The sequence below is a fragment of the Sarcophilus harrisii genome, chromosome 1, assembly GCF_902635505.1.
Source record: "Sarcophilus harrisii chromosome 1, mSarHar1.11, whole genome shotgun sequence".
Classification (NCBI taxonomy): domain Eukaryota; kingdom Metazoa; phylum Chordata; class Mammalia; order Dasyuromorphia; family Dasyuridae; genus Sarcophilus; species Sarcophilus harrisii.
In genome coordinates this window covers 525,077,665-525,221,843 of record NC_045426.1, presented here as the reverse complement: position 1 = coordinate 525,221,843, position 144,179 = coordinate 525,077,665, and positions in this window count along the sequence as shown.

Genomic DNA, 144,179 nt, shown 5'->3' with positions numbered 1-144,179 from the left:
ACAGCTGATAGGTCCAGATTCTTTGACCTCTCAAACTTTAAAAGGTCTTCCTTTGATCAGGATAGAAGGGAAGGACAAAGATTTTTCTCCTTTCCCCCCAAAGCAATTCACTCTCAAAACATTTGATCTGAATTTTTCTAATCTAAATCACCAGTGGAATTCCTGGTTCCCAAAATAATTGGCTTTGATTCCTTCTTAATGGGTCTAGTCTAATGCTTTTGATTGATTAGTTGCTTGCCTGATGATTAATTGATGATTGATATTGAATCAATATTCAATCAGGATGGCTAGGCCTTGTTCAGACCTTACTCATAAATCTGGCTGATTATAGGAGTATTACATGTTAACGCTCTAGTTCTGGATCTGAATCCTCAGTTGGCAATGATTCCCCTATTTCCATCCCCTTACTATCACTAAAAGCCAGATTTGTGCAACTAGATAATCATCTTTGTCCTTTCAATATTTGGTAAGTTTGAAACTTTCTCCTTCAGAAGTATGTAATAATATTGCCTGCCTGTTAAAGTCCCCCAGGAATAGCAGATTGCTAAAAGCAGACAACAGCCTGGCTTGGTAGTCATGTTTCCAATAGCTCCTTCTATACATTCTTCCTAATTTTTCTCACTTAAACTTCTTACTCCTTGGATCTCTCATCATTTATACTCCTCTTGGACATGTCCCAAATGCTACATAAATAACATCTCTGATGCTGTTCATCTATCTTTGGTGTTTGCCTTCACCCAACTCTCCCTTGAAACTTCAAAATGCTGTAATATGTACAGGGGTCACATCCCATAAAAGTGGTCTTGGCAGATGGGCTAAATCAGATTGAGGGAAATTGATGGGCCTCAAACCCATTGGTGAGTTAGGGGGATGTCTACCTCAAGCATCCCCCTGGTATGAAACCCTACAATTGGCATAATTAAGGCAGAACAGATCTACCTCCTTACAACTAGTATAGATCTGGGCTAATCCATGTATATATTCTGCCACAGAATCCATATTTGAGGTCTTTGTAACTTGGTAGGATCTACCAGTAGAACTGTTACTAAGAATTCTTTGGAGGAAAAAAAAAAACAAAGAAGAATAAGCAATAAGTCTGACTAAAGTTTAGTCATGCTGAGAGAGAGAGTCTCATGTTCATATTAAGCTGAGGATTAAAGCCTAGAAGAGAAAGTTGACCCTGAATTGTGGGAGACACTGAAGATTGCAGACTATAGGCAATTCTCAACCCACCCTCATTTAAATCCATCTCACTTGAATATTTATGTCATCATTTTCCTGATGTCATAGTCCTTAAAGAATGAGGGACATAAAATAACAGTCTCTAAAAACCCCGAGTCACATTTATAATAAAATGAAATATCAGTAAGACTCCTAGTTGTAGCCAACTAGAAAAACCTAATTGGGACAACTAGATGGAGCAGTACATAGTGCTGGGTCCAGAATTAAGAAAACATGAATTCACTTACTAGCTTATATGCTTGCCTCAGTTTTCTCATCTATAAAATGGGGATAAATAATAGCACTTTGCAGGGTTGTGAGAATTAAATGAAATGATAATTGTAAAGTAGTTAGCACAGTGCCTGGCACATAGTAAACACTATATAAATGTTAGCTATTATATATACAATGTTTGTGTTTATGTGTGATATTATTTATATCTGTATATGATGATTGATTGTAATAAACACAAAGGATATTCATGTACTTTGATTTTATACAGGAATAAAAATAATCAAAAAGCATTTCTTCCATATTTCAGGGCAGATCAATTGTCAATTTTTGCCTTTGATCTGGAATACTTTTAATGGTTAATTTAAACATCAAAGGCAGACAGCATGAATAGAATGCTTGCCAATTCTTGCTCACTATTATTACAGGGTTTTTTTTCTCCCCAAAAGGAAAATTTGAATTAAACATGTCAACTGCAGTTAAATCTGGGATTAACTGGACTATCCTCCCAAATTCTTTAAATCTCTGCTAAGAAATCTTTTAGTCAAAGTAGTGTCAACTTTTAAATACCTGAAGCTAAAATGAGCTCAAGTTTTGAAGCAAATCTCTGGCAGTATATAGCTTTGCCTTACTTTTCTTTGAATTTTCCCAAGATTTTCATTAAATTATCAACTTGCTTTTCTTCAGAGCCTTTGTAATATTTTTTCCTGGATAAGAGCCTGAACTTCAAATTCAGATTTATTGAAGCTTGTACACAAATCTCCAGCAAAGCACATGCATAACAACAACAAAGGAAAGTCCATAATGTTATTCAAATCCTTGGCTTGTTGTTTTAAGGGACCCATTTTTGCTTCTTTTTCTTCCTCTAATATATTAAAAAAAATATATTCTACAGTCATAAAGCACTATAATATAAATTAGAGACAGATAGAATTTTGTGCAATCAATATTACTTTACCTTTAAGTTTCTTTCATCTTTGAGAATATAAAGTAATAGAGCAATTTCTAAGAAACAATGTTTTCCTTCTCTTCCAAAATAATCTCTTTGGGCTAGAGTATTTAACAATATAAAACCTATCAACGTGACTTCCTTTATTGCCTAAACTGCAAAGTGCCTTTCAGATATCTCCCAGACTCCCCAGCAGTGAGAACAGATTAAAGGACTCTGACTTTCATTTTTTGAAATGAATTTTGTTTTTTCTTCTAAGACAAAGGTGCATTAAGCCTACCTGCAATAATTATCCTAATCATTTTAATTTCAACTTACTTTCAATTTATTTATGTATTTATTTTTAATGTTACTTGCTTCTTTCTTAGGCATAGACTTGTTTTGCAGCTCCCAGAGGAAAGAACTCAGAGCAGATATGGCAGATTTAAGCTTGATATTAGGAAAAAAAAAAACAAAAAAAAAAAACTTCCTAACAATCTAAGCCATACAAAAATGGAGTGGGTTGCTTATGGAATAGTGGGTTCATGTTCACTAGAGTCATTCAGTGATTGAATAATGACTCTTCATCACGTTTATTATAAAGAAGATTCTTATTCCTGTACAGATTGGATTAGATGATAATTGTGTCTTTTTTGCCTTCTAACCATTTGATATCCTTCTGATATCATTCCTCACTATCCTCTCCTGCATTCCAGTCTCTAATGAATAAATGATCTTTATCCTTGTCAGGCCAGTTCCAGTTTACCTCATTCCAGTCAGTATTTCTCCATTATCCTTCCTTACAGTTTACAAACAAATATGTGCATATCCTATTTCATTCTTCACGATCTTAAAAAAACAAAAACAAAACTAAACAAACCAATCTTCATTTGAATTTGATTATCCCTGCTAGCTAACATACTATTATATATCCTTGGAAAAACTGGCCATAATAGGTGCTTCTACTTCCTGTCCTTTCAGTCTCTTTTATACTTTCTCCACCCTGTATTCTGATCATTCAATTGTAACTGGTAAGGTACAGTTTCTAGGGAAGTATAACAGTGATCCTGAGGTTCCCTTTACCTTGTCTTCTAGCCTTAGGAATATAATATAGTTATATATTTCTTCCCTTTGACTTTAGGGAAGATCTAGCATGATCCTTAAGTCCTCTGACTCTAGAGTGCTATTGTTCTAGGAATCTTATCAATGATCCTAAAATCTTTTGTCCTTAGGCTAGTCCTACAAACATTGCTGACTGTCAGATAATCTGCTGGTCAGTGGTAACCAGTCAGCGACCCCAGACTCTTGGGGTCTTCTTTTGAACCTAAACAGTAACTGCTCTTTTAACCCCTTTAACCATTTTAACCCATGAGTTTATGAGATCACCAAGTGGGATAGCATTTAGAGAAAAGAGAAGGCAGTAGATTAAGATTCAGCAAAGGAGATTGTGGAGTGGTCAGTGGCTAAGAAAATTAAACTTGGAAGAGTTTACATTCTAATAAAAGGGACACAGCACTATTAGAGAGTAGGGGTCATAAGTGGATGTTTTGATTTGTGTCACAGGGGTGTTGAGTTACTTCTCATTGCACTGTATCTCCCATTTCTGTGCTTTTGTGTTATGGGCCAGAACTCTGAACTTGAAACAAAGGATTCTTACAAGGTGCTAAATCAGTGGAATTGATAGAGAAAATACTTATCTAATTTAGCATGGTTCAGTATGATCGATTTAATCCTACAAGGAGATATTATGGGCCAGAATTTGAAACAAGGTACTAAGTGGAATTGAGGAGACAATGGTTAAATCTAGTTTAGCATTGATTTAATACTACAACAAATAATGGTTTCCTAATGATATAATGATTGGTTTGTACTCAGTGTGGAGCATATAAGCTAGGAGCCTCAGTCAGGGAGATTCAGAGACATTCTGAGAGAAGGCAAAGGACTGGTGGCAGGAGCTTAAGCTCTCAGAATCAAGGGGAGAAATTCAATTCAATCTTGGATCTTCCTGGTGGCTGGCCTGGACTCCTGCACTTCCCCCACTAAGACCAAAGCCAGACTGAAAGACTCTCCAGAAAGCTTCTCAGCAGCTGGCAAGGAGACAATAAAGGATCTGGATTATAAGAAAGCTAACCTGGCCCCAGGAAAGAAGACAAGACTTTGAAGGATATAATAAAGGATTTGGACTTTAACACCTGGCTGTACTTGTGATGATTATTGAACTGAAACAAAGGCTGCTCCCAGAGACCCCAAGAAAACCTCAACAGAGAATATTACATTTTAGGGAGAACATTACGCCTTTGAATTGGCTGTAGCCCATGACTGGACTGCACTCTTACATCACAGAATCCTTAACTTACTTCAACAAAGCTCAAGTTTTACCTCTTACATAATAGTTTTCCTGATCCCCTTCAACTATTAATTAGTACCTTCATCACAACTTACCATATATTATCTACATTATATTTATTTTTATTTACTTCTGTATATCTGTCTTCCCTCATAGCATGAAGCTCCTTAAGAACAGGGACTATTTTTTTTGGTATATCTCAATACCTAGAACTATTCCCAGCACATAGTAGGTATTTAACAAATGTTTGCTTGCATGTTTCACTGGCATATTTTTTTTAGTAGCAATAGGAGTATTGATTTGAATTTGAATATTCCCAGAGGAAGAAGTAGAAAAGAGAACTGGGCAACAGAAGAAGGATATATACATATAGCAGAAGAGCAAGTAATATGGAGATATTGGAGTTGTAATTCGTAGCAGGGCTAGGGCTAACAAGCTATATTGGTCCATAGATTCATGTATTTACTACTCAGAATAGTGAAAGACCTCAGGACAAAAGAGTCCAAATTGAGAGGGTCTTTCAAAGCAATGACTGGGTTTAGAGCTCTAGAAAGTCTGTCAGGGTGATGACTGGAATTGAAGACATGGCAGGTTTGAATCCTGGATCTTTCGCTTTTTTTATTTTGCTTGAGAAATTGTACTTTAATCTATATGTGCCTGAGTAGTCTTTTCGGAGTTGTGCTGAGATTAGAAAGAGATTAGATCATGTTGGAATGGGAACTAGAGCCATTTGATAAATTATGATTCATGTCCCTTAGACATACACCAAGAAGAGGCAATTATTCTTGGAGAAGAAAAAAAAAAACCATAGGGTATTTTAATCAAAGCAATGAAGAAGGAAGCAAATCAACCCAACATTATACAAAAGATTACCTTTGCACCTCAAGAGTTTATTTGGAGATTATTTTGAGATAATAAATCTTCAAATAAACTCTAGAGATGCAAAGAAAGGCATCTTTAGCTGCACTAAGTAGTCCAACTTAATTTATATCTTTTAAAGAAAAAAAATTACATTAATTTTAGAAGACATTTCTATATCTTCATACCATCTAGACAAGTATTTTAACTGAAAATTGGTCTTGGGCTTAATGGAAGCAAAGAATTTAAAGAGATTAGGTGAAGGGATTGCTGCTTTGTAAGTTATGGAAATTTTATTAGCACAAAATAGCAACATTGATAAAGTATTATTTCATTTGTCTTGGTGCTGTTTGACTTTTATGTTTTAAAGTTCATTCAACAGCAAAGATGCTTTGTGTACAATTGATTTTTCCAAAGCTCTGAGGAGACACCAGGGATTTCATAATACCACACTATAAGTCTCTGAGGTCATTGGAGGCTGATATGGAAATTGTCAGAAACATGGTTGCTCTTTACAATGATCAAAGAATGATGAGCCCCTTACTTCTAGGACCTTGTTCTGACCTTATGTGGTAAGTGTTCTCCTTTGATGCTCTCACAGGGTCAGGGATTAGAATAACACTCTCTGAGATGTCTAGTCCTGCTGGTGAAGACTGTGTAGGAGAAGTATTTTCAAAAGTAGCTATTTATTGTCTATTATGGCATTAAATTGCTGATGAGCACCCGGAGTCTAATTTATTCATTTAAATGTGTGAAAGATCAATTATTGTCCTCCCTTTCACAGCACAGAGCTCAATCCCTGTAGGGAGATAAGGAGGAATTCATTTCACTCTTGAATGCTTTCTTTGGTCAGCCAAAGAACAGATGATGGGCTCTGGAAGGAAGTGTAGCTGGCCTTCATCAAGAAAGACAGCCTGACAGGCTACAAAAAGACATCCTGGCACTCTACATTTTTAAAACTGTATGGTCAACTCAGCTTTCACCTTTTCTTTTTGGATGAGACTTGGGCATATATTAAAGCTGGTACAGATTCCCCGGAGCTTCTCCTTACTTCTCAGTACCTCCCTATTTCAGGCTAGGTCAGACTAGAGTCATAACATTTCAACTTTCTTACCTCTCATATCTAATCAGAGGCCAATTTTTGCCATACTTCTCCCATCTCTCTCTTTTTTGATTATGAGGAAAAATACAACTGTTTGAAGATATTAATGTGAAAGCAACTTGTCAACTAAACTAGAGTTTTTAATTTTTTTTATTATAGCTTTTTATTTACAAAACATATGCATGGGTAATTTTTCAACATTGACCCTTGCAAAACCTTCTGTTCCAAATAATCCCTTTCTTCCCCCTACCTCCTCCCCTAGATGGCAGGTAGTCCAATATATGTTAAATATGGTAAAGTATATTAAACTAGAGTTTTTTTAAAAAATATGTGCAGAGGAGGAGGCAAGATATGGTCCTGTAACAATTATCTTAGGATCAGGGACTATACTCAGGAAAAACTAAGTTGAAATCCAGTTTCAGATACTTATTGTGTGACTCTGGGCAAATCATTAAACTTCTATCTGTCTCAGTTTCCCCACCTGTAAATGGAAATGATAATAAGACCTACCTGCCATGGTTGTTTGTAAAGATCAAATAAAATAATATTTGTAAAGCACTTAGCACAGTGATTGGCACAATGTTTATTCCCTTCCTCCCTGAAGGAAATTCTGACTGGTAAATAGTCTTTCCTGGGATACTATTTCAGGAACAGCCTCAATCATGCTTCTTTCTTTCCTTTCCAATCACCTTCCTTACTTTCTTATCTACTGCCTTATTGCCATGTATACATATTACATTCTCCTAGAATGTAAGCTTCTTTAGGGCAGAATTGTTTTTGATTTTATATTCACATTTCCAGAACTTATGGTACATTTGTTGCTCAGTTGTTTTAATTGTAATAGATTCTTTGTGACCTCATTTGGGGTTTTCTTGCCAAAGATATTGGAATGCTTTATTTGTTCCTTCTTTGGCTCATTTTACAGATGAAAAAAATAGAAAAACCCAGGGTTAAAAAACTTACCCAAGGTCTTACAGTAAGTATCTGAGACCAGATTTGAACTCACAAAGATGAATTTTCCTGACCACAGGCCTAGAAAATTTATCCACGGTACCATCTAGTTGCCTAAGATGCTACATAATGTGTAATAAATGCTTTTTGATGAATTCATTTAAGTCTGTGTTCTTTCTAATCCATACTCCACACAGATAGCAAATTTATATTCCTAAAGGCAATGTCACTCCCTACTTCATGAGTCTTCAATGCCTTTTGATAACTTTTAGGATAAAATACAAATTTTTTCCATTTGGTATTTAAAGCCCTTTATAATCTTTCTCCATTTTATCTTTCTAGACTGATTTCACATCTCTCTCCAAGTCTCAAACCCTCTAGATTCTAGACAACTTGATCTTTTTGCTATTGCCCAGATATAACATATCTTCTCCCATTTCTAGGCCTTTTGACAGGTCATACCCATACCTGAAATAACCTCTGTCCTCACATCTATTTCTTGGAATCCCTAGGTCCATTCAAGAAGTAGCTTGTCCTTCGTTCTCAAAAAGGACCATGACATCAGGGAGATGATGTCGTGACATGCAAGTGAATTGGACTGAAGGGAGGGAAAACTGTGCAAGGTCACCTGCTTCACTTTCCCCTTCAGAGTCATCTGAGTCCAGTGGCCAGATATAGATCAGGATGACCTGAGATGGTCCTGGATGAAATGGGAGATCTTCATCTTTTTAAATGAAGGTCTTCAGCAGGTCTCAGTAATTCATTGATTCATTCATTCAGTGATTAAGGCTAGATAGCAATTGAGGCAAAGAATCTCATCTTTCACCTAGACCAAGAAAATCTAAATAAGCAAATAAATGAAAATCCTTTTCATCCTTGTAGTTGTTAACACTTTTTTTTTATTACTTTGTATTGACTATAAATGTCTTTATGTATTAGTTTATGTACATGATATTATTGCTTCAAGAAAAAGTAAAATGTTTGTGGGTTCAGGAAATGTTTATTTTTGGTTTATCATCCATGCCTACCTTATAGTATGTATTTCATAGATGCTTGTGGATGAATGAATGATTTCAAGTTGTTATATTTATATCTTGTCATTCAGCATTTATAGTTTTACTCAAGTGACACTGGATGTTTAATTTTGTGTTTCTAATGTCTATATCTTGATGCCAGATCTTCTAATTAGGGACTATTACCATAGGCCGAATATAACCCTTTTAAGAAGACACTCTGAATTCTTCTTTAAATCCATTTTAGACTAATTTCAGGGATCTACAGAGTACATTAGTCATGTAAAATACTCTATCTCACTTTACTAAAATAAGGAAAGTAGCATGATGAAAGATGATAGGAATATTCAGTCTCTATCATGGAGCTCATCACAAAAATACTAAAAAAAAAAAAGGGGGTCTAAGGAATGGAATGTCTCCTAGAAGAGCAATAAAAATATCTTTTTTGGGGGGAAAGAAACAATTTGATAGAGAAACATGCAGATCAGGAACTTAGCAGGAAAGAAACTTAGAAACATACATTGGTGGAAGAAACAGTAAATGTTAAGAAGTGAGATCCATAGAGAAAGAAGGCTAGCGGCAGGTAACAACAACTCTGCATTGAAGGGAATAGCAGCAGATGCAAAGGCAGAAATGCATTCCAGCTGGTATGCAATTTAGGTGACTTCATTGTCTCAGAACAAGTCTTACTGCTGATCAATTGTGGCATGAGAATGTAAAGGACTAGAGGGACAGACAAAGTTTTCTTTGTTATTTACTTTATCATTCAGTTTAGTTAACTGTCTTTTTGCTTTAAATTAACTTGTAATCTGGCTTGGTCTGATAATAGAAAAGACCGAGGCACGGATTCTTTTCAGCAAAGAATCCTAATATAGCTTTTTACACTGAGGATCTTAAGTATACTCATTTTTATTTTATTAGAACTGTCAGTAGTATCAGGTGACTCCTTTTTCTTACCAAGGCCAAGCCTTCTATTTGTGATCCATTTCCATCTTATTTTTCCAATAGATTGTCTTTGCCACACTCACGTTGGGGATAAATTTTTTTTTTTTTATGTCTCCTGGCTGCTTCCTTATTTATAAAAATGCCCATCCCCTCATCTCCAAGATTCCTTACTTGAGCCATTTATTCCACTAGCTATCAACACATATTTTTATGGTTAAACTTGAGAAGACAGACTATGATAATTACTTCCATTTTCTTCCCTTTCACTCTCTTTTTAATTTGATACAGTCTGACATAACTGAAATGGAAACTATACTCTACAAAGCCACTAATAATCTTTTAATTGCCAAATCTAATGGCTTTTGTTTTTTCAATCCTCATCTTTTTTGATCTACCCACAGCCTTTGATACTGTTGATCAGTCTCTCTTAATATCCTTTTTCTCTCTAGATTTCCAAGACACTACTCTTCCCTTGTTCTTTGTCTATATCTCTACCCCCTCCTTCTCAGTCTCTTTTGCTGGATCTTCATTCTGGTAACCACTGCTAAGCATGAGTATCTCAAAGGGCTCTGGCTTGGGTCTTTTTATTTTCTTTCTCTATACTATTTAATTTGGTAATCTCATTGGCTCCTGGGGTTTCAATTATTATCTGCATGATATGCTTCTTAGATCCACTTACCAGCCCAGTCTCTCTCCTAATCTTAGACTCACATCTCCAGATCCTTTTGGTTATTAAAAATCTCAAACTAGATGTCCTATAGAAATCTTAAACTCAACATGGCCAAAGCTAAACATATTATCTTTTCTCCTCAAAAATTGAACTCATATTTTAATCCCAAACTCTTCCCCTTCCAGACTCCCCTATTATTATAAAAAAATTATTTAGTAAATGAACAAGTTGATTTATTTAAATATTAATTTTTAAAAATTTATTTTATTAAAAAAAGAATAAAAACAAAGAAAAATAGAAAAATAATACAAAACAAAGCAGAATACTGTCATGCGCTTAGCAGAACTTCATGGAGTCTTCAAAATATGCAACGATAAATTACCAGTTCTGGAAAGGTAATGGTGAGTTTATTAGGAATGTCCCAATTTACTTCCTTTTAGGTTTGGGTTTTTTCTTTTTAATTATTAAAATTCCTTCTTCCTTCATCCCTATGTTTAGAATGATTTTGTGGGTAGGTCAAAGGAAAAAACAACAAATCCCTTTAATCCAAGGTTTTTTTTCTGCTTCAAGCTATTCTTGCTTAATTGCTATATTCCTTCCACCTCATCCTTCCCTGATCTCTTTTTTCCCTACCTTTCCTGTCTCCTGTGTTCTTAAATGTCCTTTGCCTCGGTAGAATAGGCTGAAATTTGACCAAATTGGGAGGTTTTAGACAAATAAAACTTTTTTCAAACTAAACCTAATTCTTTTTTGCACCTTTTTTGTAGAACATATTTATTATTTTTACCTTGTTTTCTGGTGTTTTTGCTTTTTAGAGTCAGATAGTATTCAACTCTGCTCCAATTTTTCTTTTGAGCTATCCAGTTGCTGGTATCAAACTTAAATATTTCCATGTAAAAATATAAACAATTTGTTCATGTTAAGTTCCTGAAAATTGATCTTTGATATTGGCTCGTATATGTTAAATTTTCTATTGAGTTCAGGCTTAGTTGAAAATCCTGAAAATCTTTAAGTTTGTTGAATGTCCATTTTTTTCAATTCAATATTGTGGACAATTTTCCAAATATTGATATTTTTGGTCATAGGCCTAGTTCTTTTGATTGCTAGTATATATGATTCTAGGACCTGCGATCTTTTATTGTGGCTGCTGCTAAGTCCTATACAATTTGAATTGTAGCTTCAGTATATTGAATTTTTTTTTCTTGTTTCTTGCAGATTTTTCTTTGATCTGAGGGTTTCAAAATTTGGCAATAATATTCCTATGTGTTTTTACCAAAGGATCTCCTTGAGGTGGTGATCAGTGGATTTTTTTCTATTTCTACTTTCCCCTCATCTTCTATCACTTCAGGACAATTTTGTCAGATTATTTCTTGCATTATTTTGTCATGGTTCTTTTTTTTTTTGGTCACAGATTTCAGTTCAATTATTCTTATATTTTCTCTTCTTGATCTGTTCTCCAGATCTATTGTTTTTCTTATGTTTCATATTCAGCTTTTTTTTTTTTCATTCTTCATACTGTGTTTTGTTATTTCTTGATCCTTCACTGGTTTCTTCTTGCCCAATTCTAATTTTCAAAGAGTTATTTTCATCTTTAAGATTTTGTATGTCCTTTTCTAGTTCATTGATTTTTTTTCATAATCTTGTTTTTTCTTGGATGGTTTTTATTTTTATTTTTTAGTTTTTCCTCAGTATCTCTCATTTGATTTTTAAATTGTTTTTGAGTTCTATAGATTTTCTCTGGGCAGGGAGCCATTTAGTGTTACTCTTTGGGAGTAGCTTTTTTTTTTTTTTTTTTAATTACTTCATTGTTCTTCTCTATTCCTTATTCTCATAGTCAGTTTCTATGGTTGGGGTCTTTTGGGTGCCTCTAGCTTCACTTTAGCACTCTCCTCTGATTTAGAACTTCAAATCAAGAGCTCCACCCTTCCATAAGTGCCCATAGCCAGCAGTACCCCTGCCCTCTGCACTCACAGGTGCTCTGAGCTTGGCTGATGAATCCTAATGGGCAACTTAAGTAAGGGAGCACTTTTGAGTTGAATCAAGTCAAAAAAGGGTCTTCAATGTCTATCCTTGACATATATCTTTTTCTAGTTCTCTCTTTGTTTGTCTCTCAGTCTCAGCCTCTATTTCTCTGTCTCTGCCTCTCTGTCTCTGAGTCTATCTCTACCTATGTGTCTGTGTCTGGCTGTCTGTCTGTCTCTCTCTTCGCCCCCTACTGTTAAATAAAATGAGTATCTTATTTTGTATCAATGTCAAGACCTAAACAAGAACACATTTATTTCACATCTAGAGCAAATTAGAAATGATTTATGAGACTGTATCATCAGATTATAATAGAATTTATATAAAGATATCAACCTGAATTCTGAAATTTTACTCTCTGACTACAGTCTTGACTCAATAATCAATTGTCTTACCTTTATATCTCTTAAAACTTGGCTTTTCTACTTTGAACTTTATTTATAGGCTCTCTTTTGTCTCTGTTTCTCTCCTCTTTCTCTGTGTATCTTATTATTTTGACTTTATTTCTCTTAGTGGAAGGTCCTGATCTTATGGTGAACCATTCTGCAAAATCCTGTTCATCATCCTCAAATCCCTTGAACCATTGTATTCTTCTACTGTTTCTGTCATGCTAAGCCATAACCCTTGGTCCTCTACCATCTACATTCTCTTCTCCCATTTCTAGGCTACAAGTGCTGCTTCAGGAAATCACAATACTGGGTCTTATTTAATCTGAGTAGGCAACAGTGTAGGGGTATCATGTTCATTTCTGGGTGACACATTTTAGGAACAAAACTGATTGTTAAGTAGATTGATAAGTAGAGAAATGGTCAAAGGAGAATGACAAGGATGGCATAGGTCTTTAAGGATATACAATATGGGGACTAGAGAAGCTTAGTCTTGGGGGAGACTTAAAACTTGTTTTCAAATATTTGAAGGATTGCTATGTGAAAGAAAGATTAGACTTACTCTGCTTTGGAGGGGAAAGTAGAAATCAGTGGGTGAAAGTTGCAGAAAGAAAGATTTAAATTTAATGTAAAGATAAAACAATATTAAATTCAAAACTTGAATGAACTACTGGTAAGATGATGAATTCCCTCTTACTAGATTTCATCAAGTAGAAACTGAACAACCATTTTCTAAGGATTGATTCATTTGAGGGAGTTCTGGTTCAAGTTGAAGTTTGGTTAGATGGCCTATGTGATATCGTTCAAGTCTTGTCTTGTTATTCTATAATAAAATGATATTATTTCTTTTGTATACAATGAAAATTGTGCTATTTTTGTTGAGCCTACCATAGTACCTTGAACATAGCTAGTGCTCATGAATATTTGTTGATTAATCTTTTGAATGACTTAACAATGATACAATAACAGCTTTGAAAATTGCATGTTCTATAATATGAGAAAATTGTTATGATATACTGACTCATTTCCCCTTGAGGCATTTGCTAGATGACTAGCTAGGGGTAGGAGTTCAGTTTTTTTTGCCATAGAGATTGGGTTTTTGTAATAGATCTGTTCCTTGTTTTCTTAATTTGACTGCTTTATGATATACATTTTATTTGAATTCTAATTCTTTTGATTTACAATTGTGCATAGTAGTGTCATATAATTCTACTTTTTAAATTTCCTTTCCATTCATGGTGAATTTACCTCCTTAAAAAAAAATTTTGTTTTGGTTATTTGATTTTCCTTTCTTGTTAAGGACCATGCCTGGGTGAAATGACCATGCTTTAATTTTCCAAGAGCCTCTGCAGCTGTGGATCATGACACTTGAGAGAGTTGTGAGGCAGCCTTTACTGACACAGGTGTTGCTTATAGATTGGGAATGAAATAAATTGGAGGCCGAGGGAAGAGGAGAGAGGTTAGACAATGCAACAGCCTCTCAGTGGGGAGATCAGAGAACAGCAACTGCCTCTGTTTCCTTATATCATCATCAACCTCTCACAAGAAGAGATCCATTCTACAGGTCTGAGTTAGTCCTCCTGCACTCTGGCAGGTGGCTCCTGGTAGCATAACACTTTCTCTTTTTAAAAAAGGATCAGTTTAATTAACAGATTATTGATTTTGTTACTTCTGTAAACCATTCTTCTGAATAGCCATGAACAAAAAGGGACCAATAGATCCTGGAAAAATAAAAGAAGGAAAAAAGGTAACCCCATTGGGTCTCAGTTTCCCCATATGTAAAATAAGGAGTTTAATTAGGTGTCCTAAGGAATCTTCTACCTCTAGATGTATGAACCTATGATGAGTTTGTGTTTTTTTTTCTTTGTAATAAAATCTAGAGGATTCCTATTGTTTCCAAATTAGATCTAAATTCTTCAGCTTCACAGTTGGGTCTTCACAATCTGACCCCCCTATTCTTCCATTTTCATTGACTCCTACTATCCCTATCTAACAAATCTTTGTATTCTTACCAGTTTCTATTATAGTATTCACAGGGTCACATTCATAGGGTATTGGGAAATATTCAAAAGACTTCTTTAATTGAATTCAAGCATATTGAGAAATGTAGTAGGGACTATGATGATAAAGATAGCAATAGAAGCTAAAAAATCTCTAACCATTTATTATTCTCTACAATTATTTCTTTAAAAGCCAAGAACAGGACATTCTAAAATACTAAAATACAGCTTTTCCCTGAGAGCCATTTATTAGAGATGAATGGTAGTATATTTTATTTTGAATGTCAGCTCAGATAAAACTAGTTTCTCCCAGCTAACCACTTGGTTTTTGATAATTTAAAGAACTATTTGATCCAACTTATTCAGTAATGTGACAAAGAAAATGTCTACCCTTTTCTTAAAGGAAATTATAGGAGAATAATGAGGGCAATAAAATATTTTTTATTTGAAACTAGTATTTTGTTGTTATCCCCCTGTTTTTATGGAGGCATTATTGAAAATGTAAGAAGGATTGTATTGACCTCTTTTTCCTGTACAAGAAATTATTAAGAATAAATCAAGCTTATTAATTAATTAAGCTTACATTTTTGAAATGACTTCCTAAGTCTGAATATAATCTACTTCATTTGGAGTATTGTTTGAGGATTTTGTTTTGCATTTGCAAGAGAATTGATGAATTCTCTGATGATCTTAAGATTATAGGGCATGGGCCTTTGTACTGATTCAAGGAGCATCTCTCCATAAAATATGGGCATAACCAGTGGCATTTTGCTAATACTCAACAGGGCTAGTGTGACCTCCTTGGATTTGATGCCGACCTTTGTAGAATATTAAAAAGGTATAGAATGCTTTGGACTCTTCATTCTCTCTGATGCTTTAGTCTTCTCTTTCTTTCCTTTTTTGGAGTATACCAAGTAGGCTTGGAGATATATCCCTCTATTCCCAGGTGCAGTAGATTGCAAATTACAGCATAAATATATGGTCATGGTAGATAATGGAACTGGTTCATAGATCCCAATTGTCATATGGAGCAGGTGAGACTTTGACTTTCTTAGACAGCATAATCCTTGGATCTTATCCTTCTAAGCCAGATAAAAGATTTCTCTGGAAGCACTAGTTTTGGAACTTTTCTTATAGATCATTCTAAATTTGAGAATTCAGCTTTAGACTTTTTAGAAAGAAAGGGGAATTTCCTAATGCTCATGGCAAAAGAAAATGATCTATTCCTACTGGGAAAATAAAGCCAGTAAGTTATTCAGACAGTGCAGATCTAATGGGAATTGGATTTCTTGTACAGAAGTTTACAAAGGACAGAGGAGTTCATACCAGAAAGGCAGTATGAATTTAACTATATATGATGCTGTAGTGAGAGAAATTTTTCTGGAATGTCAGGATGTTGCTCTATTAGCAACCTCAAGTTCTTTTTTTTTTTTTTTTTTTTCATAGTGTAACTAATAGGATATTTGAGTGCTTTAGGTGTTTCTGTATCTAGTAAAGTAATCCTTATCTTATATATTTTCAGTAGGGTAAAATAAAGGAATTTGATAACTTGAGTGCTGAATGGGAACTTGGATTATCCTTAACCATATTTTGGGAATCCTAGATATTAACTATAGCATGGGAATATCACTTTTTTTTTTCTGTAGTAATTCTAGGTGGAAGGAATGGCACAAAGAGAGAAAATTCTTTCTGGAATCTGCCTGCAGGGTTGAACCTATTCTCTTTGAGTCTAGAATCATGGAAGAGAGGAAGCATTTTGAGCCATAGTTTATACATTTATTTTTTGTTTGTTTATTTTTTAAATTATGAATTTAAACACCAAATGAAAGACATTTTTACATACATAGCAGAACACAAACAGTAGTTTAACAATGAAAATGGATCATGTACAAAATATTTCCTTTATTGCTCTGTAACCTCCATGAAGGTTCTATAACCTAATGAGGAACATACAGTTTTAAGAAAGAGAAGTTGGCTCTGTTTCACCAAAAGTTCCCTGTATTGCACTTAAGTCAATAGCTTCCTATCAACATATGTTTGTGCAATTTGAAAAATAGGAAAAACAATCCACACTCATTTCCATCAGAATTATTTATTAATTCTATCAGAATTAATCAGTCAATAACAAGCGTTGAACACATTCAACTACTCAGAATTAGTTTCTATACATACTAAATTAAAAAAAATATGAATGAAAAGAAATTCTTTTAGTGCCAATGAACATTAGAGAGGATTAAAGCACATGGAAAGTCATGATGCAGAGATCCATGGGCTTGGGAAACCTCTGTCTTATAGGATATAAGGGCAATCTTACTGCAACATCTGTTCCTTTATTATGTCTAAGGTCAGTTTGGCTAATCTGATTTGATTAAGCAAGTGCTCCCTTTCTGCTTCATTGTCCTGTGTACTCCCAAAACTCTGGGCTCAGTTGAAAAAGGAAACTTTCCCCATTAGAAGAATATTGTGTTTTGATCAGGGTGGACATAACTGAAAAAGATTGAATAGAATAAATATAAAAGACTAGATTCTCTTGCTAGAGAGGAGAATGAAATGTGGTCCTATTTTAATGCTTGTATTATATATATATATACACATACATATATATATAATATAAATCATAATATAATAATATATTAAATTACATTTTCCCATGCTTGTGATCTTTGTCATTATTAATTGTCATTATTAATAATAATAGATAACAACATGGTATTTTAAATATTGCTAAGTGTATTATACATATTAACTATGTGATTGCTAATCTTTTTGTGGAGTTGCTCCCTTCTAATTAATACTATTGATATTAATATAATAATTAGGATGATGAGAGCTAGTATTTAAGGTTTGGAATGTGCTTAATAAACATTATCTCATTTTACCTTGAAGGTTTACAAAGCACTTTATATAATTTTTTTTTACTTTATCCTTACATAACACCTTGAGATAGGCTCTTCAGGCATTGTTATCCATATTTTACAAGTGAAGAAATTAAGACTCAGAGACATTAAGTGACTTATTTATGGCCACACAGCTAGTTAATCTCAAAGCCAAAATTTAAAACCAGGTATTCTTAAATTCAAGCTTGGAACTCTGCTTCTTTACACTTTAAGAAAAAAAAATACTATAAAATATGACGGGATTTGCATTTTATATGAAACAAAAGAAGGAAAATTCCAACAGTATTTTCATTCATTCAATAAGCATTTAAATGACTATAATGTACCAGACATTGCATTAAGGGTACAAATATAAAACATGAAAGTGAAATTTTCTAAAATTCACATATTTATTTAATCAATCAAATCAAAGGGGCCTTTGATATTATTCAGTCCAACCCTCCTCACTTTTCAAATGGGGAAACATAGACCAAGAGAAATTAAATATTTGGTCAAGGTCATCCAAATTTTTAGTGGTAGAGCCAGAAGAAAAAAACAGCTCTTCTTTCTCCAAATTTAGTGTTCTTTGCAAATCTTCCCCAACCCCCCAAATTATATGATATAATGCAAAGCTCTCCAATCCAGAAGTTGAGAACTTGATGCTAGTTTTAGTCCTGTCACAAAACTATAATATTTTGGCAAGTTTTTTGGATTCCCTGGCATCAGTTTCCATATGTGTAAAATGAGGGGAATTATGATAGGTTACCCCTCTAAAGTTCATGAAATTGTGTTACAATTATCATCAACTATGAATGTAGCACTGCCTGACTGTATTACCAAAGAAATAATTGCTGTTCCTTGTTTGTCAATTCTAGGAAAGAATTCATGGTTGGCTATGGGAGATATCCAGTATGACAAAAAAAATCCCCAGCAGCATGAATTTACAGCTTTAAGGGAAACTAGAAGGCAGGTCTCAGTGGAATCTGCTATATGTAGGCAAGATTAAAATGAACAAACACCTTTTCACTCTATAGAGGGGCAGGAAACAAAAATTGAATTCTTCTCTAGATCTCTGTTTTGGCTTGGTTGCCAAGTGCATAATGCTAGATTCCTAAACCCCAAATCTCATTTCCTCTCAGGCATCTTATTCCACCCTCCCTGTACTTTTTGTGGTCCTAATTTTGAGCTCTGTGTCCTTTCTTTGGACTTTATTACTGCCTTTGGCCCAGTCAATTCCAGGATCAGATGACTCAATTATCAACCATAACCACTTTCAGTTCTTACCTTTATAGAACTAAATATCTGATCAACTTCTGCTTGATAAAATTCTCCCTAGACATTCACTTGTCCCATAGCCTGTACCAGAATATTTCAGGTGAAACCTGTCTTGTTTCCTCAAAGTGGGATAGTTTCAGTCAGGATAATGGATCCTGGCTGTTTCCCTGGATTCCATAGGAAACATTGTTCACTGGCATCAAGGAGCTGAGAATCATGTCATACCTAATACCAAGCAAATTTGATATTTAAAAAAAAAGAAAAAAGAAGGTTGGGGGATGAGGAAAGGTAGAGAGGAGGAAAAGAGAGACAGACAGTCAGATAAAGAGACAAAGGGAGAGGGAGAAAGGTACAGAGAAAGCAACTGGGAGAACTAACATAAAAAGGTAATGTACTTCTCAATCTCTATTCCAGCTGAGTGAATATTTCCCCACTGTTTGTTCCCAGACCCACCATTAGAAAGGAATTATTTCAGAGGTACTGTCCCCCAACTTCTCAATTTAAGTCCTGTATGGTTATATATTTCTAACACTGTCTGCAAAGAACAGTTTTCTGCCAATATACCCATCCATCCATGCAGAAGAGTAACTAGATGTGAGTGGGGAATAACTCTTTAGGTACCAACACAAAAGCCCCAAATAGAGACATATACTGTCAAAGTTTGAGTTCTTTTTAACTTTGTTTTCTTAAACATTGTACTATTTCTGTGTTTTGCTAAATGAAAATAAAGTATCAAATAATGAGATACCCAGAAAGAGTATTAATAAAAGGAGAAATATTTGGTTCAAAAGTAATATATTTCAATCTGTCTCTTATTACATTTGAATAACTATAGAAACTATCTAAGCCTTTTGAATTTTAATGCATTTTTATAGCTTCTTTATATCCATGAAAAGTGCCTTCACACTTACATAATATAATGAACTATCCACCTGACTCAAGTTCTTTTACTGCCTGGTTAGAAGCAGAATGTGAGTTAGTAGAACCAGCTGGGAAGAATAATATCAAGTGCTGTAAATTCAAATGAATTTTTATGGCAAAAGATACTAGTCCTTCAGAGGATATTTTATTGTATTGTTTATTGCCCACCTGGGGACCAACTTTCATTTTCTGGCCATCCTGGTCAGAAACTGACTAAGATGGTCATGAATCAATCTATATGAAATAGGCCTTTAATTTGTATCTTGGTTGGTGGGATTCCAAGCATTTTAAACACAAAAGCTAACACAAAAAATTAGTTCAATTGAAATCATGAACCGAAAGGTCAGCTGAAATGGAACTGAATCTTAATCAGGTATAACCAGTTTCCAAAAGCAAAGGAAGCAAATGCATTTTGTCATTCACTTTGCTTGGATTATTGCTGATAAGAAGAGTGAACAACCATTAAAATTTCCCAGGGTTAGTCCTGAGTTGCATCCAATGGCTTACTTGAGAAAAATTCTACATCAAAGTAGGACATTAGAGAATCACCCTTAAAAGATATAACTTCCCTGAAAACACAGAAGAGAAGCTAATTCCCAGAGGCCCAACACTAACAGAATCAAAATTACAATGGGATGAATTCAGAGGTACACTGGTAAAATTTTAGCTGGCTCTCCTATACATACATATATATATATATATATATATATATGTGTGTGTGTGTGTGTGTGTGTATACACGCATTATATATATTTGACCCAATTTTAAATTTAATCTTTATTAATATTTTCTCTATCACTTTCTTAAGTCTATATATAAATCAAAACAATAAATCAAGCTCTGACTTACAGCATTTGCTGGTTATTTTCAAGGTATAAATGATGACAACTGAAAATTTAACAATTGGCTCCTCAGTTAAGGAGGCTCCAGCACACCTCTGGATGAATTGCTTGAGTATGTTATGGCTTTAAACAGGATAGAAACCAATAAAAGTAGTAAAATATCACTTTGGACATATAAATCAGACAACTAAAAGCTATGCTACTAGGAAACGTGACAGTTTTAACCCCTGCAATGAAGTACCATGTATTAGGGACTTATTTCTAGACCTTGAATGTTCAGTACAAGGTGACAGCAGAGTCATAATCATGAGTTAAGGTCAAAGCAAAATTCCAGGAAGAAAAACAATGGGCATGTTGTTTCTTCCTCCCCCCCCAAAAAAAAAGATTGAACAATGCAAAACTTACAAAAATTGGTTCAAATAGGAGGTTCTGTATGTTTTTAATTCTAAGAGTCCTAACACTATTTATCTGAACCACTAAATACAGAACTCCCTCCCTACTACATGTGAGCCAGATGTGTTAGTACCAAGGCTAGATGATGAAAATGCATCAGTATTGTGATGAGAACTCTCGTTAAAAGTAGGGCTTATTGCAGATATAAACGTATTCATGTCTTTTACTACTTGTCCTCTGTTTGCTATAAGAAATCTTTGATTCCCTCCATTTCTCACAAAAAGATGTCTTCCATTCCACCAACTGAAATTTAACTAGCAAGTATTATTAAATACCTATTATTAAGTTGTTTCCTAAGGTGAAGGCACTAAAATGATAAATGATAGATCCTGCTCTCATATCTAATGGGGAGATATAAGAATTTTAAAAATCATATTTATATAATGATTTAATGTTTACAAAACAATTTCCTTAAGATACCCATGTGAGTTAGGTTGAATATTATCATCCCATTTCAAAGAGGAAATTTGAGCAAACTAAGGACAAGAGAAGGTACATCCTAGACATGGGAAAGCACAAGGCAAGATAGTAGAGGCAGTAGGAAGCCTAGTATATAACTATGTCTGTATCTATCTAGATATATATCATATATGTATGTATATAATATAATTTTATATGCAGAGTAGTATATATGTGTGTGTGTGTGCACACAAAGAGAAAGAGACAGACAGAGACACAGAGACAGAGAGAGAGACACACACACACACACACAGAGATACATACACACAGAGACAGAGAGAAAGAGAGACAGAGAGAGAGAGAGCACACTGAATTCAAGAAAATCTGACTTTAAATAGAGCTTTTTGGCCCTGATCAAGTCATTTAACTTTTGTGTTCTTCCATTTTCTCATGTACGTAATAATGAGGATAAAACAGCATCTACTTTCCAGGATTATAATGAAGATAAAATGAGATGATATGAGTGAAGAGCTCTATAAACCTTAACTCACATACAAATTCTAACTACTAGTAATAAAAGTACAGTACAAAATCTGGGAACAGCTAGTTGTATAGTTTGATTATTAATTTAAATAAGTTTGTGGAGGTACTTTCATTGAAGATTGACTATTGATGGGATGTGGTGGATAAAAGAGAAGAATGAGAAGACATATTGGATTGAATTGAATTCCAAGGTTTTAAGTCTTAGTGACAGGGAGGATTCTAGTACTATCAACAGAAATAAGGAATTTGGTTTATGGGGAAGATGGACCTGTTGAGTTTGAGGTATAAAATGGGCCATGCACTCATGTCCAATGAATAATTAGAGATGTAGGGCTAATACTCAGAGAAGATATTGCAAACAGATATGTCAATTTGTCTTATATAGAAACATGCAAACTGAAGCCATGTAAGTAAATCAAATCACCAAGAAAGGTAACGGAGAGAATATAAAAAGATTTTGAAGGACACTAGAATTTAAGGAATTCTAAGAGGACAATGTAGCAAATACTAAAGTAAAAAGAAGAAATAGTAAAAGAATAGCAAGAGAGTCAAGGAAGAAGCATAGTTTCCAGAAGGAGAAGGTAGCTAATAGTGACAAAGATTGGCAGAAAGCTGAAGCATAATTCATTTGGCAATTAATGTGTTACTGTGGCATAGGAGAGTATAGTTTCAATATTGTTGAGAGCCTATAAATCAGATTTCAAGGATAAGGAATGGGTGATGAGGAAGTGGAGGTATATTTTATATAGTTTGACAATGAAAGGGAAGATAAAATAAGACAACAGATTGAATTAATGGAAGGGTCAATGGAAGGAATTTTTTTTCCTATTTTAGGACAGAAGAGCTTGTTTATAGGCAGCATGTAAGGACCCAGGCAAGAGAGAGAACTTGAGGATAAGAAAGACAGAATAAATGATATAAGGGAGTTTCAGAGGTGACAGGAAGGAATGAGATGAAAGTTTTAGTAGAAAGAGTCTGTCTTGACAAAGAGAAGAATCATTTCCTATTCTAAGACAAGGAAAGTAAGGATGGTAGATGAAGATGTAAAGGCTGAGATATGAAGGAAAGGTAATGAGAGAGCTCTCCATGGCCCCATTCTTCACAGTAAAGCAGGTGAGATCTTGTACTGAAAGACAGGAAACTGGAATAGAATTTCGAATAGTTGACATGTGGAAAGTGATGAAAAATCAGTCAGAGAGAAGTAATTGATGCAGAGCTGTGAAGACCCATTTAAGGATTAATAAAATGAATTTCCACTAGACCTAGTCAGCAAAGTCTTATGACTTCTAGTTGTTCTCAGTGACTCATAACTAGTGTTAGTACAGGGAATGCATATGGAGGTGGAGCAAGAAGGGATAAGGCAGGATGGAGAATCAGCAGGGGAGAAATAGCAGGGCAAGGAGGGGCAAAGAATTCTAAGGCAGAGGATGATGCTTTAAAAAAAATTTGCATAGCACTACTTCATTATAGTGAACAAAACAACAAAAAAGGTTTGTATGATTATACTAAATTTGATAACATGATCCAGAATGGCAGGTCCAGGTAACTATAATATGATGTGGAAAGGAAATAGGACACTATGAGATCCATTTGACATGATCTAGAATCATTTCTCACCACAACACAGAGAAGGGGCTCAAATAACCCTCACAGTATTCCTCAACCCCTTGGAAATAAAGAAAATCTTTGGTGTGACTTGAAATCTCTGATAACTATCATTTAGGTCTGTTTAATTTCAAAAGTCACTAATGTAAATCAGTCTAGGTGAAGGTTCTTTTGTAAAAATATGTGCAATGAGTAGACATTTTTGGCATAATCCCAGACTCCCAGAATCAACTTCTTATAGACTGGAATATGATTAAAATAAGACATTTATGATTTCTAAAATGACCACTGAAATTATAGTCAGCTTCTTTCACCAGTGGAATGACTATAGCTCCTGGGAGGGCTACTCTACTTCGCAGACTGTCTCATAGAAGAATTCATTGATCTGAAATAAGAATGAATTAAGAAGAGGAATCATTCATCCCCTACCTGCAGCTATATGTTGCAATTCCTAAGACAGTGTTCCTGTATGCAGCAGGTATGGGAGAGATGGAATAGGGAACAGGAAAAAGGGAAGGAATTGGTTCCCACCTGTATGTACCAATTGCTTTGTTTCACTTCTTAGTTTTGCCTTAAGCAACCGTAGCCTCCATGGTTTTGTCATCATTTAGAGATCACACTGGGATGGGTTTAACTTTCTTATCCAATTCATAGACATGGAAAATGCCAGTGGGCAGATTTAGCTTCCTGATGGTTTTAGACAGACTCTCAAGATATGTCACAATGTGGTGAAAGTTATTGTTATGAAATGCAATTACAACACATTTTCCTTCCTTGATCTGAGAAATGATTTCCTCATTCCAGAAGGGTAAAAGACTGAGCAATAGTGTCTGTCTTTCAGGCTCTCACAGAACAATTGGTGCTCGAGAGATCTGCATAATAATGATCTTTACTGATATCACCATAGAAGGGATAGTTGGACTCTACTGGAGGTGATGGGATATTGTAGGAGCCTCCCTTCCCCTTCAGCTAAGTCTCATCTTATTTACCAGTCATTTCAGCTTTCTTGTAGTCTGTCAGAACCCCATAGTAGTTCTCCATAAGACACACCACAGACCACTACATCTTATTGGTGGCATCTAGCACTGTCCAAAGGGTATGGATTGCTCTTTTCTGGAATGAGGTAAAGCAGCTATCAAATTCTTAGCCAGCATTTCCCAACACTTGACTATTCTCTTGGCCCCCTCTTGCCCAGAGGAACTCAGATTCAAGACACATATAGGTAGTTTATAGGTAGACCTGTTGGTACAGGAGATCAAGGCTCTTGGCTTGGTTTCAGGCTTAGGAAAATTAGACTGGGAGACTAATAAGTGGATCCATATTAGACAATGCCTTGTTGAAATTGTAATTTATTAGATCAAAACTGAAAAGAAAGAAAACCTCTTTTGTATAATAAATCAGGCAAATGGCAGATGAAACATTCTGCAATTTTATGGCTGTGTGTGTGTGTGTGTGTTTGTGTGTGTGTGTTTGTGTGTGTGTGTATGTGTGTGTGGGTGTGTGAGAGGTAGATCAACTAATCAACTAGTTATGTTCAATTGACTAATCCAAGAAAATAGCATTTTTTTTATTGTTTTGTTCTGAGTTCTTCTACTTGAGTTAGTTACATAGTCACTATCTGTGCATTTCATATTTTGCAGTGGAAATTCTAACAGATAAATGAAAAATACTGATATTTATGCATTTATGTAAAAGCTATATTTCAGTCTTTCAAAGCCTCCATGATCTTGTCTTTGTAGATATTCTTTCCATCATAGCAGACGATGAGGTGCTTTTGTGTTGTGCAAGTCTTGTCCGCATTGAATCAAAAAGACTCTGGAAAAAATTTATTCAATATGCTGGAACCCTTCCTCTAAAACCTTTTTATATTTTGTAGGTATCGGGGATGCATTTAGATTGTTCATTTTTTTATGGGTGCATAATGCCTGAACAATGGTCATTTAAAATAGTCAAAAGATTCTAATAGATTTGAGCTGATGGAAATTAAAATCAGAATTTTAGGGTGAAGGTTAAATACTCTTTTAATAACCCCACCAATGGAAAGGTGGGATGGGACTGGAAAGAGTGCATAGATTGGAAGGAAATCACTAGAAAGAATTGGAAGAATTACTGGGTGAAGTTTACCATAATGATACAATAATAGTGTGGACAATAATGAAGATATTCATCAGTAATTATTCATTTAAAACTACTTCTCACCCACCTAATAGTTGGTTCTTAATACTCAGGGTATTTCTTTCAACAGGTATTTATTAAATATCTTTTATATAATTTGAGTATGAGCTGGTGAACAAAGGGCCAGCCCTGAAGTTAGGAAGGGATAGATTCCTGCATTTCAAACATCCTAGCAGTGTCACCATAAGAGAAGTACTTAATTTATCAGGATGTCCAACCAAATGTGACCTGGAACAAGTGACTTAATCTCTTTGGACATCAATTTCTTAATCTGTAAAATGAGGGGGGTGGACAAATTGGTCTCCAGGGTCCCTTCCAGTTGTAAATCCATGACCCTGTAGTTCTAAATTATGGACCAGTTACCACTCTTTACCAAGGCCAAGAGCTCATTAAACAGATGAAATCACAGTTCTTTACTGTGCATATACACATACAAACATATGTACACACAAATACATAAAACATTGTGCTAAAAACTGGGAAAAGAAAAAAATTAGGTTAAAAAGCACCCCAGAGTCATGAACAAAGGGTTATTTGAGATCCAAGGAGGGAAAGATAATTTCTGTAAAGATCATACGGAAGAAACTGCATTTAAACTGGGCCTTAAACTCTGGGAAGTACCTAGCACACAACTACTAATATGACTACAAAGTTAGGACATATTTTACTAGGGATTATTATAAAGCTCCCTTGCATTTTGTCTATTACTGTTATTATTGATTTTTAAATCACCCCTCACAAAGCCTCTGGGCACCCACCCAAGACAGATGTACACTTAATTGTGCTGTATAAGTCCGTGATCTTATACCCACATCCACTGATCTTTCTATAATAAATCAGGCAAATGGCGGATGAAACAGATGGACATTGAATCATTTGGACTCCAGATGCCTAGGTTTCACATATGTACTGCTTATTCTTGCAAGTTAATTATCTTGCTTGGTAAAGTATATTTTTAAAAACATCTTAAATATTTAGATTACATAAGAAGTATATACATTGGATCAGCCAGAGGATTGATTGTTGGCTTGGTGCTGGAGTGGGACTTTTTGTTTCTACTTCCATATTTTCAAATGACTCAATGAGGCAAACAAGATCATACACCTGGAATTTTGTCTTCTCATGGTAAAGGGAGAATGTCAGACACTGCTTTTAATTCCACTGTTGTCTAAAGTGTGCAGGTATGATTTAACCTGGGAAAGGGTTGTGTGGAGTCCCTTTTGATGATACGACCATGCTTTATCTCCATGGGTCTCAGTTTCCTCTTCTTTAATTAGGGAGTGGGATTCCCTAGATCCTAAGGGCCTTTCTAATTTTCATTCTACTATTCTAAGCCACATGAAGAACTATGTTCCGTTTGAAGTCTTTGAATGGCAACTGTATTGAAATATTCATCCTGTTTCTATTTCAAAGCAGTGACAAATTTGCTTCATGCCCCTGGGTGAGCCAAGGCAGGAGGTTAGCAAATCATCCTCTTCTAGAGGAGAACATTTCAGTGAAGACCTCCTATCCTGCTGCCTCATTCAACACCTCCCTTGCATTTCTTTGAGGTGTCAGATGCATCATCCATGTGCATGTAAAAGTTGCCAAGGATAGGAGCAGAGGGTGAGGTGGAGCAGGAGAATGTAAGCCAAATGCTGATGTCACGGAGAAGGGTGGAACTGATTCTAGAAACCCTGGTGAGAGTTTGGAAAGGATAGGAGCAAACAGTTGCAATTTCAAAAAAAGACAATCCAGGTAACATATCAGTGGTCTGAAAAGGGCTCCAAAGAGTGAGGAACAGGTCAACAAATCTCCCTTTGAATTGTGAGCAGGGAGAAAAAGAAAGATATTCACCAGAAAGAAACAAGGGGCACATTATCTATAACAGGTGTTCTTCACTTAGAGTCCATAGGCCCACAAATTATCCCTAGATAGATTTCAAGGAGTCCATGATATTAAAAAAAAAGTTTGATCACTGTAATTCAACAAAATTAGTTTTCCTTGTGGTACTACTTTATTTTATACATCTAAAAATATTCTTCTGGGAAGGGCCCATCAACTTCACCAGACTTGAAAAGGGAGTCCAAGTCATAGACAAATTAAGAACTCTTAACCTAAGGGGAATACAACTTTTTATTGAAAAGAATAGGTAGAGAGAATTGAGAAAAATTGGTACTTGGAGGCTGAACTTAATTGGAACATGAATTCTGGTGAGGAAAAAAAAAACAGTTGAGTAGTTAATGGAGAGGGCTAGTTATTTATAGGTTTTTTTTTTTTTTAATGAAAGCATTAGATAGATATATAGGATGAAAGAAACTGTTAGTTTGGAGGCAAGCACTTGTTTATGAAGTAAGATGTTCTAGGTGGGAATCATTTTGGTACTTGAGGGTGTTTACTAGATAGGAAGTGTAGAGGTTAAACAGAAAAACAGAAAGTCATTTGACATTGTTGCACCAATCCTTTACAGAACTTCAGGGGTATATCCCATCTGCTTCAGGGGGGTTTCTTCAGGGGGGTTTCTGTGTTTTCCTCTTTATCTTTCCTTCCTAGCAAGCTCAGAAAGATAGTGAATATAGTCAATAGAGTGGCCACTTGAGAGTAAAGACAACCTGACTTGGAATCTTGTTTTTGACACATACATACTGTGTAATCCTGGGAAAACCACTTAACCTCTGTGTGTCCTATAGGACAATGGTCTTTAATCCTTTTAAAGTCATAGACTCAATCTGTTGGAGCCTATTGATCTTTTTCGAGGATAATGTTTTTAAATGTATAAAATAAAGTACATAAGATTATAAGATAAAACTGTCATATTAAAATTATCAAAATATTGCAAAACAACAACAAATATACAAGTCTCGGATTAAAAACTACAATTTTAGAGAGATTAACAGTTTAAGTTACAGAGAAGGTGCCTACTTTTGTTGGCATAGAAAGTTTCTTCATTCAAGAAATCCCTATAGCAGTGAAATAGTTCCAAGCCCTATCTTTTACTTGCCCAACAGGGCAATTGTGGGGAAAATGCTTTATAAACTTTAGAGTACTATATAAATGTAAGTTATTAAGAAGTTCTTGTTCATCATGTACAAAATACATTTTCCAGGTAACATAAGTATTGTTATTATTCCTATTTTATATGTAACACTGTTATCACCTGAATCCTGTCACCCTGAGCAAGTGACTTTTAATCATTTAACATTGTACTCCTTGGCAGCTATACCTGGGTTCTTTATCCAGAAGTATATGTCAATCATGAGGAATTACTGATACAGCTCTCCCCCTTACCTACAGGACACTCTGCTTCCTTTCTAAATCCAGCATATTATTTCTGTCATTCAACCCATGGCTGAACAAGCAATTGAATTAGATTAAGTAAAAACATAATAAAATTCAGAATAAATGAACACATATATTTCAGTGACAACATCCCACTCATTTTCCATTCCTATCCTCCAACATACACAGATACATAGACACACAGACATATAGACACACAAACATATAGACACAGACACATATATCTAGAGTGTGCAGGTACAATTTAATCTGGGAAAGGATTGCATGGAGTCACTTATGATGTCACTTATTTCTGTCACTCAACCCTATTCAAGAACATAACTGAATAACCAATTGAATTAGATTAAATAAAAACATAATAAAACTCAGAATAAATGAACACATAATTCAACATCCCACTCTTTTTCTATCCTACCCTGAAACACACACAAACACATAGACACACAGACATAAAGACATAGACTCATACACATACATGCATATATCCTTTAAGATTGGACTCCAGTTTTGCATACTTTAGCCTTCAGAATAGGGATATAAGAGATCTAAATGTTCATTATTATTTCTCACCTTGCTTCAGTCATGGAGCAGAATCGTATTTGCCCTGACCTTATGCTATCCTCTCCAGAGGTCCTCAAACTTTTTAAATAGGGGACCAGTTCACTGTCCCTCAGACTGTTGGAGGGCTGGACTATAGTAAAAACAAAAACTTTGTTTTGTGGGCCTTTAAATAAAGAAACTTCATAGCCCTGGGGTGAGGGGGATAAATGTCCTCAGCTGCTGCATCTGGCCCACAGGCCGTAGTTTGAGGACCCCTGCTAGACCTTCTCCTTCGCCTGGTCATTATTCCATGCATGCTAGAAGACCAAGATTACACTTGTGTTTAGCAAAACAATTTCTTGATTATTCTAACTTGAACTGTCCTGGTTTCACATTGGATGCCTTCTGAGGGAAGAAACAAACCTCTCAAACTCATACCCATACTGGGAAGTAATTCTGCCTTATTCAGTTTTCCTAAACACTATCCCTAAAAAAAAAATCTCTGTGTCCTTTACTCCCAAACTCCATGTTCAGTCTTGCATTGAAATTAGTTTCTTCCATCTGTGTCAGGGCCTTCCAGGCACTAACCATCTTAGGAGGCAAAAGGGCAGATGAAGTCATGATTGACACCAGAACTTGGCAAGAGACTAGGCTGTCTCTTACATCTGATGAAGGAATTAAGACTCAGAAAGGTTAAATACCTCTCTGCTAAAAACCCTTGCCCAGGATCCCATGACTGTCAATGTCAATTAATCAATAACTAAGCATTTGTTAAGTAACAATATGTGCTGCCCACTGTATAAATAAGAACTATTTCTAAGTTCTAATCAACCTTGAACCATCAGGATCTCCATGTCAAAATCAACCCTCTCTTTTGACTATTAGAAAATAGCATGATTTCCAGAGCTAAGACCCAGCAAGCAACTTTTCCTTGAGCTTGGAATAATAACAATCTTTTGTCTTCACCCTCTGGATGATCTCAGTCACAGAAAAATCCCAGCATTGTTTTACAGGTGGTCTCTGAGTTTGGCCAAGACCTGTAGTACCCATGCTCTGTTCAAGAAATACTGTTATGAATCAAACATGTCTGATTGTTACTGTTACCCCTCATTATTATAATTACAATTCATTATGTAGCCATTGGTACAAATACTGAGATATGTCCACACTAAAGTGAGTTTCCAACTCGGGGAGCCCTGACACAGATGTCTAATTTTCCTCCTTCAATGGAATAAAGAAAACATTTTATTTATAATCATTATTAACTCTTTTGTTTAATATTTTAAAGTTAACTCTGGTTTTGATAACCTGTTAGCTCTCTGGGTTTTTATAGTTAATATTAGTTGCAGAACTACTGTGATTCTTTGGTTATTTGATCAGGATTGACAAACCTGATACTATCTTTAGGTAATTTAATATTATTATTACCCCTATTTTATGTAACAGAGTTTTCTAAGATCAGTAATATTGACATCATGCCATATTGCTAATAGCAAGATGCCTAGAATAATCAGGAAATAATGAAATAATGATAGGGCATCTAGGTGAAGCAATGGGTGGAGTCCTGGCCCTGGATAGTCTTGGAGTAAAATATGGCCTCATATATTTACTAGTTGTGTGACCCTGAGCAAGTCACAACCCAATATGCCACAGTTTCTTCATCTGTAAAATAACCTAGAGAAGGGGAAATCACTCCAGTACCTTTGCCAAGAAAACCCAAATGGGGTCATAAAGAATTGGACACAACTAAACAATAACAACAAAAATGAGGGGAAAGGAGATTATAATTCCCTAGCTAAAATAGTCTGTGAGTGGCCATTTAGCACATCTTCCCACTGTGCAGCCATTACATTTGAATGAGTCTGTATTGTTTTGAAGATACAGCATTTGGAAATCTCCAGAGGATTTGTCATAGAAACATTAGGCATGTAACTGCTTCAAATACTTCCAATTTAGTAGTATGAGGAGACTTAAAATTGTCCCTATTTGTCTGTGACAAGTGTCAGGAGGGATGCTTTTAGCACAGCTATCCACTTGTACAAATAAGCTTTACCTTAAAAAACAAAAAATAAAAAAATAAAAATGAAAAACCAAAACAAAACAAATAAACAAGAAACTGAAAAACTGGCTCAGAGAACACAAATTCTTCGAGTTGCATTAATTGCCTATGTCTGTTCCAAACTTCTCCCTTTTGTCTTCCTGTCTTCAGCTTTTATCTCCATTGATTCTCTCAGCCTCTGCTTCCACCAGTATGTGACTGATTCATCTGTGTGTAAGTAGAGTGGTGCCTGATTTCCTGAAAATGAAGTGTTAGGCGACAGCTTGAAGCACAGATGAAGCTGGCCTGGGGAAGGCTGCTGGCTTCCGGGTTCCAGGCCCGCCCATCATTACTGGACCCTCTCCTCCTTCCATTCCCCTGACCCAGACAGAAGAGAACTGCAGCTTGTACTTCAAACACTCACACAAGGGAAACGTGTATGTGATGACGGGGTGACATTTGGAAAGGAACAAAATAGAACAAAATGTAGGCAGTTGTGTGAGAGAAGGATTATTTAATCCTGTTCCTGAAGGCTGGCTAGGCTCCAAAAGCAGTAGGCAGAAGACCAGTTTAGAAAAGTGAAAACTAATCTGAATAATGATGAGTGAGTTTGTGTCGGTAACTGGCCCAGCAAACTCATTTATAGCCTTGTAAGTGAGGCAGTAATTGAATCTTCCTGTGAAAATGAACATGCTGCAGAAAAAGAAATCAAATTGGATTTCTCTCCCCAGTCATAGAACAACAACTCATATTTATGCCCCATGCAGTTAGATAAACAATTATATAATCAGAGGAAAATCTCTCTTCTTTTTATTGCTCTGGGGGAAAATGTACTTAATTTCATCTTAGATATTATGCGCCATTTAAATTTGTCCTGAGGTACATAGTTTGTGTCTGGATTAGAGGACAGTCCTCAGCTTTCCCCCACTTTCATAGCAGTCAGCCCCTAAGGACACGCTTGACCAGGAAAAAAATAGAATCTAAGGGTCATCTTGACTACAATCCTGAAAATTCTGAGAATCAATGCATTGGGCCAACCTTGACCATTAATCCCTGGAGAAAGAAGATCATATATATAAATATTTTCTGTCTGGCTAGCTGTACCTCAGGCAAAACCATGCCCCATGGCCCTGCAAGCTGCATTTATTTATTAATGACACAACTTCAACCAGAGGGACAACAATGCCATTTTCAAAGCAGGTCACTTTGCTAGGAGTTGAGAACTACTCTGAAGATTAATGAGCTGTGAAGTTAGGTTTGCTGTGGTCTTTTTTTATATCATTCTGGTGTCCCTAATGCCAACCTGTACAGAAATTGGCCTCGTTTTGCTAGAGCAGGGAAGGGTAAGTAGACATCTTCATAGATGCAATAGGTAAACATTCAATTGTATGAAGCCCCTCAACATTCTTTAAAAAACAAAAAACAAAAAAACTAAGACCAAATACTATTTGAATTGGAGGAGCAGGTCCCTCTTCAGCTTTCATATTATTTTAGAACTGAATAGAGCAATTGTCAGCAACTGCTTACTCTTATGACAAACTCAGTCTTTAAACATAAAAACACACTAAATTGTGATTAGAAAAAGAAAATTAGGTTCCACAGCTTTGAAACTGAAAATTAAAGATAGAGGAAAGGCAGGATTATAGTAACTCCTCTGGCAGGTAGAGCAGATTTGGTTTCCTGGGAAGTGAAACTTTGCGGCTGAGATTACCTAGAAGTTATTCCAGATGCTCAGTGGGAACAAAGGAGACTAGATAGCTTTTCATGCTGTCTCAGGAGTATGATGCAATCTTGGTGTTTCTGCAAGGGATGGTATTGGGAAGGAGCTGATCACTCATAACATATAGGCCAAGAAAGGGATGAGCATCAGAATGATCACTGCAGCAATATACCTCCCATATCTGCTCAAATACTTCAAAGGTTTTTTTGTGTTCCTTTCCACAACCACTCTCCCTGGTTCTCCATCTCATCATCACACCTGTGCCAGAAACCTACCCCCAGCTGGTGCACTGGAACATTATCTAGTCTTTTCTTAAGAGCTGGTGCTTCCTTATGTGACAAGTTTGGAAATTTGGTACCCTGGTTTTGAAGGATTGCTGATGGTTAGAACTGAAAATAGGCAGCAAAAGGGAGTAGAATATCCAGGTAGAATTTAGGGAGACTTGAACAGTTTAGAGAGGTTTATTACTAGAAGGTTGTTTATGAGGTGATAGGACATTTAAAGGGAGAATAACTCATTAAAATGGTCTTTTAAAATAAGGAGGAGAAACAGTATGACCTAGTGGTGGTGGTGGTGATGGGGGACCGTTCCTGGAGTTAAGAAGGTTTGGTTTGAAGTCCTGCCTCTGACCACTGCTGAGACACATAACCTCTCAGTGCCCAAGGCAGCTAAATCCAAAGAAATTTGTGATCAGTTTCCACACCAAAATATGCCCTTTGTTGATGAATCCTAGGTCTGAAAGGGGAAAAAATAAATAGAGTTTGTGATCAAGATCAGTGGAAAGAGTCCTGAAATCAAGAAATCATTTGTATATATATACATCTATCTATCTATAATATGTGTGTGTATCTTTCTATCTACAGAATGTCCTCAAAGTTTTAGTGTAGTTTTAAGTTTTAAAAGTTGAAAATGAAATAAGACTTTTGGAATACTCTTTGTGGTTTCCTATGTATGCTTATAGAACTATACACATTCCATTATAGGGAAAAGTCATCTTTCTATTCATTTTTTTTTTTTTCATTTGCAGGCTGGATCATAGAAGAAAGCCTGAGCAATTGAATTTTTTTTTCTGTTGGTCTCCCCATTTTCCTGTCTTTCCTTCATTCATCACTTACTCTGCTTTCAAAAGCCTCTGTGCTCCTTCTCTGCAAAGGAGAAATACCTTCATAAACTTTAATCTATTTTCTCAGCTTCCTCCTCACACACCCCCTCTGAAATCATTCCACATACTGATTGCAGATCCACTAGCCTCCTCCACAGAGCTTCCTGGAACAAATGAACACATGAGCCTTTATTTTTTTTTTCCTCTCTTTTTTTTTGAGCCAGGTGGGAACATATAAAACTAGCAGTAAAAAAGAAAAAAAATCTATTCTGAAGAAAGAGTTTTTGGACTTATCAAGATAGGTAACTAATGCCAGATAAAAACGATTACTCAGCTGGGTGGAAATGTTGTTTAGATCATAAACCACATGAATTATTATTTTCCATAAACAGAAAACCCCCCAACAGGCCTCTTATAAAATCATATTATTATGATTGTGTGTTTGTGTTGCTAGAAATGCAATGACAAATAATTTTAAATGTACGGTATACACAATATTAGAGAGAGGCAGCTTATATCATATAATAAGCATTTTGAGTAGGAGTTAGGAGAGCTGGATTCTTATCTTAGCTCCACTATTTCCTAGCCATGTGAACCTAAATAAGTCATTTAGCTTCTTTTTTGTTTATAAAATCATAAATAACATCTGTTCTCACTATCTCACAGGACTATAATGAAGGTCAAATGAATCAATGATAATTCTTTTTAAATGATAAAGCATCATATAAATTTTAACTGTTATTTTTATTATTTATAAGCACATAGATAAGTAGTATGAAATAGATAGAAGGCTAGCTTTGAAACAATCATGAGTAAATTTAACTCTTAGATCCCTTGGTCAATTCTTTGAAAGATTATAATTCACAAAAGAGTTGCTGATCTGAAATGTTCAAAGGAATTTGTTCAGTGGGAGTTCTTCATGCCAGTAAAATTGGAAGTTTAGACCTCTGCTCCCCTTAAACCCTGTCATATCTAGAGCTTTTTCAGACAGTGAAGATGCCAAGGACATCCATTGCAAATTGTGTGTCATCTTGACTTTTGTCTTGCCACTGGATTTTAATTCGGGAAGAGAGAGTGAAGCTGTGACTTTGTGCAATTCTGCCGCACTTAAATCCAATTCACTCACAATTGGTGAGTCCATTCTGTATGATGTCCTTGGTCCTCTTCAAAAACAAAGGACAAACAATTATACACACATATGTGGATAATTCCCTAAATAAATAATAATAATAATAATGTGTTTGTATGTCTACTTTGCATAATTCCAAGTTGTATTTAGTACAAATAAATGAGCACTATTTGGGTAATCCAACTACCTTTTCCAGAATGCTTTGATAGAGTCAGGATGCTTTTGATAGTTACATACATCCAAATGCACACACACACACATACATATAGACACACACAATTATGGCAATAGAAGCTGACAATATTCTATGAGTTTTTAAATACATCTACCTTTCAATAATATGTATGAATTATTCGCCTTGTGAATTATCCAGGGCAGATTTTAAATTTCAGTTTGGCTTTTCTCTGCCACTAGCTATTTTCTGGGACTTTTCCATGTTCAGTTAATGTATGTTTAGCAAATCCAAACAAATTTTAACATCAGTCTAAGCAAAGTGAAATTTAAATCTGATAGGTCTAACAATTTTAAATACTCTCTCTCCCTATTATGCGCACGCACACACACACACACACACACACACACACACACACAGAGTTTATTCCCAAGCCAAAGAGAAACGGTTTTAGATTATCTGTTGTTTTATACCACTTATATCTTTAACTTCCTCAGAGGGCATAGATAATCAAAAATTGATTATATAGTAAAACTTAGGCTTCAAGAGTCAATCACATTAGGTAGCCTTAGTCAACTATCATTGATTAAGAGTCAGGTGACTTTGCCCTCCCTCGCTTGATTCAAATTCATTTGCCAAGGCATCACCTCCCTGATGTCATAGTCCTCTTGAGAATGAAGAATAAAGGACAAGTGACTTCTATGGATTAGATGCAATGCTAACTAAACACTGGGCAACCAAAGAAAGACAAAAGGCAGTCTTTATCCTTAAAGGATTTACACACTAAATGGGCCCCAGAGTCTCTTAGATATTTAGTCTATTCCAATAAGCACTTATTAAGTATTTATAAACCTTGTTCTAAATCTATATAAAACACAAGAGAATCAACTACGAAGAATACAGTTCCTACCCTCAGAGAGCTTATATTCTCATTGAGGAAACAATATATACATCCACAAAGCTAGTATATGTTAAGTGTCCAATGTGCTATAGGTATGGATGTGCTATAGTAATTCAGTGAGAAATATCAATGTGGGCTTGGCAGTTTGTAAAAACAAAACAAAACAGTTTTTTACCTTTTTCTGTGTTATGGAACTCTCTGGCAGTCTAGTGAAATGTAGGTACCATTTCTCAGAATAATTTTTAAAATTAAATTGTAGTAAATATAAATTTCAAATAGAAATTAATAAAAATAAATATGTAATGTTTTCGATATAAATTCACAGGTCCTCTGAATTCTATGGACTCTGTTAGGGTCCATGTACCCCAGCTTATGTATCATAGTTCTAAAAGCTATAGCAAACTGATCTTTCACTGGCTAAATATCAGAAAAGCAGGAATCCAAGGCATTGCGGCAAAAAGTATATGTTTACTCAATCCTTAAAAAGCCTGCCTCTAAATTATTACTGATCCCTCTGTGGTATGACAGGCCAGTGCCAAGAAAGATACTGTCTTTGAGATAAGGCATAAACACTAGGACTACAGAATGCCTTGCTAAGAACTATGACAAGTGGTGTCAAAGTGAGTCATTAAGAATATAGCAGAAAAGATTTAATAGCAACTACATAAAAGGCAAAATAAAAAGTTTTATTGAGACAATTAAATAAACTGCATGGTGAATATGAAAAAGGAGAACAGAGCAGGACAGAACTCATAACCAGGGAGAGTGAGACACATTACAAATTCTCATTGGCTAAGCAAGTTTCCAGGTTAGACACATATTGAAATATATGAGAAAGCCTCTCTCTAGAGATAAGCCTTCTTCTAAACTTATGCATGTAGCAATTTTGACATAATTAATAAATATGGAACAGCACTTTCTTGACCAAGAGAGTTAGAATATATCATTGGGAACAATTGGTCATCATTGTCATCAATGACAATGACAATATTTATTTATTAAGCCTCTTCTATGTATAAGAAGCCATGCAAGGTGCTGAGGATAAAAAGAGGGATTAGACATGATCCTTAACCTCAAAAGAGCTATTTAAAAGGGAACACAGGACATATACATAAAAACATTCTCCTTATTCCTACCCTTAGTAGAATTTCAGCTGAATTAGTGTTTCTTCACAGTAACAGTCTTCCTGGATTACATACCTAACAGGAATTCTGAACAAGTGTTAAGTGAATTCAATAATAGGTATAGACTTCCACTTAGGTAAAGTAATAATAAGTATTGTCATTTAGATAATATTTTCCATACAATAACCTGGTGAGGTAGATGTTGTAAGTGCAAGCATTTCCACACTATAGATGAAAAAATTAAGTTAGGAAGGTTAAATTTACCCAAGGTCAAATAACTCTAACATGTCAGAGTTCAAATGTGAATTCTGGTCTTTTCTAACTCCGGATTTAGAAATTCTTCCATTCTCTTTCCCTAAGTAAAACTGTACACCCCTGGGTGACCTGGGGACCATTAAAATCGTTTTGACCTGTTTTCTGATATTTTAACAAGATGTAAAGAGTGAGGGATATGATCATAGGAGTCCCTGATTAATTTGATCCATTTTTAATTTGATCCACAATGCTTGTAGGCATCTGAGGGACATTATCTCCTTGCAATGTAGGTTAGTCTACTGATACCATGCTAGTTAGAATAAAAAAACAAACAAACTAAACAACCTCTGTATAATTTGTTGATTGTGAATCTGGAATTCTCCCTCCTCCCCCCCAAGATCTATTGCTCTTTATTGTTATAAAAGTCAGTAACAGACTATTTCTTTCCCTTAGTCCTTCCCTCCTTCCTTATCTAATTTCTTTCTTTCTGCTTCCTATTCTACTACCTCCTTTTTTTTTTTTTTTTTTTTACAATTTATTTTTATTAATTGTTTTATTTTTCTGGTTATATGTGTATACTAATTTTTTAAATACACATTTCTCTATGAATCATGTTGGGAAAGAAAAATCAGATCAAAAGGGGGAAATCACAAGTGAAGGGAAAAAAAGGCAGAAAAAAGAAGTGAACATAGCTTGTATTGATTTGCATTTAATCTCCATAGTTTTTTTTTTTTTTTTTTTAATGGATGCAGATGGCATTTCATCCAAAATTTATTGGGATTGCCTTGGAATTGTAACCTCTTTTTGCCTTCACCTTAGCACCTTTCTTTCTAGAGGAACTTGCAGTGTCTAGATCTATATAAATACTTATTCCTTTCTCTTCTTGAGATGGGAAGTAGGGAGGTAGAAGAGGTAAGAGGGGGAGGAAAAGATCTCTATTTCTGCTCCCATCTCACAAATGGTTAATGAGACCTTGTGGCTAAATCCTATGTGGCCTGAAAGGAGAGTTCCTGATCTCTAAGACTGATTAGCCATTTCTGCCTCAGCATTAGAAGTCACAGCCTCCTAACTCAAGAGAAGTCAGGGTACTCAGAAAGTTTCTACAGAAGCACGCAACAGACACAATGTTCACAAACTCAATCCACTGGGCAAAGCTGGGGCATTTTGAATTTATTAGCCATTGTGAACTAATAATCTAACCCTCTTGTCTAGGAAAGGAGAGCTTCTGGGCTATGTATGCTTTGAGGTGGTACCTCTTAAGTGATCCCAAGTTTGTTTTTTCCCAGATTTAAGGGATCAGGGATGATTATATGGTTGTTGTCTTACATTCTTGAAAAGGAGTAAGATCACATCACTATGTTGGGTCAAGATATGGTGTATTTGATCATGGCTGATCAGATCAATGATCAGAACTCATAAGGCTCTACCACAGGTTAGGCACAAATAGTCCACATGAATACGTGGGGTGAAAATGTCTCTAAATTTGTATTCTTGTGCTTCTTTTGAGTTACTGCAATTCTGCTTTGCTCCTAGAGTTCAGTGCCTTCTTTGTTGCATGTGCACCATCCTGGGTGGTCTTGTGCCAGTGTCTCCTAGGTTTCACAGTCATTTTCAAAGTTCTTCAGAGAACACATTGTATTTGCTTCTTCTGACCTCCACATGAGTACGTACCTCACTTGAGTTCTCTATAAATAGTCTTTTAGGCAAACATACTTAGGGCATTTGAACAAATGTTGTTAGCTCATCCCAGTTGTGGTCTCTGCAGTAGAGCAATTCAGCTCAAGAAAGGATCTCAGTTCCCAGTACCAAACTTTGCCAGATAATCTTCCCAAGACAATTCAGTGGAAGTAATCCTGTTTCCTGGCATAGAGTGTCCAGATTTGACAGTCAGGTCAGCACAATCAGGTCAGCACTGTACGTACTACAGGTTCTTAGAGCCACAAGTGACACAAATGGGGTGTTAGGTGGAGAGAAAAGGAGAAAAGCAGCCTTGAAAAGGGCTTTGGCAATCTTCTCATCAGGTGTTCCTTGAACACCTCTATACTCTAAGAGTTCAGGATACAAAGTGTCTAGAGAAGTAAAATTTTTTTAAATGAACTCTTGCTTTTTAGAGAAGGAAGAGAATTAACCACACAGTTTTAGATCAATGTCCAATTTAGAGAATAGAGTCCATAAATTATTAGGACAGAACAGATCCAATAGGACCAATAGGAAAAGAATTGCTTGTTAAGTAACTTTCAAAGTATGTTTACTTTTCAGGGGGAATCTAAAAAATAAGATGATACTACAAGTCTCTCCTTCCCCCTCCCTCTCTCTTTCTCTCCCTCCCCCCCCCCTCCCTTTCTGTATGTGTGTGTGTGAAACCACAGAAGATTTTACAGAAAAGGACATATTTCTGAGAGGACAGCCCAAGTTGAATTTTCTTCTGAAGTTATCTAATGAGCTAATTGATTTTCATTCATATCTGTGTATTTGTTTATGGGCTCACGAGAGAACTTTGAATCTTTGGATTTGTATGTACTAATTTGAGTTCTTAAATGATAGCTAGGAAACTCTTTCACTCCACTTGGGGAAAACTTAGATAAGTTCTCCACAGGATTTCCTTTCTGATGTCATTTCTTTCAGGTGAGCCCTTAGAATGATTATTCTTTGCATAATTCATTTGACAATCATGCATTGTGACATCTGTTATACAGCTTACTTAAAATGCCACTGAAATCATTTGTTATTTAACTTTTCAACCAATTACGTTCAGTTATAGAATCATAGATTTAGATCCGGAAGGGATTTTTGTGCCCATATAGTTTATTACCGTTATTTTACTGAAGAAAAAACTGAAACCCAGAGAAGTTAAATGATTTGCTTTAAGGCTGCATAGGTAATAAATAGCAAAATCAAAATTTGGACCCAAATCCTCTGATTTCAGATTCACTTCTTTTATCACTGTAATAATCTTGTTCCCCATCCCCACCCAGATTAGGAATTGCTTGAATATATCTTTGTATTCCCCAAAGCAATTACATAGGTTCTTGCATATAATAAATGCTCAATATGTTTTGTATTTATTTTTGTGGGGCTTAAAATTGTCCCACTCACTGTAAAAAGGACTGAGGCAAAGTTCTGAGCCAAAGGATCTATAGTCCCCTCTAAAAAAAGTGGACCTTCCTCACCACCTGAGATGCTTTCTCCTTCTGAGGCTGTATTTTTATAGGCTAGATATCGAGACATTCAAGAACAGCTATATCAAATAAAGAATAATTCCATCGATTAACATATGATGCCTAAGGTAAAATAAACAAAATAAACAAATTAATGTGTCAACAGGATAATGAGTTGGATGAAGGAATATTTCCACTGATTAGGTGATTATAAGATGGTCACCTGTTCTTATTAGATAAGAGAGAATGATCTGGAGGTACAAAAATATATTGGGAGACTTTCCATGTAGTTGAGTCATTTCTTCCACATTGGGATTGGTCACCATGACAAGGAAAACAAGACTGGAAGGCCTAGTAGGTATTTAAAAAATCCTTGTAGAATGGTTGATTGAATATATATTTATATAATTGTGGGTTTGTGATTCAATTCAATAACATTTATAAATCACTTACTATATTCCAGGAACCATTCTGTGTTGTGGGAACATCAATAAGAAAAATATAGTTTCCAACCTCAAGAAACTTGGAAACATACTATGGAAATCTGTAAAATGGGGATCAATAGGGTAATTACCAGGGGTAGCTAGAGTCAAAACCAAGGAGAGGCCCTGATGGAAGAGAATGGAGAGTGATCTGAAAAATTCTGAAAGTTCAGAGCCCTTTATAAAGCAAGGTTTTGGGAGTTTACTGTTCTCTCTAGCAGAGGACACCTGATTTAAAGTGTTACATATCAAAAATTGAGCCAATCTGCATGGTGTTCAAATTCCAGGTGATCAGCTTATCTTCAGTGAACTATGATGCTCCATGCAGTTGAAACCAAGCAGAATTTTCTGCTTGAAGCTTTTAGTAGTTTTTTATGATCAGATCTTGAGTCTATTCCTTTGTTGCCTACAGGCAAGTTGTCATGTCTTGACAATAGTCATTCATTGCTTGTACATCTTCATTTAAGCGTTCAAACTTCTCTTTATTTCCTTCAGTATGCTCACAAATTCTTGGTGTTAGTTAAACTTCTGTGTACAATGTCTCCATGAAAACGTCTTTGGGTACATACGTGATTTTCCACAAAGAAAGCTGAAAGTGCCTTGAGAGCTTCTAGCATCTCCTTGTCATTGCCTAGCTATATTTTTGGGATCTTACACAATTTCTGTGACTTCAGGACCATTGCCAAGGATAATGGGTAGGCTTATAGAATCACAAAGTGGACACCTGTTGGGTGCTGTCCAGTTTATTCATTATTTAGTGAATTAATTTTGTTCCTAATGAATTTTCTCATTCTTATCTGTTTGTCATTAAATATTAAATTTTAGAGCTCAAAGGGAACATGCAGATCTTGCACAAATCACTAATTTTACAGAGAAGAAAATTGAGGTCCAGACATGTCAAGTGAACCATCTATTCAAGGGAATTATTTAGAATAAAAATAGACTATATTCCTGATCCAGTGTATTACTTATTACACCAAATCACCTCCTGTTTCTGAAAGATCATCATGTTCCATGACAGAAATGGCAATTATTAATACACTAATGGATTTATTATGTGTTATGGTTTGCAGGTTTGTATAAGCCTCTGCACATAGGAGCTGTACTTTTCACTATGTTACCATGAAACTCGGGGGATTCAAATTACATGGATCACTTTTCACACCCCTAAAAATGTTGCTATCCATAAAAGAATTGGACACAGCATGTTTTTTTTTTTCTTTTTCTTTTTCAGAATGACTAGGAGAGAGATTTCACATAGCTCATTATCTTACCAGACTTTTGGTCTCAAAGTAAGGTTTCTAAATCTATAGACAACAGAAAATTCTATTTTAATGACAGGGCAGCTGTAAATAGAACACAAAGTGAGAGACACTAAGCTCTCATAGACGTATCCAAAGCCTCTAAGAATATAAGAATTCATGTCTAACCCAGACTCAATTCCTCAAGTAACCTTGGGAAAGCCATATGATAGATTAGAAAGAATGCTGGATTTGTGATCATGAAGATACTGAACAAAGAATGTGATTTTTCTGGTACTTTTTTTTTTTTTTTATCTGTACAACAAATCAATCTCCCTTAAGCACTTGCTATGCATCAGGTGCTATCCTATGTGCTGTAAATACTAAGAAAAGACAAAAGTGGTCCCTGCTTTCAAGGATAAGAGAGATAACATATACACAAAAATGTCTACATAAAATATAAACAGAAACAATTGAAAGAAAACAGCATGGGAGAGGAGGAGAAGCAAAGGGAAGGGGACTAAGTATGTATATAGATCAAATGAGATCATATATGAAAAGTGCTTTAAAATTTTAAAGCATTATATTAATGACAGTTATAATTATAGTGTGACTCTATATCACAGATTTATCTTTAAAATGGGAGTAGTAGGTATATTTCTCCAGCTGTGGCTAGTATAGATAGAGCACCAGATCCGGAGTCAGGAGTATCTGAGTTCAAATCTGGCTTTAGACACTATTACTCTGTTATCCTGGATAAATTATTTCCTCAGTTGTAAAATGGAGTTAATAATAGTACCAACTTGCCAGTATTGTTATGAGTTTCAAATGAGATACTATTTTTCAAGTTCCTGGCATATAGTAAGCACTTAATAAAATCCTTCTTTCTTTCCAGAAATTTTTGTATTAGTGAAATATCCAAAATGTACTTTTATTGAGAACTATTGTATAGGAATTGACATCAGAGTATCTGGGTTTTTTTCCCATCCTAGCTTTATATTTACTTTGAGATAAACAAAGTCATTTTAGATTTCTTTACCTGTTTCCCCATCTATAAACAGTTGTGTATTAGAATAAATGTTCACATAGACCCTTCCAGCTCTAAATGCTATGATTATTTGATACCCTTTCTACATTTCAGAATGTAGGGTAGGGAAGATATTTTGTCTCTTTTTATTTCTCCAATGCATAGCACAGTGCCTTATCATATGGGAGGTGCTTGGTAAATGTTTTGATTTGAAAATAAAAGAGAAAGAGCCATACAGCCCCGTACAGGTGTCAATTCTGCTGTTAGGAATTATACATCCTTATACTCCCTTATATCTTGGGAACAGAGTGGAGGTTAAAGCTGCTGGCTTAAACAATATGAGAGAAGTTACATTTGAATTTAGTAAACTGATTGGATCCTACAAATTCCATATGGTACTGTGTTTTGCTTTGTTCATTTTGTCAAATTTAACAGAAGTATAGAATTGAACTGAAGAAAATGAATTAAAACCTAATGTGATCAATAGTTAGTGTTCAGAATAGCCTTCCAATCCCAGGGCTCCAATGAACATTTATTAATGGATCTTGTGTGGTAAATTCATTGCTCACAGTATTTACTCTTTGGGGTTCTCTAGTTACTTTAACTGTCATTTTGTAAAAAGTTCTGTTGGTACAGTTTTTTTTTTTCCCAGTAAACAATGAGTAGTATTATAGTGTGAGTCAATGTATTTACATAAATCCACTTTGCAGCCTTGAAGATAGGTACTCTGGTGCTTCTTTCTTAAGAACATAGCACTTGAATAATCACACCAACCTCTGATGTCTCATGGTTTATTGTAAATAAACACAGGAAAGCACAAGGAAGAAGAATTATAGTTATATGCTCTAAACTCAATGTGCAGAACAAATAAAATCTAAATTCTAGATAAAATTTTAAAGGTAGAAAGCCTCTAAAGCAAATGATATTTGTTATGGCCATAATTTCCAATAGAATATTTATCTTCTCATTTTTTGGTCATTTTTTCCTAACATAGAATCCCTCTTTCTTACTTGCTTGAAGTATGAAAGAAAAGCAGAATATTTCCTCTTCAAAAATGTACTTTCTGTGTATTGTTTTGGATATTAGTAGTGTAATAATTTTTACCTTGTATCATGACAGTTTAATGCGACAATTGTAGTGGCAGATTAAGTCAGACCAGCAGTCTTAGAATATAAGAATTCAGCAAAATAATTGTACTGAAAAAGCTTTTTTAGTATCAATTAGCCTTTGTTCATTATACTATCTTTCTTGAAACACAGATGAGCCTTGAAGAAACCTAATATGCCAGCAGAAAAGCACCTACCAAATCTCTTAAAGAACTTAGAAAGCAAGAAGGAAGATATAGGAAGTGTTTAGCACCTGCACATATAACATGTGTAATATTGATTTTTTAAGAAGGAAGGAAGGAAAGAAAAAAAGAAGGAAGAAAAGAAATAAAAAAGGAAAAAGGGAAGCAAGATTAGTATGTTTTTTTCACCTTCCTCTCATACTATCTCTTCAGAACACAAAAAGAGGATTGTATTTGAACTTGGAATTGCAATTTCTTGCTACTTTTCTTTTAGTATATGCCACATACTCATACTTTTATAACTGATCTACTTCTTGTGATTCCTTCTGAATTCCTGTATTCCCTTCAAAAAATTTATTTTAATGAGCCTCCCCTCTCTCTCTTTTACATCACTATTGTTAATTTCTCCAACTAAAAATTTAAAAGAAAGTTAGTAAGGAAACAAACTCTTTAAGATAAATCCATAATAGTTAAGCATAATGAGTCCACACAGTGGCCGATCGATAATAATTAGCATAGGAACAAGAGGTGTTGGAGTTCCTTGTGGTAGGAAGTGGGCAAATGAAGCTTTTGGTTTATTTCGGAAGCCTAAAACGACAGTGCCTATTCAAAGGGGAATAGCTATGCTGATATTTATTGAGAGTTGTGTTGTTGAGGGTGAATGAATAAGGTAGGAGACCTAGAAGGTTAGTGGTAGCAATAAATAGGATGAGGGTTATAAGCATAAGAGCTCATGTGCGACCCAGATTATTATGTATTGTTATTATTTGTTTGTTGATGAGTCGGATAAGTCAGATTTGTAAGATTTGAATTCGATTGGGAAGTCAACGTTTAGGTGTTGTGAAAATAAGACAAGGAAAAATTATAATAATTGGTAGGGTGGAAATGCCTATAATAATAGGGCAGATGAAAGGGGCAAATAGATTTTCGTTCATTTTTTCTCTCAGGGGAATGGAATTTCTGGGAGTCTGAGGATTTCTTCTGGAGGATAAATATAGATTATTTCAATAACGATGAGTTGTAGTTGGAACAAGCAGAAGATATTAATGATGGTTAGGCCGGCAATGTGAAATCATGCTGATGTTTCTAATTGAGGCATAGCTTTGAGGGAGTGTTAAACTCTATAAATACTTAAGTAATATGTTGGTTTCTCAAAGATGTTTGCATTATATGTGACCAATTTTCAAAGTATTTTAGGGTCGACATTTCTAGTACGATAGGCATAAAGCTGTGGTTAGAACCACAAATCTCTAAACATTGACCAAAATAAACTCCAGGGCGAGTGGAGGTTAGAGTAGCTTGGTTTAATCATCCAGGGACAGCATCTGCTTTTAGTCCTAGAGAAGGTACTGCTCATGCATGTATACATCTTCTGATGAGATTAACATTCGAATTGGAAGTTCTATAGGAAGAACTACTCGATTGTCAACTTCTAGCAGTTGCAGTTGCCCAGGGTTTAAGTCTTGAGTTGGTACCATATATGAATCAAAGGATAAATCCTCATAGTCAGTGTACTCGTAGCTTCAGTACCATTGATGTCCTATAGCCTTAACTGTAAGATAAGGGTTAAAAATTTCATCTATTATATAAAGAATACGAAGGGAGGGAAGGGCAATTAGGACAAGGATAATTGCAGGCATAATTGTTCAAATGGTCTCGACTTCTTGAGCGTCTATAGTACTGGTGTGTGTTAGTTTTGTTGTCAGCATTAGAATTAGTACATAAAGTACCAAGGAGCTAATTAAGAAGACGATTATTAGTGTGTGATCATGGAAATATATGAGTTCTTCTATGATGGGAGAAGTAGCATCTTGAAAACCCAACTGTATAGGATATGGCATGATAAGATATACAGGAGTTAAACCTATAATTTAACTATGGCAAAGTTATGTAATTGTTATTACTAATATCTTAATAAGCTCAAAATAAGACTAATAAATAATAATAAATAATAAATAATAATTAACTAATATCTTAATAAGCTCAAAATTTAGCTCAGTTACTATGTCATTTTTCCCAATCAAAGCATACCACAGTATTTCTGCCACTAAGTTCATGTCCACATGCAACATGTCTGCTAGACAAATCCTATCACTGGGCTAGTGCTCTGAAGGTTGTTTCCAAAGATCCCCTCTTTTTCCTCAAATAATAGATAATGCACAGTCTAAAAAAATCTAATCTGCACTCTGACTCCAGGATTTGTGCTTTCTTGATCTTTTGAAACTCTCAAGGTCAGAAACTCTACTCTCTTAGGGTCACCAAGTTCCTTCAAGAATGCTAACTGAGAGAGGTCACAACTGAAGTGGATATATCTTTTAAAAATGCCTTTGTAGCCAAAAATCCTACTCTTGAATATGTGTTAAATGACCATAACCTGTTAGAGAATGTCATCACTTGCTCAGCAATCTCTATTCAAGGAATCCTGGACAGAGACTGCTGAGCAAGTGATGAAGCAGCCCTCTAGCATTGTGCATTTGTAGATGCTATCTGAATCAGCACAATTCTGAGCATAGAATAAACTTCCATTATGCATTTCTATACACAATTTGTTTAACTATTCCCTAGTTGATAGGCACTGCATTATAGTCTACTTCTTTTCTTCTCTTTTCCCTTTTAATTCACCTTTAGGATGAGGAAATGTATTTTAGTTGCAATTATTCCTTCCCTGCTATTATCCACTTTTTTAATACCTCTTTTCATTCCTGCCAGTTACCTTTTGAATTTGACCTCATTGTGTGTATGTGTGTGCGGGTGTATACAATCTCTATTTGACTATTTCAGATAAGATGAAATCAGATTTCTGTTTCTTCAAACTTTAAAAAAATTTTTTTTCTAGTCATACTGTATATTAACTTTTAAAAATACACATTTCTTTATGAATCTTGTTGGGAGAGAAAAATCAGAACAAAAGGGGAATAACATGGCACAAGAAAAAAAATCAGAAAAAAAAATGAACATAGCCGGTATTGATTTACATTCAATCTCCATTGTTCTCTTTCTGGATGTAGATGGCATTTTCTATCCAAAGTTTATTGGGATTGCCTTGGATCACTGAACCACTGTGAAGAATCAAGCCTTTCTTAGTTAATCATTGCATAATCTTGCTGTTACTATGTACAATTTATTCCTGGTTCTGCTTCTTTTGCTCAGCATCATTTACCCTATCTCATTTACCCCAATTATGAGGAATAACATATTTTTCCTCTTTCTTCCTCATTTTATTTTTCATATGTAATTTAATATGTAATATGTAATCCTTGTCACCAAAGATATTTGAAACTTTTTGCCAGCTTAGAATTTGTTGGTAGTAATGAAACTGTAGAACAAGGATAAAGCATACTTCTTTGGATCCATTGGCTATCTGGTAATCTTTGGTAGGTCCCTAGGACGCTTTTTCCAGAGAAATTGAAACCTAACAGATAAGATTCAAAATTGCTTCTTTCAAGATCCATCAGAATCTCTGCAGTCTTATTATTAAATTTCATCTCCTTTTTGTGTAAATGTTTGGTATATAAATAAATGACCAGATATTGTATTTAAGCTAAAATTCCCCATTCAAAGGAATGGTTTGATAGATCAGTACTTATAATTTTAGTTTATGTTTTCTCAGTGTAATAAGCATATTTTACTCCATGTATCTGACATATAATGTGCTTGTGCACATACATGTGTGATTTATCACATGGAGCCTATCCTATTAATATGAATCTACCAAAATCAGAGAGATCTGGGAACTAACAAGATTATTCTGTTAGTCAAGTTGGAGAGATCCTTGGAAGAATTTGAGCAGTTTGGGCTAAACAAGAAACATGTAAATAAAAGAGAAGCTTCTCAATCAAGTAAATAATAAAAAGGCAATATTTCCAACCTGAAAGCCAAAGGGCTATTTTGAACTAAATGATACCATAATACCATATCATAATGAATTTCTATGCCAATATTAATAATGATTACTGAGTAACCAAGAAATTCAACTTGTCTATATTAAAAAACCACATGATGCCTGGTTTTGTACAAAGGTGCTATGTATTCTTTTACTCATTCATGTAATGTTTATAAAGCATCTTCCATGTGCAAGGAAATGTTCTAGGCACCAAGTGAGATATAAAGATAAACATGAAACAGTCCCTTAATTTGAGGAGCTAATAGAACATATTAAGACCTATTAAAGCAATGGCTTTAATATAAGCTTGAATGAATAAATAATTTATTAAGATCTTCCAGAGTACAAGATGCTATACTAAGCACTGGGATTACAAATACAAATGTAAGAGAGTTCCTGCTCACAAGAAGCTCACACTCAAGTAGAAAAGAAAACACATATAGAAAGTTTCAGCTGCAAACCAGATGGAACAGTCCTGTGGTCCTTAGGGTGTAACAGCAAAGCAGATGGCAATGCTTCTTCTTTAATGTCACTTACACTAATAAAATCATAAAAGTTTGTGATATTGAACCATGTAACATTGCCAAAGACTTTGGTGACAAGAACTCTTTTTTTTCTGGGCTTTCAATAGCTGATGCTTCTTTAACACCTGCAGAAGCAATTGCCAGGCATATCTCCATAGGGATTGCTTTGTAGGATAATGATTTATGGGGTTTGGCTTATTTCCAAGCATTTTTATTCCCAAGGCTCTTGGGTTCAGGGTTCTTTGCTGTCTCCAACAGAATCTAAGGGGAGATAGTGGTTAAGATTGTGGTAGAGGTTTTTATTTACCTAGTTAAGTTCAATTCTCTCCTGTCTCTAGAATGCCTTGCTGCTTCTGCTAGACTATTATACATGTATAAAGAAGATGGAAAAGTACTTGTGACAGCTCAGTAAAAGTAGAGACTATTTTTCAGCTGGAAGCTCTAAGGAAAATTTTATGAGTGTCTTCTGATTTAGGTAGGATTTCAAAAGACAAAGAGGTAGAAAGAAGATGTTCATAGAGGAAAATGTAAGAGAAGGTACAAGTACATGGTAAGGTACAAGGTAATATGGCAAAGAAATAGGGTGCATGTTTGAATGACAGTTTGGCTCAATCAGAGAACTCATACGCTTGGCTAATGATATTACCAACACAGAGTTCTATATGTCTTTCCAAGGATATAGAATGTTATTTTATAGAGTAGGAAGAGAATTTTAAAGCTTTGGAGTTACAAGATCAAATCTGAAGGTTAAGAATGTTAATCTGGTGATGGTAAGTAGTATAGATTGGAGGAGAGAAAGAACACCTACACTACAGAATAAAGGTCTAAATTGTAGAAGTGTCACACTGATAATAAAAAAGATCATATAGATGAAAGTATAGAGATAGAATTGACATAACTTAATAATTTATTTAATTTCAGGGAGAGAGGGAGAACAAAAGATTATGCCAATGTTTTAAGTGTGGATAACTGAGAGAATGTTAATGATATTGGCTTATTATTCTTGTTATTGTTATTACTTGATCCCACAAGTTAGGGAAAGTAGGTCAGTATATTTCTTTTAAGAAGCTTCAGGTTAAGAAAAAAATTTTCAACTATGTCAGTAAGCTTCTGCCATTCTTACCTTAACTAAATTACCTCTTGACCCTTAATGATAATTTTACCCTTTAAAAAGTGGAAGAAACAATAAAGAGTAATTCTATACCTGATATGATTCTCATTAACAGGAGAAAAACTGTTTGTTCGGCAGAATTTATGAGACTCCTGGAAAAAATTCTGATTTTCTTCTAGTGATCAACTAGAACAACCAAGATTTTAGAAGAGAGGATTTCAAAAGTTGAAGAAATCAGCATGGGGAGATAGGGGATGAATAGAACTCTCAAAAATAAATTAGGAAAATAGGAAAAAACTTGAATGAGGGTGGAAAATATAAATAAAGGAACAATATAATTGCACAGGGAACTCAGTAACATTTTTATAAGATCTACCTCTATTATTATTACTATTTTTAATGATACTACTACTATTACTACTACTACTATTTCTACAACTACTACTACTACTGCTTTTACTATTTCTATTACTACTCTTGCTGCTATTGATGCTGCTGCTGCTGCTGCTGCTGCTACTACTACTACTATTAAATGTCTAGAATTTATATAGCACATTAAGATTTGCAAAATGACATAGATATTATCTCATTATGTCCTCATAACAACCCTCAAAATAGATGCAATTGTTATACCTATTTTTTATAGTTGAAATTGAGGCAGACAGAAAGGGCCCCAAAACTAACTATTTGAGATCAGATTTAAACTCTTGTCTTTCCAATTTCAGGTCCTTCACTCTGTCTATTGTATCACCTAGGATTCTGAACAGAGGATGGAAACAAAGGCAAATGACTGGAGGTAGTATAACAAAAGTACCACACATTCCTATGAGAAGAAAATTAGCAGTTAAGGACAACAAAAAAAAAAACTTTGTTATTATAGTGGAGTAAAAAGGAGAATTTAAAAAATGGATAAGATCACTGGGCTAAGTAAATAGAATGATAATAATTGACAACAGAAAGAAGGTGAAGTTTCTTAATTTCTCACTTTGCTTCTGTTTTCTCCATCAAGGAAAATGGCTTTATGATTGGAATAGACAAAACAAAAATAGCTAATAAGAAACTGAAACCCAAGATATATTAGGAAATAGTCAAGAATCTCTCGTGCCTGAATTCAAGCTATATGCTTGGATCCTAAAAGAACTAATGGATGTTACTCCTGAAGCACTGTCAGTGATATCTGAAAGTTTGTGGGGAAGAGAGAGGTATTACTTGAGAGGAAAAGGTCAAATGTCCCAATTTTCACAAAGGGGAAAGTAAACAATTCATCACCTCTACTCTTCTAACACTTGTTGGAAATAAGCTGCAATATATCATTTAAAGATATGATTAGTCATTTACTCTAGATCTTCCTTGTGGCACCCTATCTGAAACTAGAAAGTCAGGAAAAGGACTTTGTCCAAGGTGCTGAAATTCAGTGAAGCATTATTCTTCCAGAAGAGCTGTCCTTTATCCCTCCCCTCCCCTTTCCCCCAATCCTCCAGAGATTTCACTTTCTCATCTCTTTATAGGAGGAACTTCCCATGCGGGACCCTCTCCGGAAGATAGAAAACTCCCTTCCAGAATTATACTATCCACAATGGGATTATCCACTGCTCATCCTTCATTGTTCTGTCCTGTGGGTACCATACTCACATCAGTCAAATTTGCTACAGATGAAGTGTAAGCTAAATTATAGGCAGCCAGGTGATACATGTAGTGAAAAAGACCATTGAATTTCGAGTCAAGGAAAAATGACTTGCCTCAAACACTTATAGCCTAATTATAGCTAACTTGTATTCTGTTTTCTCATCTGTAAAATGGGTATAATATGGGTATAATCCTCACTGTTGTGAGGATCAAACAAAATAACACATATATAATTATATTTTAATGCTATCATCGCTATCATCATTATTATTATCATTATCATCATGTGTGGTACCATCTTTCATGCCTAGGCAACATAGTGACCAAGTTATGCATCTAACTCTGAGAAATTCTCTTTGCATAGCTTCTGATTGATCCTTTATAGCTTGAGCAGGGGTGATAGATAGATTAGACTCTGACCAGTGAGTTAAATTATTTTCTATTGTATTAGAAACCAATTATTAAATTAGGATTAAGGTTTTTTTCTCTCTATTTTTTCATTTAGGGACCAGGTCTTTTAGGCTAGTCAATTAGTTTCTGAAGGACATTGTTCAAAGAGAGATTGCCCAATCAGAGGGACCCTACCCAACTAGAAGACTTTCTTTTTGTTTAGAGTGTTAACAGAATCTAATCTATTTCCTGCCCTTAGGAAATAAGACCATGTTGTTGTTTACCTCCACTGGAGTTTAAGGTAACCCAGATTGTGATGGCTAGAATCAACCAGAGTGGTCTGGGTTGACATGGATTCCTTTGTCCAGATTTTGGGGGTGTGTGGCTGAATCTCATGATCAAGTCACATTCTCATCAAACTGAACTGGAAACAGTCCACCCCCACATCTGAAAATCTATTTCTTTATTAATTGTTCACAAATTGGGGTTGACTCTACCTGTCAGGGGCACTCACTTTTCCAAAGGTATTTAAAATGTATTTAAGAATTTCATGATTTCCATGATTTTGACTTTGGTTACCAAGAGGGAGTATTAACTATCAATTTATTGATTATCAATTAGCTTAGTTAATAAATCGATTATAAATTATCTAGAAACTCTGTCTCTTGGGCTTTTCATTTATCTCATCAGAAATGGAAAAGATGAAAACAGTCTGGTTTTGGTTATATGACATTTAATGGTGATTTATGTGTACTTAAAACAATAATATTTTTGGTTATATTTAATTTCTTAAAGGAAGGAAGACACCATTTTCCTTTCTTTTTGCTGGATAAGACACAGTTCTCAACATCCTTTCCCTATCTCATCAAAAGAAATTACTGTCATTTTAAAGCCACTCAACTATAGATCCTCACAGAGCCAGCTGAATTTTAGTCCTGTTGAATGTTCTTCAGAGCAACAACTGTGCATGTTTACTGATTACTAAACATGCCATTGTAGCAAAAATTACAGGAGTGGCCTAAGACAGCATTTCTTCAGAATTTGGTGGAGTTGATCCCTAATTATCTTGGTATTCACTGATGCCTAGGACCCAACTTTATTCACTGACTTTGAATTGCCTGCTCCATTCATGATTTTGTACTTCAGCCAAGTGCTTGCCTTTTAGAAAAGACTCTTTTGCTGAGTCAAGTTATTTTAAATGTGTCATTAGCTGCTCACAGATTATGACTTATTCTTGGTTGGTTATTACAATTTCTGAGAAGAGTACATAATGTTACAGGATGTTATATGAAGTAGAAAATGCTGGTGAAGCTTTGAAATAAAAGATGCAATCTCCCTCAAAGGCTAGAACTGCCCACACAGTATTAGTGACTAAAGAAAATACCATGACTTAAAAACAATTCTGCATTAAAATGTGAGCTGAATTTGAAGAATGCTTCCAGGATTTTTTTCCTGGTAAGCACTATATAGCTGGCGCTAATGCTTTGGTATATGTAATATTGGCAAAGGGATTAGGGCTCTTTTCCAGATGTAGTTATTTGAAATGTGATAAAGCAAATAAATGTTTTCTATGAAAATACATTATTTTATTGAACTAACAACAGAATGGTTGAAGTAACTAATTCACTTTATCGAAAAGGAAATAATATTTGGAACAAGATTTAGAACAAGAAATATTGACATATAAGAAAAATGTGCATTCTGATAAAATTATTTTCTTTTGATTAATTTACTTCTGTTTTATAAACATTAGACATAAGACACATGTATTTTATGTTTGCCATTATAATCTCATGTTAGTAGAGGTTTTAGAATGATTTGTACTCTTTCTTATTTGTAGTTTTCTACAAAATGAAATAATTGAACTAGATGAAATTTAGAATCTCTTCTAACACTAAGTCTGTAATTCTGTGAGCCTTTTCTGACCCCAGTTTTAGTACTCTTTCCGCTTTAGCACAAGTTCTCTTAATAAGCTGAGGACCAAGAAGAAAGGCTAGAATTATAATAATGATAAAAGGGTTGCTGATTGGGTTGATGATAACTGACACCAGATAAAATAAAGTCACTCAATTCCTATTTTACATCTTTTTTCCCTGACCAAGAAAATAACCTTTGAACTAGAAGGGACAGACAAAATGGGCCATCAAGGAGTTGATACTAAGTTAAATAAGGAGATAATTTTAAAAAAATATTTCGTTGACCTAATCTTAAGATTTGATCACTTGCCTAGATTAAGTACACAGTACATTTAAATTTGCTTGAATTCATGGAGGACTTTCCAGGTTTCTGTGAGAGCATCTTGCTCATCACTTCCCATAGTAATATAATATTCCATCACAATCATACACCACAATGTGTTCAGCCATTCCCCAATTGATGGGCATCCACATTTCCAGTTCTTTTCTTTGAGAAGAGAGCTGCTATAAATATCCTTTCCCCCTTTTAAAAAGGTCTTCTGGGATTCATGTCTAGCAGTGGCATTGTAAGATCAAAGGACATGTATGATTCCATAGCCTACTGGTCACAGCTCATATTTTTGCTCACATATCAATTGGGGCATGGCTCTTATTTTTTATAAATTTGATGTTTGAGAAATGAGGCTTTATCAGAGAAACTTGCTTCAAAATTCTTTTTACAAAACTGTTGCTAACTGTATTCCCCTCCCCCATGTATTTTATTCTCTCTCTCTTTTCATCCTGTCTCTCCTCAAAAGTGTTTTGTTACCGATTACTCACTCCCCCAATATGTCCTCTCTTCTATCACTCTCTTCCCTTTCCCATATATCCTTTCCTGCAAGATAAGATAGATTTCTATACCCATATTGAGTGTATATATTATTTCCTCTTGGAGCCAATTCTGATGAGAGTAAGGTTCACTCACTTCCTCTCCTCTCTCTTTCTTCCCTTCCAGTATAAAAGCTTTTTCTTGCCTCTTTTATAGCAGGTAAAATCATTTCACTTCTTCCTTTGTCTTTTTCCCAGCATATTCGTCTCTCATCTCTTAATCTTATTTCATTTTTTAGATATTATTCCTTAATATTCAATTTATATCTGTTCCTTCTGTCTATATCTACTCATTCTAACCGTCATAATAATGAGAAAGTTCTAATGATTTGCAAGTCTCATCCTCCCAGTAGGAATGTAAACCTTATTTAAGTCCCTAATAATATACCTATCCTAATTACTTCTTTATGCTTTTTCTGAGTCCTGTATTTGAAAATCAATTTTCCCATTCAGCATTTGTCTTTTCATCATGAATACTTGAAAGTCCTCTATTTCATTATATTTCCACCTTTTCCTCTGAAGGATTTTGCTGAGTATGTGATTGTTGGTTGTAATCCTATCTCCATTTCTCTCTGGAATTTCACATTCCAAACCCTCTGGTTCTTTAATGAAGAAGCTGTTAAATTTTGTGTTATCCTAACTGTGACTCCACTATCCTTGAACTGTTTCTTTCTGGATGCTTGTATTATTTTCTCCTTGATCTGGGAGTTCTAGAGTTCTAGTTCTAGTTTTGGTTATAATATTCCTCAGTTTTCATTTTTGGGAACTCTTTTAGGAGGTGATTAATGGATTCTTTAAATTTCTATTTTACTCCCTGGTTCAAGAAAATATCAGGATAGTTTTCCTTGATAATGTCTTGAAAGATGATGTACAGGCTTCTTTTTTAGTCATAACTTTCAGGTGGACCAGTAACTTAAATTATCTTTTCTCAATATTTTCTAGGTCAGTTGCTTTTCCAATGAGATATTTCACATTTTTTCTATTTTTTTCATTCTTTTGGTTTTATTTATCTTGATTTCTCATAAAATCATTAGCTTCTATTTGCTCAATTCTAATTTTTAAGGAATTATTTTCCTCAGTGAACTTTTGTATTTCTTTTCCCATTTGGCCAATTTTGCTTTTAAAGGCATTAATTTTTTGTATTTCCTTTTGCCCTAGTCTCAGGTCTCTTTTTGATTTTCTTTCTCTCTTACTTAACTTTCAAAGTCCCTTTTGAGTTCTTTCATAACCTAAGACCAATTCTTATTTTTCTTGGAAGTTTTGGATGTAGGAACTTTGACTTTGTTCTTTTTTGAGTGTTTTGATTTTCCTTGTCAACATAATAACTTTTTTGGTTAGAATCTTTTTCTGTTTTCTGCTCATTTCCCTAGACTATTACTCAGCTTTTAACTCTTTGTTTAAGTAGGGCTCTGTTTCCATGGTGTAGATAATGCAATATCCCAAGCTTCGGGGATTCTGTACAGTTGTTTTAAGACCTCCTTTTAGGGTGCTGGCCACAAGCCATCTCTTCTGCCCTGGAACTGTTAGGAGAGTCCCTGCCAATCTGTAGCCGTAAAATCTAGTGTGCTAAAGCAATAGTCCTTCCTCAGTACTATTATAGAGATCTGCTGTGAACTAAGACCCCCAGAAGCTTCCACCACCTCCACTCCAGGCCTAATCCTGGTTGCTAGTTTCCCAAGGCTTTCTCATCCTATTGACAAACCTTCCCTGCAGACCTTCCAAGATGTCTTTGGTGTTTCTGGGCTGAGAAGTGTCACCACCAATACTATCACTGATTCAAGGGTCCCTAGGTCTGTTCCTGATTTGCTGGGGCTGGGACCAGGGCTGTACTGGTGCACCTGTATTAGTATTGCACACACTGGACTTCCACCCTAGTGCCACAGACTTTTCCTGCTGACCTTGTAAGTTGTTTTCTGCTGGAAAATTGTTTCTCTTTTTGTATGTTCTGACACTCTAAAATTTGTTTAGAGTCATTATTGTAATGGGCTGAGGTTTGAGTTGATGCACTGAGGTCCCAAGTACGTGAGGCTAAATAGTAATTGGGCTATACTCTATTAATATACATGATTGGATGAAGAATGGTCCCTGCCCACTCTCCGTGCAAGTCCTGATGTGTTGTATAGGAAATGACGATTTTGGTGGGTGGAGGCAGAGAGGGAGAGAGGAAGAGAAGCTGAGAGAGATTGACCTTGGGTCCTTACTCCCAGCTGCTGGTCGTGTGGCTTCTGGTCTGGCTAGCTTCTTGACTCAGCTACACACATTGCTATTGCCCATTCTCTTCCACCTCCGATCTTTCTTCACTGAGAATAAAGACTGACGATTTTCCCCTAACCTGAATTCCTGACTCCGGCTGATTTTAAAATACATGGTCTTCACAATTATAAAAAGGAATTTGGACTGGTTTTAAGGAGCGCTAAGAGAATTCCTGCCTTTACTCTGCCATCTTGGCTCTGGCACCCCATTATAATATAGTTTTAAACTAAAACTTCCATCATAAGCTAAATTTTAAAAGAAAATGAAATTTTTACATTGGAGTTACCATTAAGAGAATAGTTTTGTTTATATGAAGCAAGAAGTCTTCACATTAAAATATTTGAAAAAAGAAGAATGAAGAAAATTTGAGTAAACTAGCCAGTATCTATATAATGAGCCATTTTAGGCAAAACTGTTAAATGGAAATTGGTCTTATATATTGTGTTGCATTATTCCCTTCCACTCCACCATTTCTCTCTTTTCTCCCCCAAACATGTCTGTTTTGTTCCACTTATGCTTTGTAGTTTCTGACTTTCCAGAGTTAGCCACTGTGATGTGAATACCCAGTAAAGTTTACCTATACTATATCTTGTTGTTTTAGAGCTTGAAGTATGGATAATTAATCTGATAAGGGAATCCATGTCAGTATACTAATAAATGGTGTTAAAGAACTGCTCCCAGAAGATGTGCATGTATTTAAACTGTGGCCTTACTTGTGGGAATTTCATGAGGATGATAGATAGAAGAAGCAAGGTTTTTTCCTACTGTTCATATAATAATGGGAAATATGTGGTTGCCTCCAGTTATGTTAAGACCAGTCCAGTCTATGTAGGATAAACTACAAATGGCAAAAAACTTAGACAATGATCAAAATAATTTAAATTTCCATGGAAAGTGTTACATAAATTAACAGTATTCCTATTTTCAATGAGTTAGCATTTTTTGGATATTAGAAGAAAGCCCTTTACTTTAAAGGGCTAAACTTCTATTTGGTCAGTCTGACATTTTTTAGTGTTTAATGGCTGACCAGACTGTTAAAGGTCTGGTTTCTGTACAGAAAACAGCTGAAGTAGTATATGTGGAGGAGGGGAGTGAGGCAAGTGAAGGCACAAGAAATAAGCTGATTCCGAAAACAACTCTTCCCTCTCTCAGGAGGAGGTCATTGATGCTACAATCATTTCTTCATTTCCTCAGCAGGATACTCTAATGCTTGTGCTGAATAATGTAGTTCATAGGCAAAGTTAACCTCACCATGCATGCATGCTCTCAATATTCATGGCTAGATTTTTTTTTTTGGGAGAGGGGGAATTTTGCTTGTCTAGACTATTCAGAATCACCCTAAGATATACAAATGATAGTTTGTAGATTTATAGAATCTTCCAAGAAACATACTTGATCTTGGGAGTTTAATCCCTTGAGAATTCTTAGACTAGGGTGGGGGGAGGGGGGGAGGAAGGCTTACTTCTAAAGGAGGCAATACTTTCCCTACATATCTATCCCACTCATAAACATCAACTTAACTTCTTTTTATTGATCTATTACACCTATTATTTAGCACTATTTAAGAATTACCATTATTTTAAAGCTATTTAAACTTGTAAAAGATAATTCTTTTTTTTTTCTTTTATCCAATTCAATTCAATTCAATTTAAGAAGGACTGAGTAAGTATAAGGCAACTTGCTCTATCTTGGAAATATAAAGTCTCATATAATTCTCTTTTGTGACAAAGAGTATAATTTTTTTTTCCTCTGGGTCTCAGTTTCCACATATATTAAGTGGAGATTTTTTTTTGGGCTACATGTTAAATCATAACTTCTAGTTCTGTGAAATGTCACATAAATGGCTATTTTAAAGGAACTGAATGACTCATATGAAACTAATCTTTGAGCCCATGAAAAAATTTCCCCAAACAACAAAATGCAAATTGATTGCATTTACATTTACAAATATCACTTTTATTCTTGTCTACGGAGTTCCTTTCTCCTACTTTTCATATTACTAAGCAAATTTCTTTTAGATTAAATTTATTTCAGGGTGTATGGGGTATTGAGGAGGGCTAGTACCTACAATGTGATGGCTTGTGCAACCCTTTTCAGGGCTAGTCATCCCCTTTGATGTCATTCAACTCTCATCTGTGTCTCCAAGAAACTAGCACCTGCAGGGACCACATCCCTCTAAAGTGTCTTGGCAGATGGGCTAAACTAGGTTGAGGATAATTAACAGGCCTCAGATCTGTCAGTGACTTAGGTAGGTGTACACCTGAAATGTGAAGACTTTCCTTATCAGAATGGACACATGAGAACAATTTGTTCCAATGGTTATGAAAGCATCTGAAATAGGTACTGTGGAGCACTTAGAATGTGGTCAGACATTTAAGACTTTGATGAAAGTCTGGAAGAGAGAATGAAGCTGATGATTTTGTGCAGTTCTGTATCACTTAATTCCAATTTCCATAGGAGTCAAAACATCCCCCTATGATGTCATTGATCCCTTTTGAAATGAAGGATGAATAACAATGATTTCAGCTTCTTAATAGGAAATTTTAGGATTAGATAAGAGATTTATGGCTAGAAGGAGAGTTGAAGATCATCTAGAACAAAGCTTCTTAAATTGTGGGTTGTGACTCCATATAGAGTTGTGTAACTGATATGAGAGTCGTGAAAAATGTGTCAATAGCAAAAAGTTTCTGACTATAATGACCAAAAATTAATTCAAAATCAAATATGTAATGATTCCTAGGTGTTTCTGGCAGTTCGCCCATGTTCCATAGCATGACTTTACTGCAGCCTTGGTTCTGAACACACAACATGCACATTGCATACATGAATGCTGTCAGAAACACCTTGGCTTGGATTCGAAATGGGATTGTGTAAAAATTTATCAGATGCAATGGGACAGCAAATGGAAAAAGTTATTAAGAACCTTTGATCCAGAGTATTTAATTTTATGGATGAAAAACTGAGCCCATGTGAAGTTGTGTTCCTTGCCAATGTCACATTATCATTTAGTGACAAATCCTGGTTTTGAACCCAAATCCTCTGATTGCAGTGTGGTGCTGATCTTGGGGTCATATGATCTGAGTTCAAATTCTAAATCTCACATCCTATATGACATTAAGGAAGTCACAACCTATTTGGACCTCGATGTCTTCTCTCTAACCTGAAAGGATTTGGATTTGATAACTGCTAAGGACTCTTCTGCGTCTAAAGGTATAATCCTTTAATTCTTCTTCCATAGCACTATGTACTGCTTTCAATTCATTCAATTCAATTTAACAAATAGTTAGTTACTAAGTACTGACCAAGTATAACGCACTTTGATTTATCCTAGGATAAGGATATCCTGGAATAATTTATGCCTTCAAGGATGGCATTCTAAGATTTGATTGAGGGACTCTCACATGTACCCAGATAAATAAACATGAGGTAATTTAAGGAGCAAGATCTCTGTGTGGGAATAGGAGAGGGTTATTTTTATTCTTGTTCCACTGCTTTAAAGGGCATTATAGAATAGGATGAGGTTAGAAAGGGTGTCCAGGAACACATTCAGAGTGATCTTTTCAGTAGCAATTATTAATGTTCCCTCCAATGTTTTCATTTCAATCAGAGAATCAGATTGCATGAGCAGATGACAAAAATACATAAACAATAACCCTTGAACCCTTCACATGGATATGTTTGATATTGCAGTAAAAGGAAAGCATTTACATTATTTATATGATTTTGGGGGCTAGATGATCATTAGGTATAAAAAGAAAGCAGTTCACAGGACTGTAATTAGAATGACATTTTATAAAGTCAAACTACATTTTTTTTGACTTTTTTATTGTTAGTTCTATGGGAAAATCTTGTCTTGGTGCCATGTAAGCCTTTAGACTATTCATTACCGCCCCCCTCCACACACAGTACCATCTATTGCCCCTGCTTCCTATGTCATAGGGTTAGAGGTCCTCAATTTCATTCAAAGGAAATATATGTTTTTGGCTGAAAACTGTATGTGTCTAAATATGTATTTTTAGCCATAAAAGGAGAAAACATTGATGATTGAATATGCTTATTGCAATATTAGTTTCAAAAATACATTCTCATCCTAATCTCTTGCCCCACCAATTTTCTTCCATGCTCTCTCCACCACCACAGGTGTCTTTGATTATTAACCCATTCCACCTCCACTGAAACAAAAAATGCTAGAGTGCCATAGAAATTTTGTACTGCCTAGGGATAGTAATGGGAAAGATGGAATCATAATAGTTTGATCATGATTTTGCAAAGGGGTGAGTATAAATAGTTTGAGAGGAAATCCAAATCAGAAATGGGTATACAAAGGAGTCAGAGAAGAGTAACAGTGAGCTAAGGTTCTAGATCTCTACTATCTGGGAATCCTTGGGTAGAAGTATAATATGTGAGACTAGGGAATGTGATTAAAGGAGAAAGAAAGAAAAGGCAAAGAGAAGAGGGGGAGATCCTTAGCAAACATTGCTCCTAATATTGATATGTGTTACATTTGCAATAGGTAGAGTATTTGTTTTTCTGATTTGTTTCAATAAATCTTTCTTATGGTACTAGAACACTTGTTCCACTTACCTTTATGGGAAGATGTTCACTGCAGTACTTCCAAGTAGAACCAGCCTGCATTATTATGCTACTCCATCTACTTCTTTGAATCAGGAATAATTGTGAGACTCTTACTGGAGTTGAATTTAGGACTGTACTATTTCAGAATTGCTATCAGGATTTTATAGATGGTCTAGTAGTCTCAGAGGATATTAAGTCCTTGCTAGACATCACCTTGGTTGACATTCTCTTACTTTGTCATTGTACACACCTGATGAATGATGGTTTGGGATTTGAGGAAATTATACTGATCATCATCATCTTGTTATTATTCTCTTCAGTGAAGTTCAAAAGGAAACAATGCTAGAACTATATTGGAATGCTACTGTTATTTTTAATATCTAATTACCTATTAACAACTTATAGGTGGATAAAATAATTGTTTTTGGTGATTGACTAAAATTATTAAGATGTAAACTAAAATTCTATAGGGTCAGTGAATGTATCCTATGTAGAACTCCATTGCAAATAGAATGGTGGGGATGATATGTATCTCTTGTATCTCTATGTAACCCTATTTCTTATGGCTTTTTTTGTCTCTTCTGTGAAGTTTCTACATTTTGAAAATCTTTTGTTCCTAGTAGCTTAAGGATTATGAGTCTTTGGAATGATTACATCTACTAAAATGACACTTAAATTTTTATGGATCAAATGAATTTTAAAAATTATACTTATGTGGTTGTAGGAAATAGTTTGTTTTGATGCTCTGATTCAGTACTGTATTTTGAAGTTAAAATTTTTTATTTATACAATATCTGTCAACTAATATAGAATAGTGAGTTTTAGGAGAGAGAGGGCAGTGTAAAAGTCACTAGCAAGTCATATTTAACTTGGAATTGTAAAGTATTAAATTTATATAGCCTTAAATATCATATTGAGCAGTTTCATTTCCTTAGTGATTGATCACTAAGTCTAGGGTCCTTTTATAAATTCTGGTGACCTGGTTCCGAGTAACCATCACAAACTTTTCCATTTTTATAAACCTTGACTCAGCCATTATTCTATTTGTTTCTTTGTTTTTGTTATTGTTGGATGAGTTCATATGGATATCACTCATTGATGGTCTTTTGATTCCTGTTTTGGATCTTAACTCTTTCATAGGCTATATCTATTTGTAAAACACTTTATAGTCAACAAATTCAACGACATGATTTTATTGTTATTATCTACCATTACTTAGCAAATTGCTTTTCTGCTTGTCCTCAGTTTACATAGGTTTTAGACTAGTTTATCATGTGCTCTAAGAGAACCTATCAATATACTTTTTTTCTGCAAAGAAGCATTTTTTTTTCCTGCATTAGGGGAATGGTCTCTGTATCAAATTAATATTATGTGGGTTTTTGTTATGATACTTTCCAAATCTATTTTGTTATTATTATAATCATGCTACTTTAATAGAAACATAAACACAACTATATTCAATAGGTTCCATATATGACCAAAAGATTTTCATTATAAAATATATATTCGATATATCTTCTTTTCCTAATATGGAAATAAATAGCTTTTTTAAAATCCCCATCACTTTATCTTTTAAATTTTCTATAGTTTTTTTTTCTCCCCAGTGTTTGAGAATTAAATAACAATTTTTTTGAATCAAATCATGACATGTCTTTTTAAAGGATAATCCATCATGGTTTAAAAATTATTAATCCCTCTCATCTGAATTTGCCACAAGAATTTCAACTTAAAGACTTTCTCCTAGGTAGCTAGGTGGTATAATGAATAGAGTACTGGGTCTAGAGTCAGCAAGAGCTGAATTCAAACCTACCTCAGATACTTACTAGCTGTATGATGGTAGGCAAATCACTTAACCTCTGTCAGTTTTAATTTCCTTAATTGTAAAATAAGAATAGTAATAACACTTACTTTGTAGGGTTATTGTCAGGTTCAAATGAGATAATGCTCATAAAGTACTTAAAAGTTTTTTTCTTTTTCTTACTTCTTAAATATTAATACATTTTGCTCAATTCAATTGATTAATAGGCTACTAAGAGGGGAAGAAATCTTATAAACTGTGCAGTGCAACTTCCTTGTATTGGAGATGGAAGAATTGAAGTTCAGAGGGTTAAACTATATTTTTCTACTGTTGCTGAGTTGGTAATATCAGAGCTGGGCCCAGAACCAACTTCTTATTTCTATTCTAATGCTTTTTCCATTGTAGCACACCATATGATAACATTACTTATTTAAATACTAACCAAGAAAAAACTTTTCTATTTCAATGTTTTTTGAGCCCTGTGACTCTGAATTTGTACTTTTTTCTTTCTAAAACAAAAAATTTTGTTTACTTTATGCCATTTTTTGGATGGAGAATATGAAGATTTGTTCCTGTTTCATATCAATTGATCAAAATAAGAGAAGTAAATAACATATAACATGATTGTGTTCTGTTTATGGGAAGAAAATAAGTAGCTTTTCTGATCACAGAGTACTTTCTTTTATAACTCAGAAATAACTCTTTTTACTTCATTGGGAAGTATTCAAGACAAGCTTGATGTTGACAAGGCCATTGTAGATATTTTTTAGAAGGCTGGAAATTCTTAATCCCACCTGAGATAACACCAATCCCTTATTTGATCTGATTATGAAATTCTTGTTATTAAAATCTTTTTTGGGGGGATTGAAACATTGTATCTAGAAGACCATCACTAAAATGTGTATTTTAGGATGAAGAAAGGAAGAAGTAGGCACTAACACATTTAATATCCATTAATACACTTCTCATTGCAGTGCATTAAACCAAAGAGATGGGTTTGGAGTCAGGAAGACTTGGGTTCAAATACTGTTTGACATTTATTAGCTGTGTAGACCTAAAGAAGTCATTTAGCCATCATGTCATGGTTAGGAACTTTGGCCTGAGGGTTTAGAATCTATCTAAGTCACAGACAGTTTTGATGTATGTTGATGGAGGGAGCTCTCCATGCTGACAAAATCAATCACAGTGTCTTCTTCTCAGACAGTTTCACAATAGTGTGGATTAGTTTATCATCTTGGAAAGCAGAGATATACCAGGGCTTGAGGGAATAAGCCATAAATTTTATGGGAGGAAATAGGCATAGGCTGTTCCCTGAGAAAGAAAGGTTGGGATGCTTTAAGGTAGTATTAGGATGCTATGGACTTGGGGAAGCAGCCAAAAAAACCCTTCTAATATAAACACACACAAAAACTTTGGAAAAACAGATAAAATATTAAGGTCATTTAATTTTAAAATTATTTACTTGAGGTTACTCAATCCACTTAAAAATTACAATAACAAAAATGGGTCTCAAATGTCTTAAAAAACATCTCTAATGACAAAAATGTAGGAGTAGACTCATGACCACAAATTTCAAAAAGAGTCTTATGTTTGGCTGCAGCTGGTTCATACCAAAGATGCTGATAGACTGACTCTGAAAAGCTAATAAAAGAGAATCTTGATGCATCAGTTAAAAGCTTCCTCCTCTCCTCTTGTCATTGTGACCTTTCTGCCCTCTCTTCCATCTGGTACAGAGATTCTACTCGTCACTGTCACTTAGTGGAAGTTCACCGTAAAAACTGCAAAAATCAATACACATTATTGAACATGCTGAAGATATTTCTCATTTCAAAGCAACAGTCCAAAATTTTATTTCACCAGTGTTCAAAAATGGGTTTCCTCAAGGAAAAAAAAAGCTTCTATAATATGGCTTGGTATAGTTGAGCTACAATAAATAAACTGAAATAGTAAAAGATAGGAAGCAGACAAGCAATATACCCATGATCCTTTATTTCAGGGAGAAGTTCTTTTGCATTATTCAACATGTGGTCTGTTCACTTCATGTTAATTTACTACTATATATGTGCACACAAAATATGTTCCTTTCTGACAATACCATGAGCACACTTCACCAGCACACGAGAAACCAAGGAATCATTGTAGCCTTTGAAAGCAGCATATCATTCAAATAGCAAGATTTACTGTTTTTGCAGCTAACTGCTTGGTAAACATATTCCAAAACTGTTCATCATTTCCTTCTCTCACTAACACATAACTTCTTGATTCTGTTAAGGCCAACTTGGAAGGACTCTTTTCACTTCTCTAGCAAATCAGGATTATAGTTTGGTGCTTTTTATTTTATTTTATTTTTTTGGTTTCCTACTGCTCTAAAATATGTACTTTCTATGTTAGGTAATCAAATTTTTTGATTTCCCAAAGTATCAGATAAAACATCCCAGGTCTCCAAAATAAAAGATAAAATATTTTCCTCAGGAGGAACTCTGAGTAGAGAAAAAAAAATTACAGAATTAAAATCCTGTCATTTATTTGTTAAGTAATAAGCCTGATTTCATTTCCAACTCTTCCTTCTATTGCTACTCCAGCTTTGTGACAGTACCACAAATTTAAAGCCTGTGTGTCTCTCTGTGATTAATAAGATAATATTATAATAGGTTGCCTCTTCTTTGAACACTGGGCATATTTTGTTATCTTGTCATTTTGTGTAGTTTCTTCTATGCTCAATTTTTATTAACACTTATTTTAAGTATTTATTAAGCTCTTATTATTTGCCAGGTATTGTGTTAGGTTCTGAGGATACATAAATAAAAATGAAACAGTTTCTGCCCTCAAGGAACTTATATTTAAATGGGGAGAGAAATAGGTATTTATAAAACATATACAGTAATATATACAAGTTAACCTAAATATATAGAAGGGAAGATGTTATTATTGTTTTTATGTTATAATAAAGAAGTCAATGGAAAGCCAAGAGGATGAGTGATAAAGGTCTGAATAAATGTGTTGGTCATGTGAGTGGACAGAAGGAAATAGATATGAGAAATGTAGAGATTAGAATTTTCAAGACATGTAACTTTTGCCTCATAAAGGGACTTAAAACAAAATGTCCAGGGGCAAGAACATGGGGAAGTAAGGGTCAGAGAAGGAAAAGATATACTTAGGATGGTCACCAGAACCTTGAGTTCAATGGTCTTAGTCAAATTATTAATAATGGTGTCTGGGAAAGCTGTCCTCAGACTTGGCACATAACAAAATCTGCTAACTGCTCTATCAGTCTGAAGCAATGTGGGATACCTGATTTGAAATTATCTCCTCATCAGAATAGCTCATTTAGTTTATTAAATATCATGCATCTTGTAGGGAATATTCTCAATCAAGGCATCTTAGTTAGTTTTCTATCTTTGATGTTACGGGTAAAGAATTATTATAAGGTATTGGTAAATGTGAACAATATTTTTTTGGATTCATTACATATTACTTTCCTTACCTTCTGCTTTTATACAGCACCATTAGCTTTGCTGTTCTTCATATATGACACATAAGCATTTCCTGATTTAGGCCTTTTTTCCTGATTTATTTTACTTTGTTGCCTTTTCACATTCTTCACTCCATTCAAACTGGCCTACTTTCTTTGCCCTGGAATTTTCCTTTCATCTTCTATCTCATTGCATTTGTCTTAAGTTCCAGATTCCCCTCTGTCACTCCTGGCCTCCCCTCTTTCTCTTATGAAGAGGAATATGATGTTAGAAATGGTCCATTCAGATATGATGTACAATAAAGTATTTGATTGGGTCCTTCATAATGGCTATTGTATGCTGCTGCTGTAAACTTCAACATGCATTTATCTGTACAAACTACTTAGACTCCAAGCCCCTGATATTTATTCTCTCTTTCCTTCTTTCCCTCCCTCCCTCCCTCCCTCCCTCCTTCCCTCCTTCCTTCCTTTCTTCTATTCCTCCTTCCCTCTCTCTTTCTGTCTCCCTCTCTTCCTCCCTCCCTCTCTCTCTCTGACTTTGTCTCTGTCTGTCTCTCTGTCTCCCTTTCTCCCTCCCTTTCTCTTGCTGTCTCTCTCTGTCTGTTTCTATGTGTGTGTCTCCCTCTCTGTCTCTCTGTCCCTCTGTCTGTCTGTTTGTCTGTTTCTCATTGGGTAAGGCAATTTCTGGATTATTTTCGTCTCTTCATTCTGACAATTATTTTATATCAATCATACAAATATTCCCTCTAGGAAATGGTGATAGCAGATTAAATACTTAACTTTTCACTCATTTCCAATTTATCAGAGTCAACAGTTTGTATAAATAGGTTAGAACATGGTACAAACTGGGAGAAGAGAAGAATATAGTTGTAATCTACCTGTGTAGCTCCTGACTTCAAAGAAATTCTGCTGAATCTGATGTTTATACTTAACTACTTTACTCATGATTGGTGTCGTCAAAAGTAGTTCATATCTGTTTGCCCAGTTTGCATAGTAGTAACTCCAGCCCCATTTTTCTTCTTGTTGTCAGTCATACCCCATTTTTGTGACTCCATGGACCAGCTGTCTATGGGATTTTCTTGGCAAAGATACTGGGTGGTTTGCCATTTTCCTCTAGTTGTATTTAGGCAGGGTTTAAGAGATTTGCCCAGCCATATAGCTAGTAAGTATTTGAGGTCAAATTTGAATTATGCTCTTTCTGACTCCAGGTCTAGTGCTTTATCCACTGCCTCATATCTGCTACCCCATTGTTCTACTTCAGTGTAAAACTGTACAGATTATAACCATTGGGCCACTCTAAATTCTTTTATTGTCTGGTTGTGGTTAGAAATGTGATTTCATTTTTCAGAAAAAAGACAGAATGGGAATCAAGAATGTTAGTGAAATGGAAGTGGAAGTGCATGACATTCTTTTTTTCTCCCTCAGGACTCTGGTTCCAAGTCCAGGGCTTTTCTCTCTATATCACAGTTAAAATAATATTTGTAAACAATCTATAAGTGCTCTGGACTTTAGCACTGGCTCCCCCTGTGTCTATTATTCTGGTGAAATTTCTATCACTAGTTTGCATACTATTAATAAACCCTGCAATTAGAGCAGAAATGGACACAACTTTGCTTTTGTTCTTTCAGATCCAGAATAAAATTCATCCAAGTTAATGGGAGTGGTGTGAGGAAGGGGGAATGCTAAGATGGCAGAGTACCCAGAAGATGTACAACTAAATTCTTTCTTTTCAAAACTCTTCCAGAATATTTAGAAAATGCATCAGACTGAGTCCTGGTCAAGAGATACAAGAAAAATCATAAAGTCATCTATTTCTAGCTCAGATTAGCAGATAGAGAAAGAAAAATAAATCTGTGGGTGTAATGGGCCAGAACTCTGTACTTGAAACAAGGATTCTTACAGGGTTTTCGTAACTCAGTGGAATTGATAAGACAATGGTTATCTAGTTTAGCATGGTGATTAATAGTTCTCTAGTTCAGCATGATTGATCAACCTTACAACAAATAATGGTTCCCTAATGATATAATGATTGGCTTATACACAGTATGATGAATGGATTTAATTGTAATAGAGTATTTAACAGGTCAGAGTCAGACCTAGAGTGGGGATCGAACGGACTTGGAGAAGACAGAGGACTGGAGGCTAGAACTGGCTGGCCTGTTTTCCTGCTTCCCCCTCTGAGACCAAGGCCCATTTGAAAGGCCTCCAGAAAGCTAGCTGAGCCCCAGGCAAGGAGATAGACTGTGAAAGAGACAATAAAGATTTTGGACTTTATCCCTGGCTACTCTCATAGTGATTTCTCAGCTGAAATGAAGGCTGGCCCAAAGACCTCCAGAAAACCAACCAGAACACTACATGTGGACACTGCTAATAAGGTCAAAGCATGAACAGCTTTAAAGCCAAAATAGAAGAGCCTAAATTTGTGCAAGGTAGAGGGTTTCTTACCAAGAGATAGCTCTGTTGCTCACTATTTGCGCTTGAATCATACATAGATGCAGGGAAGAGTGAAAGGGGGACTTGGGTTTATAGTTAGCATTCCAGTGTGAGAAACAATCACAGGTACTAGGCTGTCTACCAAGCAAGATAAATATTCAAAAGAAAATCATGTAGCTCTGACCCCAAAAGTGGATTTAGGTATAAGTTCTAGCTTCTTATTCAGTCTAAAATCTGCAAGGGAACAACTAAGGCAAAAATCCCAGATTAAAAAGGAGCAGTTCTGTCTATTTGAATTAACCAAGTTTTCTAGCTTGCTAATAGTAGCTGTGTCTAATAGAGTCCACTAAAATTCTAAGTGGAGCAAACCCATAGGACTTTTGCTCATACCAAGATGCCAGACATCAGACTTAGTCCTGGATCAGACCATTTTGAGAGCACTGAAACCTAAACTCTTCCATTAAATTGTGAGCTCTTTGAGAGCAGTGACATTTTTAGCCTTTCTTTGTATCCCTATTACTCAGCACAATGTCTAATGTATTGAAAGCATATAATAAATGGTTGTTGAATGACTAATCAAAATCTTGCAAATTCCATTCCAACCATTCCTGAGATACTGGAATAACACAATACTCAATACCCCAAGAGAGCAGTAGAGGAATGAGGAAAAAAAAAAAGAATACCATTATAAATCTTTTACTATAGAGACACTCAGGACTTAAATTGAAGAAACGAATGATTCTAGATCATCTAAAAACAAAGTCTCAAAGAAAAATGGATCAAGTTCAACCAGAATTCCTGGAAAAGATAAAGCAAAAGTTTTGGTTTTTTTAAAAAAGAATAAAATTTTTTTTTTTTATAATTAAAATTAAATGCTAGATGGACAAAAAGGGGAGGGAACAATGGAAGTTATGAAGGAAAACTTAAAAGTTTGGCACAATAAGTACAAAACCTTACCCAAACAAAAAACTCCCTAAAGTTAAAATGGACCAATGATTTCATGAGACAATAAGAAATAATAAAACAAAGCCAATGTCTGAAAAAAATAGGAGATAATGTAAAGTATCTCATTGCAAAATAAAAATCCAAACAAACAAAAAACCAGACCTGCAAAAAAGATAGAAGATAAATAATTTAAGAATCACTGGACTACTTCAAAGCTATGACCAAGAAAGAATCTAGAAATCATATTTTAAGAAATCATAAAATTATCCAGATCTTTTAGAATATATTTTTTAGAAAATTTTAGATTAATTTTTAAAAATACTATACTTTAAAACATAAAAAACAAACCAAAACAAACATACAAACAAAACATTCTTAGCTCATGGATTGAATAAAAACAATTAGGCTAAATTTGGCCTGAGAAAGAAGTAGAGGATAAAAAATAGAAAAAAATCTGCAAGTCATCTCCTGAAAGAAATCTCCACATGAACCCCACTTTCATATGAACTGGCTAAAGGAAGAGAAAACATACCCACAAAACTGTATAAAGAAATGCATTTTGTTCAACTAGAAAAGAGATGGGGAAGAAAGAAAGGGAGAATAAAAGTAATGATAGATTAAAGGAAAGATTAATCCTAAGCAAAATGAACTCTAACCAAAGATACTTATAGCAGTATTTTTTTTTAGTAGTGAAAGAGAATTAAGAAATGAGAAGGTGCCCACCAACTGTGAAATGGCTGAACAAGTTATTATGTATAAATATGATTGTACATTATGAAGGATTTATGAAGAAGATGGTTTCAGAAAACTTTAAGAAATTTCAGAAGACTTGTATAAATTGATTCAAAGTGAAGTAAGCATTAGCAGATGAATGATTTATAAACTGATAACAAAAGTGTAAAGACAGATAGCTTTGAAAACCTTAGGAATGTTGATCAATGCAGTGATCAAGTATAACCATCAACCTGCTTGTAGAGAAGTAATAGTCACAGAGTGTAGACTGAGACAAATTTATATTTTCTACATGATAATGCCTTACTATAAACATGCTTCTAATAGGAATTTTGTTTTTCTTTCTTTTTCACATGGGGAGATGGAGTTGAAAGAGAGAGAAGGCAAACTGCTGTTGATTGAAAAAAATTAATTAAAAAACAAACCAGATTGGAGTTGTTAAATTATTGACATATCTTCCCTTCACCTTTTGCTAGCCTTTCCTCTTTTCAGAGAAGTAGTTTTGATAGCTGTTCTTGAAGTCACAAAGACATCGCTATCTATAGATATATCTATATTTATAGATAGATGTATAGATCTATATCTCTATCTATCTACATATATATGTGTATATATATATATATATATGGAGAGAGAGAGAGAGAGAGAGAGAGAGAGTGTCTGTAAAACTGTATAAGTCACAGCCTCTCAGAGTCTCAAGGCAATTCTCAAATCTGTATTAGCAATGGAAGTTCATTACGAGAGCCTTATGCTGATAAAATAATAGGTTCAGTTTAATAAAAATTTCTTCTTTTCCAATTTGATCTTAATTTTGGTCTTTACCTTAACCAGTCAAATATGTGACTGTACTAAATTTATTCTGAAATGGTTACAATCGCACGAACTAGTCACTGATTGTATGCTGAGGCAGCTAGGTAGCACAACACAGGAGACTGGGCCTGCTAGCTGGAAAATCTGAGTTCAAATCTAGTTTCAGATACTTGCTAGGTTAGTTACTACTTGCTAGTAAAAAGAAAGTCATTTAATCTTGATTTATTTCCAGTTTCCTCAATTGTAAAATGTGTGTTGGTATGTGAATATAAAATGTTTAGTATTTTCCAAATCTCTTCTTAAAGAGAGTATTTGTGCTACATAGTATGAAACTTCCAAGTAATCCTCAAGTCTTTATCTTCTTCCAAAATAAATCATATTTTCCAGTGTATTTTTCACCATTTTTGTGTTACCCTTTGCATTGAAGGCACTAAATATAAAGGTATGTATTGATTTGTGTTGAAGGACATAGAGGATGCCCAGATGCTGCTGACCTACCTTTTTCTGCTGCTATGAGATTCTTGGACTGCTCCATCTTGGGAGCTGCTCAGAGCCTTTCTGTGGTAGATGCCCCAGGATGGATGCCCTTCTTTCTTCCTTTAGGGAGTATTTTTGTAATTAAAGCTCATATATCAAGTGTACTTCGGTAAATTGACTACCAAATACTTTCTGCATTTTATAGTTATTCTGCATGATACTTTCCTTTCTGTTTTACCTCCTGGATTTTGGTATTGTTATATAGAAAGGCCATCAATTTCTGAGGGTTTATTTTGTGGCCTCCAACATTCCTGAAACTATTCCTTGCCTCAATTAGTCTCTTTGCTGATTCCCTAAGATTTTCTAGGTAAAATATCTACGTTAAAAAAAAATAAGGATAATTTTTTTCCTGTATTTAAATTGTAAATAAATTAAATAATAACAGAGAACAGAGCCAAGTTTTATTAAGGCAACTTTCCCATTAATTAGTCAATATATACAAGGATTGTAGTTCAAAGTCTCACTATGGCATGGAGTGGAAACTGGGTTCCCAAAGTCTGTACCACAGGAGTGCACATTCCCGCAGGTTCTTCTAAAATAAAAAGGCTTCATATATAGTTTCAGTGACAGATGGTGTCTGCTGTTTGAGAATAAGCCAAGCACAGAGAGAGTCATATCTATAGCCACTTATTTACCAGAAAAATACAAAATAATTTATAATTTTGTGCAATACCTTTCGTTTTCTGCAGTGATGGGACAGAGAAGAAGTAACACAAAAGAGAGGCATTGGTGATAAAAATCATGCAATTCCATAGTTTGTTTAAAAATTAACTGTGATGTAGTGGGGAAAAAAAACACTAGGTTGGACTGAATTAAAATCCTACCTGAAATGTATACTAATTATGTAATCATGAAAAAATAATTTAATTTCCTTGGGTCTCAGTTCCTTATCTGTAAAAAGAGGGAATTGTATTGGATAACCTTGACAAGTCCTTGTAAATTTGACTAAGTAGTCAGTTTCTGAGAGAAATGGCAAGGGTTCTATGAATTAATAGAGAGCAAAGTAAGCAGAGCTAAAAAAATTTTTATTCAACAGCAACATTATAAAGAAAAACAACTTTCAAAAGCACTAGAACTCTGATCAATGTGAGGACAAATCATGATTCTACCTCCTGACTTAAGAGATGATATATTCAAAATACAACATGGGGTTGATTAGTGGGGGAATTTGCTTTGCTTGACTATTTAATTTGTTATGAGAGTTTTGCTTTTCTTTATTTTGTTTTGTTGTTCACAATGAGAGTGAAAGGGAGGGAGAAAAAATAAATGTTTGTATTTTTTGAGAAAAGAAAGGGAAAAAATGGGTTTGAAAATACCATTTTTTCTTCCTAGGAATGGTGGGAGAATAAAATGAGATGGAGAGATAAAATTTTTTTTTTTGATAATTCAATTCATGTTCTACCCAACTTATACTTATTGGATGCTTTCTATGTGCAATGTACTGGGAATATAGAAACAAAAATGAACAAAATCCTGTCCCCAAGGAACTTATATTCTACTACCATGAAAAAGAAAATGCTTTTCAGATTTCGACAGTAGTCCTTGCCATTTTAATTGATAAAGCGCAAACAATATATTTTCATTGATTATCATTTTTGGAGTTATATGATTCATTATCCACCAGCTCTGCTGATATTGTAACAGTATTTAGTCACAAGTTGTAAGGACTTTAATGTGATAATGAAATCTTAAATATTGTAAAATTGTGGCCATATGTGATGAACACTTGACAATATGAAACCCTTTCTGATTGAGAAAGAACAGTGTGATTGAGTGAACAAATTATCTTCATGCCAGAAGACTTTACATTGCTAAACCCTGGGTAATATGAAGAAGTACAGCTTTAGAACTCTGGGTAGAATGGGGGAAGGGAAGAAGAATTGGGGAACCAGAATGATAAGACTAGATAATGTGGTAGATTGAAATAGATCAAAATACATTATGTACTATAAATCACAGTGCAGTTTTAAATAAAATTTTCATATTTATATTATCAATAAGTTCAGTGAAAAAAATCCTATTTGCAAATTATAGTTAAATTGTCTGAAGAAAAGAACATGTACTTTTTTTTTTTATTTAATAGCCTTTTATTTACAGGTTATATGCATGGGTAAATTTATAGCATTAACAATTGCCAAACCTCTTGTTCCAATTTTTCACCTCTTACCCCCCCCACTCCATCCCCCAGATGGCAGAATGACCAGTAGGAATATGTACTTTTTAATACATTTTGTTTCTGGTAGTTAAATGAGATTTATATTGTCCATACTTCTCCTCAAAAAAAGAAAAAGAATGATTAAAATATCCAGAGATATTTTAATATTTAGTGCTCATGACTAGGCTATCTCGGTATAAAAAATGACAATGTTACCAAGCCGAATATAGATTTAGTTCTATACCAATCAAACTACCAAAGCAATATTTTGTTAAGAGAAAATGATAACAAAATTCATTTGAAGAAACAAAAGTCCTAGAATATTAATAGGATAAAAGGTAAGAATGAAGAGGGAATGAAGCTACCAAACCTCAAAGTATAGTATAAAGCAGCAATCATCAAAGCTATTCGACACTATTTTTTAATAGATCAATGGAAGAGACTAAACAAGGAGGAATCAGAAACAAATGAACTCAATACCAGAGTTGATAAACATGAAAATATAAAAGACAAAGGAAACCACTTTCTATTTGATAAAAAATGTATAGGGAAACTGAAAAGCAGCCTAATACAAATTAGACTTAGAAGAATATCTTACATTATATTCTACAATCATTTCAAAATATCTATGTGACTTCCATTAACGTTCATACCACAGGTACCATAGGATACCATATGATCCTATACCTATAATACCTTTTATAGCTATGAGTAGGAAGTGAATTCTTAAACAAACAAGTGATAAATATAAATGCAAAATTTGATATTTTTGGTTATGTGTATGGCAGAAAAGCTTCTGCAAACAAAATAAATGCATCTGGGAAAAAAGGGAAATGATGGACTAGAGAAAAAAATCCTTGTATCAAATATCTCTGTTAAAAGTTTGATAGATAATTAAGAGAAATATATATATATATATATATATATATTTATATATATATATATATATATCTGACTAAAAGTCATCTCCCAATAGATAAGTAGACAAGGACATTAATAAATAATTCTCATAATTAGAAATTCTTAGCAAGAATTGGAAAGAATGTTCCTTATCATTAATAATAAAAGAAATACATAATAAAATGTAGAGGGCTGGAACTCTGAAAAGGTGTATTTGAATTTGATAGCAGAGCACTTAAGACTAATTACCTACTGAAGGTGTGATAATGATTCTATAAACATATGGTGATGTGATCACTCTCCTCACATTGCTGAATGTGTTGTGATGAGGTAATCAGAGGCAAGGTATTGGAGGGCTGAGGGAGAGGGTCAGACTCTCTGCTTCAGCACACTGAGGAGAGATGATTTCAGGTTCCAGACTCCAGAGTCCAGAATTCATCTTTGACAAATCTCGTGGCAGCTTGCCTGCCTCCTTCATTTCTCCTCCTAAAGACCAAGAATTTTGATCCTGACTCTGATTGATCCTGAGGCCTTCCATAGAGCTAGCCCAGACATTATATTAAAACAATCCTTCTCTTTAATCAGACTCACAAAATATTTGCAAAGATGACAAAAGTTAAAAATAGTAAATGTTGAACGGGCTGTGAAATTAATGCATTATTGGGAGAGCTGTGAATTGGCATAATCATTTTGGAAAATAATGTTAAATTATACAAATAAAGTCACTAAATTGTTCATAATCTTTGATTCAGAGAGATAGCCTATAAAGACTATATAAGCCTAAGAAAGGCACTTACAAAAAAGAAAAGAACCATATGTGCCAGAATATTTCCAGTGGTATTTTTTTTTGGGGAAGAAAATAACTAAAAATCAAGTAGATAGATATAATAGCTAAACAAACTGTGGTGCATGAATGATGAAATATTACTATGTCCATAAGAAAAGAGAAACATGATGAGTGCAGAGAAGTTTGGGAAAAACTTATGTGAACTAATGCAAAGAAAAATGTCAGGCAAACAATATACACAATAACTTTAACAATATAAAGGAAAGAATAGAAACTACAAAATAATAGAAACAAATGTTGCCAAACCATAATGCCTAAACTTGGGTCCAAAGAATAGATATAAGAAGTATTTCTTCCCATTATTTTGCATTTGGAGAAACATTTGCATCTGGTTGGGGGAAGAGTTATCCATGAATGGAATATGTCGTAGACATTTTCCAATATGTTGTTTGCTTTTTCTCTTCAAAAACCATTTTTATAAGAGCTTTCACTTTGGGAGAGGACTGAGAAAGTATATAAAGAAAAATCCAGGTGATATAAAAGCAAAAGAGAATGCTACACTGAAGTCTAGAAGCAAGGCATACTTTATTGTCAGTTTGAAGATATTTCTTATCTTCCATAATGTACCAACATTTTGGACTCTTGCTCAGTCAAATTTTTCCATCCCCACTTTGTATCAATTTTCAGCCCAACACATCAAATTCCCAAACACAGCTATGACACGACAAATGACATCTTGTCATATCTTCAGAGTTATACCTCTCTATCCTCTATGTCTTAGGCAAAAGAATCTGTTCCTCCTTGAAGTTTGTATGTGACAATAATCTTTCCCATTCTATGTCAGGTTTATGACCTCTGGGGGCATGAACTGCACAAGATGATCTCAAATCAAAGCCTAAGAACTGTGGAAAAAGAAATATCTCCTATGGTCCCTGTCTCATAGACTAGATTAGTTTTTCCCATAAAAAGTAATAAAATCATTCTCAAAGGTCTAATTGGTCCAAAAAATAAGCCTCAATATTTTTTATATAGCTTCTTATCACCTAAGTACAAAACCTAGCACACAAAGAGTTGGTATTTTGTCTAACTAGACACTGAATTCTGACAAGTATGTGCTACTATGGCAAAGTGGAGGAAGCATTGCTACTCTCAATTGAAATCTTGATGAATACATTTCCCATCTTATCCTTCCCATATTTCCATGTTAAAGATTTTCTTAAACTAAATTGTAAATCATCTATGAATATCTGATTTTATTCCAATGTCAAGTCTGTACCACTGAATTAACCCTGATCTGGAACACTTACAATCCAAAGGAAATCATTCTTCTGTTCCAAGTACACTGTCTGTGTTTTGTCTAGATACATTAGAAGGCTTCCATATTTCATGCCCTGGGCTTATTTACAGTCAGAGCTGTGGTCTGTTATCTAATTTTCTGAATTTACTTTTGAGAAGGTAACTGGGCTCTGTCTCTGGAGGTGCAAAGTCACTATGGAAGACCTAGGAAACCAAAGTGTAAGGGTTAAAAAGCCTCTAGAAGCAAGGAATGCAATTCAAGGACCTGAGGGATGAGAGGTTCTGAGGCGCAGGCAAGTCCTAAGTGGAGGTGAGGCATAGCACCAAGAGGTGGTGACCCCAGGTACCACATCTCCCTCCTTAGTGCTCTCAAAGCCTAGCACGCCTCCCTCCACCTTCTTTGGCCAATCCCATTATGCCAGGTTCCTAGACGACCTCCCCTTCAGGGGGGTATAAATATATGCTATCTAAGAATAAAGTTTTCTTTTGCTTCACCCCTATCTCCTGGTGGTCTGTCTCTATGGAATCCGGGTTGGTGCCCGAAGATGGGTAAGTGTGACCTAGCTGTGCCGTTGATGAACGGGCATTAAGAGTAGCTCAAAGAGGAGCTACCTGGTTAGAGTAGTCCATAGGGGTGTAACACAAAGAAATAAAAGCATCACAGAATACCAGGTAAGTAAAGACTTAAAAGATGGGAGAAGAAAAGGAGAAATGGAGGTATCCCAAAGTCAAGGAAGTAAGTCTGGAGACTGGATTACTCTGGATATCTTTATTCTGCCAACTTAAATATTCAGCAGGTCATAATTCCTCAGGAAACATTAGTGAAACATTAGGGGGAAAATGAGCACCATTGTCTTATCCTGAGAAATTTATTATGGCTTGGGCTAGTAGTCTCAAATTCAAACAGAAGTGGAAGCATTCAATCTTACATAAAGATTGCTGCAGTCTGCATATCAGCTAGGAAAAAAATATCTATCTATCTATCTATCTATCTATATCTATCTATATAGTAACCATTATCTCTGTTATATTGTATTTTAGTTTATTTTATTAAATACTTTCCAGTTATGCTCTAATCTAGTTCAAACAGTGGTGTGAGCTCCAGTGAGACACACTGAGAGGTGTGTTTGACACTTCTACTTTAGGTTCAGTGGATGAGAAGTCCACCAAACATTAGAAATGCAGTGAAATTCAATAGCTGTCATACAAGAAAACTAACAATCTTGTTTCCAACAAAAGATACTTTCAAAGAAAAACATAGAAATGAACTTTTTCCTGCAAATTACTCATTTCTTCTTCAAATTGCTAAAACTAAAGTTGTATCATTGTTGCATAGAGAACTAAAATTTTTTCACAGACAGAAATATTACTACTTCTCAGTGATGCTGAGAATAGAAATGGACTAAAAGTAAGAGTACAGTCAAAACAATTTGAAGCAAAACCCTCTGATTTGCTCTGATAATGGAAAACTTCATAGGATCATAGGTTTAGAACTGAAAGAGATCTTAAAGGACATTGAATCCAACCTCCTTATTGCATAGACCCACAATAGAATTTAAGGGATTGGCACAATTCCTAATTGGTAATAAGTGTATGAAAAAGGATTTGAAACTAATGCCCTATCCATGACACCAAGTTCTTTCCCATAACATATCTTCATAAAGTCCCAGAGCTATGTGGTACCAGAATCTAGAGTAACAACATTATTAAAAGCCCTCTTATATAAATAGGAACAAATTGTCATTCAAGAATTATATACCAAATGGTTTTGGTAACTGCTGCTCTATAATATAATTTTAGATCTGGTACAGCTAAGCCACCTTCATTTGATTTTTTTTTTCATTAATTCCCTTGAAATTCTTGACCTTTTGTTTTTCCATATGAATTTTGTTGTTATTTTTCTAGGTCATTAAAATATTTTTTGGGAGTCTGATTGGTATAGCTAAATAAATAGATTAGTTTAGGTAATATTGTCATCTTTATTATATTTGCTTGCCCTATCCAAGAGCATTTAATATTTTTCCAATTGGTTAGATCAGACTTAATTTGTGTGAAAAGTGGTCTGTAATTTTGCTCATAAAGTTTCTGATTTTCCCTTGGCAGATAGATTCCTAAATATTTTATATTATCAGTAGTTACTTTAAATGGAATTTCTCTTTGTAACTCTGACTGTTGGATTTTGTTAGTGATATATAAGAATGCTGATGACTTATGTGGGTTTATTTTATAACCAGCAACTTTGCTAAAGTTGTGGATTATTTCTAATAACTTTTTAGTAGAATCTCTGGGGTTCTCTAAGTATACCATCATATCGTTGGCAAAGAGTGATAATTTGGTTCTGGAGAGTAGTTTGGAACTATGCTCAAAAAGTTATCAAACTGTGCATACCCTTTGATCCAGCAGTGTTACTACTGGGCTTATATTCCAAAGAGATCATAAAGAAGGGAAAGGGACCTGTATGTGCACGAATGTTTGTGGCAGCCCTCTTTGTAGTGGCTAGAAACTGGAAACTGAGTGGATGCCCATCAGTTGGAGAATGGCTGAATAAATTGTGGTATATGAATATTATGGAATATTATTGTTCTGTAAGAAATGACCAACAGGATGATTTCAGAAAGGCCTGGAGAGACTTACACAAACTGATGCTGAGTGAAACGAGCAGGACCAGGAGATCATTATATACTTCAACAACAATACTATATGATGACCAGTTCTGATGGACCTGGCCATCCTCAGCAACGAGAGCAACCAAATCATTTCCAATGGAGCAGTAATGAACTGAACCAGCTACGCCCAGAGAAAGAACTCTGGGAGATGACTAAAGCCATTACATTGAATTCCCAATCCCTATATTCATGCCCACCTGCATTTTTGATTTCCTTCACAAGCTAATTGTACAATATTTCAGAGTCTGATTCTTTTTGTACAGCAAAATAACAGTTTGGTCATGTATATTTATTGTGTATCTAATTTATATATTAATATATTTAACATCTACTGGCCATCCTGCCATCTGGGGGGGGGGTGGGGGGTAAGAGATGAAAAATTGGAACAAGAGGTTTGGCAATTGTTAATGCTGTGAAGTTACCCATACATATAACCTGTAAATAAAAAGCTATTAAATGAAAAAAAAGAAGAAAAAAAAAGAATTATACACAAGGGGGCAGAGCCAAGATGGTGGAGAGAAGACATGTCTTTACCCAACCCATTCCTAGTGTCCCTCAGATCAAGACCAGATGAAGCCTCTGAACAGATTTTGGAGCAACAGAACCCACAAATAGGTTATTCTGTCCTGGTTACAAGCCAATGGATCAGCAGTTTCGCTGTGAGACATTAAAAGCAAATACAAAAGACAAATAGTGATCCTCTGAACCCCAGAAAAACATGGGACCTGGCCATACCTACCCACCCCCAAAGTCAGTCAGCAGCACTAACCCCATGGAAATGTAAAGTGACTGTTTCTTATGGAGGAAGTTTGGGGCTATTTTCATTTTGTCCTAACAACAGATGTCAATTTAAAAAAAATGAGCAAGAAAGCAAAAAGAACTTTGACCATAGATAGCTTTTATGGAGAAAGAGAAGAATAGATCCCAAACTCTGAGGATCCTCAGGGCAAATCTTCTCCAGTTGAAGCCCTAAAGGATGATATGGATGATATGAGTTGATCCCCATCTCACAAGGCTCTCTTGGTAGAATTCAAAAAGGATCTTAAGAGAGAGTTAGAAGAAAAATGGGCAAAGGAAATGAAAACTTTGCAAGAGAGTTTGGAAAATGAAAAACAGAAATTATCTGAAGAAAACTCCTTAAAAATAGATTTTATGAAATGGAAAAAGCATATGATTCCTTACAAAATAGATATGAAAAATAAACCAATTCATTGAAAACAGAATTTGTGGGGGAAAAATGTAATGAACAAAACACTTCATTTAAAAGTTCAATTTGACAAATCAAAAGGAGATAAAAAAGCTAACTGAAGAAAATAATTCACTAAAAATTAGACTTGACAAATGGAAATTAATGACTCAATAAGTTTATTTCAAGAATCAGTCAAACAAAACAAAAAAAAAAGAAAAAAAATGAAGAAAATGTAAAATACCTCATTGGAAAAACAACTGATCTGGAAAATAGATCTAGGAGAGACAGTCTAAGAATCAATGGACTTCATGAAAACCATGAACTTCATGAAAAGAGCCTAGAAATCCTCTTTCAAGAAATCATCAAGGAAAACTGCCCTGATGTCCTAGAACCAGAGAATAAAGTTACCATTGAAAGAATTTACTGATCACCTCCTGAAAAAGACCCCAAAATGAAAACTTCAAGAAACATTGTAGCTAAATTTCAGAATTATCAAACCAAGGAGAAAATATTTCAAACAGCCAAAAGGAAATGATTCAAATATTGAGGAGCCACAATCAGGATTACCCAGGACCTACCAGCTTCCACTTTAAAGGAAAGAAGGGCATGAAATCCAATATTCCAAAAGGCAAAAGAACTTGGATTGTAGCCAAGAATCAACTATCTAACAACTATCTTTCAGGAGAAAAAAGATGGACATTCAATGAAACAGGTGAATTTCATTTATTTCTGATGAAAATACTAGAACTGAATAAAAAATTTGATCTTCAAATGCAGAACTCAAGAGAAGCATAAAAAGATAAAAAGCAAAAAAAAACTTTCTTTTAAAAGTCAAAAGCTTATATTCCTATATGAGAAGATAATATGTTTAAATCTTGAGGTTTATATCTCTATTATGGGTATATTTAGAGAGTTCAGGTATAATTTAATTTTATTTTATTGATATAAAAAAGAAACTAGAGGAGGAAAGATAGTTCTACTGGAAGAAGAGGAAAATGGAATTAAAATGGGGTAAATTACATCTCATGAAGAGACAAAAAACACCTATTACAATTGAGGGAAAGAAGGGAGAGAGATGAGAATTGTGTGGATCTTAGTCTCATCAGATTTGGCTCAAAGAGAAAATATCAGATACATTTAACTTCACAGAAAAGCTTATCTCACCCTATAGGGAAGTAGGAGCGTAAAGGGTAAAGAAAAAGGGAAGCCTAATAGAAGGGAGAACAGGAGTAGAAGGGAAAAGTTGTAGGAAAGGGGGGAGGGCTGTAAAAGGGGAGGGTTGAGGGACTGAGTGGTAAGAAGCAAAATACTAAGGAGGTGAGAAAGGAGGAAAGAAAAAAGCATAAATGAGGCGAAACAAAATGGCAGAGAAAACAGAATTAGTAATTTAAACTGTGAGTGGGATGAAATAGAAGCAGATAGCAGACTGGATTAAAAGCCAGAATCCCACGATTTGTTGTTTATAGGAAACACATTTAAAGCAGAGTGATACATCCGGAGTAAAGGTAAAATAGATTCCAGAGCAGAATCTATTATACTTCATCTGAAGTAAAAAAAAAAAAAAAAAAAAAAAAAAAAAAAAAAGCAGGGATAGCAATCCTGATTTCAGATAAAGCAAAAGCAAAAATACACCTAATTAAAAGAGAAAAGGAAAGAAATTACATCCTACTTAAAGGGATCATAGATAATGAAGTAATATCACTACTAAATGTATATGAATCAAGTGGTATAGCATCCAGATTCCTAGAGAAGAAAAGAGAGCTGCAAGAAAAATTAGACAGCAAAACTATACTAATGGGGGATCTCAACCTTGCTCGCTCAGAACTAGGTAAATTGAATCGCAAAATAAATAACAAAGAAGTTAAAGAGGTAAATAGAATTCTAGAAAAGTTAGGTATGATAGACCTTTGGATAAAATTGATTGGAGACAGAGAGGAATATACTTTTTTTTTTTTCTCGAGGGTACATGGAGCCTATAGAACAATTGACTATATATTAGGGCATAAAAACCTCAAAATCAAATGCAAAAAGACAGAAATCATAAGTGTATTTTTTTCAGATCATGATGCAATAAACATTACAGGCAATAAAAGACCAGGGGAAAATAGACCAAAAATTATTTGGAAACTAAATAATCTAATGCTAAAGAATGAGTGGATGAAACAACAAATCACAGACACAATAGATAATTCACCCAAGAAAATGACAATGAGACAACATATCATTATTTATGGGATGTGACCAAAGCAGTTATTAGAGGAAATTTCTAGATGCTTACTTGCATAAAATAAAGAAAGAGAAGATCAATGAATTGGGCTAGCAACCAAAAAAGCTAGAAAAAGAACCAGTTAAAGCCCCCTAATTAAATACCAAATTTGAAATTCTGAAAATAAGAGGGGTAATTAATAAAATTGAAAGTAAAAAAAATTATTGAATTAATAAACAAAACTAAGAGTTGGTTTTATGAAAAAACCCCAACAAAATAGATAAACCTTTAGTTAATTGGATTAGAAAAAGTAAAGAAGAAAATCATTTTATTAGTATCAAAAATGAAAAGGGAGAACTTTCTATTAATGAAGAGGAAATTAGAGCAATAATTAGTAGTTATTTTGCCCAATTATATGCAATAAATCTAATAATCTAAGTGAAATGGAAGAATACTTACAAAAATATAGATTGCTCAGATTGACAAAAGAGGAAATAAATGACTTAAATAATTCCATTCTGGAAAAATAAATTGAACAAGCAATTAATCAGCTTCTTAAGAAAAAATCTCCAGAGCCAGATGGATTTACATGTGAACTCTACCAAACATTTGAAAAATGATTAATTCCAATATCATGAAAACTATTTGAAAAAATGGGGAAAGAAGAAGTCCTAATAAATTACTTTCATGACACAGATAAGGTGCTGATATGAAACCAATTAGGGTCAAAGCAAAGAAAAAAAATTATAGACCAATTTTCCTAATGAATATTGATGCAAAAAATTTAAGCAAAATATTAGCAAAGAGATTATAGCAAGTGATCCCCAGGATAATACACTATGACTAAGTAGGATTTATACCAGGAATGCAGGGCTGGTTCAATATTAGGGAAACTATTAATATTATTAACTAGTTTAATAACTAAGCATTTTATTTGTTATTTTAATAACAAAGCATCTAATTATCTATTATCTATTATATATTATGTAGAAAAGGCATTTGATAAAATCCAACACCCATTCTTATTAAAAACATTAGAGATTATAGGAATAAATGGAGTTTTCCTTAAAATGCTCAGTAACATCTATTTAAAACCATCTGTAAACATCATATGTAATGGGGACAAACTAGTACCATTCCCAATAAGATCAGGATGAAACAAGGTTGCCCATTATCACTATTATTATTCAATATTATATTAGAAATGTTAGCTTTGGCAATAAGAGAGGAAAAGGAGATTAAATCAATTAGAGTAGGTAATGAGGAAACCAAATTATCACTCTTTGCAGATGATATGATAGTATACTTAGAGAATTTTAGAGATTCAGCTAAAAAAAAAACTACTAGAAAGAATTCACAACTTTAGCAACGTTGCAGGATACCAACTAAATCCACACAAATCATCAGCATTCCTATATATTACCAACAAAATACAGCAGCAAGAGATACAAAGAGAAATTCCATTTAAAATAATTGTAGATAATATAAAATATCTGGGAATCTACCTGCCAAGGCAAAATCAGGAGGAACTACATGAACAATTAGAAATTACAAATTTCTAATTACAATTACAAAACACTTTCTACACAAATAAAGTCAGATCTAATCAATTGGAAAGTATCAAGTCCTCATGGATAAGCTGAGCCCATATAATAAAAATGACATTACTTCCTAAATTAATCTTCTTATTCAGTGCCATACTAATGAAACTCCCATGAAATTATTTTACAGATCTAGGAAAAAAAATAACAAAGTTTATCTGGAAGAACAAAAGGTCAAACATTTCAAGGGAATTAATGAAAAAATGCAAATGAAGGTGGCTTGGCTGTACCAGATCTAAAACTATATTATAAAGCAGTAATCATCAAAACCATTTGGTACTGGCTAAGAAACAGAATAGTTGATCAGTGGAATAAGTTAGGTTCACAGGACAAAATAATCAATGGCTATAGGAATATAGTGTTTGACAAGCCTAAAGACCCTAGCTTTTGGGATAAGAATTCACTGTTTGACAAAAACTACAGGGAAAATTGGAAATCAGTATGACAGAAACTAGGTATTAACTGACACCTAACACTCTATACCAAAATAAGGTCAAAATGGATTCATGATTTAGGCATAAAGAGTAAATTAGAAGACCAAAGGATAGTTTACCTCTCAGATCTGTAGAGAAGGAAGAGATTTATGGCCAAAGAAGAACAGAAGTATATTCTCAAATAAAAAATGAATAATTTTGATTTCAGTAAATTAAAAAGTTTTTGCACAAATAAAACCAATTCTTTCAAGATTAGAAGGAAAGCAGTAAACTGGGGAAAAAAAATTTACATTCAAGATTCTGATAAAGACCTCATTTCTAAAATATATGGAGAATTGACTCAACTTTATAAGAATTCAAGCAATATCCAATTGAGAAATGGTCAAAGGATATGAATAGTTTTCAGATGAAATTGAAACCATTTCTAGTCATATGAAAAGAGAAATGCAAATCAATCCAATAATGTTTCTATTGGGCTTTTTTTTCCAAAAAGTTCAAAAAGGAGGGAAAGGACCCCTGTTAGAATCCTTACAAAGTGTTAAGTCATTAGAGTTGATAGAAACAATGCTTGTGTTTACACCTTTAAGAGTTTATACATTAGAGCTCACACCTTTAAGAGAGTTTACACATTAGAGCTCACACATTGGAGTTCACAAGTACGGGAGATACACAAAGTTAACTTTGTAACTTTGTGAATTCACATCTCCACAATCCCACTCTCAGAGGAGGAGTCTGCCTTTGAGTTTACACCTCTAAAAGAGGATAAACAGAGCTGAGCTCAGTCAGGAGAAGTCAGTGGAAAAAGATTGAAAGCCAGAAGTCAGTGAGTTGGGAGATTGAGAAGCCAGGAGTCGGAGTTGAGCTAAAGGAAAAGGACTAACAACGAGAGCCCTGGGAACCAAAGAAAGCTAACCGGGCTATTTTGGAAGAGACAATAAAAGATTTGGACTTTTATCAGCTGGCTGCATTTGAGGTGATTATTACTTTGAACAGAAACTAAGGCTGGCTCCAGAAAACCTCCCCAAGAAACCTGTTCCCAGAGAGAATCATCATATATTATACAAAAGAAGAGAACACCACAGACCCCGTATGTTCAAAAATGTTTGTGGCAGCCCTTTTTGTAGTGGCAAAAAACTGGAAACTGAGTGGATGCCCGTCAGTTGGAAAATGGCTGAATAAATTATAGCATATGAATGTTATAGAATATTATTATTCTATAAGAAATGATCTGGAGGATGATTTTGGAGAGGGTTGGAGAGACTTACATGAACTGATGCTAAGTGAAATGAGCAGAACCAGGAGATCATTTTATATGGCAACAAGATTACATGAAGATTAATTCTGATGGACATGACCCTTTTCAACAATGAGATGATTGAGGCTAGGTCCACTGTTGTTGTGATGAAGAATCAGAATAAATGTTGATATAGAATTGGGTCTCCTCCACCAGCAGGGTCAAAAAATGTTGTGTTGAGATACAATTACACCCAAAGAGAGGATTGTGGGAATTGAGTTGGATTACAACACAGCATTTTCACTCTTTTTGTTGTTGTTTGCTTGCATTTAACTTTCTTTCTTATTTTTTTCTTTTTGATCTGATTTTTCTTATGCCACATGATAACTGTGGAAATATATATAGAAGAATTGTACATGTTTAACACATATTAGATTATTTGCCATCTAGGGGAGAGAAGAGGTAAAAATTTGGAACACAAGATTTTACAAGGGTCAATGTTGAAAAATTATCCATACATATGTTTTGAAAATAGGAAGTTATAATTAAAATTTTTTTAAAAAAGAATTATATATAATTTTCTGGGGTAGTGGGCAAGTCTTTTTATGTGGCTTAGAAAATCTGCTTATTTTTTATTGAATTTTTGAATCTCATAAGACCAGGGATCAGTCATATATAATGTTGCATCAGAACTCACTAAGCAGCCAAATAAACAATTTTTTAATAATAAACTATTTAATGATGAAAAGCTCCTCTGCATTAAATCCTATAAAAGCAACAACAGCTGGCATTTCTTTAGCACATTAAGGACAGATATTTTATATATCACATTAAAGTATTCAGAGCTTTTCATAGACATCATTACCTTTGACACTTATCACAGCAGGGTGAAAGAGGTCATTTAATTTTCCCCATTTTACACGCAAGGAACAGGATGCTCAGAGAGGTTAAATGATTTGTTAGTAATTATAGGAATAGCAAGCATCAGAAGTGATTTTTGGAACTCAAATCTTCCTTCATTCTATTCAGTATTCTATTCAGTAAGTGATGTCAATTGTCCAACTCTACAAAGAAGAAAATCCATTCATACAGAGAATAAGAATATCCTCTCACCTCTGTTAATCTGTTTCCTATTCATGAACTATCATTTACTTTTTTTTTTCTGGCACTACAGCTAAGTTAGAGATGAATCTTGGGATGCCAAAACAAGCTAAAAAGAAAGGCATCATCATATTGAATGAGGAGAAACTGAAGGTTGGTATAGTTCACTTTAAATCTTAAAAAGCAAGCCTTTACAAATTGGTGAGTAGTGAAGAAATTGTGTGCTAAAATGGCAGTGATTTTGTTGTATATTTACTAAATAGTATGTCAGATGGTGAGCCAAATGAGAAGAATCGAGAAGGCCTAGGCCAAGTCCTTATTGTGACACACACTGGCTATTTGATCCTGGACAACTCATCTTATCTCTCTGGGCTTCAGGTAAGTGTTTAAGGCTCTGAATTGCAGAGTAATTGCTTCTTCATTGGTATACAAGGATTCCCCATGGAATTCCTTAGATCAAGGAAATCCCAAGCCCCCATTAAAGAAGGAGGGGAAGATGGGATTAAAAGAGGTACCAAAAACTCCTTGAGTTTCAGTGTCATCAGATATAGGAGAGTTCTGTCTAATCAAACATTCTGAATTATAAAGAATACACATGCATGCACACACCATGCACACATACATTTACAACATATACATTAATAATTGTCAAAGAAGATGAACAAATATCCTTAACATTAATACCACTGAACAAGATTATTCTCCCTTTGGCTATTATAAAGGTATGGAGGTAGTTTGCATTACTTTGAATTAACTTAATGACCGTCAATTAATCATTCCAGAATAAATAAAAAGATGGATTAACAAAAAGAAAGTTCAGGGTAAACAAAGATAGTAAGGAGTTCACCATGAGGAGAATGCTTACTAGGAGTATCTGACTTAAAATTTTGCTAGGTCAGCATGTGTTTTTTAATACCAACAAGGGAATTTTGGTTTCCTTAAACCTTCCTTTTCATTAGGTCTTCTTTACTTCCTTTGGGGGGGAAAAACAACCTTTTTCTTTCTTTCTTTCTTCTTCCTTTATTTTTTCTTTCCTCATTCTTAAGTATTTTTTTTATTTTTCTTCCCATATTTCCTTCCTTCATTCCTTCCTCCCTCTTTCTCTCTCTCTTCCTTCTACCTATCTTTATTCACCCCTCTCTTCTCTCCTTCCTCTCTCTCCTTCCTTCAATCTTCCTTTCTTTCCTCCCTCCCTCCTTCTCTTTCTTCTTTCCTTCTTCCCTCCCTCTACCCATCCTTCCCTCTCTCCTATCCCGTCCTTCCTCCTTTCCTTCCTTCCTTCCCTCCTTTCTTCCCTTTCTTCCTTCCTTCCTTTCCTTCCTTTCTTCTCTTTCTTCCTTCCCTTCCTTCCCTCACTCCCTTTTTCCCTTTCTTCTTTCCTTCCTTCCTTCCTTCCTTCCTTCCTTCCTTCCTTCCTTCCTTCCTTCCTTCCTTCCTTCCTTCCTTCCTTCCTTCCTTCCTTCCCCAGTTTTGTGCTGCTTATTTATTATTAAAATAGAACTGATGGTTACTCACAATGTCAAAGGGTAATAATTTCTTAAAGTCAATGATCTCTTGGCACTTAATCTCGAGGCAGGTGCTATGGAAGGATCACAGCCCTGAGCTCGGAGCTGTTAGTTGTAGGATTGAGTGGCTGATAGTTCAGTGACCACAATGATATAGACACAGGATGATTTCTCCCATGCACATGTTCTAAAATAAAGCATAGAGGGGAACTAATTAACATTGATTGATGATGTACATATCTTCAGGTTACAGAAAAGTGCACTAGATAATGGGCTTCTTCAGGGTTCCCTGCACATTTGAAGAGGAAGTCATCATGAAATGGTCTCAGTGTGTCTCAAGGGCAATTTAATTCTGTCTAACAATCATTTACCAAGCACCTACTATGCATGAAGCACTGTGCTATTTGTTAGGAGTAAAAATACTGAAAAAAGAAATAGTCCCCTCTTGCAAATATCTTAGTGAGAGAAATTTGTACAACTAAGAATCAAAGGCCATTATTGATACTGTGTTTTTGAAGCCTCAATTAAATACACAAGAAATCTCTTGAATACTTCTTTATTCCCCTCTGAACTCCACTAGAATCTCTGAGCTTCACCTTTCTCCAGCAGTTTTTTTTATCCTGGAATATCCCTTCACCCCTTCAGTTCTGGAGTCTCCATCTTCAGATGGAGCCCAAACTATTCCTTCATGTTTACTCTTTTATTTCTCTTTTAATTATCACTCCTGACTTTCTGGACTTTTTTTTCTACCATAATCCCTTGCATTAGAAGTGCATTTAGGTTCAGCACTTGATAAAATTTGTTGAATTAACTTATCGACTTGGGCCAATAGTACTTCAGATTATCTTTTTTAAATCAACTCTGAAAATAAGCATATGCCCCATGTTTAAGTCAAGGGTTTATGATTTTTTTTGGTAATGGTTCCCTTTGATAATCTTGTCAAAGCTACGAACTCCTTCTTAGAATAATGTTTTTAAGTATATAAATTCAAATGCATAAGATTACAAAGAAAACCAATTATTTTGAAATATAGCTATCAAATTATTTTAAAAGTTCACAGGCTTGAGGTTAAGAACTCCGGGTCTAAAGGAAATCTGGTAACTTAAGGCATCAATTGTATCACATAATTTGATAGCTTTTTGATCTGCTTCATTACAGACTTTGCCTGGTTGGACTATGAAACATCAGTAGGAATTGAATTAATTTAACCCAATACAACTGACTGGGGAGTTAGTATTTATTTGCAACAGTGTGTTATTGCTTTCTAAGTAACCAAGCAGGAGGCCTACAGGAAGGGAAAACAGAAAAACCTTGGCAATTTTGCTCAAAAGTTTTAACTTGTTTGAAATGCTTTTACTCCCAAGCACACACAGCAAGTGAACACAAACTCACTACGTGTTGCCTGGTAAAAGTTCTTGGGGAAAACTGCTTTGTTAATGATAATTCATAGTTATAAATAACCTATGGATCATTTATATTGAATGGCTACTTCTAAAGTGTTCTGGGGAAAGAGTTTGCTCTATACAAAGATTATATATGCTCTTTACAAACTGTGTTTTAATTTATTTAGCAACCCTTTTTTTTTTTTTTCCCCATAGGGCAAATAAAGATGAGGTTTGCTTTATTCAGAAGGATCCTTGTTATCATCAATTCCAATTCAATAGAAACTGAAATAATGAGGTTTTATAACATTCTATGTGTCTTCTTGCCTTTTCTGAGCCAGTTCCTGAGTCTATAGACAAACCCTAACTCTTTTATATAATCTTGCTCTGTGGAAAGGACAAGAGTAAATTTGGAGGGGGAGGGAGGGATTAAATAGTATTTTGGTGAACTGAATGACTCACTAAAATCCTGAAAGGTAGGGCAAATGTTCCACAGAAAAAAACAGGAAAAAACTAGTTTTTTGGTAATCTCATTATAGTATTAGCATGGTATATTGAATTTTTTTGTTAGTTAACATTTTAAAATAAGGCTATCTCACATTGTTGCAGTTCCTTTTTGTTTTTTCTTTCTTTCTATTTTTATAATAGTAAGGGTAGATTGTGAGCTGCCTAAGAGAATTAGAATCCTGTTTTAATGCAGATGTTAAACTCTATTCAGATTTTTATTTCCATGAAGTAAGAAAGATAACATTAAGGAAATGTACAATAGGCTAGTCATGTGGCAAAAGAGACAGGTATCTAAAGGACAGTCCTCCTCCCCACTGTTATTCTCATATTATCAAGGGAAATCAAGGAGGGCCTATAATACTTAAGACGGGATCTTTGGGTCAACTTATAGCATGATAGAAACAAAAGTTCTATAGGAGTCTTGGGCAGATATGTATTGATTGTGATCTTCATTGCTGAACAGAAAGTGCAGTTGAATCACAGATGTATTTGAGTGTTTAAGTTATTTACTATTGCATAGAAGTGCAATAGTATTGCATATAGCATAGTATAGCATAAATTATTTCCAAGAGAGTAAACAACTTTTGTGGGCTTTCTTCAAAATCAAAGGAAAAAAGCACATGAAAAACCATGTTTGTATCTTGAGAGGCAGAGTGGTATGATGCTCTAGACTTTGAATCACCAAGACATGAGTTCTAAATACTACTCCAGTATCTTATTCCCTGGGCCACCTTGAGAATCTCATTCAGTCACCCTTGTTCTCAGTTTCCTCATTACTAAATTGAGGAAGTAGAGTAAATGTCCTCTGAGATCTCTTCCAGCCCTAGATCTATTACTTTGGGAAAATGCTCTATGGTAGATAACTTGGAGGGCCCAAGCAAAGCCTAAGAAGCTCTAACCAACAAGAGCAAATTGAAAGTTGATACTTTCTTTTTGTTCAATGGCTGATATCTTTGGATCTGTCAAATGGAACAAATTGACTTCAAATGATGTTTAGATCATATCTGGCTCTGACTCTGTCTAAAAGAGAAATCTGATTGAGGGTAACTATGAAATCTATGAATCTGGACTATAGCCTTGCTGGCTATCCTGAATACTGTTAATACCTGACATCATCCATGATCTGGTTCTTAAATAATTTGGGTCTTTCTCAAATTATTCCAGGGAGGAGATTCTTCAAGCCACTTTTTTTAAAACCACTAGTCTTTATCCCATTGTGCTTGAGAGAAGATCTTGGATTTTAGCTAGAAAAGCTTTGGCTATAGCAAGGCTTCTTAAACTTTTTCCACTCATGACCTCTTTTTGCCCAAGAAATTTTTACATTGCTCCACCTAAAATCTGAGCCAAGGTGTTTCTGACAGAGTTTGTGCACATACAGTGCAAAATGTACATATTGTTGTTAACAACCAAGACTGCAGTGAAGATACATGAGGTAATAATAGACAAATGCTGCTAGAAACACCTTGGATTAATTATGTGCTTATTTTTTAAATTATTTTTTGGTCATTGCATTAAAAATCTAAATTTTTCATGACCCCTACATTCAGTTATACAACTATAAGATCGTGACCTAATATTTAAGAAGCTTTGGACTATAGTACCAGTGAATTTGTCATCTGAGCATCTATCTAACTAAATTTGGAGAAGTTCATTGCTAGAAGACTGGCTATTAGGTTGAATAATTTTTAATCATATCGGTTTACAAGTTTGTAAATGACACAGTGAATGTTGTGATCTACATTGGTGGATTATTAGTCATAATAAAATCATGGATCTTTTGAACTATTCAAGTAATAATTAACATTGATGTATATTATGGTAGGAAAGCATTTGAAATGACTTCAGTCAGCCTTTATAATGCTCCTGGTAGGGAGATAGCTAAAAAAAATACTAATAATACTACTGGCAGATGAGGAAACTAAGGCTCAGAGAGTTAAGAGATTTGTGATTTTTCTTGCAGGTATTGGTAGCTGTGCCATGATTTGAATCAAGATTTTTTTTTTTTTTTGACTCCAAAATCAGTCCATTTCCATAGTTTCATTACCAGACTTCCTTGCTCTAATCAATAAGTATGTACTTAATCATTTAGCTACACACAATGATAAAATTTTATCTTCTTCATTTTTTGACATTATTATTGCTATCTTTAGATTTTACATCAATTTCACTTCCAAAATATGCCTTTCCTCACTGACCAACCTAGCAATTCATATATAACAACAAACAGAAATGAAGAGAGTTGGGGAAAACAATTCAGCAAACACATCTATTTAGTGTGACAGTCTATATGAGCTATGTACTTGAGATTTATTTAACTACTCCTAACCTTTCTTCTGACCTCTAATTTCATATTACTAACTACCCATTGGGTATTTTGAATTTTATATCTCATAGATATTTAAGCTCAATGTATCCAAAATAGAACTTATTTTTTTCTTCCCTCTCCTAATTTCCCCTCTTTTCAACTTTCCTATTATGATTAAAGGAAATATCATCCTTCCAGTCACCAAGTCTTGCAACATTGGTGTCATTTCTAAGTACTCAGCTCACGTTTACTCCATGTGTTCAATCCCTTGCCAAATTTTGTTCTTTTCTACTTTTACAACATTTCATACATAGCTCCTTCTCATAGCTAACATGCTAGTTGGGGTTCTCATCACTATATTCTTCTGGTTGGTTTCCCTGTCTTAAATCTCTCTTCACTTCATTTAGCTGCCAAAGTGATCTTCCTAAAATACATGTCTGATCATATCACCCTCAGAATCCCCTCAGAATGTGAGCTCTATGAGAAAAGGCACTGCATTGTTTTTTTCTTTGTATCCCCAATGCTTAATATAGTTCCTGGAAAATAGTAGAAGATCAATAAATATTTGTCGATGTTGAAGTTATTTGCTTATTTCAGTGAAGAGAAAAGATACAAATTTTTTCATCTTTTTTTTTTCTTTTTTAAGAAAATGTTTTGGCATGATAATTATGTAACATTCTAATTTAGTATTTTTTATATCATTTACATTGCTATAATCTTTGTGAATACTATTTTCTTGATACTGCTCATTTCATTTTTTTATAAGTTCATAGACATCTTCCCATCCATTTCTGAGTTTTTTATATCATTATTTCTTATGATGAAGTAATATTCCATTATATTTAGGTATTACATTTTACTTAGCTATTCTTTAATTAAATATACATTGACTTTATTTCAGGTTGTTTAGTATCAAAGAAAGTATTTCTACAAATATTATGGTCTATTTGAAATCTTTCTTTCTGACTTTAATCTCCTTGAATAAATAGGCAGTTAGATAGAGCAGTGCCCATGAGCATGGATTGTCGAAGACCTGAAGCCAGAAATCTGGTTTAAGACACTTAAGATTTGTAACTCTAAGAAAATCACTTAATCTCTGTCTGCTAAAACCAACTACTTCCAGATATTGTGAGGATCAAATGAGATAATATTTGTAATGTACTTATCATAGTGCCTGACATATAATAGATACTTAATAAAGGCTAGTTCTCTTTCCCTTCCATGGTCCAATACTGAGAAAAAAGGAGGCATCAAGTTACAGACATGATACAACCTTGCCATAAGCAAACAGTAATGACAGGCAAAAAACTATCATATTCTGATAAAAATAAAATTGATTGCCAATGTCTCAGCTATCATTGCAGCACCTAGAAATAGTTTTTAGTGGTGAGGAAAGCACTTTGTAAACATGACATACTATATAAATGTGAATTGTTATTGTTATTGTTATCATTATTCTGAAATACTATATAAAGCATGACGAATCTGACTCTCTTTTTCTGATAGAAATTTTCTAGGTAATCAATGCAAATTTTTCCAAGGCCTTTAAGGAGAAGGATCTTTTCTTTTCTACATTCCATTCTTCAGAGTATCTAGTAGAAATATGCAATATTAATTGAATAAAAGAATGACTATTATTATGAAAAAGTCTATAACTCCCATGTAATTTAGCAACAGAATCCTAATTTATTTTTTTAAATGCTAAAAAGATTAATGTTACAAAACATTTACAAAAGTATATGAAATATTGAAGAAAAGTGCCTAGCACACATAAAAATATCTCTAAAATTTAATTATTTAAAATCAGCCCAATATTGAACAAAAAGCAGAGTGATACAATTGAAAGAGCACTGGTCCTGGAGATGGAGGAGCTGAGTTTAAATCTCATTTTTGACATTGTGCAAACTTGGATAAATCACTTAGTCTCCCTTGGTTTCAATTTTCCCATCTACAAAATGAAAGTTGGACTATATGGGCTTTGTCCTTATGAGCTGTATATTGGAGCCATCAGATCATTAGAGGTCCTAGTCATACTGCTCACTTCCATCATAGCTTATTCTCCAGATTGCTCCAAATCTATACTTTCACATCTTCATTCTAAGTGTCTTCTCCTTCTGAGGATGACTCCACTCTGAGAGCAAATAAATGATTAGCGATTTTTTATTGGAATTTCCACATCAACAAATGTTCTATCCATACTCTTCACTTTCCTTCTGACTCATTCTTCAATTCATATCATTTACTTTGCTCCTAATGGATCAAACTTTCTAGCCCCTGCTCCCCCCCCCGCCCCCCCCCCCCCAGATCTTAGCTCTTGGCACAATTGCAGGCACACAATAATCACTTAATAAGTGCCAAATCTATCTTATCTTATCTTATCTTATCTATCTATCTCAAATATCTTCTGAAAACGAATTACAAAGTCCTAATTTCAAAGCCCTACAATTTAATGACATAATTCATCAATTTACTTTGTACATTGGTTTGTTACATGTGACTCATTTTACAGTAGGACCTGTATATTATGATCCTATAGGTGAAGGACAAGAACAATTTGGTAATCATAAGACCCTCCCAAAGTTGAGCACCAAAGCGGATAATAAAGAATGTTACATAATATAGTTCAAAATTAAGAAATGAAAGAGGCCAAATACCTGCAGATTATTCCAAATACCTGGAATTTTCATACTTATATGTGATGAATATTTTCTTTCAGAATAAATCTGAAGGAACTGTACATGACAAGCATTTAATAACACTAGCAAAAAAGAAAATTATTGTCTTAATAAATAGAAAGCAATCACTGACAAAAGTAATTTTTATTCTATTGTCTTTAGGAAGTCACAACATCAATTCTGATAGAACAGATTTAAGTCAGTAAAACACACATATATTTATAATAGTTCCAACCTATTAACCAAATTGATAATTGCCAAATGTGGGAAACAGACAAAAGCAAAGACATTAACCCTGATTATTACCATTTCCTCAAGAAATTTAACCATTAAATGGCTATCACAACAAGGAGGCTGAAAAAGTTCACAAACTGTACTCATTCAATAATTTCTTCAACAAACAGAGATACCTGATAAATAAGGACTACACCAATTTGGAATCCAAGCTTATTTGGAAAATATAAAGGAGGTGACAGAAAATTTCAGGCATTATTGTTTTATGAAAGAAAACTAAAATGGAGGGAAAGAAAAGATGCAAAAACTTTGCATCAATTCAAATTAAGCCAGATTATCTCCAGAATGCTGTCTGTCTATATATCTATCTATCTATGAGTGTATTTCTCACTATGTTATCTCCGCTCTTAGCTTCAGAGACACCATACTCCCCTGTTGCCCCGTGTCTCTCTAAATGATTCTTTTCTTTCTCTTTAGTTGCTTCCCCTGTCATCTTCTTTGTCTCCATTCTATTCTTTGACAATCTCATTCATTTTGTTGGCTTCAACTATTACCATAAAGTAGATGAGTCCTAAATCTATAGCTCCAGTTCTGATCCCTCTCCTGAGCTTCAATTTTATATATCCATTGTCTACATAATTTCCCTGTCTGGATAAGCAACTGGCAACTACACCTGATATGTGCAAGACCAAGCTAATTACTTTCTAATTTTTCTTTCCCCCTCTTAATATCCTCCTTGTCATGGCACAACTATTCACTTATTTTACCTTGTTTGTAATCTTAGAATTATCTTTGCCCTTCTCTTTCAAATATCTCTTACAGCCAATTAGTTGTTTTATTCCATCTCATCAAAATCTTTTGAATAGGTCTATCTATTCTGTTACCATGCTAATATAGATCAGTACTAAGTATTCTTCATCCTACTGACAAAATCATTTTTTTTTAATGTAGAGCTAATCATATGAACCATTTGTTAGAAAAAAATAAAATGACTTCCTAGTATTTGAGGCTATAATTATTACCACTGAACATTTCTAAACTTATTTTTATTATTTTTCTCCATCCATTGTACAAGCCAGACAACTCTATTTCTGAACATACTCTATACTTTTTATGCAGGCTATTTACTATTTGGAATCTTCTTTTTCCTTCCTTTGTCTTCTAATTAGAGAAAGTAGATTATAATGAATTAAATATTAGATTTGGAATAAGGCGATCTGAGATCTATCTCAACTATTGTATAATCTTGAACAAGTCCCTTTTTCTTCCAGAACCTCAGTTTCCTCATCTATAAAAATAGGATAATTATATATGTGCTATCCACTTTACAAAGTTGTTATGGGAAAAAAATACAAATATGAGCATTTATTGTTGAAATACTGTCCATTCTTTTAAGTTCTTTTCAAATTTCATTTTGTCTTGAAGTTTAGTCTTCTCTTATTATTAATGACTTATCTTCTCACCTCATATTGCATTATTTTTTATAACTAAAGCCAGTAGAATTTCATATCATATATAATAGTTATTACAATTATTGTCTTATCTTCTTACTATACTTTAAGCTCTCTGAAGATAAGGGATATATTTTCAAACAATATTTAATCTCTCTAGTGCTTGGTTCTGTAGATTCTTATGCACTATAGAAATGAATAAATGCTTTGTTCTTTTTTTTTTTGCATTTATAGTTGACAAATAGATGGGAATTTGAACAGATTTACTATCATTTTAAGATAAATTGTTGTACAATATAATAAACATTTGGTTTATTAAATGCCTGCTATTTATTAGGCACTGTTGAGAATAAAAAAGGAAAATGAAAGATAGTTCCTAACCTCAGGGAGCTTAAATCTAATGGAGGAAGATAGTTTACAAAGGGAAATTTAAAAGGGAAGAGAGGATGATGTTGGTGGAATCAAAACCAAGCAAAACAGATAGTAAGAGATGAATAGGTAGCTGGAAATTATAAGCCCTTTATAATGAAAGCTCTGGGAATTTTTACAAATGAGAGGAGTGGAACAACTGACAGTACTGCTGATATATACTCATTATCAATTATAATATGATTGTAATAATTAAACATAATTATTAATACAAATAAATAAATATTATTATTAATGGTGGGATTACCACATTTGGACCCTACATCAGTACTCCATGTTATATGAAACAAGATAAATGACATTTAAGAAGATCAAGTGAGGAAGGATATATAATACTGACCAGATGCATAAATAAATCCATGTTGAAGGTCATATAGTTTCGAGAGATGTTTAGGAATTTATATAAAAATAGTGCAAAGTTGTAAAATGCTTCAAAATAATAGAAAAATCTATAGGCTATTAAAAATGATGAATCAAATACTAAACTATCAACCTACCTTCCTTAGTGAGTAAACTGGCTCATAGCTTATTTATTGACTGAATTATAGCTAGTGGTATACTGATTAATGTTTAATAATTAGCTATCAGAAAAAATTTAAAAATTACAACACAGCTTTAATTCAATCTGCATAATTAACATTTTCTCCATCACTTTAAGTCTGGATGATTAACAAAATAATAAATAATAAACCAAGCCCTTATTCATAGTACTGCCTATATGGTGCAAATGCTCACACTTACAAATTGGCTTTTCTGAACTACATTCCTGAACACAGCTTTTTTTTTTTTTTTTTTTTTTTTTTTTTTAAATCAGGGAGAGCTTTCTAACTACTGCAATTCAGCAGATCTTAGTAGAGAACTGGCCTTGAAAAAGCTAAGTAACTGGAGCCTAGGAGTTGGTAGCAGGCAATACTTTAGTGACCACTTGAATATCAGAGCTGATGGAGATGATTACAATATTAATGATGATACATCCAAAAGTGAAGATATATCCACTGACCAGTAGAGAGCAATATGATTAGGTCATCAGAAGAAATCTACAATTCTGCAGTGCTGAAGATATGAGTTGTTTCCTATGGATGTGCATTGGCTATAGGGATTCCATGTGTAGCTCTTCTCGTGTACCTCTTATCCAACTATCTTACTTATTCTAGTACATGTTTTCTCTTTTGGTATTGTGGTAACTCATGGTAGAATGTACATTAGGTATGCTTATGGAGATCTTTTCTTATAACTTTATTTGCTATTTGCTTGAGTGTATTTTCTCTTGAAATGATGTGCTCTCTGGATAGTTGGCAAGAGCAAACATGTTAGTTTCGAGTGAGTGGCAACCCACATGTTAGTTTGAACTTGGAATAACTTTTCAGGGCTGGGATTTATGGGATGCATGTGCCTCAGATGCTATTCTTTCCAGGAATAGGGAATTACAAACACCTGCTACTCATCCCCATCTTACCCTCAACCTCAAGGACACAAATGCATTTGGCTTCTCTTCTTTCCTTATCAGTGTTGTTCCAATCTTCTGACACTAAGTGAATGTGAGTTAATGAAATCCACAGGCAATCTAATTTGGACAAATAGTTTCCTCCCCCCACTCCGAAACTTTTACCAGAAAAAACTAACAAAATCAAATTCTATTCTTCTTCTCCCTATTTCAAGGCATAACAAAGAAAGGGCATAAAAATAGAGAGGAAGTGAACCAGGAAATGGGAAAAGAGAAAGATAGAGAAGAGGTGTTTAGTCTCAGAACCTGGAAATTGACTCCTTTAAGACATAAAAGTTGAGGGAAGAGGTAGTCTTCCATATAGCACATACCAGCCCTCTGTCAAAAGGCACCTATGGACATGCATATTATGTGACAATTTATCTTTCTGCTTATAATCTCCTTGAACTTCTTTTTCTACTGTTGGATTTCTGATAATCTGAAATCTAATTTCCACCAGAGTTCTTCTTTTGCTTTTTGGCTGTCAGGCACTTGTCTCCTCTCCACCAATTTTATAATTCTTTCCATGCCACTGAAAGGGATAGGGATTGAACCTGTGATTTCATTGCTAGAATAGGAAGCAGGAGAAATAAATATTAAGTACCTACTCTTTGCCAACTCAGGTTGGCAGCTTCTCTGCAGTTAAGAATCTTAGAGCATTTCCTAGAGAAATGAGAGATTACATGACTTGCCTAGGGTCACTTAACTAGTATTTGTCAGTCATGACTTGAATTCAACTCTTTCTGTTTTCAGGCCTGGTTCTTTATCCTTAGTACCATGTGGGCATTCCTAATATTGCAAAATCATTCACTCCGAATAATTCCAAAAATCTATATACTCAACTCTAACTCTTTTTGGAACTTTTAACCTGTATCTGCAATTCTCTCCAAGATGTTTCCACCTAAATGTCCCACTAGTACCTCAAATTTTAAGTCCAAAACAGAGCTCAGTATGTTTCCTACAAAAATGATTCTCCTTCTGACTTCATTATCAACTCCATTTACCCTGTTTCCCAAATGTACCATCTATTTCCATTCTCAAATCCAATCAGTTACTGAGTCTATCAGTTTTTTTTCTGTAACATCTCTTAAACATCCCCTTCTCTCTATCTTCACTGCCACCATTCTACTCTAGAACCGCTTTCATTACATTTGTCCTGAATCTTATTACCTTCTCCTGGAATCATTACAGTAGCCTCCTAATTGATATTTCAGCCAAATTTCCTCTAAGTTATCCTTCATATCTCTAGTAGAATTAGCTTTCTATTAAGTATACCGTGGTTATGCTAAAACGTCTTCAATGGTTTCCTGTAACCAAATAAAATTAAAGTAAAATTCAAACTCTATATATCTTGGCACTATCCTACCTTTCCAATTCTATTTGACATTACTTAGCCTACATGCAACTTAATCTCCAATCAAATTAATTTACTTTATAAACCTTTAGCAAGTACTGGACTTTTATACCTCCATGACTTTATTCATGAATGATAGCTTGACTTAACAGATAGAATGTGAAATTTGAGTTATAAAGAGCTGGGTTTACATGTCAACTGGCCTGAACCTCTTGGCCTATAGAGGCCAGAGTGGGCAGACAGAGCAGAACAACTATGCAGAGACTAAGATAGAAGTTTATTTTCTAGTGAAGAAAATGGTTTGCAAGCAAGAAGGGGCACTAGCCACAAGTGCTACCACCCCCACCCTCCCAGGAGGGGACACACTTTAGTCTGGGCAAATCTCAAATCTATATCTGTCTATATCTATATCTATCTATATCTACATCTATATCCATATCCATATCCATAGCTATAGTTACAGCTAAAACTATCTATATTCTAGCAGCTACATTGTAGCCCTAGAAATGAAGAGTAACAACAAGAATGAAACAAGTTTGATTCATACAGAGCATCATGACCAGTACTGCAGGTGCTTCTCCAAGCCTGAAGAACATCAGGTATTGGTTAAAGCAATACAATAATTATATGAAACAATTCTGGGATTTTGCTATAGCTTAGTTCATCCAGAGGGTGAGTACAAAGGATTGTTGTTATGCTAAATTTAGGGCATAGTTTGCTTGTTGAATCTTAGCTCTGGAAAACAAAGTGTCTCCTAATAGTATCTTGATATACAAATTTTGCCTTTTACACTGATCAGGTCTGTGACTCTAAACAAGTCATTTCATCTTTCGGAATTTTAGTTTCCTTTTATGTAAAAATGATGCTAATAATATGCATAGACTCTCCCTTTCAAGGATAATGTGAGACAAACGAAATAATGTACATGAAGCATTTTATAAACTTTTACATTTATATAGCAAAGTATTATAAAAAATTCCAGTTGATATTATTATTAATTCAGTCTACTACTCATACATAGAAAGTCCTCTCTTCCCTTCTTGCTTATTGATTATCTACCTGTTCTCTAAAATCCAAATCAAATACCATTTCCTCAAGGAAACTCTTCCTGGTCTCTTTATTGATAAAATGAACTAACAATGATAACAATAACAATGACAAAACAACAACAACAACAAACATTTTTCCTTAGGCTTTATATGATTCATTTTTTTTTTTGTATGGCTCTCTTATATCTCTAGCACGCAATACTGGATACTATAGCTGTCTGTATATTGTAGCTTTCTTATTTCCCATTAGACTATAAGTTCCTAGAGGACATGTACTTTATTTTTCCTAAATTCCATATCTGTGTTCAGTGTTTAACACAGGCTACTATAAAAGCTTGCTAGACATTTTTGCATCAATTTTTATGACACTGTCTATGACAGTAAGTGTGGATATGGAATCCATCCAAATGTCATCCCTAAAATATAAAATAAAATTCCAAAAGCCACCTCAGTCCTGTGAATGAAGTGTGTTTAGTACTATGTAAAACATCTGCCTAATTTATTTATCTTTATTCTAAGAGCAATTATGCAGAAGAAAAACAACTTAGTAAAGCAAAGGTCTAGAATTGAGGTTTAATTTATTCAGACTTCATAATCTCCAAGGATAATAAAAGGTAGTAAATCCCAAACTAAACAAAGTCAGCAGCAGGAAGCCTTTTAAAATGTATTCTGTTCTAGATTTGCAGCAGTTAAATCATACAGTGATTTATCTTAGAATACAATGTTTTCAGTGCTGCATATGTTTAAAACATTAGCTGTTTCCCTCATTCTAAAACAGAGAACATTTTTGATTAACAAGACTTTTCTTCTTCTCATAATGGAGAAAGAGTTTTATTATGTGACAAAGTGTAACGTTGTTATATTTCAACTTGTAAAATTTCTTCAATAATAATATGCATTCAGGGCAATTTAAAAAATATAAATATAGAATTGGACATAAAAGATTTGACAAATGCAGAACTTTCTACACATCTAAAGAAAATGATGGAAACTCTCTAGGACTTCTCATGATAAACTATTCTCAGAAATTAGCTCCCCAAACTCCTACCCTCCCTGTAGTTTTTCTTTTTCTTTAGGCCAGTGGAAAGAGCATTAAATTTGCAGCCAGAAAGAACTGGCTGTGAACTGTGATTCAGCCACTCACTAGCTATATGATCCCGATTTCCTCATCCATAAACTATGGATCATAGAGCTTTAAGGCTTGTGTTTTGCTTTACCTCCATGATCTCATTTGATCTCATGACAAATCTGAGAGAGGTGCTATTTTTGAGCCCATTTTACATATGAGGAAATTGAGGGTGAGAGAATTTAAGTGAGTTGCTCAGGATCATACCAGAAAGTGGCTGAGTCAGGATTCAAATTCACATCTTCCTGAATCTAAATCCAGTACTCTGTTCATGATTCCTATTCCCATACTGATAACACCTATTTTGCAGAGTTGTTATAAAGATCAAATTCAATAAAGTATGTAAATAATTTTGTAAACTTTAGTACTATTAAATTTTGGTCACTATTATCGTTAACCTTTATAATAAGTGAAATTGCCCAAAATGCAGTTAAAAAGTTGCAATAATGAGATAATGGGAAGATGTAAGACAAAGCAAGGATTTAGTATTTTTAAAGACATTTTGGTTTAAAATATTACCAAAGATCAAGTATGACAAAATAAAATTTTCCAAGTTTAGCCTAACAGCTTCCTGAAATTTTATTTTCTGCTAACATCCTTGGATTTGATAATATTCCTAGCTTTGAACAGGTCTCCTCTTTGAACATCACTACTGCCTTAGAGCTATTCATAGCATCAGCAAATTATGACCTAGGGACACCAAATCTGTCCAGGCCACCTTATTCAAGGGCCTGCCTCTTTTTGTACTACATTTGGGACTAAAGACATTTTTTACATAAAACCTTTCTTTATATCCAATATTCAAAGCTTGAAGTGACCTTGGAGATCATATGCTCTCACCCCCTCATTTTACAAAAAGGAATTTTAGAAAAAGAACTGGAAATTACCAGGATGACTATCATTTGGAAACTGGCTGAACAAGTTGTGATTCATGATTGTGATGGAATACTATTGTGTTATAAGAAATGATGAGCTCAATGATTTAAAAAAAACACAAACTCATAAAATAATGACAAGTGAAATGAGCAAAACCAAGAGAACATTGTATTTAATAGTAGCAATATTGTTTTAAGAATGATTTTGAATGATTAAATCATTTTGACTATTATAAATACCCAAATTAATTACACAGAATCCATGAGGGAAATTGCTATCTACATCCAGAGAAAAAACTAATAAATAGAAGTATGTTTAGAAACATTTAATATACATGTATATATACATATATACACATACATGTGTGCATGTATATATATGTATATGTACATTTGTGTCCAGTGGTAGCTATCTTTAAGGCAGAGAGGGGAGGGGAAAAAACAGTTACACGATAACATTATTATACATTTAAAGGGAATATCAAGTTGTATATAATAGATTTGCAGTTTCATGTACATCAATCATCTTCTTTTAATTATACCATGTAATGAAATGTTTGCTTATTCCATAAATTGAAAATAAATTAAATAAAACAAAAAAATCTTAAAAAGTGAGAAGTAAATGCTTGTTCCAGATCACAAAAATATAAACTAAAGGAGCTGAAATTCAAACCTAGGTGCCATGGCTCCAAATCCACTCTCTTTTTACTATGCCATGCTGCCTTCTGCTGTAAAATCAGTAGTCTTGGATAAATGATCTTGGCTTGAGATCATTTGAGACAAATTGATACCTTGATTTATCAGACAGATAAAACTTGTAGTTACAATACCTACAGCCCTGCACGATGATCTCTGCTTGCACAAACTACAATTCTAAAAAATGTCCCATCTGGAACCTCTCCCCTGTTTCCCTCCATTATGGAACTGATGCAACAAAAATCTTGGGTAGGAATTTTGAAATAGTACAGCAGCAATAAAATCAAGCATGAAAACTGTATTGGAGTTAAGTCTTTCTTCCTCTCAAAACTACCTACACCAATCTCATATATCTATCTTTGGTCCTATTGACTACTTTCTGCTGTAAGGTAACTTCATTTCTTTTTCTTATATTACTGATTCACTCAGAAAAGTTGCCTAATCTCTTTGGTCCTCTTAGTATTTAATGTAGTGCCAAACACAGTACCCTAGAGACATTCCATAAATATGAACTAGATTGAATTTATTTCTCTTTGATAAAATTGGAATAATCATGCTATAAAAATTTCCAGTGTTTTGGACATTATTTGTGGAAATATCAGTAAATCTTAATGGATGCCAAACTATGGGGTTTGTGGGGGTGGAGGGAAAGAAAATTATAGTATGTGTAAATAGAGGTAAGCAGCCAGGGACATAGATCTCAGAATGGCAGATAGTAGCAATGTCTAGAACAAAATCAGATGGGGCAGGAAAAGAGAGAAGGGAAGCAAATGGAGAAAACTTGGAGGCAAGAGTTGAAATCTCCAATGATCCTTCTCCAAAGAGCTCTTCTACTTTCTTGAAATAGCTCTTTTATCTAATAACTGTCATTAAAATTTATGCTTTTAAAGCTAGAAAGGATTTGAGGTCATCTAATAAAGGAAATATGTTAGAAACATAAAATTGTAAATATGGATATAAATGAGAAAAATGAGACCCAGAAAAAATTTTGTTTTTCCCAAAGTAACACAGGGTATAAGTGGTAGAGTCAAAATTCAAACCCAGATGTCCTGATTTTAAATCCAGACCTCTTTCTAGGACACCACAAAATAATTTTTTTTAACTGGTTCTCCATTGTACCTATGAAATAGAAAACTTCAAGTAAAGAAGAACTGGGATACCTAAGTTCTGGTCCTAGATTTGACACTGTTTGTTTTTACAAGACAAATCATTTAGCTGATCTGTACCTCACCTGTAAGAAGCACCACAGTATGACTCCAACCTATTTCCCTAGTCTTATTTCCTACTTTCATGAATTTACATAGGCCACCCTCTTAGTGACTAAAATTCATTTTTTTTTCAGATCTTTACCTACTGAAAATTTTATCTTCTTTCCCTGCTTTGTCTGGGCATTACCTCTTCAAAAAACCTTTCTTAACAGTTGAAAATTATTTCTCCCCTCATATTTTATAGAATATTTCATCTTCATCTTTCTTTAGTTTTTATCACATTCTGCAATGTAATACTTATTTATGGAAACATCATAGTCTCCCTATTAAATTATGAGCTTCTTGAAGACAAGGACCCATGTGTTTTCAGTGCTGAATTGAATTGGACACTGGATCACTTTTCAGTATCCTGTTGGAAAGTCTGACCATTAATCATGTAGTATTCTCATGACTGAATACTTGGTGACTTACTACATACTAAATACTTAAGAACATCCAGGGAATTGGAATAAACTGGAATAAAGATACTCAACTTTCTTGCAAACAATCAGGCTGACAAAATATCTGGCATGGATAGATTTTATTGGGCACAGCAGAAAATCCAAAGGGTTTATAGTCAAGTCAACTCTTCTTTCCTCTCTGAAAAGCTTTTTCTTTGAGTTATCAAGATTTCTATACTATATGGTTATATAGACTTCTAGTATTATCTTGGATGGAGAATCCCACAAAAGAAAAGAACATGAAGGTGCAGAAGATTCATGTAAGGTTACACCTTAATCATTCAAAGATTTAGATAGTGCTTTTTGTTTTTATAACACTACCCTAAATCATGCTACCTTGAAAAAAGAAAGAGATCTAGAGTATTAGGATCCTAAGTAATATTCCCTAACATATGTGATGACAGCATCAGAACACCTCAAAGGACTTATGTTAACAATAATTTAAGACTAGTAAGATGAAATGTCAGGCAGCTAGTTAGAAGGGGATATACTCATCTTCCTGAGTTCAAATCTTGCCTCAGACACTTACTAGTTTTGTGATCATAGGCACATTTAACCCTGTTTGTCTCAGTTTTCCCATTGTAAAATGAGCTGGAGAAGAAAACGGCAAACTATTCCAGAATCTTTGTCAAGAAAACCCCAAATGGGGTCATGAAGAGTTGAACACAACTGAAAAATGATTGAAGAACCACAAAAAAAAGATGAAATTTATATAAAACACAAATTTAAAGTTTTTATCCTGGGGATCAAAAAAATCAATTTTGTAAGTATGCAATGGGAAAAGCATAAATAAACATGAAAATTGGTTGGGATTTGGGGGAGCATAAGCTTAATTTCAGTCAATAGGCTGATATGGAAGTCCAAAAAGCTAACGCAGCTAGGCAGCATTAAGAGAGAACATTAAGTCTTCCCTATTCTCAAGAGATTCCATCTAAAGTCTGTTTTCAGTTCATCATCTTTTAGGGAGCCATTGAGAAGATGAAGCACGTCTAGGGGACAGCAACCAAAAGGGTCAGGGAATTAATACCATCCCATGTAAAGATTACTTTGAGTAAATGAAGATATTTAAATTGGAAAAAAAAAGCAGGAATGGGAGAAGGCAAAGAAAGCAATGATATTCAAACATTTGAAGAGTGCCACATTGAACATTTATTTAGTCCCAAAAGGGCAAAAATAGAAATAATTAAGAAGTAGAGAGACAATTTAAGGAAGAAAAGCTATCTAAAAATGAGATGGAAGATCTTAAAATGGTTCTGTCTCAATGAATATTCTCAAATGTGATTTAGATGTTCACCTGTTAAGTAATATAAAGTACAAGTGGGACTAGATGGTCTCTGAATTCTTCTCCAAATCCAAAATAAAATTTTAAGAAGTTGCTTAATTTTGATTATCTTCTCCTATAAAATGAGGGAAATGAAAGAGATAGTTTCCAAGATCTTTTTGATCTGAATTTCATTACCATATTAACTAGATGTGTGATCCTGGGAAAGTCACTTACTTGACTTCTGTTTGCCTCTTTTTTCTCAGCTGTAAAATGGAAATAATAACAACAATGTTATCAGATTGTTGTGAAGACCAAATGAGTTAGTATTTGAAAATTGCTTACTTGGCACAGTGCCTGGGACAAAATAGGTACATAAATCTTATTCCTATTAATATTATTATTAGTAATAATAATCATAATATATCATGAGAAATAGAAAATCTGCATATAAACCATTATTGAATTTGGTAATGATAGTTTGTCCCATAAATTTATCTATGAAAGTGCCAGCAGTAATGGCATTATCAATAGGACCTATTTTATAGGCTTAAGTGTAAATAATATACATGAATTAAAAAAAGCCAATCAGAGCATATATAGGTTCTTTATGAAATACTTGTTTATCCTACTATGTAGGGTTTCAATTCAGTAAATAATCAAAAGAAATTCTTCAAATTCTAAAGTTTACCTTGTTGTTCAAATGTCAAAAGCATTGTTTGTTTGATGTAATCTTTGACATGAACAGAAGGACATTTCCTCCTAAGAAGTTTAGTGTAGATCAGTAAAAGTACTTGACAGGTTTTCAAAAGTTTTCAATTTTGTCAGAAACAAGGAGATCAAAAGACCAGAGCAGACGCGGGCACTGAAATGTCTTTATATTACAGATTCCAGAGTGGTCTCTAATTGTTCAAATAAATCTTTTTTCCCCAATTTTTTAATGAGAAGACCAAGTTATATTTAAAGGAAATGATATTCTGCTAATGTCTTATTAATAACAATTGCATTATTCAGAAATTGATCTATAAGACAGAATACATTGAGTTCAGAAAGATCCCACTTGAAATGTACCATTTGTCTGAAAGTCTTCCAGTTACCCAATGGCCATAATTACTGTAATTCACTTCTCTGCTTTAGTCTAAAATGATAGTGCTGATGTTCCTTCAATGACAAGAGAATTTTAAATAGCCAAAATAAGAGAGACGAAATATTCAGTTCAACATACATCTCTCTTGATTGGAAGATTGTTGAATGCAGCTGCAATATCTGAGCTGAGCTCAATGTCCACACATTGTATCCTTTTAGCATAGTCCTTGTTTTGACTGCAATACTGTTCACATGGATAAGTTTCAGATTCATTCATGTTATTTAAATGGACTATATTTCTTTCCTGCCATCATTCCTAGAAAGTCTTGAAAGTGATTTGATTACAAATGTCTGGGGCTATGGAACATAGGTACAACTCACTTCAGAAACACAACTGTATTTGAACAAGATTCATTTGATGCATCAATTATAATCATATGGTTTAGATATATAGTGAATTTGGTTTTCCTTATATAAGTAGATATCATAGTAAATTCAGTAAAGGGCTGCTAGGACTTGGGGAACTAGTCAGAAAATCACAAGATCAAATCTCTCAGCAAGTGCACTTAGTATTACTGCTAGTTTGCAAGCTAGATTGTAATACATGTCATAATTATTTTGAAATCACTTGTATAATCTTGAAATCACTTCTGGTGGAATACCATAAGCTTTCCACAAAGTTAGCATTTAATAAATTATAAAAGATAATGAATGAATGAACTCAGGTGTTTCAGGTACCTAGTTCAGTTCATTAATCCTTTAATACTTCTTTGAAAAATACTAATTGTATGATCCTAGTTAAGTCATTAATATCTTAGTACTCTATAAAATGCTAGTTACAGATAAGAGTCAAACTATATTAGATAAGTTTTCCCAACTGAGAGTTCTCTATATAAATGAAATCAAAGTTTTGGTCCCTATTCCATCCTTAGTAGATGAATGAATGACACTGTTTTTTAGTCTGTGATATCTTATGTTTATTTTATATATATATATGTATATGTGTAAACATTCATTTCCCTGGTAGAACATAAACTTCTTGAAGGAAGTTATTTCTTTTTTTTTATTTTTGTAACCAGATTGCCTGGCATACATAGAAGTAGAGTATCACTGTGGTTTCACTGATAAAGGCAGCTACTCTCTCTTTCTCTCTCTCTCTACACACACACACACACACACACACACACATATAATTGTTAAATTTTTTTCAGTTGAATTTGACTTTTCAAGATCCCATTGAAGTTTTCTTGGCAACAATACTGGAATGGTTTGCCATTTTCTTCTTTAGCTCATTTTGCAGATAAGAAAACTGTGGCAAACAGGGTTTGGCAGCCAAAGTCACATAACCAATAAAGTCAGATTTGAATTCAGGAAGATGAGTCTTCTGGCATTCTATCTACTATGCCACTCAGTTGCCCTAACTACCACATTACTATATTTATTTTATGTATGGAATATTTATATTCCATTTATATATGGAATATAAAGGCATATTCACTACCAGTGCAGATTGGTATCTGCAACTTAAAGAATTGTCTACAAACTGAGAAGTTAAGTGATTTGCTCAAGCTGATATTTCAGAAATAGGACTTGAATCAAAGTTTCCTGTTTCTGAGACTAGTTCCCTATCTTATGTTATACTATCTACCACAGAGCAAGTATTATTTATATACATATGTAATGTGTGTGTGTGTGTGTATATATATATATATATATATATATATATAATATATATGTATATACATGTGTGATAAATGTGTAATTTATATATTATAAATTTAGATATAATGTATAAATATTATAATTGTACATAAATTATAAATGTTGATTAATGTTAATAATGTTAATGGACAAAATAAGGGATCATATCAACAATAATTCTAAGCAACAATTTCAAGTTATAGAACCCTGAGATGTGATTCAACTGTGTCTAGGATTCCAGGTACCTTTAAAGATGAATAGTTATATCCTCAGCTAAAATTCCTTCTTCATTCTGAATATAAAAATTATTCCCCTTATCAGAAAAGACTAAAACAAAGAAAAGTTGAGGAGATTATCCTTCTGCCAGACCTCTATAGATACTATATTATTAGGGGCAGCTGAGGCCCAAGATGTGAAAAAGGACAGGCAACATAATAGGTTTTTTTAATACACTAAAACTTTATCACATCTTGGGCTCCAGCTGTCCCTGATTTACTCCACCCTCAGGGTATAAGAACAGGGGGACTATAGATTACAAAGTGGTTTGTATGAGATTAAGTAATGGTTACAGGCAAGGGGGGTTTTCCTGGAACTGTAGCCCCAAATTATGGCAGGGGTCAGTTCTCTGAGAAGGTGACACATTGATCCCACATAGTATGTAACCTCTTTATGTAAATGAAGGTATCTTTTGGTAAAGAGACTGCTATTGTGAATTCTTCACATGTGCTTTGTGACTTGTGCCTTGCATTTCAAACTAGAAATTGCTACCTTGACCCCATCACTTTCAGCTTTAAAATCCTATGAATCACTAAACAGGAGGTCTGTTTTTTCTTATATTTTTGCTTGCTCCTTTATAAATTTTCTCTATTTAAAAACTGATCAGAAACCAAATTGTGGAGTAAAGTTTGTTTCTATTATCCATTGGTTACAGAGTCATTCCCTAGTCTCTTGTCCCCTTGCCCAAATCCATTTTATTCCAAACTAAAAGCATTCCTATATTCTCCTCCTGATCCCTATCAAAGGTGGCTCTCAGATTACTTATCTCTGAAGAATAAATGACTAATTATAGTTTAAACTGTTACCCTTTCCAGTTTAATTTTAATAGGGACTAAAGCCTTAACTAGATGATGTTCTAGCAGTTGGAATTTTACATAATGGGTAGGAGAAGTTTCTTTGAGCCTTTCTCAGATGGAATCATAACACACAGAACTCACCCATTACCAAATGGTAACCAAGCCCTACCTATTACATTACCCTCTAGAACAAAAACTGAAGGAGGAAACCAAGACTAAAACTACATAATATTATCTATATCTACTCCCTTGAGCAAGAACTCCTGACAACAGAGCTGTACGCCAAAATCATTGCTTCCAACCTTTCCCTTTCTTCCTGTGCTCTTCTTATCTCCTTCCTCTGGATGGTCACTTTGAATTATGTGATGCTTGATGATTATCCTGAATTTCCAAACTTAATACTCTTAGAATCCTCATTGTTTTCAATCTCTCTATGGTATGTGATATTCTTAACTATCCTCTCCCTCTTGAAAGTTTCTTCTCCATAATAATGCAGTCTCCTGGTTTGCATCCTCTGAGGACTGCTTCTCCGGGCTCTAAAAATTTTCTTCCTCCATTCAACACTTAAAGTTAGATATTCTGCCCTCTTTCTAAATTTTCTCTTTGTGAATTCACATCATTCAACACTCTTGACCATCTGGTCTAGCAGATGAGCATGGAATAACCCTTCATTTTATTTTATTTTATTACTATCATTCCACTTGGCAGTATCATGTGTAAATGCAAACTAATAAGCAAAGGAACACACATTCATAAGTCTATTTAAAAAGAGCACAAGTAAGAAACTGTATCATGAGTCCACACTGAGAACTCATCACAGGAATTAGTCATATGAGCAATCCATTTCCAGAGGCAATAATTTTTCATAATTAAATTTGTTAGACAAGATTCCAGAAAGAAGAGAGGGAAAAGATTTAAAAAAGTGAAGAGATAGAAGAGGAGAAGGAATGAGAAGTGGTAACAAGAAAGACAGAGACAGAGATGGAGATGGAGAAAGAACGGGAATTTCTTTTGTAAAGGATTATAAATTTAGAGTTAGGAGTCTCAAAAATCATCTAGTCCAACTCCCTCACTTTAGAGATAAGGAAATCGAATCCCAGACAGAGGAAGTGAAAGGTCCAAGACCAAGTAGGAAAAGTAAAATTTGGGACTGGTTTCTCTGACCAGAAATGCAGGTGTCTCTTTAAAACAATATTGATATTACAAAAGTTTTTTTTTTTTCAGTCCAGCATTTATTTAGTACCTACCATGCTTATGCCATTATGTTAGCCTGGGAGCATACAAATATATAAAACAAACAAATAAAATCCATAATTCTATCCCTTCCCTCCTTTGGAATGGAGCAAATAAATAGAGAAATATAAGGATATTTGAGGAGAGAAAATATTCTACTAACTGGGGAGATTGTGAAAGATTTCTTCAGTGGTAGTACTTTATTTGAGCCTCAAAGTGTAACAAAAGTGACAGGAATATATTCTAAGCTTGGGAAATACTTTATGTGAAGGTATAAAGGGGAGAGATAGAATTTCATGTTCAGGCATAGGTCAAGTGTGATTTGAACATATGGTATATGAAGGGTAATAATGTGAAATAATCCTGAAAAAGTAGCTTAGAGATAGACTGTGCAGAACTTTTAATATTAAGCTGAGGAATTTTAATGTGCTACAAACAAAAAGGAGCCATTGAAAGTTTTTGACAAGAGGAATTTCACATCAGATATGCTTTAGGGAGATTATTTGAGCAGTTATATGGAAAATAGATGGAAAATGGAAGCAACTAGAAGGATCAAGGACAATTAGGAAGTTGTGACAATGTTGGAGTTCAAAGGAGGCTCCCCCAAAATTGGGGTTGAAGACTGGTGTTGAGACATGTCTCAAGCAAATTCGCAGGCTTGGACCCATCTCCAAGTCAAGGGGCAAAGTATATTATAATTGTAATGCCAGTTGAAGTGGGCTAAATTCCAAAGGAATTTAGCAAAGGACTGGAAGCAAGTAGATGATTTTATAGAAAAGAGAAACAAAGATCAGGTTCAAGTTACTGATATGCTACTTTTATGGTTTAGCAGTACAATTGAAAAGGATAGGGTTGCATTCATTATTGAATGAAGAATATTGAATGAGATGGAGCTGCTTTCATCACTGAATTCTATGACTTACTAACAGATTGTTCTCTGACAACCAGCATTTTTTGTGGCACTCCCAAGACTGGATAGCCTTAGGATTTCTCAGAAATTGCTACATTCTCCTGAGCAGCTATACCTACCTCATCAATGAGGTCATCAACTAGGATAGCAATTGCATGATTAGAGAAAAAAAAGATTACATCATTATTAAGAAAAAAGGTTACAATAGTTGCTGTGAAGGTATATAAAAGTTGGCAATTGTATGAAGAATGAGGTAGAGGGATGTTTTGAGGAAGGCTCTAAGGCTATGAATCTGGGAGACTCAGCAGATCTTTTTTAAAAACAATAATGGGAATGTTTAGATGAAGAATGGACTGGGGGGAAGATAATAAATTCTGTTTTAGATATGTTGTATTTGAATGTTAATGGGATATCCAAGTGGGATGTAGGGCAAGACCTCAGGAGAGAGATATAGGCACATAGAGTTACTAAGTGGCTAGACCAGAATCTATTATGCTTAAGCTAAAGTAAAAAAAAAAAAAAAAAAAAATCAGTGTTGCAATCATAATCTCAGACAAAGCAAAAGCAAAAATAGACTTAATGATAAGAGATAACCAAGGCAAGTAAATATAGCTGAAAGATACTGATTAGGTCTTGAATGATGTATTGGACAGAGAGAAACTAAAGAATTGATCCATGAGACAGGCAGGATGAAGGCACTGATAGAGATCAGTTTAGCTCTATGGTCCCATCTAGGTTTGAAATCCAAGTTATATCAGCCGCCCCAGACCCACTCTTTGTAGAGTTCTTCAGAAGTCTCACCTTACCATAGCCTATGAGAAATACCAGTCATGTCCCTGAAGTTAAATTTTCCCTTTAAAATCTGCTCATGGGCTGATGCCTTCCTTTGATCAGTTTGCTTTGACATGCTGCCCCTTCCCCTGTACCATGAGATATCTCTCCTAACTTCATTATGCTTCCCAACCCCACTTCTCCTCCTTACAGCTAACTAACTCTTTCAGGGTGCTAAGTCCCTTTCAGGATTTAGTCTGCCAGCTAAGGGCATGTCCCAACCCCATGGGGTGCTCCCTTTCTACTGAGGAATTGTGAGCATCCCTGAGCAGCTTGTCTTTCAATGTGCTCTCCAAACTCCATTTCATATTTACCATTCCTTATGTCTTGTATTCTTCATTTTGTCTGTAACGCATTTCCCTAAATAAATCTACATTTTGCCAAAGAGAATGGATATCGTAAATTCTTCACATGACCTAATCCTAATTTTGCCTACCATCATTTGATGTCTACATCACTCACATAATTTTCATGCTTGTGTGGGACAGTATCTGCCATAAAAACAAACAGAGATTTTCAGAATAAGAAAAGACAAAAAGAGGCTTATTACAAACTTGTGAGAAAGGGCATCTCCCATCTGACAAGATGTTTGTCAGTAAAAGCAGTGCAAAGTAAAAACTGCAAAACACAAGATTAAATAGCCTGAAAGGCAGAAGTCCCCACCCCCTAGCCTGACTTTTTCTCCCATTTTTTTGGGGAGTCCAGGTTTATATTCTAATAGTAGAAATCTAACACAGAAACAAAAGAATAAATTGCCTTTAAAAGAAGTACTTAAATGCTAATTAAGAGGTGGTGGGAAACAGGCGGGGATAAACACTTTCAACTTTTTTTTTTAGCTATAGCTCTACTTATTATAAAGTCTCAAGTCACAATTAAGGTATAGTTTAAGCCTATATTCCCATGAGAGAGTCTTCACTCAGTTAATTCCACATAATTCTTGAACCACAATCAGTACCATAGATAATGAATTTTTATCAGAACATACAGAACATGTGGTGTGGCACAAAAATTCGTGAAGAAAAAGTTAAATGAGTTTTATGAGGAAATGATAAATCTATAATGGGGGACCCCACTAAATTTGCCCTTCTCAGATCTGGATAAATCTAACCACAAAATAAAAATAAGAGGGAAGTTAAGGAGTAGAATTTTAGAAAAAGTAATATGTAATAATACACTGGAGAATAATTCTCTTTCAGACAAGCCTCAGTAAGTTTTTCTTTCAATGGAATTCTGCTTTATCTAATCAGCTCCACTCATGTGCTTCTCACAGAAAAACTGACAAAAAATGCATTTTTTTTCCTCTTCTGTTTCTCCATTTCAAACCAGAGAGAATAGTAGAGAGCAACCTGGTACTTTTGGAAAATTTAATGTCTTTGAAATTATAGCTGAAACTGGGAGGTGATAAATAGTCCAAATCACAATAAAGTTTAATTTTCTTCCAATGTACTTCCCAGCAATTGCTCCAATTCTCTGTAGTTAATCCAAAAGGCAATGACACTGCTCTTATCAGCACTCTCTACATTGTTGCTGGAGTTTTCCAGTTATTTGATTCTCCTATCTTTCTTTAGTTACCTCTATCCATATCCCTCCCATCAAAAGCGTATCCCTTCCCCCAACTCAACAAAAATCAAATCTTGATTCATGTGTAGGTAGACATTATGAGATTTAGCCTATGATGTTTTCAAGCCTGTTTTTCCATCTTATACTAGTTTTCAGCTTTCACACTTCGTGTATGTTTAGAAAGAAGTCTCTTAATGGTCTCTCAGTTGTTCTTTTGCTTTTGGTACTGAATTCACTTGACCTTATTATATATCTATGGCCTGAGTAGTGAATAATATATTCAAGTTTAATTTTCTTTCTAAGAATGTTTTAAATACTTATTAAACATCCATTTTTTTTTCATTTATAGTTAGGCTTAGATTTTCAGGGAGATCATCTTGAATAGCTTGAGCCCTGCTGCTCTTCAGAACACATTATTCCATTCCTTCCTATGTTTTCTGATGAGTGCATAATCATCTTGTGTCATTCAAATCTCCTTTCTTTTATATTTGAAGGTCTTTGTCTTAGTCACTTGCAGAATTTTTTGCTTCTCAATGGAATTGTTCAGTTTAACAAGTATACATATTGGAATATGCAATACAAGATTTTTTTTCTTAAAAGATAATCTATGGCTCTTTCTATTGCTTTTTTTTTTTTTTTTTTTTTTTTTTTACAAGGCAATTGGGGTTAAGTGAATTGCTTAGAGTCACACAGCTAAGAAGTGTTAAGTGTTAGAGGCCCTATTTGAAGTCAGATCCTTATGATTCCATGACCCAATCAATGCTCTATCCACTGCACCATCTAGCTGCCCTATGGCTCTCTCTACTGACATCATTTTCTTGATTCAGAAATTCTAGGCAGTTTTTTCATATTATTGTTCTCAAGTTATGTTCTTCTGGTGTTGTGCCACAATTCTCTTTTATTGTCCTGACTCAGTTTCCCTGAATTGTTCTGCCTCAGTTCCTAGTTGTTCTGCTGAATCCTGCAAAACTACTCCTCCCTCCTAATCATGATGATCCAGCTAAGGAAAAAAGACCTTCTATCTTAGTTATCATGACCCAGCCCTTCCCTACTTTTATCAGACTGCCTCTCCCCATCCCAGAATGTCCAGTGCCTTCCCCCGACCCTGTCAGAACCAGATTGATAGTCCCATTTCCGCTATCAGTCCTCTGACTCTGCCCCTCCCTCATTTTACCCCTGTAGCTGAGCTACCTGTATATATATGTCATTGAGAATTCACCTTGGGGCTGTATTCTTGGAGACAATGGTCTCATTCAGCCCTGGGACCAAACCAAGGATCCATTTGGTCCCAGTAAATCTCTCCCTTTCAAATAAAAGATTAAATACTCTCCAATCTCTGTCTTGCCTCTGTTTCTCCAGCATTACACTGGGAGAAATCATTCTTTTTTTATAAAAATAATATTTCATTTTTTTCTCCAAATACATGTAAAAATTTTTAACATTCATTTTTAAAAACTTTGAGTTTCAAATTCTCTTCTTCCTTCACCTCATCCTACCAGAGATGGTTAGCAATTTGATGTAGGTAATACATGTGCAAAATCATGGAAAACATGCTTCAATATTAGTTACGTTGTGAAAGACAAAAAAACCCCCACCAAAATAAAAAAAAAATAGTATGCTTCAAACTTCATTTAGATTCCATTAGTTCTTTCTCTGGAGGTAGATAGCATTTCTCATGAGTCCTTTGGAATTGTCTTGGATATTGGTTGCTAAGAATAAGTTATTCACAGTTGATTAACGTATAATATTGTTACTCTGTGTATTATATTCTCCTAATTCTGCCAAATTATTCCATCCTTTTCTGAATCATCTCACTTGTCATTTCTTAAAGCACAATAGTATTCCATTTCAATTATATACCACAACTTGTTTGGCCATTCACCAATTAAAGAATATTACCTCAGTTTCTAATTTTTTGCCACAACAAAAAGAACTGCTATAAATATTTTTGTACAAATATGTCATTTCCCTCCTTTATTTTTTAATCTCTTTGGGATATAGTCCTAGTAGTGGTATTTCTGGATCAGAGGATTACTCATAGATTTATGGGTTTTTGGGCATAGCCCAAATTCCTCTCCAGAATTCTTAGATTAATTCATAACTCCACCAACAATGTTTTAGTGTCCCAATTTTTCCATATTCCATCCAACATTTATCGTTTTGCTTTTCTGTCATATTAATCAATCTACTAGACAGAAAAGGTGGTACCTCAAAATACTCTTAATGTGTATTTCTCTAATCAATAGTGCTTTAGAGCATTTTTTCATATGACTGGACAGCTTTGATTTTTTTTTTTTTCTGTGCAAATATCAGTTGGGGAAATGACTTGTATTCTTATATATTTGATTCATTTATCTAGATATTTGAAAAATGAGGCCTTTATCAGACATATTTGCTGTAAATTCTATTTCTCCACTTTCCCTTTCCTTACCCTCTCCCCCCAATTTTCTGCTTCCCTTCTAATCTTGGTTGCATTAGTTTTGTGCAAAATCCTTTAAATTTAACATATCAAAATCATACAATTTATATCTTGTATCTCTATCTCTTGTTTGGTCATAAGTTCTTCCATTTCCATAAATATGGCAGGTAAACTGTTCTTTGCTCTCCTAATTTGTTTATAGTATCACCCTTTATGTCTAAATCATGTACCCATTTTGATCTTATGTTAGTATATGGTATATGATGATGGAGATTTATAATTCTTAAGTTGTATTTATACATTCTCTCTTCAAGATCGTTTGTTTTGATTGTATGGAGAGTAAACTTTCTTTTAATATTATAATTTTTTCTTCGTAGATAATCCTTCATTTCCATGTATTTGCATTTCCAATCAGATAGCCCCTTTTTTGTTTCTCTGGTGAGACTTGTCATAGCAGATTCAAGTTTTTTGAGTCTGCCAATTATTTTAGCTGTGCAAGTTATACCTTGTACTCTCACAAGTGTTATTTCTATTTTAAACAATTAAGGAAGAATGTGCTGTTTCTATCCTCTCCTTTTAATCCACAGGGTCTTTTGACTTATCAAATATTGCTACTAGCTTCTAACTTTGTTCCTTTACTTTTTCACTACCTCTAATGAGATACATATCATTACCTCCTTATGAGACACATCAGAACCTCCTGTTTGTCAGTAACCTATCTTTCCCCTATGAGATAAAAGTTATGAAGCTGATGTTTCTATCATGTATGAAACAAACAATCCTTTTATAATCTTTCAATTATTTCCAAATGGTTTTATTTCATGACTACTGTTTTGGTCCTAACCTCTCAGACTCTAAAAGTAACATGCAAATTAGTAAAAAGATTACAATGTCCTGAAATCTCCATCATTTCTTTGCTCTAAGTTTCTCTCAGTACCCTCATAAAGGGGTCAAATTTCTAATCCATTCTCCTAAAAATCAATGGTCTACTCCATATTTTATCTGAGAAATTTTTGCTTTAGAAGTTGATTTCATTAGATTTTGGTTAACATAAGTTCTTTTTTCTTCTTCTTTCAGTAGTCAAAATATTCACATATAAAAGAGGCAACACATTACATAAATAATAGTTAAACCTGGATGGGGTAGGTCTTAAATGGTGGGAAAGCATAGAAGTTCCTGAAAATCTACACAGATATTTCTTCCCACAATGGAGATTATATGTAATATATAATATGTTATTATTATTCCTGTTTATATGATGCAAATATCACAATTTGATGTGTGTTGTGTATACATACACACATATATATATACAGTCAGGATTATATACAAAATTTCCCTTTGCTAAGGAAGAGGATACGAAAACAAATGTATATATATTGAAACATACATACTTATGTAATCATATATACATCTGAATATTTACAAACAAATGCATTTGTGCCATACCTTTGTTTTCTTTGGTATAGAAAAATTTACCAATGAAAATTAGTACCTGCTCTTTACTTTACAATCATGTTTGTCTGGGATCCTGAGCAGTTAAAGGACTCAACAGAATTCCCCTCTCAGAAGCTGAACTTTAGCCTAGAATTTTTTAAATTCCAAGGTCTGCTGTATATCTATCACATACATTACCTCTCATAACAATATCATTTAATAAAAAAAACCTTTTTTTTTATTAAAAAAGTCGACTAAAATCTTTAAACTACTCACTTCTGAGCACTACAGGTACATTTTATTTCATTAAATGGTAATTGGCAAAACTTAAGAGAGTTTCAGCTGAAGGAGTCCCATGTGAATCCTGATTCAATAATACCATATTAGTCACTCTTTACTCTCCAACCTCTAGAGTACTTGGTCTAGAGATTACTCCATTACTTATTATGCAAACTGCAGAGTTTGTACCCAGAAGCCCAGATGGTATTATAAAAAATGTAGGTATAGTACATTGAGCTTTCTATTATGATTATTAAAATATAAGAAAAATCAGTGTGCTGTATGGTTACAGTAGGGTAGTAGAAGTCAGAATACCTGGATTTGAATCTCAGCTTCGGCATTTATTACATTTGTGTGACACAAAGAAAGTTCCTTTACCTTTCCAGATTTCAATGATGAGGTTGGATTAGATCATTTCCAGAGAAAGAGTTCTTAATATTTTTGAGTCCTGGACACCTTAGTCCTTCAAGTCTGGCAAAGTCACCCTCCAATCCCCATTTTCTCACTCCATACAATGTAAATCCTGAGGACTAAGAAGATTACCCTCCTGTCTCTTCCATGATAAACAGTAAACTATAAATTATAATGCTGTTAAAATCATAATTATAATAATATCTATCATACATAGCAATTTTGCCTGTTACAGAGTATTTTATTAATGAATATTTCATGTTTGTGTTCTTTCCTTTGCCTTTGGGATTTATTTGCTGATTGACAAGATTCTGAATAGCAAATCCAACTAGGGACAAATGAGAAAATAATCTTGTAACAACAAAATTCAGGTGAGTCCCTTGAAACCCAAAACATCTGGTCATCTTTCATTTATTTTAATAAAAAAGTATTTCGCTGACCTACAGAGAGATAGAAAGCTGTTAAAGAGCTTGTCAAAAGTAGCAAACTACTCAATGCTAACTCCAAAAATAAATACAAATCAGATCTCTTTTAGTTCAAATAGTGTTTGATGTTGTTGTGGCCCAACATATATGACATTAATGAGCAGTTGGACGTACTGAAATTGTGAAAGACTATCTGTGCTGTCTTGGTTTCTCTCCTCCTCTTTCAGGAAATAAGTTTTAACTCTGACAGTTCTGCATCCTATGTCAAACATCTGTCTTCTCTTAGTACTGTTTCTAATTTTATATAGTGGATTACTTGCTTGCTCAGAGTTTGGAAAGCTTCAAAATTATAATAGTTTTTATTTTATTGGTACATGCTGAATAACGAGGAGATACAGACCTGAGAACTATGTAGAATCATCAGTACTGGACTGCTATCATTTTATTCTAAGAGAACTGTTGCCAACTTTTGAAATAGCCTTGTGAGAGCTTTCCCACACCCAGAATTGATATCTATCCATTTAAAGTACCTCTCCCCTAAATGAGTAGCAGGCAGCTAGCTGGGTAGCTAGAGGCTTATATTTAGAACAAGTCTTGCTTGATTCATTTGCACCTGAAAAGTTTCTCAACACTGGGTAAACACTCTCTTTCCCCATTGTGATTGTGGTGCTATAATTCACTTGTGAGGTTTTGTAGTTTTTGGGGACCAATAGGGCCCCAGATGTTAGCAGAGGCATAATTACTGGATTAAAAAGTAATCACTCATCCATCAGTGGCCATGCTCTAAAAGAAAAGATTAAAATTAGCTTTAGAAGACCATTGCATGAAGTTGAAGAGCAACACTGATAGGAGAGTCAAAAGTTAAGTGACCAGAAGTAATCTAATTACATTTGAGCCAGATTACAGTTCTGCACTTCATGCATGAAGGAAAATAAATTATGGCTCATGTAGGTGTCATCAGGTATCTCTTATAGCAGGCCTGATTAAATGCCTTAAAACTAGATGCATTAAAACTAGAGCACAGGCTAATTATAGGTTATGCTTTCTCATCTTTTCCTTAGCCCTACAATGGAGTTGACCTTGCCCCAGTATCTGATTGACAAAGAATCAGAATGATGAAAGAAGATTGGAGATAGATTTGGTGAAGAAAGGGGACAGTGTCAGTATATCAAAAACAATAAAAGAGAAAAGATGTTCCTTGTATCACATAATAAATTTGTTCCTTTTTCTAGGTTGAATCATATATTAAATGCCTTCATGTAACAGTGTTTGATGAAGAATTATTATGAGTTATTTTATAAAGTGAATACTCTATTAAAAATCATTAATTCAAAATTCTGAGTTTTTTATATATCACATTTTATTGAAATAAAATATTCTGGTACATACACTTTACCAATTATAAGCTTCATAAATTGGATTAATGACATGAAAATAATCTGTACTGAAACTATCACATTAATGTCTCTTAATTTTTAAGAGGTAGGAAAAGCGTGTATAGGTAGATTATTATGCCAAGACATGGAGTCTTCAACTATTAAGTTTGTACCCCCAAAAAGGCCCTTCCATTATGATATATCACATAATGGAAAAAGAGAGAAAAGTCCATGTTGTCAGTAATACTTATGGATTTTGATTACTTTTATTATCACCGGTAGTCATGATTGTCTCTCTGTTATAAATCTAAAAATACAAACTTCTATATACATAAAGGGTACTGATGGGTAGACATCAGTTCTATCTTTGTTTTATCAAATAAATAAAATAAAGTGGGAAATAAAAATTTATATTTTTATAAAGCCAGCCAATGGAAATTCTATATTCCTATAGACTGATCAGCCATATCTCTATCTATATATCTGAAACCCATTGTTATTTATTTGGTTCATGGTAGTCTCATGTCTCTGAGTCCCAACTAGTGTATCTCTATGCAAGACCTTGCCAGAGGATGAATGAATTCAAGTCAAAAGGCATTTAATGAAATTAGATGACAAGGTGAGAAGGAATTGAATCAGGGAGTAACTATTCCAGACACCAATGCTAATGGGAGTGCTAGTCCCAAATATCTCTCAGGGAGCAGTCTTTCTCAATTAATCCCCCTTTCTCCCTAAGGCAGCAGAAGGACAGCTACTGATCTGTTTGATCCTCTTTCTTTTAATTTGTCATAAGACCTGACTGGTTTTGACATCTTAGGAACCAGTAGTTTAGAGTGTCTGAGCTTGGTCCAAACCTCCTGGGTGTCTCTCCACCTTTCTGTCATCTCTGCCTATTATAGACTGGTCCTCATGGCTTGGGCTCAATATTATCTAAATCTAGCTGCCATTCTTTTCCATCTTTCTTATGCTTCCTTATCCTTGTTATCACATTCTTGCTTTCTCACTAGAAACATTAGAATTTCATAATCTTTCAGAATTTGGACCAGGATTGACTGAATAACATTGCCATGCCAAAGGCTGGTGCACAGGCTTCTGGAAAATGTAACCTAGAAAGTTTCTCTTGGTGAGCAAGTTTCCCTCTCTCTCTGACTCTAAATATTATGGGAACAAGAATTCTGGCAACTGACTTTACTCTCTCCATACAACTTAAATTATTTCTTCACAACAGAAACCCTGTTTTAAGGCTCTGAAATCCTTCCAATTTTTATATCTGAGAAATTTTGTGTTTTGATACTTATTCTTTTACTTTTATGATACTTTTATCTGCTTACAAGAAAATGACCTTTTAATGAAGTAACAATTCACCTAAATAGGACATATCTGCATTTGATAAAAGTAGCTGTTGATTTCTGTCTATCTTGACAGCTCCTTCTTTGAGACATAGGTCTGTTTAGAGTTCTAAAACAAAGTTATTCTAATAGACTTTGGAACAGATTGTTGCACATTTCAAATATTACAATTTATACTATATTGGACATTAGAATCATTCTATGATGTGGAACAAATGTAATTTACCTGATCAAAGAGAAGATGAAAATTAAGTTAATATAAAATTGTTCACAGAGATGAACTAAGAGTCTAATCCAGAAAGAAAAGAGAGAAAGAGACAAAAATACAGATATCAAAACTGGAATAACTAAAAAGCTCTAAGTGACTGATTCTCCAGTTCTCAAAAGGAAAAATAAATCCAACTACAGACAGAAAATCAGAGAAGTCACCCAGCATGTCAATTAGTTTGGCAGAGCAGTATTGCCTGGTGAGGTATTAGGCAACTGAATTTAGCAGTGAAATTATCTGGTCAACACAGAAGATACTTTCATCAAGGAACTTTTATGAACAGTTTCAAACCCAGAAAGGAAACACCAACGTTTACAATTTCATTGTTGTGAGTTACTTCAAACACATAGTTTCTTCTTTATTCACATGTCTCCCTGAAATTTCTTTAATTGCATATGTTTGCTCTCTGTCAGAAACATTGAATATATTGGTGGGAGAGAATGACCTTGCTTTATATGTAGATGTTTATTTATTATTCCTAATTTTGCTTTAATATATCAGTTCCTGAGTTGTTTTTATTTATTTTAAATTACTATTAAGTAAAGGATAACTAGATGGTGCTGTAGATAGTCTCAAGAAGCCATGTTAAAATCTGGTCTGACACTTACTAGCTCTATGACCCTAAGCAAGTCACTTAACCTTAACCTTATTTGCCTCTGTTTTCTCATCTGTTAAATGCAAACCACTCCAATAGCTTTTCTAAGAACACCCCAAATGGGTCCTAGGGGCCAAGTTGTGAAGGACTTTAAATACCAATAGAGAAATGAGGGAAGCTTGTTTGTGTAAAAGGCAGTAGAAGCTCAATGGGAAAAGTAACAAGTAGTTATGGGCAGCACAAATTACCCTATAACTGGATTCTAGGACCCTAAGAAATTCTGAATATAATTGTGTAGTGGTGATCCCTTTCTGGGAACCTAACTGAAAGGGCTCTTTAGGGTGAAAGGCCCAGCCCAGATAATTAGCTTACCCCTCTTATATGAGAACTTGGCAGTTCTTAATGTTTAAAGACATACCACATCTTTATACTTTTATTTTGAAATAATTTAAAATCTGTAGATGAGACATTGAGCATGTTGTGGTTCTCAGGTTTTCTGGCCTATCTAATGGAAGAGTTGGATTACTAAATCCCTTTTGTGAGAAATACTGGAAAGTTGGGTTTCCGCAGTGTTGGGAGTTTTTCAGAATGTGAGAGGTTAAGGAAGGTTAAGATTCCACAAAACAATTAAATGATCAACTGAAGCCTTGAGCTAATAAGGAATTGGGGAGCTGGGAAGGCACAGGTGGATTCACCCAGTCAGAAAGTCTAGTGGATTTGAGACATCCACAAACTTAATATAATAGCCCACCCAGCCCAAACTATTTGGGGTCAGTGACATGACTTGACCAATCATGTTGCATCTGCTTAATAGACTAATTGAATATTAAACAATACAACTCAGAGAAGTTTTCCACTATTTTTAAACATGGGATGTAAGGTGAGGGAGGAGGAACATGTTTATACATATTTAGGGGGAAACATGTAGTGTGCTTATCAGAAAAACTGTAACCCAGAAGGGAACAGACTAATTCAGTCTCTGAAGGGAGGGACTGTGCTAAAATAGTACGTCTAAAGCTTCTCAAACTTCTGTGCTCAGTGCTCCCTCTTCCCAAAGATGAGTGGGGCCTGCTTTTGGACAGAAATGTTAAAATGATTCCTTAAGGTTCTTCTTAAATAAATGTCCCTTAATGTCTGATGTTCAGTTGTCAAGAATGTATTTCTAATGCTTTCAATACTATGCTATTTAGGAGGGCAAGAGTCTCATTATTTAACTCAGTTTTTAAATGTCAAAAAAAAATTTCTCTCCTTTTGAAAAGACAGATTTTCAATAAAATGTCTCTTCCCTCTTTTTTCCCCCTTCTTTTTCCACTATAACTTCAGAGTGGTAATGGGCAAATGATTAAAAATACGACTTACAAATTCTGTAACTCTCAGAGAGTAAAAAGGAAACTTATTTCAAAGCTTTCTGTATTAAGTTAATCTGTTCCACTAGTATACCCAGGTACTTTTTTTAATGAAGAAATTCCATTATGATTAGGTATACAATGCTCTTCAGAGCAGGCAAATCCATTTCTATCATGGATTTCTATCATCTACACTGTTTTCAATTAATTTATTTATGATGAATAAACTCTCCTTTCATTATCTAAATAAATGCTGTTTTCTTTATGAAAAAATAAACAACCATTTAATTATTTATGAGTAAATATAGCAAAAACTGTGATTAAATTGACTTTTAGTGAACATTATTTTTTTTTTCTTTTCACAAACCTTAACAAAGAATGAGGCTGAACCAAATCAAAGTGCCTTTTGACTTGAGTTTTGTTCAACATGCAACATTGGTCCACAAGTTTCTTTTTTTTAATGATATTCTAAAGGTCATCTTAAAAGTGAATGTCAGAGTTAAAACCAGAGTTTACTTTTTCAACTCTTTCTAATGTCCAGATGGTTATAGCAGATATTGTAACCTCTGGGTAGTTACATTGCCCCTAAATTTTTGAAAGAGAGCCCTCTTTCCCCTCCTTAGCCCCCTTTCACCCACTCTGTCTATCATCATTACTCTGTACATGTGCTGATTTAGTTGACATGCACTGATTATCTCACTGATGAAGCAAGAAGATAGTGAATTGCAGCTGTTAATATTCTCTGCAACCAGATGATTTCCGTAACAAGGTTTCTAAACCCATGACTAACACAAATTTCATTAGCAAAATGTTCATTACAACTTTAAAGGAAAAAAAAAACCCACAAAATTAGCAGGATGTGGTCCTTATGATATGGAGAATGTTTATTCACTTAGGAAATTAGTTGAGAATATCTGGGATTATCCCAGGGGTTAGGTACTGAAATTCCCATCTCTCCTCTGGGTACAGAGGTGAGGAACCATGGAAATTACATGTTGTGTACCCTGGTACATTTGATCATTTCATCAGTTAGTCTTGCTTCATTGTTTTTCTTTGCTACAAGGGTTCAATGAGAAAGAATATATTGAGAATATTAAAAGAATAGATAGCATAGAGAAAAGAGCTAGCTTTGGAATCAGAATGTGCTATATCTCAAATGTGCCTCTGATCCATATTGCCTAGGCAACAATGCAACCCATTTAACCTTCTAGTGACCCAAAACAACTCTATAAGATTATAAATTTCATGGGAGTCATTGATCTGCATTGATAGAGAGTTGTTCAGCTGGAATTCTCTACACAAAAAATATCATGTCTGAACAACATATTATATATATATATATATATATATACATACATATATATACACACATACACACGCACACACACAAATATATGCATATATTGTTATATATTGTTATGTGTAATGTGTATATTGTGGTATTATATGTTCATATATAGATAGAAGAGACATATGATAAGAGATGTTGAGATATTTATGAATCTATATTTACATATAAACCTACATATATGCTAATTTTATTGCTTTCAACCTTTCACATATATTTAAGTGACTAAATATTAAGTTGTCATGATGCCTAATGTTTAAACTTAAATCCAAAAAATAAAAATAAAAAACCCTATTAGACATCATGGCAAGTTCATACTCAATCACTTAAATAGATATGAAAGATTAGGAACTGTAAAATTATTGCTAAACAATAGTCACTGCTTTCATAATGCTTTGCTTTCATGATGCGACAGAACAATGTGGGTTATCTTTGTTGACCTAATGAAGCTGCTGTTTTCCTTGTGTCCTGTGATTTCTACTCACATTCCCTGCTTTAGGTCCCATCCTCCATTTGACTCTTCTTAAAGGACATACATTAGCTCCATGAGAGAATTCTATTCCCATCTCCATGTGATTTGTCATGTTGTACACTGTACTAACTGACTAGTAAGAATAAAATCATCCATACCTCAGGGTAACTTCCTGTGGAGAGATTGATTTACGATTCAGGCCTCTTATTGAAATATTTTCCCAGAAAATTAACCCTGTTAATGTTTCTGATGGCCAAGGGTAGGTTGGGGGAGAAGTGCATCAGGGATTGCTACTTGTATTATATTATGGTTGTACAAAGAGTGTCATTTTCACATTTGTCATTCCAAGTTTCTAAGTACATTCTTCAACCTGCTTTTTTTTTTTTTTTTTTTTTTGCAAATTTTATGCTGGAATGACCTTTGTTGTCCTGCACTATGTTTATGTGATGCTGTGGTAGATGCTTTTTGTATGCCTAATGAAGAGAGCCCTGGATTCAAAGTCAGGAGAAATGGGGGTTTTAATCCCAGCTCTTCTCACTGTGGAAAAATCACTTAACCTCTCTGAGCCTTCTGCCTCTCATCTGTAAAATGGGGATCAAAATATTAAGACTAATTTTGATAAAGGATGATGCAAGAATGCTCTTTGGAAAAGTTAGAATATGCTAGTCTGGGTTTTTTAAACTTCTATTTTTCATCTCATTTCTTGGGATCACTCCACTGTGAATTATACTAGATGGTATTATAAACAATAAAGTATAAAGAATGTATAATTATGACTTATACTATATTATGAGTAAGTAGGGGACAGTTCTTTTGGTTTATCAGTCAATCAGTAGTCAATCAAATTAGCAGGTACTATATGCCAGACATTGCATTAAGAGCATTGAAAAACAAAGGTTCCTCCTTTGGGGGTCTGATCTCACTTTTCAATGTTTGGAACTTCCTAATAGTAAAGGACAGACAAGAGAAGGATTAGTTCTCCTCCTAGAGATCTCTCCAGCTTTTTTTTTTTTTTTTATTAAATGGTGACCCCTCACCATTCCTGAGCCAGGCTCAGGCCAGGGAAACTGTCACCCATATTTTAGAGGCAAAAGTGGGGGAACTAAAATCATCAACCCAATCCTTTCTTTCTCCCTGTCCTACTCCGAAGCTCCTGCCCAACCCAATAGGACTTCATCTAAGGTGTGGAGGGTCCCACAGGATGAAATACAACAGAGTAATAGGCTGTAGCTGAGGTCGGATCCCACACACACACACAAAAAAAAAAGCCTAATTGACTCTGGCAATTCAACTAGTTAAAAAATAAAAATGCCTCCAATATGAGTGCTTTAGAATTTCTCTAGAGTTAGTTATAAATCCCTCATTGTTCACATTTTACTAATCCTTAACCCTGAGTTGAGGACTACATTCCTTTTTCACTTATTTTCATTTACTAAACATTAAACAGTACTAGTAAAATTCACAAAAGAATTCATATAAATGGTCAACTATCATTTCATGTTTTCTAACCTGAACTGTCACTGACAAAATCCTTTTATTTATCTGATTGATTTGCTATCATATTCCTTATAGTGGGTATTCGTAACCACTTTATCCTCAGATATTCAGTTTCTCTTCTATATAGCCCTCTCTCAATAGATGACCTTGACTCCTCCTTTACTGAGAAGAATGAGGCATCCATTAAAAATTCTCATTTCTCCTTCTCTACATCTCAAAATCCTTCTATATGTTCGCCTGTCTTTTCTTTTTTTGTTCCATTTGTAGGATAGTGACTAACTCTTTACCTAGCAAAAGCTAAACCCTCCATTAGTCCTCTTACTCCTCCTCTTTCTCCTTCTCCCCTCCTTCTCTTCCTCCTCCTCCTCCTCCCCCCTTCTCTCCCTTTCCTTCTCCTCTCCTCCCCCCTTCCTTCTCTTCCTGTTCCTCCCCTTCTCCTCCTCCCCTCATTCTCCATCTTTGACCTCCTCTTGAGTTTCTGCCTTCATCACTCCTCCACTTAGACCAAGGATTTGGGCTAGTCCTGAGATCCTCCAGGGTGTGTGGCTCAGAAAAAACTGTGGCTCAGAAATAGTGAGGGGACACCATTTAATAAAAAAAAAAAAGCTGGAGAGATCTCTAGGAGCAAAGCAAAAGTTTATTTATTGTACATTCTCACGAGATTGGCGTGCTACCTGGGGAGTAAGCAATCAAAGGGAGAAGGCACCTTTTAGGACAGATTTGACACTTAAACCCTAATACAACTTATCCTTCCCACCACTGATCCTCATTCTCATTGCTCCTCATTGACCAATAAGTACATAGTTGCCCATATTTGATTAAAATAGGGAAAAAAATGATGTCATGAGAGGATAGCAGGAAAGGGACTTAAATATGCCCTTGAATCAATGCTCAAAGACCTTCAGGCTTACTCCAACTCTGAAATAGATGAAGCCTTACTCGATTTTCATAACTGTCTTGAAAGATCTCAGCTCATCTCGTTCAGTTCCCCCTCTTATTTATACACTGAGATCTCTTCAAATTTTTGTAACATAACTTCACATTGCCTATCTAATTCCTCATCCCTTCTGGCTCCTGCGGGTTTTCTTGGGGCATTGGCTCCCACTCTTTTAGCACCATCAATCTAACAGACTTTCAGCTTTTCCTTCCAACCTAATCATTCTGGATAATGAGTTTTGGACTAATCTAGTTATCAATCAGATCTAGTGCCTCAGCTGACTGATTAGTGATAATCTCTACAATTGCTTGAAGTCTAATTATCCTATTCAACGTATATATTAGGATTCTAGATTCTAGATCCCCAACTTCCATCTTGAGCCCAGTTGGTTGGCCCATATTCTTTAACTATTCTTTCTGGGGGCCAGGTATCACCCCAACCATTTTTGCATCTCCATTCTGGATAACGGAAGTATCTAAACTCCGTATCCCTCTTCCCAAATCATCATACAACTGAATCCCTAAAGATGTGCTTGCCTGTTTAGAAAGAAAGAAAAAAAATAGTCCTTATTAATCCAATAAAACAGATCCCTGTCCAATTAAGAGGTAGGTGAGTACACTGTGAGGTCAAGGTGAAAAGGCCCAAAGTAATAAGAAGAGTGATACATAGATAATTACAATGCACTGGGTTCAGAGAGTGTGTTCCTATTCAGTTGAGGCCCCCTCCTCAAATGTAATTTGAGGTCTCCCTATCTTCAACTGTCCACTCTGACAAAGGTGGTGCCACAGGTCCTTTTGTTCTGGTGTGGTGTGTCCAGCCTCATTCCTGGGTCCAAATTGTAGTATCTGAGGTCAGTATCACTTGGTAGGGTCCATCCCAGCATGGAGCCAGCTTCTCATCCTTCCAGGATCAGATCAAAACCCAATCTTCAACCTGAATTCTATGAACAGGGAAACGTAGAGGAGGAGTCTGAGCTATTAACTCTTTTGAGTAGTTCTTATAAATGTTGTACCAATGAATTAACATATCTCTTAGGAAATACATCCTTTGTCTCTAAGATAGGGTCCCAGTTTCCCATATGATAAGCCTGGAAAGGATGACTGTATAATAATTCATAAGGTAAAAGTCCAGTACCTCTATGTGGCTTGGTTCTGATTCTAACCAGAATGAGAGGTATTTAGTCCAAGGTAGCTGGGTCTCTAAAGATAATTTAGTCAATTGACAAGAAAATCCAGCTTTTTTTTTTTAATTAAATGGTGACCCCTCACCATTCCTGAGCCAGGCTCAGGCCAGGGGAACTGTCACCCATATTTTAGAGGCAAAAGTGGGGGAACTAAAATCATCAACCAAATCCTTTCTTTCTCCCTGTCCTACTCTGAAGCTCCTGCCCAACCCAATAGGACTTCATCTAAGGTGTGGAGGGTCCCACAGGATGAAATATAACAGTAATAGGCTCTGTTTTTGATTCATCCTTTTTACTTTCCCAGAAGAAGGAGGGTGTCAAGGGGTATGGAGATCCCAAGTTATTTCTAAGGCCCTAATCAGATCTGCAATACTTGGGCCAAAAAATGTATTCCCTGATCCAAGTCTATCCTGTCCTCCATATCTGGGAATAATTTGTTCTAATAAGACCTTTCTTACCATCGAGGCAATTGCTTGGCCTGAGGGAAATGCCTCATGAGGTCAGATGGTCCACTATGACCAGCAAGTATTTGAGGCGACCCACTGGTGGCAGCTCAGTGAAATCCACCTGGATGCTTTGGAATGGTCTGATTCCCGGAGGTTGTCCCCCTTTTGGGATCTGGCATTGAACAGCCTTGTTAGTCCTTCGACAAACGAGACAGCTGTCTACCAGTTGTTGGGCCATAGTATATAGGCCAGGGGAAACATACCTTGTCAGCACAGCATCACAGAGGTTTTGGACATCCCAGTGACTGCCCTGGTGCAGTTGCTGAAGGACCTGCCTCATACTTGCTTTGGTCAGTACCTCTCTGCCATCAGGTAAGAGCCATCGTCCTTCTGAGTTCTCAACTGCTCCGAGAGTTGAGGCTTTCTCTTTTTCCTTCTGGGTAAAACTGGGAGAGGGCAGACTAGGGGGAAGTACAAGTATCGAGGCCATTATATGAGAAATTTCCTGGTTTCCAGTTCCCTTGGCCTCCTCATTTGCTAATCCATTTCCCCTTGCCGCAAAAAAAAAAAAATCCCATCTGATGTCCCTTTACGTGTATTACTGCTACATTCCTAGGAGCCAGAATGTTTTCCAGTACCTCTGATTAGTATATGGTGGACCAGTTCTTTACCCTTACTACCCTCTCCAGGGAATGGTTCTGTTCCAGGGGCAACACAGGAGGCAGGATTAAGATTAAAGGAAAGCCACTGGTCTTCTCTGACCCCTTCTAATTTGAGCAAGAACCCCCAGAGCCACCCCTCCATCCCTCCCTCAATATTGACAAACAGATGGGAAAGGTTTTTCCAAGGTGGGAAGAGCCAATACAGGTGGTGAAATTAACAAACCCTTTAAGTTCTCAAACTTCTGATCACTCTCTGGATCCCACATGATAGAATTGGGACTTTCCTTTGGCAGGTGCTTACACAAGGGTTTAGTGATAGTAGCATAAGAATCTATCCATGCCACCCGACAATATCCTACTAACCCCACAAGTTTGTGTAGCTCTTTCTTTGTCTTAGGTTTGGACATGTGTAATATTCCCTCAGTTCTGGCAGGGTCCAATCTCTTGCTGCCTTCACTAATAAAATGCCCTAAATATTTCACCTCCCTCTCCACAAACTGCAATTTCTCTTGATATCCTAAATCCCAATCCTTCCAGGAAATTTAATAGATCAATGATACAACTACTAGTGTGTGCCCTTGTATCCCCCATTACTAGTAGATCATCTACTTACTGTAACACCCAAGTTCCCATTACTGGTTGAAAATCTCCCATGCAATTTTCAAGGATTCAACTAACAAACTTGGGGACTCAGTATAGCCTTAGGGCAAGACACCACCTCATTTGCTGCTTCCTTCCAGTCTCTGGATCTTCCCATTGGAAGGCAAAGAGATTTCTACTACTCTCCTCTAAAGGGCAGCTCCACAATGCATCCTTCATATCCAATACACTGAACCACTCTGCAGAACTAGGAATCCAGACCAGGATGGTATATGGGTCTGGAACCATAGGGTGGGAAGCTAACATGATTTTTTTAGATCCTGAATGGATCCCTTAGATCCTGAACTAACCTGTATTTCCCAATTTCCCATCCTTCTTGAATGGAAGTATGGGTGTGTTGAAGGGTGAAATGCAGGGTTCTATTAATCCATTTCTCAATAAGCCTTGTATCTTAGTCTGCAAACCTTTCCTTCCTTCTAGTGAAATTGGGTATTGTTTGGCTCTTACCATCTCCCCAGAGACTTTCAATGTGATTTTTATCTGGTGTGTGTCTGCTCTGCCTGGATTGTCAGGTCCCGCCCAAACCTCAGAGTTTATCCTAGTCTGCCCTTCTTCATTCATTAGTGCCATTCTACTAGGGTATATGCTGGGTCCATGTGGAATCAACACAATTTCTAGTTTAGTTATTAAATCTCTCTCAAGAAAGTTTACTCCTGCTTCTGAGATGAGCAGAAATCTGCCCAATGTTTCCCTTTTTCCCATATAGAAGAAAATTTTCTCCTTTAACCCCAGAAATCACCAGGGTTTCCTTAGATAATTTAACCCCCTCAGGCAAGTAGGTCACTGAAGATCTCAATGCTCCAGTGTCTATTAAGAGCACAGGAGTCTCCTGGTGGGGTCCTACCCTTAAATTTACCAAGGGTTCCGGATGGGAGTCTTACAAGAACCTCTGACTCCCCTAATCTTCATCAAGCTCAACAAAGGAACATATCTCTGTTCCATCCTCTGCTGATGGCAGTCTTTTTGTATATGCCCTACTTTTTGACATCCCCAACATCTCAAATAGTACCTCCACCAATATCGTTCTTACCCCAGACAAAAAGACATACCTTATCATCTTGTTCTTGCTTTTTCCTTTATATTTTGGCAGTTTGTTCCAATTACTTAATTTATTTCCCGAGGAACTATCTACCGGTATTTTCTGATCATTTTTTTTTCTCATTTCTCTCCACAAGGGCTGACTGGGACTGGGCCACACTCATTGAATTTGGATGGAATCTATATTCCAAAAAGCCCAAACATGTCAATTGTTGCCAATTGACCTCAGTCACCCAAAAAGGCCTGATCTATCTGTCCAGAGCATCCCTCCAGAGTCTGTAACTCGACTCAAGGGGCTCACGGGGGTTTACCTCTCGGTTGCTGTGCAGCAAATTACTTGACTGATCTGTCTTCATTCTGGGCTGGTCAGAATTTTTACTGCGGAGTTTCTCCCTTTGCTTTGCCTTGAGTTTCTCCACTTCAGGTCTACTTTAACTTGAGGAGCAAGGAGAAGCCCCTGGACGCTGGTGGGCTGCCCAAATCAGGGCAGGGCATCATCCTGCTAGCACTCAAGAGTTCACCTATTTACCAAGTAATGTGATCCGGACTAGCCCCCAAAACTGTGTGGCTCAGAAATGGTGAGAGGTTACCATTTAATAAAAAAAAGTTGGAGAGATCTCTAGGAGCAAAGCAAAAGTTTATTGTACGATTTTTCCCTTTCTAAGTATTGATTCCTCTTCTTGTGGTTTTTTTTTCTAACTGCCATTCTTTTGAATTTAATCTTACTCTTTTTCAGTGTTTGTTATTATTGTTTTCATTTGAAAATTTCAAATTCCACAAATGCATTTTTGGGTTTGTATAAAAGAAAGAATTGTCTCACGAGATTGGGTGTCCCACTCCTGGAGCAGGTAAGGAGGCACCTTTCAGGACAGTTTGACCCTTAAATAATCCCTAATGCAAATACCTCTCCCACCACTGACCCTCATTCTCATTGGCTGAGGGTCTTACATTCTAAACTTGGGAACCACTCAAGAAATTGAACTTGACCAATAAGTACATAATTGCCTATATTTGATTGAAATAGAGAGAAAATGGGGAGCATAGCAGGAAGGGGACTTAAGTATTCCCTTAAATCAATGCTCAAAGACCTTCAGGCCCACTCCAACTTTGAAATAAATGAAGCCTTACTCAATTTTCATAATTGTCTTGAAAGATCTCACTTCATCTCATTCAAGAAAGCTAATCCAGACAGAATATTTTGGCACCCCAATTTGGGGGCTCTAGAAAGGACACTACCTGGCAGAGAAATAACAAGAGGTTATCAGTGGAAAGAAGGTCTCTTCACAGCGGGCAGGAGTCCTAGTAGGCGGCTGTGCCAAGAGGAGAGATCTGTTGGCAAAGCATAATCCTACTTCAGACTTCTGCAAAGATTTGGAGTTTAGAATTGTCTTTATAACAGTCTGAGGCTAAGGCTTCCAGTTAAAAAGAAAGCCAATGCCTCCAGGCTTGGATACTTGGAGTTTCAAGCTACTCTACCCAAAAGATCAGGAAGAGGGGAAGGGGAAGAAGAGGAGAAGAGATCCCAGTGCCTCACCATGAGGAGGGGATTTAGCACTGGGCTCTTCCCTGTTCACTCCCTGTTACTGAGGGAATCCTGGTTAGTTTCTTTTCCTCTGCTGACTAAAATGCTTAAATTCAGCAGGTTGCCACAGGTCACTTGGGACACATTCTCAAAAATAATAACATCTGAATGATTAAATGCCTGAAGGCATTAAAAACAAATAAACAATGTTAGACTTAGCATGCCTTGTTCTTTAGCTGAAATGTTACCACTTTGCATGTCTATTATATTTACTGAATAAATATTCACTATTTACCAGTATCACTGGCTTTGTTTCCTCCTCCTCCTCCTTCTTCTTTTTTCCTCTCTCTTTTTCTGAATTCAATCTCTGGGTTCTGGGAACAACTCTACCTTATACAATAGTAACAAAATTCTCCTTTTTCTGTCTGTAATCAGACAAATTGTATTTGTCCCATAGCTTAAAGCAGTTCTAGTGTCCATTCTCAGAGAATATACTGCAGCTTTCCACATTAAAAAAATGGAACAAATATATATAAGAATACATAAGATGAATAGGGGAAAAGAAAAAGAACCTTTTAAAATGTTTATAGCAGCATCCTGAGATGGTAAAGAAGTGGAAATTGTGGGGATGTCTATCATTTGGAGAAAGGCTGAACAAGTTGTGGTATAGGATTGTGCTACAAGAAATGATAAGCATGATGATTTTAGGAAAAAAAATGGACATATTTGCATGAAATAATGAAGAGTTAAAATGAGCAGAACCAAGAGAATATTGTATACAGTAACAGCAACCTTGTTTTAAGAACCTTTGAATGACTTTGGATATGACTAAATCATTTTGAATAAAATAAATATCCAAATCAACTACAAGGGATCTATGAAGAAAGAGACTATTTATATACAGGGAAAGAACTGATAAATAGGAACATGTATAGAATGATTTTACATATGTTTGTGTGTGTGTGTTTGTATATATGTGTATGTGTAAAAGGTAGCCATCACTAGGGTGAGGATTGGGGAGGAAAGAAAAAAAAGTTTTAAAAGTTATATTATTTTATATTTAAAAGGAATAGCAAATTATTCATAATAGATTTTCAATTTCATGTGTAATCACCATTTTCCATTCTAGTAGGTTATGGAAATGCTTTTTCAAAATAAAAGAAATATATGCCTAAAAAAGTAACTATTTCTCTAAAGAATTTTGAACAGACAATAAACCCCAAACAAATAAAGTGTCAAAGCAGAATTAGTTAAGCAATAAATTGTTTCATATGAAAGGATAGTACTTTAAAAGATAGTACCATCTTCTCCTTCCTGTCTTGATTTCTCCCATCTGTCTGACCAATCATAGATCTCCTTTGACCTCCTACCTACAGATATCTGCCAAGATTCTATCCTATTCTCTTTTTCCTTTTCCCTCAATACTTCCTTAGTGGTTTCTTTTATTTCTAGTTGTAACATTTTCATTTCTATGAGGAGACTCATAAACCTATATGTCCAGTTCTGATCTTGCCTTTAAACTTCAGTTGCCCTTCTCCAATTGTCCGCTAGACATTGCCTCAACATGTTAACACCTAGGACTCAAAATGTCCAAGCCCAAGTTTATGATCTTCCTCATTAAAACCTTTCCTTTCGCTTAATCTCCCTTTTTTGTAATGACATCAGCAACTTTTCAGTCTTTTAAGCCTCTCTCTCACTATATGCAATTTATTGCTATTACTATGATAATACCAACTTCATAAAGACCAATAATTTGGTATTTCCAAAAGGATAAAGAGTTTGGAAAAACTACAGTTGGGAATATGATAGCGAATCGATCAGATGAATAAAAGGATTACTATGCAGCAGTGAGAGGCCATTTTAGAAACAAAAGAAAACAAAAGGATAGTGGTGCCAATCTGAATTCTCTTGTGAATTTTTCCAGCAGTATTAAGTGCTGCTTGGTAATAAGACTGAAAAAGGGAAGATTAATTTTAACTGAGGATAGTAATGGGAGCTGAGTTAGATGAGCCTTATTTGCCAATAAAGGTCTTGACAAAAAGGTCAAGATGATCAGCAATGGCCCAGAACGCTTCAGAATCAGAACACATCTTTGCCCCTTCCTTTTTATGCCAGGGAATATCTGGGCCATAGAAAGCCCATGAAATCATTTGGTCTGACCCTGCAAAACCTCCATAGCATATCCAGGTTACTCCATTTCCATTATTAATTTTTCTGCAGAGAAATTTGGCCTCATGGGTCTACTCTCAATCAGTTTAAAAGCTAGGGAATAAGAAGGGAGAGGAAGGATAAGAAAAGACCAGTGAGCTCCTCTTGGAAATGCTTATAGAGTCCTTCCATAAAGCATTATAATTTACAAGGGGTAAGGACAGGGATAGGGACTGGACCTGTGATTTCATTAGTATAGGGAACTCCCTTGAGTAATTCCCTCTACCAATATTCTAAATACATTTTCTTTGTGACTTATAGTTGTCCAGAGCAGTGAAAAATTTAATTAAATTACCTAGAATCATCCCATTAGCACAGGTGGAAGTTGAACTCAAGCTTTTCTGGCTTCCAGGCTACCTCTCTAGGCACTATGTTAAGCTTTCTCTAACATAATTAATATAGAATTCCTAAATTTGGTTTTAGACAGCAGTTCTAAAAATAACTACTAAGAAGACAGTATGATAAAATACCAGATTATGCACCTTCAATTGTCTTTTCTGCTACAAACAGTGCTGGATTTAGAGTCAAAGGACTTGGGTTGAAATTCCTGATCTGCCAAAATGTATAGTCACCTTATGTCATCTTTATGGTTTAGTTTCCTTATCTGCAAAATGAGCATATTGTATGAGAAGATTCTAGTTTCTTTTCTACCTTTTGATTTATAATCCTGTGGATTGGATTCCCAAGAAGCTGTTGTTATTCTTCATTCATTCTTGAAGAGGACCAACAATATCATGAAGGTGATATCTTGACTTGTTTGTGAACTGGATTTAAATGAGGCTCAGCTTTTCATTGTTTTCAGCCTCACTCTTTCCTCCAGAATCACTGAAGTCCAGTGACAAGAAAAAAGGTCAAGATGGTCAGCCCAGAATGCTTCAGAATCAGAACACATCTTTGCCTTTTCCTTTTTTATGCCAGGAATGGGAAACATCTCGACCACAGAAAGCCCATGAAATCATTTGGTCTGACCCTGCAAAAGCAATTGCAAGGGACAACAATCTCTCACTGCTTGAGTTCTTTAAGTTGATCATTTATTTTGGTCCACAAATGATGCTATAAATATCTAAATTATCTTTGGCAGAAAAAAGGTTCCCCAGTCCTGTATATGCCAGTAACCAATACTTATATTTAGAAATAGTTCATAGAGCTAGAAACCATTCTAAACCAACCCCTCATTTTATAGATGAAGCACTCACCAAGACCTAGGTAAGTGAAGGGAATTTTTCAAGGTCACACAATAATAATGGTCAGAATTTAAACTGAGGCCCTCTGACTCAGAGGACTGACTCAGTATTTTTTCCACATTTTTCCCCATTATCTGGCATAATCTTGGCATAATCAGGCCTCTCATTTCTATTTTGCTTTACTGCTTTCTGTAATACCCCACATTCGACATCTACCACATGCACATGTGCCTTATGGATCCCATGGCATAATGGATGATATCAGGAAGACCTTGGGTTCTATTCTTTGTAAAATGGGGATAATAATAACATTTCCTTTATAGAATTACTCTAAGAATAGGATGAGTGTGTGTAAGCACTTTGTAATCCTCAAAATGCTATAAATGTCATTGATTATTAAATGTCAGCTATTCCCTTCTTCCCTTTTCTCACTATTCAATGTCTACTTGAAATCCTTTGGTTTCACAAATACTCCCACTAAGCCTCAGTTCTAGGGTTGTTCCATTCTAAATGCTCCCAAACTCCTCTTATCTTTGGTCTATTTTATGCCATGGATAATGCTTGAATTTCCTTATCCCTATTAAAAAAATCATGTCATATACTGGATTAGAATCATTAAGTATCCTAGTTCTACAGAGAGCTAATTATATGTATGTTTGAAAAAAAGGAGGAACAATGAAAAGGTAGGAAGAGAAAGAAAGAAGGAAGGGTGGGGAAGAGGAAGTTCCAGAAAGAGGGAGAGAGGAAGACAGCAGGAAAAGTAAGGAAAAAAGGAGCAAGAAAGAGTGGGAAGAGATAGAAGGAAAAGACAAAGAGACAGAAATAGACAGGGAGACAGAGTTAAAAAAAGCACACACAGAAGAAATAGGTGGGGGAAGGAGATGAATATGACAGCATGACAGTAAGGCTATAATAAAGAATGTTGGAAGGAACTAACTTCTCCAGTAAGTTTCCTGACATTTTACCTTTAAGGGCAACAACATTGTCCTCCAGAAAAACGAACTGAACATACGAGCAAGGAAAAAACGGAAAGGGAATTTAATTCTTTTCTCATCTTGCATGTCACCTGTGGAGCCCCAGATGGCCCTCATCTCTTTGGATGCTGAGAAATCCCTGCTGGAATGAGGCTGCCTGGAAATGATAAACATCAGCAGACAAGGCAGCTGCCTGGGATGGCACAACATAACAGGCAGCTCCAGACAACCTCTTTGCGCTGCTGCCTTTGGGCAATATTGGTGACCCTCCAATAGCCTCTGGAGTGCTTTGAGTCACCCTGGCCCTTCTAACCTTTTCTTCCCTGTTGCCTCAGGGCAAAGCAAGTGAGGTGGAGGGAGGGTTGAGATGAGTCTGAAAGCATAGGTACAGCGCGCATAGACAGTTGTCTCTTAAATGGCTCTGGCTTTCCTCAATTATCAATGTGCCAAAATCACCAGGGGCTCTTACTGAGTTTCCTTTGCTTTGCATAATTTACATTGGTCACTGAACCTTTCAAAATGAGGAAAAATAAAGGGGTTGGATGGGGAAAAGACGAACGCGGTATGATATGTGATGGCAGGATTGTGCACAAAACCAGCTGGGCTACCTTCCATTCTTTTCGCAATCAGGAACTGGCACCACGAGCGGATGGAGAACAGCAGTTGTCAGTGCCTTGTTGTCGCAGACCTCAGTCCCCTTTTCCAGTAGCTGCTTTCGTTTATCGTTTCTGGCATGAATCAAAAGCCCAAACAATCACCACCTGCTTGCTCTATGACTTGCTTTGTCCGCAGAGTCAATACCTGTCATTTTTTTCCAGCTCACCTGAATGAAAGGGGAAAATGAAAAAGACTGACGAGAGATGTTGACAGGACACTCCTGCCCCGAAAGCCAAAGCCACGATAGGTCTTGTATAAAAGGTGCTGTATGTGATCAAATAACTGTGTCATCAAGTAACAGAGGAAAAATATAGAGAAAAGATAATATAAGCTTTGGTCCTGCTGAAAATCTGCCATAGTTCTGTGCAGAAAAATGACAGCCTAGAGAACTAAATTCCTTATTTGTTTGTTTATTTTTTTCTAATTCAATATTTTAAAACATTTCATCTTTCTCTTCTTTATGAGCTGGCTCCATCAGACACATGGCTAACTGACTCTGTGACCATAGGTTAGATACCTCACATTCTTGGCTCTTAATTTTTTAATCTGTGAAATGGGAATAATAATATTTATACTACCTGTATCACAATGTTGTTAGAAAAAAGAAAGTTGTTTTATATCATAAATTATTATTGAAATAGGAACTGTCATTTTTTTTTAATGCTCTTCCTGGCTAGCCAGAATTTCTTTTCTTCCCTCTCTTCACAGAACTTTATAGACTGAGACAAAGAACTTCCCTAAAGGAGGAAATATCAGGTATTAGATTTACTTAGTCATAATACATTGACATAGTGAGAAAAACCAGTAATTGAAGCCTCCGAGTTTATTTACATTATATTTTTTAATTGTCTGAACATTTTACTTCCATGTTCAAGAAGCTTCAGTAGCTCCTTCTTACCATCTCGGATGAAATATAAACTAATCTATTTAACATTTACAGACTTTCACAATCTGCCTATAATTTCACATTATTCCTCCTCATGAATTATGTATTCAGACCAAACAGAACTAATTATTATCTTCCTGCATAATATTTATCTTTCATTTGTTCTTCTTCTACATTCTGCCTTTCAAGATTCTTAGCTCCCTGAGAAGGCTCAGCTCAGAAGTCACTATGTATATAGACCTTTTATGACTGACAAATGTTAGCAGTCTCCATTCACCAAAAAAAAAATTACTTTGGATTTCCTTTTATGTGACTGTGACTTGACTCTTCCCTCCATATCTCTTGCAATTGTGCCCCCCAACACACACACACACACACACACACACACACACACACTTTTCAAGGCCAAACCCAAGAACCAGTTAGGATGTATCAGTTAGATGAGAATTTCATTGTCTGGGGCAACAAGGACTTAATACCAGGAGATTTCATATGTTGTCCAAGTTCACATTTATTCCTCTGGTAGATTATGAAGTTTATGATAAATGTAACAAAATATCTAAATCACCATGATTTATTTTAAAAGACAACAAAAAGTACATCTTTCCCCACTTTTGAATTATTATAATATTTAATGCCTCACAAGTGTGTGACAAAACCCAATGGGGAACAGAAGAAAAAAGATTAAAAAAAATCCCCACCTGACCATCCTGATCACAATAACTGCCATTAGATCTTCAATGAAATATGAATTGTCTTTTCTTTCCTCAATTCATCAATGTTGGCATGGGGAGTAAAAAAGGGAGTAGCTCTAAAAATGAACACCATTCTTATCTATATCTTAAGTGTACTAAATTTTCTTAGTGAAAATGATAAATCTCTTTCAAATGTCAGGATGAAAATTTATTTTTAGATACAAGAGATGATCTTGAGTTATAGCTAATACTTGAGATTTAAGATGGCAGTTCCAGTGCACACTCCATTTTCTCAGATGCCAGAAGAAATCTCCAAAGACTATCTGCAGTTTCCTCCCTTTGAGCTCTCTCTTGATCTTGTCTGGAGTTTCCTAAAAGGTCCATGATTCTTCCCCATCCCACCACTGATAGATTAAAGAGAGAGAAGACAATCTTTCACTGTTGCATTTTAGTTCAAGTGGAAGTTACTGTGATCTGTAGGTGGCTCAGTTTAGGTATTTTTTTCTTTTTTTTTTCTTTTTCTCTTATGTTTCCCTTGGACTTATCACATACAGGTATGGGATTAAAAAAAATCAACAATGGGGAAAGAAGTAGTGTTTTCTCTTGTTTTACATCTTTTAAAATAAATTATATTCATTTAAATATATTATTATACTTAGTACAATAATTTAATAAACCCCCCAGAGGAATAAATATGAGTTGCTGCTTAAATGCAGGACATTCCATTACCTTGTTTGTTACCAGAGCTTTCTCTTCAATATTTCTTGTGGTGCCAGAAAATAGGAGAGAAAATAGGTGATTTTCTACTTTT